The following is a 123,363-nucleotide window of genomic DNA, read 5'->3' on the forward strand; positions in this document are numbered from 1 at the left end:
TTTCTTTCGCTGGGCCTGCTTTACTCATTTTCATTACCTGTTGGCACTTGTTTGTGACTCCTCTAGGGGTTTGGGGAACACAACTGTCTTCATGTGAGGGCTTGGTAGAAGTGCCTCTGTAGAGCCAGGCGCGGTGACTCACATCTGTAATCCCAGCACTTTGGGAGGCCGAGGCGGGCGGATCATGAGGTCAGGAGATCGAGACAATCCTGGCTAACATTGTGAAACCCCGTCTCTACTAAAAATACAAAAATTAGCTGGGTGTGGTGGCACACACCTGTAGTCCCAGCTACTTGGGAGACTGAGGCAGGAGAATCGCTTGAACCCAGGAGGCGGAGGTTGCAGTGAGCCGAGATCGCGCCATTGCACTCCAGCCTGGGTGGCAGAGGGAGACTCCATCTCAAAAAAAAAAAAAAGAAGTGCCTCTGTAGAATGACACCCCAAATAATCTGTTTACTTTGCATGCACATCTTCTCGAGCCCCGCCTTTCAATCTGAGCCACAGGCTCTTCAAAAATGTTCAATAATTATATTTAATATATTTTAAACAACCACAGTTTAAGAATTCTAATTTAAACAAAAAAACTCACAGATACAACAAAATGTGTTATCAAGCACATTTAATTCACTGGCAACCACAAGACATTGATTGTGCCCCTAGCTTAGGTAGAAGGCTATAGAAATGAACTTGCCATCGCTGTCCGATTGAAGAGTTTAGCTTGATAGTGCAAGGCCAGTGGCTGAAAAAATGCTACCGTTTGCCACTATTCCTTGTCAAGACTTTCTCAGTACTGACTCTTGAAATAAATTGACTTATCGAAGCTAGTGTAAGACTGCAAATGGCCATTGCAACTGCCATTTCAAATTTCTGAAGATGTATTAGAAACGAAGAACCCACTGCCGTCAGGAGAAAAGAGGACCTGGGCAGATAGAAGGAAAGCGTGGAAGACATTTTTTCTCCCTTGGAAAGGCTTTTTCACCATATAACTACTGCACATTTTAATATATTGACAACACTGGACATTTTTCCAAAAGTAACTAAAAACCTTCATTGTTCAACTTTATAATAAGCCAATGATTACCTGTGTATTCATTATGATAATAAAGCACTTCTATGGGGATTTTCTTTTTTTTATGATAGGTTTTGCTTTAGAAAACAATTGAAAGCCACTTTTCTGAAAAAAAACGCTGTTTGCCGCAGCCCCAATTCCCTAAGCATTATCTGGTGGGAGATGTGTTGCAGCGAGACCTCCCACCAGCAGGTGGCACTGCGCGCAATGCTCGCACCTCCCCTCAACACCCTTTCTCTCAGCAATGGCGGGTGATGGTGGGGTCCTCTCTTTGCAGGGGTGGCCATTCTAATGCCTGACCTCAGGTGCAGACCAGTGTCCCCCCCGCGCGGGACTCCTGACCTCGAGGAGGTTTAGAGAAAACAGTGGTGTTCTCCGTGTGCCCTTCCGTGAGGGCTATGGAGTAGACAGCGGCGCAGAAGACGCAGGCCAGGGGAGAATTCGCGCCGGGCGGCAGGCGGGGCGGCGGGCAGCCCCGGGGCGGGCGGGGTCCTGGCGAGAACCGAGCCGGCGGCCTGAGGAGGCGACTGACTGAGCAGCGCACCCGGGGAGCAAGGAGGCGCGGTGAACTGAGCGGGCCCTAAGCTGACAGATACACGGCGCAGCTGGAACAGCAAGCGAGCCGACGGGCGAGTGAGGGGCGCAGCCATGATCACCTCGGCCGGTGAGTGCGGCCCGGAGCCAGCGCCTGGAGGGAGGAGCCGCCGTCGCGCCGGCTTTTAGCTGAGTCAGGGCCGGTGACTGGGCGCCTCCCGGCGGAGCGCCGGCCTGGGCAGCTTCTCGCTGTCCAAGGCCCACCCCCGGGCCGGGGGCTGGGAGTCTGATCAGGTCACTGCGTGCTTCTCTAGCTTGAGGGAATCGAGCCGGGTCAACCGCCTTGGCATCCCTCCCCAACCACACCCCAGCGCCAGGACCCGAGGGGCTTCCTGGGCCTTCCCCTGACCCCAGAAGGGTTTCCCTTTTTTCTGTGCCTCCCATTCTTGGCCGTGTGAGGTGGTCCAGCCCCAGTTCTTCCCCGCAGGGGGTCGGGGTGGGATGGGCCCCTGTGCCATTGAACAGTAAGGCAAACCCCCTGACCAGGCAGCCTAACTGCTACAGAAGTGTTTCTGGACGTGGCCGAGCTCCATTCGCCTTAGAATGAAACCCGGAATTAGGTTCGAGGTGGGTCATTTCTGGGTCCGATCCAAGGGTGTTCATTCAAAACACCCAGAGAACTTTTGGGTTTGGTGAAGACCCTGAAGACGCCCTGGAGATACCTTTATACTGAGAGCCTACTTACCCTTTCGAGATTGTGCGCTCAGTCTGTTGACTGAACATTCAAGAAAGTGGATGGATCTGCGGAGCAGGTTTCATACGCGCAAACCATCGCATAGGTAGAGTCACATAGTGACATTTGCAATGGAGTAAGTTACAGAGATCAAGTTTCAATTGGAGACTTAAGCTCCCCGTTACAGGTTGACTTGCATGTAGCTGTCCAGAGCCTTGGTGCTTTTTTCCGTTGCCTGTTTACATACCCTTTTCTCATTTTCTTACTCTATGCTTGACCCACAAAAAAAGCATTTTATTGTAAACAAACTGGTGAGCAGAAGACAGTAATCTGAATGGTAAGGCGATCAAAACTTTATTTTTATGAGGATTGGTTAAGGAGATCGTTGGAGATACTGGGAGACGTAGTTACTTTCAAACATTTGAAGAGCTGTCACTTGTACCTGAAATAAGACTTTTTGTCCCCAAGGGATACAAGTGATCGCGAGATGAATTTTAGTTCAATATCAGGAAGTTTTTCCAGTCAGAGCTTTGTAAAGATCAATTAAACACTCAGTTTCTTGCCACCTATAGGCCTCATTCTATTTCAAATCCATCCATTACCAATGTTTGTTCTAACTTTGCCCAAACCACCTTCATCTCTTGTCTGGGTTACTATATCAGCCTTGAGGCTTTGTTTTCGACCATTACCCCCGTACAGCCCGTTTTTCTTGTGGAATATGCTTTTTAAAACTTTAATCACATAATACTTCTTTGCTTACAATCCACCAGTGCTTCCATTGTGTTTAGAGCAGCCATGTCCAACCCTTTGAATTCGAGGACGTTTTTTCTTACTGTGGTGGTGGATATCGTGAAAATTATGTACAAACTTTTTTTTTTTTCTTTTTTTAGCTCATTAGCTATCATTAGTGTTAGTGTATTTTATGTGTGCCCCAAGACAGTTCTTCCATTGTGGCCCAGGGGAGCCAAAAAGTTGGACACCTTTTGGGTCCAGACTCTTAACCAAGGACCCACATGATCTGATTCCCACCTTGTCTTGTAGTACTGTCTTCTTCACTCAATACATCCTAATCACACTGGCCTTTTTGTTCCTTGAATATGTCAGTTTCTCTCCTATCTCGGGGCCCTGGCACATTCTGTTCCTTTCTAGCCTTCTCTTCCTCAGATTTTCCCTTAGCTTCTCAATCTTTTGTCTCAACTCAAATGTTACCCTTCCCTGATCATTCTATTAAAACACACTTACTCTCCCTCCACCACAGCTCTGTAATTGCCTTGTTTGTTTACTTCCCTGATTACTGTCTCTCTCTCTCTGGTAGAATTTTGAGCAGGAAGCTTGTTTTCACAATTCTTAGAATACTGCTGAGAGCATGGCAGAAATTCAAAAGTATGTCTTGACTGAAGAGCTCAGTCAGCCAGTCAAAGCAATTAATCAGTCCCTTGAGTTTTTAAAGTAGAGGCTGAAAAAGCACTTGGTGACAATATAATAGACTTTAAGCCTCTTTAAGGTGGCAAAACTAATAATTTTTGAGGTCCTATCCTGAGATTCTGTGATGATCATATAGTGTATATTTATTACTGCCATTTAAGTTTATTGGATTACTTGTCAACTTCTGTTCCAAATCTTTTGTCACTTTGTTTTCTGTCCTATGGCTCATGTTGGCTTAGAATTTGTCCCAGGTGTTAAACAGGCTAGTCTCATGGTTCTGGTGTGGATTAGTCAGTTTGTTCATCCATTTATTGACCAGGCAGTTGCTAGGCACCACCATACAGTGGTGAATAAGAGGTCAACATGTTCTATTAGTTTTTTCAAGAGGTTTGACTATGCAGGGGAGTGGAGAGAGAGAGACAGGTGCTTCCAGGCGGGAGATGTGAAATTGAGTGGGTTGGTGTTTTCTTTTTTAAACATAATACAGACACATAAAGGAAAGTTGTGCTAAAAAGCTTTAAAACAATTGTCCCCCACCTCACTTTCCCTTTCCTGAACCCCAGAGGCAGTTATTCCCAACTTTTAAGCTGTGTCTTCTGGAACATACCTCCATATTTGTAAATAAATATCCAAATATTTCTGTCAATTGATGCAACAATTTTAGACCAGTATCTGCTCAGTTCCTATAATGGCATAAGAGGCTTTTAGCATCCTTAGGCCTTTCCTGTTCTCTCCCCTCTCCAGAAGAGAATTCTGTTTTGTTTTTAAGATGGGAAATACTAACGTATGTAGTGTAGAGTATTGGATTTAGTTCTGTTCCATGGCCAGAGGCTGAGTTTCCAAGCTAGGACAACCATGTAACCAGTTAGTCATAAGTGAAACCAAACCAGAGAATATAAAAATCCATCTCCCTTTTTGGTAAAAGCCACTCAAATACATTGATTGAGGATAGGTAGCAGTTTTAGTATTAAGTGTTCTGTTATTTACGATCTGTTCTACATTTAAAGCATTCTGGCCTGTCATCTTACTCCACATCACTAGTTTGCAATTTTTTCTTTTTCACTGATTGAATTTTGAAATTTATCTGTTTCCTGTGCTAACCATTCAGAATCTCTGTTCTGGACTTGTCATACCAACCTAAAGTACCAAGAGGTTCTTTATATCTGCTTTTATGCTACTTTAGTTTTGCTTGGTAAATTTTGTGTCTTTTCCTGTATGGCTTCCTAAAGACTGCTTAAGCTATTTGGCAAACCTATACTTGTCAATTAGAAATGGCTACATCTAACTAAGTTGCCTTGACACTTTTTAATCAAACCACAGTTTCAACTCAGTGTTCTGGAATGATTTTAAAACCCACATGGAAAACATCTGAGAGTGGTTTCCTTTGTGGTCTTAGTACAATAATTTCCCATATCATTTTTCCAATAATCCCTTTGACCTTTGACTATATTTCAAGGTGTGTTCTTTTGGAGAGGACAATTATTCCTTTTACTCTCCTATATTAGTGGTAATACCTTGAGGCTAAGAGAAGCCATATGGAGAACACTGTGCTTGGGTAATTGAATTCAGAATGAGTATGATTGTTCATCATTTAGTAAAACCCAGGTTACTTGTGATAGGAAAGAGGTGCCATAATATACACACCTTGAAATAATTGAAGTATTTTACCTTGTTGAGTTGATGACTATATGCTCCCATTTTTGTAAATAATCTTATAACTGTTGATTTATTTTGTATGAATAATTTTATTCTAAAATTGTATAGGAAAGTTTCCCATTTTAATCAGTAAATTAGGCCAATGGTTCTCAAACCATAGTGAGCAAAAGAATCACAGTACTGGGCCCCATCCTCATAATTTTTGATTCAGTAGGTCTGGAATGGGGCCGAGAATGTGTATTTCTAACAGGTTCCCAGGCAATGCTGTTAGTCCAGGGACCACACTGAAAACCATTGAATTAGGCAAATGATGTGATATATGTGGTGCCATGAGGGTTTGATAATGTAGTTAAGTCTTAAACTTGAGATATAAACCTTTACACTTTCAAAGAAAAATAATCATTCCCCTAGAGAATTTACGCCTCAAAAAAATTGTTTTTCAGCCATCATGTATTTTTGACCAGGTGTTAATTTCCACATTAGTGAGAATGTGTTTCATAATCATGTTACATCTTTTTTCTCATAGCTGGAATTATTTCTCTTCTGGATGAAGATGAACCACAGCTTAAGGTATGAATTGAAGAATAAGTAACTAGGCTTAGTGTGAATACCGTGAAGCCTTTTGAATTTAGTGATATCTGTAATCTTCCCTCGTTTAAAGTTGCTATCCTAGCTGGCTTGTACCCAGTTATTGTAACCTAGCCAGAGAGGACAGTATTTTGGCCACAGCAGTTGGTTTCCCTTGAGTTTAACAAAGCTAAGACAAACCTCGTTATGACATTTGAATAGCCCTCTAATTTCTTTTTTTTTTTTTCTTTTTTTAATCTTTTTCCTTTTTTGAGACAGAGTGTTACTTTATCACCCAGGCTAGAGTGCAGTGTGTGGTCATGGTTCACTGCAGCCTTGACCTCCTATACTCAAATGATGCTCCCACCTCAGCCTCCCAAGTAGCTAGGACTGTAGGCATGCACCACCACACTCATCTAATTTTTAAATTTTTTGTTGTGATGAGGTCTCACTATGTTGTCCAGGTTGATCTCAAACTCCTGCTCCTGGGCTCAAGTGATCCCCCCGCCTTGACCTCCCAAAGTACTGGGATTACGGGTCTGAGCCACCACACCTTCCCCTTCCCCCGCCCCAGTTTCATTATCAACAGAAAACACAAAAAGTTGTTGCTTCTGTTTCACATATTTAAAGTTTTTTATTTGATGGAAATTTGGAATGTCCTTCTGGTGGCTCTAGATACTTGATTCCTTTACATCTAAACCAGCAACCTGGAGTTAATTGTTTATATTCAAAGAAGAAAAATTGTTGATGATTGAAAACAGAAATGTGTAAACTCAAGAAAAAATGTAAGTTGGTAAATTTTTATATTTGTCATAGAGTAAAAGTTTGAGTAAATATTACTGAGGATTTGATCATTGATTTGCTGGAAAGAATTTTTTAAGGAAGTGTAATGATAAGTCTATCTCAAAATAGGATTTTGGTTATCTTTTACAGGAATTTGCACTACACAAATTGAATGCAGTTGTTAATGACTTCTGGGCAGAAATTTCCGAGTCTGTAGACAAAATGTAAGAAATTATTTTTATAAATCAGAATAAGGTGGATCAAATTTAATTGTGAGTGTGGGTCTTGTGGCTTATTGATTCATTTAGAAATTTGCTGTTAACTGAATTGTGGCTTGAATATTTAGATTTGGGATTTTTAGGGAAAACCACAGTTTGAACTAGACCTGTACTTCCTAATTTCTTTCAGAGAGGTTTTATACGAAGATGAAGGTTTCCGGAGTCGGCAGTTTGCAGCCTTAGTGGCATCTAAAGTATTTTATCACCTGGGGGCTTTTGAGGAGTCTCTGAATTATGCTCTTGGAGCAGGGGACCTCTTCAATGTCAATGATAACTCTGAATATGTGGAAACTATTATAGGTAATTATCATCTATCTGGTAAGGCTTTATCTTGTCGGCTTCTTTCTTGCTGTAGTGCACATAGAAGCTTTTTTCCTGAATTTGATGTTGCCAAATTTCATTTTAATTGGAAGTTCATAATCTTTCTGTAATAATTTTATGCAGGCTGAGTTTTTAGATCTGCCCTTCAACTGAGTGCTGGTTCTCAGTGGTTATGATGATCACCAGTCCAGTGAGCATACTGTTAGAGGAAAAGATTAAATCAGATTACTATAAGTAACAAGTGGTACCAGTTTATGTAGTTTTTTCAAATACAAGAAACCATTATTTAGTATCTACATTGTGCTAGGCACCGTGCTAGTCACTCTGCATACCATGGTTTATTCCACAACTACCCCATGAGGAAGGAGCTAGCCATTTTACAGATGAGACAACTTGGGTTTTGAGATGATAAAGACATGGTTATTAAATAGAAGGATAAAATTTAAAACCTGGTTTTACTCACTCCAAAACCCATACTGTTTCTATTTGTAACCGTTGTTTTCTTACTTGTTTCCTTATTTTTGAAGGAAGGGGATAACACACAGGCAAGGCTTTGAATTCTCTGACACATATTTCAACCAGAGTTGTAAATTCAACTAGTTACGTAAGATTTTATACAAAGATTTTATAGCGTAAAAAAATGCTTGAAAACTCTTGATGTAGTAAATTAAAGAAGGGACTGCATACCCTTCAGACGTGTGTTTATCAAACTTTGGATTCATAGTACAGAGAGCTCAAGGGCATGTTCTGTCAGGAGTGTACAGTGTAGATATTTCACATTGCTGATTAGTAGAAGGTCTGTATTATTCACTTGAACACTTACAAGGAGGAAGTTGGTATTCTCTTTTAGAAATTGGGAAGTGCTGCACAAGGGGGTTGATAGAGGTACCGTCAACTGTCCTTGGGATTCTGTGTTCATGTTTTTAAAGTTTTTGCTATGATGATATGAAAATTTTGCAAGTTACTTTATTGCTATTGGAGGCTCATTGAATTGAGCTGTCATCTGTGAATCCAGTGGGAAGAACTGATGGCTTAAAAGGATGGACCGTATTATTTGAAACTAGACTACTTTCTTCACTTAAAGCTAGAAGCAGGGGGTGAAATACCTTACTTATCTCTTTTATATGATAGTTTTTTTTTGAAAACAGGGCAGGATCTCACTGTGTTGACCAGGGTGGTCTCAAACTCCTGGCCTCAAGCAGTTCTCCTGCTTTGGCCTCCCAAAGTGTTGGAATTAACAGGCGTGAGCCACCACAGCCAGCCTTTTTTTTTCTTTTTTTTTTCTTTAATGAAAGTTTATAGTTTTTTTACAACAGTGATCTACAAATGCTTAAAATGCCACCATTGTACAAATTGTGCTTTTAAACTGGACTGTTGGTATGAAGTGCTATGGCCTGGTAGATGCCTTCTCTGTCTCTAAACACTGTATCATTTTACCTTTGGAAGGTGAGTTTTGATCAGTAGACCAGTTCTGTTTGCATTTATTTATTTAAAAGTGGGGTTCACCCTTCCTCTAGTTTTGTAGGGCACATTTTTTAAGATGTCAGTGAGATTCATGAGGGGGTATACAAAATAGAATTTGGAAAAGGCTTCCTAGCGTCTTAATGAATATCGTAAACAGTACCTCCAGAAAATCCAGGACTCATAAATCTGCAAGTTATGACAAGGCTTTAGCAGGAAATGAGGCTGAGTTTTAGTTATAACATAAACCTGGGATATATTTATGACATATATGCAAACCTGGTGAATGAGAACATGAATATCATTTGAAACCTGGGACATATATTTTTCCCCTTCAGTTATATAATCTAAGGAAAATTCCCCAAATGTTCTAATTTTGAGGTTCCTCTCTGATGGGGTAAGGGTAATGTTTCCTCACTTAACTACAGTTGGTTCAAAAAGCTCACATTAGGGCCTGGTGGACATTTTCAACAACTGGAATTTTTAAGGTCTATTTTGCATTATAACATCCATTGTGTTTTTTTGTTTGTTTGTTTGTTTTTTGGCAGTTTTTCTCTGTTGCCCAGGCTGGAGTGCGATGGCACAATCTTGGCTCGCGGCAACCTCCACCTCCCTGGTTCAAGTGATTCTCGTGCCTCAGCCTCCCAAGTAGCTGGGATGACAGGTGCACACTACCACACCTGGCTAATTTTTGTATTGTAGAAATGGGGTTTTGCCATGTTGGCCAGGCTAGTCTTGAACTCCTGGCCTCAAGTGATCCACTTGCCTCGGCTTCCCAAGATTTTGGGATTACAGATGTGAGCCACTGACCCAACCCACTATGTTCTTATTAACTGTACCTGAACCTTCATGGTTCCACCTGAATCTTGAATGTAGTATATTCCAATTTATAAAAGTCCTCTGCTTCCTTCAAAATATAGACCCATTTAACCCGGGTCGTCTAGTAGGCCAACAGTCATTTATGCTAGTTAAAATTATTTTTATTTCTTGGGGCTATGGTTTATAACTAATAAATCTTGCCCTCATCTTCTTACTTATCTTTGAAAGGGAAAGAAGCCAATGAATTATGGAGAGGATAATTAATGTATATGTCATTCCTCTTGGGTGACTGGGTTTTTTTGTTGTTGTTTTTCTGGTTTTTTGCTTTTTGTTTTGAGACTGAGTCTCGCTGTGTTGCCCAGGCTGGAGTGCAGTAGCGCGATCTCGGCTCACTGGACGCTCCACCTCCCAGGTTCATGCCATTCTCCTGCCTTAGCCTCCCGAGTAGCTGGGACTACATGTGCCCGCCACCATACCCGGCTAATTTTTTTTTTTTGTATTTTTAGTAGAGACGGGGTTTCACCGTGTTAGCCAGGATGGTCTCGATCTCCTGACCTCGTGATCCACCTGCCTCAGCCTCCCAAAGTGCTGGGATTACAGGCGTGAGCCACCGCGCCTGGCCAGGGTGACTGTTTTATCTTCCTTCTGAAGGTGGAAGGCTTAGGGAAATGTCCTTCTTTTGGTTGTACTTAGAAAGTTTAAGGTATGATTGCAAAGAAATATAACTAAATCGCAAACAAATGTTTCTTATCAGGTGTGCTATTGATATCCTTCAGTATGTCACACCCTCCCCTCCATGCACCCAAATCATTGTGAAATATGGAAGCTAAATTGGGCACCAACACTTTTGCATGAATTTTCAGACACTTTCTTGGGAGAAATAGGTTCCACCTACCTCACATTGAAACAATAAATAGAGTCAGGAATCACATAATGACAGACTACGTAGACAACAGATGTCCCATAAGAGTACAACACCATATTTTTACTGTACCTTTTCTGTGTTTAGACACAAATACTATTGCCTATAGTATTCAATACGGTAATATGCTATACAGGTTTGCAGCCTAGAAGCACTAGGCCATACCATATAGCCTAGGTATGTAGTAGGTTATATAACATCTAGGTTTGTGTAAGTTCACTCCATGGTGTTTGCACAATGATGAAATCACCTAAAGATGTGTTTTCCAGAATGTATTACTGTCATTAAGTGACACAGGACTATTTTTCAAAGAATCTGCTACAGTTGCTGGAAAAGTTTTTGGAAATCTTTGGAACTGCCTTTTAAACTTGTGGCACATTTCAAGTCATTTCCCCATTACCCTACAGAGACAATTTAGACATAGTTCTTACTCTCAGGTTGCTAATAGCTTCATTAATGCAAAGAAGTCTGATATACTACTATGTGATAATTGCTATAATAGGCCTTTTAAAATATCTTCAGCAATGGCAAATGTTTGTTTTTTGAAAGTGAAGCAGCAGCTGTTTGTAGCCAATTCTTTTGAATAAGCAGCTTAATCGGGTAGAGTAATAGAATTTTGATCAAAATGGAGTAACAAGATAGAAACTTTAAAAATAAATTAAATAAGAGACAGGATCCCATTGTGTTGCTCAGGCTGGCCTTGAACTCCTGGGCTCATATGATCCTCCTGCCTCAGCCTCCCAAGTAGCTGGGACTGTGGGTGAGCACTACCACACCTGGCAGATATTAATGTTTTGAATAATGTCAACTGGATTGGAATTAGTGTGTAGTTCTCCAGTGTAAATATTATGGGAGAACAGTATTAATTCAAATGTATACGTTCTAGCATTTCAAAATTTGCTTATTGCTTTATAGTCATCCCATAAGTATATATGATTATAAATATAGGCATTGCCCTTTCTGATAGTTTAGCCCAATTTACAAGATAATCAGTTATTTTATTTCCTCAACAGCAAAATGCATTGATCACTACACCAAACAATGTGTGGAAAATGCAGATTTGCCTGAAGGAGAAAAAAAACCAATTGACCAGAGATTGGAAGGCATTGTAAATAAAATGTTCCAGCGATGTCTAGATGATCACAAGTATAAACAGGCTATTGGCATTGCTCTGGAGACACGAAGACTGGACGTCTTTGAAAAGACCATACTGGAGTCGGTAGGTAGATTATGTTATTTTAGAAATTGTTGTTGATAGGGAATCAGCAAAGCAAGTTATTCAAACTGAAACTTTCATAGGCAGTGAAAAGAAAATCTAGTTTAGAAATAATAGGTGATCTTTTGCCAAATATTTTATTTTCATATTTATGTATGAACCTTGGTTGTGTTTTGTGTTCATGGAATATCTGCTTTTATCTTACCACATAATCCTTTGAAGTCTTGCATGGGGAAGTTGTATTAATTACTCTGCCCTTTTTAAGAAGACAATAAACTACTATTTTAATGCATTTATTAGGGTTAAAACTACTCAGCTAGATTCCCGGTTTGCGGTGTTTGCAATAATTAAGACAATTTAAGTCACCAACCGAAGTGGTCAGAAAGGTAAAAGCTGAGTAAAATGGACATTGATCTGCAGGCTCACTTTGTCTCACCAGCTATTTCTTTCCATGAGCTAGCTCTCTGTACACTAGCCATTTTGGTATCTTCTCATCTAGATGAACCCTGCCTCGTTTCCCCTTCCAAAAATATTTTTTACATTTCTTTTTTCTTTCTTTTTTTTTGAGATGGAGTCTCGCTCTGTCAACCAGGCTGGAGTGTGGTGGCGCAATCTTGGCTCACTGCAACCTCTGCCTCCGGGGTTCAAGCAATCCTCCCATCTCAGCTTCCTGAATAGCTGGGATTACAGGCGTGTGCTACCACACCCAGCTAATTTTTGCATTTTTAGTAGAGATGGGGTTTCACCATGTTGACCAGGCTGGTCTCAAACTCCTGACCTCAAGTGATCCACCCGTCTCAGCCGCCCAAAGTGCTGGGATTATAGGCGTGAACCACCACACCTGGCCTCCATTCCTTTCTTTGCCTGCTTTATTTCTGCTCACAATTCAGAACTTAGCTCAACTATCCCTTGTTTGCAGAACTTTGATCCCAATACCCATGCCTTCCTCAGCCCCTAAGCAAAGACTAGGTCCAGTTCTGTTGTTAATCTTGTGGAGCCCTATACATTTTTTCATGGTGTTTATCCCTTGATAATTGTATTAGTAGATAGTTAATAGCTATCTTTCCCACTAGATCGTAAGCTATATCGGGACAGGTATTTGTGCCTTTTTCACCACTGTATCCCCAAAACCTAACACAGTGTTTAGCATTGATAATACGATTTGTTTAAATGAGTGAATGAATGAATGGCCTAATGTGATATAATGGCCCTTGTTTCCCTCTCAATTTCATTTTTGTGCAATTTTAGCCCATCCTTGTCTTCATGTGTATAAGATTACATTTTTGGCTTTCATTTATTCAACAAATATTTTTTGAGTGCTTACTGTTTGCCAGATACTGTTCTAGGCATTGGAGATGTGCATTGTCCCCACTCATCCATGGTTTTGCTCTCTGTGGTTTCAGTTACCTGCAGTCAACTACAGACTGAAAATATTAAATAGAAAATTCCAGAAATAAACAATTCATGTCTTAAATTGTGCACCATTCTGACTAGCACAATGAAATCTCTCACCATCTCTTTCCATCCCGCATGGGATGTGAATCATCCTAGTAGATCTATGCTGTATACACTGCCTATTAGTCACTTTAGGGACCACCTTGCTTATCAGATTGACTGTCGCAATATCCCAGTGCTTGTGTTCAGATAACCCTTATTCTACTCAGTAATGGCCTCAAAGCACAAAAATAGTGATGTTGGCAATTCAGATATGCTAAAGAGAAGCCTTAAACTGCTTCCTTTAATTGAAAAAGTGAAAATTGCCAACTTAATAAGGAAAGAAAAAAAATTGTATGCTGAGGCTGCGCTAAGATGTACATAAGAATGAATCTTCCATCCATAAAATTGTGAAGAAGAAAACAGAAATTTGTGCATAATTTATATAGAGTTTGGTACTGTTTGTGGTTTCAGACATCTGCTGGGGATGCTGGAACATAGTCGTCTCAGATAAAGGAGCACCTACTGTAGTAGCAAACAAGACCAACAAAGTTCCTGCCCAAAGCAAACACTTCATTGGGGAATCTAGAAGGGGAACAAGCAGTCAAACAAATAAATATGTAAAGTAAAAGAATGACAAATTTAAAAAAAATAATAAAGCAGAGTAACAAATGCATCTTTCTTTGTATCCCAGTGCACATATACATATAGATGTAATTTAAGCTTTATGAAACCAATACCTACCCTTACTACTTGTGATATAACTCTGTTATTTTTAAATTGTATTTTTAATTTTTTTAATTTGCTAGTCACACTTCATTAAATTGATTTTATTACGCAGTGGAAAGTCACAACTCACTTTTTGAGAAACACTCCTGTAGCTTTCAGTGTGCTAATTTATGTTGAAGGCCTTTTACAGGGTGAAGTCTCAAATATTGGGGATACTTTTGAGAATCACCAAGTAAACACATAGAGCCTGGATCAAAGTTTTCTCGTAGGGAGAGCACCAGGCAGATGTGACAGCACTCAATGCTTGAGTCACTCAGAGCTGTGTTGTGTTTCCTGGCCAGCAAGTGAGTGTAGGCAGTAAGTCATGAGGGAGTCTAGTAGCAAGGTAAGAAGCAGAAAGACTTCAGCAGACACATTTGGAAAACATAGCTACTTAGTGTATGGACAGTTGTATATCTTTTATAATAATTAACAGCATCTCATGTAATGGTGATTCTGAGTACCACTAAATATTGTTTTTAATCCATTTTTTATGATGATTTGGAAATATGTAATTCTTCTTTTAAGATTTTCATCTAAAATGGTTTAAAATTCTTAAGTTTGTATTGCTTAAGAGGTTTAAATAATTGGCTGCCTAGATTGACTAAAGAAGCAAGATTAAAATAATTCAATTTCTAAATAAACATAATGCTGCAATAACCAGATAACATTATATCTTTAAATTATCTCTTTCAGAATGATGTCCCAGGAATGTTAGCTTATAGCCTTAAGCTCTGCATGTCTTTAATGCAGAATAAACAATTTCGGAATAAAGTACTAAGAGTTCTAGTTAAAATCTACATGAATTTGGAGAAACCTGATTTCATCAATGTTTGTCAGGTAATGACATTACATTATGTTTCATTACATTGCTCCACGCTGTACTGTGCTATGTTATACCACTTCACATTTTATTACTTTATATTACTATAATGGCTTTATACATGTATCTCAGCTAATCTTCACAGCAGCCCTGTGAAAATAAGGTATGTGCTTTATATTCCTTTTTATTAATAAGAAACTAAATTTCACAACACTAAAAAGCTATTTTGTTGTAACACATTCTTTCTATGTATTCTTTTTTCATTTTGAAAATAATCCAATAATTTAAGGAAATTTTTAGAAATAACGAAGGTTTTTTAAAAAGCTAGAAGAAAAGATTAAAACAGTACCTATGCTATACTATGTCATTCTAAAGAGAATTCAAAGTGTATAAATTATATACGGTTTCATTACCCGTACACACCAAAACATTTGGGTATCTTTTCTTTATCTCTTTCTATATATAAATTTGCTTGCACATAAAAAAAAAATACAGATGGTACAGAAAATATAGAAAATGAAAAGTAAGGCTTCTCTTTTCCATCATTTGGGCTTTTTCCCAAAGGTAAGACATAGATGTTTTTCCCTACTTATTCGCACATGTGGATCTACTGCATTCTTTTAATGACTATATTGTATTTTATTGACTGGAGGTGTGCATGGGTTTACTTTTTAACAATTGCCATGTTGTATACATTTTCTGTATTCTGCTCAGGGCATAGCATTTTATTGCACATTTTGTTGTTTCTTCATTATAATGTGCTCCTGTGTGTTTTAATCCTCTAGACTTTAAAAATTTAGATTAAAACACTGTTTTTTACAATCCCTTTTAAAGCAAGTTTGAAACAAAATACTAGAAGAAAAAATATCCATGTTTAAATCACCCAAAGTCAACTTACTATTCTAACTTGATTTTTTACATCACCCAAAGTCAATTTAGTATTTAATAGTGTATTTCCTTTCAGTTTTCTCTACATAGGTTTTCGGAGTTTTGTTGTTTCTAAATATTTTTCATAGTTTTTTTTAAAACTCACATGAAAAATAGCAGTTCCCTGCCCTCTTCCTGTCTGTATTTCAGTTTTATTCCTTAGAGGCAATTTTATTTCTTTCAGCTGTTGTATTCCTTATCTTTTTATTATTTTTAAAAAACTTTATTGTTCATTTTTAAAATAATATCTTTTTGAGCAGATAATATGTTCATGTGATTTAAAATTCAAAAAGAATTATGGGGTATACAATGAAGTCTTCCATTACTTGGCTCCAGCTACCGAGTTCTTTTCTCTGTGGATAAACAGTGTTAATTGTATACAGTCTTTAACATTTTTCCGTGTTCTAACTCTTCATAGGGTCCTCTTACTTGATTGTTGTAATCATTCAGTGTATGTACTTTGCCTTACTTAATCATTCCCCTATTGTTGACCACTTATTTTGTTTCTGTTATTTCATGTTCTTAATTTATAATAACTTTGATTAATGTGTTTATTTTGAAGTTGAGTTACTTGCTGCCTAAGGGAACAAGAAAATTTAAATTGAGTTTTTAAAAGAAAAATTCTAACTTTGTTGGATAATTTTGTTAAAACAATGGCAGATCATAAGAGTAGTAAGAGAAATGCTTCAAAATGGTAATTTTAATGTCTCTTATCCTGGCCCAACACAGCACAATGTATGTTAAATGAATGAGTAACTTCCATAACATATGGTAGGGCAGAAAATAACAAATTAAGGAGCACTTAGGTATAAGTTATGGATAAGATTTAAAGAAGCCAAGATTCATTCAACAACCAATGTTGAATACTGCTGATTACCAGGCACAGCATTAAGAGTTATAAATATAATTTGTATGAATTTTTTTATGGAAGACAGATGCCATCTTTAGAAAAATTTCATCTAGTGCTGGGTTTAGAAATAGAGTGCTAGACTGGATAGTCTGCCCTAGTTTGCCTGTGCTTATATTTTAAGGTTTTCTATAATGTTGATTTTGTCTCCTTAAGTACCTTGTAGATGAAGTTTTTAATTATTAAATAATTGTTCTTTATCTCCATTTCAGTGCTTAATTTTCTTAGATGATCCTCAGGCTGTGAGTGATATCTTAGAGAAACTGGTAAAGGAAGACAACCTCCTGATGGCATATCAGATTTGTTTTGATTTGTATGAAAGTGCTAGCCAGCAGTTTTTGTCATCTGTAATCCAGAATCTTCGAACTGTTGGCACCCCTATTGCTTCTGTGCCTGGATCCACTAATACGGGTACTGTTCCAGGATCAGAGAAAGACAGGTATAAGTACCTTTTTCTGCATCAAAACTAATTGAATAATCTTTATTTCATTTTGGGGACAGGTAGAATATTTATAGGAAGCATATTCTAAGAATAAATAAATTTTGCCACTAGTTTTCATAGATTGTAAAGTCTTATTAGGCTATTGCTCTGTTTTGTACTGTGCTGGGCGTAGTAAGGAAAACCGAAGAAATTGACCCTTCTGGAAAGAAATAGAAGTGATTATCTTGTAAGGAGGGCCTACCAGACAACATGTGTACTATTTAATCAAGTAAATTTAAAAAAACAGGTGGGGATAGGTCGGGGCTACCTTTTAGATATTTGGGTTAGATATATCTGGGTTAGATATTTAGAAAGTAAGGAACATTCTCAGCTTTTTTGCTTTTATTAGAACTAAATACACAAATTTCTATAGTATTAGAAATTTGCATTCTGTACAAATTGATATGGTATTAAAATTTTATTTTTCTGTATTTTACACGTTTAGATCACTTACTAAAAACATTTGTGTGTCTTAGTTGTGCCTGTTTATGCTGGCAGCCCCCTAGCCCGCTCTTTCACTGGATATCTGTGTCTGAGAAATGTGGGACTCTCTCTTTCACTTAAGTACTCAGAGGCCATTGTAGGGTTATTAATTGGCCTAATTTCAATATTGTTGTGTCTCAGGGAATAGGGAGTCCCAAGGAGAAGGAGAGAGATGGGGGAATGACTGGTGTGTGGAGCAGTCAGAACACACACATTTATTGATTGAGTTTGCTGTTTTATATGGGTGGGGTTCATGGTGTCCCAAAACAACTACAATGGTAACATCAAAGATCACTGATGACAGATTACCATAACAGATATAATGATCATTAAAAAGTTTTAAATATTGCAAGGATAACTAAAATGTAACACAAGGACTAAGTGATCACATACTATTGGAAATGTGGCTCCAATAGACTTCCTTGAAGGGCAGTAAAACAAAGGTATGCCTATATTTTTCTTTATATCGTTACCTCTTTCCTTATTACTAAAACTATGCTAAGTCTTGCAATCAGGTATTGTAAGACCTACAATTTTGATTCTTTTTTCTTTTTCAAGATTCTTTGGGCTATTGTAGATTTTTTGCATTATGTAAGTCTGTGGGTGTTCTGACTGGGATTGTATTGAATATCTTCAGTTTGGGGCACATTGAAATCCTGATAATATTGAATCTTGTAATCCAGGAATATGGTAATCTTTTTCATTTACTTAGGTTTTTAATTTTTTTTCTCAGTAGCGTTTTGTAGATTCAATGCAGAGGTTTTACACATCTTTTCTTAATTTTCTTATATCCCTAAGTATAATTTTTTTTTTTGATGCTGTTGTGAAGTGGTATTTTTAAATTTCTATTTTTTTTGTTGGTAGTATATAGAAATATAATTGATTTTTATATACTAACATTGAATCCTATGACCTTGATAAAATCATTTATAGCTTTATAAATGATTTTTTTAAGTAAATTTTTTAAAGTAGATCCTTTTACAGAATTTTCTTTATTGGTGTCTTGGTCATCTGCAGTTAGAGACCATTTTACTCCTTCTTTTGTAATCTTTATACCTTTTCTCTCTCTTTTTTTTTTTTCTATATTGGCTAGGATTCCCAATACTTATAGAAGTGATAAGAGACAGCATCTTTAATTTTTTCTCAATCTTAGGGGGATAGAAGTTATTTATTTATTTTCGAGACAGAGTCTCAGTCTTGTCACCTAGTCTGTAGTACAGTGGCATGATCTCAGCTCACTGCATCCTCCACCTCCTGGGTTCAAGCAGTTCTCCTGCCTCAGCCTCCTGAGTAGCTGGGACTACAGGCGCAGGTCACCATGCCCGGCTAATTTTTATATTGTTAGTAGAGACAGAGTTTCACCATATTGGCCACGCTGGTCTCGAACTCCTGACCTCAGGTGATCCACTTGCCTCAGCCTCCCAAACTCCTGGGATTACAGATGTGAGACACCACACCCAGCCTATTTATTTATTTTTGATTTAACAAGTTTTCTTTCTTCTCGCCTTCTCCTTTTCTTAAGGCTTATGTGTGGTGGTTACAAGTTCCTTCTGAGTTAACCTTCATTTCTGAAATTATTATTTTTTCTCTTTTATTTCTGATTTTCTCTAGTTCTATCATGTTAATTTCTGAGTTTTTGTAATTCTAATATGTAATAGCCTTGTATGTTTTATGTAATTTTCCTAATTTCTCTTGTTTTGAAATAACTTTTTTCTAATATTTTATGAGATTTTACTTTGATGCTTTTCTGTAGCTTATTTTTACTGAAATTAGTTTTTCTAAACTTTTCCAAAGGAGGCTTGTTTAGGATAGTTTTTCCAATTTTACTGCCCTCTAGTATTTCCTCCTCTGTTGCATTTATGGAGTACTATACAAAATAATGGCTTCTGTTTTGGGATCTCCTGACTCTGTTTCCTTTCTCCATTGCCCAGGCTAGGGTGCAGTGGTGCAATCATAGCTCACTGCAACCTCGAACTCCTAGGCTTAAGCAGTCTTCCCACTTCAGCCTCCAGAGTAGCTGGGACTACAGGCACGCACCACTATACCTGGTTCACTATTTAAATTTTTTGTGGAGACAAGGGTCTCATTTTATTGCCCAGGCTTATTGGTACCTTCTTTGTCTTTGTCCCTGCCTTTTTAATTTGGATTCTCTGCCCAGCACTTTTTCCTCACTATGGTGCTTTGACCTACAAGGGAGTGTTGGCTGATGAGATTTAAGAGTAGTTCGGGTCCCAGCCCCTTCTTTTCAAGCCCGTTTTGTAGCTGGTGGTGATTTTGCTTTACCTGACTGTGTTTTGTGAATGAAGGAGATATTTTGTCACCTGTTCTTGTTGTATTTGTTGTCCATGGTTTTGCTAACCTAGTTGTTTTGTGTGTTTTTATTATTTGGAGGAAATTTAATAACTGGATTGCCTCCATCTTAGAGATGTGTAGAATTTTTTATTTCTTAATGGTAATACTTAAGTAAACATTATTTTCTTGCAAAATATTCAATTTGGACATGGTTCAGATCTGTGGTATAAACAAATTGTACTTCTCTTCAGAAAAAATTATTGATTGTTGGTTCTTTTCATTTCAGTGACTCGATGGAAACAGAAGAAAAGACAGGCAGTGCATTTGTAGGAAAGACACCAGAAGCCGTGAGTGTGCTTTTTTTTTTTTTCCTTTGAGACAGGGTCTTGATCTGTCACCCAGGCTAGAATGCAGTGGCGCAGTCTCGGCTCACTACAACCTCTGCCTCCCAGGCTCAAGCTATCCTCCCACCTTAGCCTCCCAAGTAAGTAGCTGGGATTGCAGGCATGCACCACCACGCCTGGCTAAGTTTTGTATGTTTTGTAGAGACAGGGTTCACTGTGTTGCACAGGCTGGTCATGAACTCCTGAGCTCAAGCAGTCCGTTTGCCTTGGCCTCCCAGAGTGCTGGGATTACAGGCATGAGCCACCGAGCTGAGCCACCATGCCCAGCGAGTGTGCTTTTTGAAGTTGAGATTGTTACTTAATAAATATTTCCACAGGATATTGTAAATTCTTTCAAGTATATATTCTATACATGCTTTTATTAAAGTATACTGTTAAGTTTGATACCAAAGTCATTTTATAAAAATGAGTTTTCTGTAAAGATTAAAGTTTTAAAAATTGATCCAAAGAAAACATTTAGAAGAAATCAAATCCTTAGATCCTTACTTCAGGCAGAAGTTATTTCTGTCTGAAATAACTTCAAATTACCTGTCACAGGGTGAAAAAAAGGTATGGTCTCTAGCAAATGGCAACATATATGGGAGGGAGGTTAATTGTTTTTGTCGTTTTTAATGTTTGTGGCATATTGGAAGAGTAGGGTAAATATTACAACAGTGGTCTGTTGGACTTTTGGTTCCTGATGCTCAGGTGTGTAAACTTCAGCTGTTCTTCACCTGGTTGGAAAGTTGTGTTGGTGGCATGGTAGTTCATAAGATCAAGGCTGGGCACTGTGGTTCGTGCATGTAATCCCAGCACCTTGGGAGGCCAAGGTGGGTGGATCACCTGAGGTCAGGAGTTCGAAACTAGCCTGGCCAACATGGCAAAACCCCGTCTCTACTAAAAATACAAAAATTAGCTGAGCATGGTGGCGTGCACCTTTAATCCCAGGTACTCGGGAGAATTGCTTGAGCTTGGGAAGTGGAGGTTGCAGTGAGCCAAGATTGCGCCACTGCACCCCAGCTGGGGCAACAGAGAGAAACTCTGCCTCAAAAAAAAAAAAAATCATATATATATGTTGATTAAAGGTATTTTCAATTTTCTCAGTTTCAAGTAGGAAGTTTCTCAATTAAAATATAAATTGACTCATTTAATAAAAAGTAATTTTTCTGCGTGTTATCAGTAATTATTCTTTCCCAGTTTTTTAAAAATATTTAAATATTTTATATCAAAAGCTAGCTGGGGATGAATTGTATTCTTCCATCAAGCTAGTATCATATCTCAGTAGCATCTAATAAAGAAAGAAATAAGTTATCCTTTCTCTTAAAATGGACTGAATTTCACTGGTTTAGGACTGATGAAATAAAATTGGGTTACTGGATTATAGTAATACTGTTTAGGAGTTTTCATTTTTTTTTGTTTGTTTTGGCAGAGTCCAGAGCCTAAGGACCAGACTTTGAAAATGATTAAAATTTTAAGTGGTGAAATGGCTATTGAGTTACATCTGCAGTTCTTAATACGAAACAATAATACAGACCTCATGATTCTAAAAAACACAAAGGTAAGAAATTCATCAATAATAGAGGGTTTTTAAAAATATTTAGTTCTTTGTTGAATATAAGTAATTATATTATTCTTGTTGGATACTTTCTTTATTTCCAATTAAGGAAAAAGTATTTAAGTTTTGAAAAAATAGCAATCAATGATCCTCTTGGAGTTGTTGGAAAGGAAGAAAATGAGCAATGATTGAGCTCCTGTTTTTATGCTTATCTCTTATTGGGGAGCTTAGTTAACTCATTTTTCATTTTTAATGTATACATGGAACAGTTAGACAAATAGCACAATCAGAATATTAAGATAGGCTCTTGAGCCGCTTGCTTCAGCCTGCTCCAACTCTGGAGTGTACTTTCATTTCAATAAATCTGTGCTTTTCTTTTATTACAAAAAAAAAGAATACTAATATAGGTTGTTTTTGTGTCTGTATTTCCCACTGAACTATGATCTCCTTGAGAGCAGCGATTCTTACCTTGTTGCAATGTTTGTTGAAATATTGGTCTTAACAGTTATTAATACTGATTTTAATTTTTTAGCAAGTAATATATTTGATTCAAAATATATAAAAAGATATATAACATGAAAAATCTTCCTTCTCTCTCTTATTTATCCAATACCCCTTCGCAAAGTCATTTTTTATAGCTATATATTATTGAATGATTAAACAGTTGTTTGATTAAAGCATGTGTAATAATGCTCTTTGAAACTTTTAATATAATTTTTGCAAATGGCAAAAAATATACAGAATCATATAGTCTCCATTCATGACAATTTAAAGCTAGTCTTTGTAATATAGTCTCATTAAAATAAACAAAATTTGACCAGGCACAATGGCTTACACCTGTAATCCCAGCACTCTGGGAGGCCGAGGCAGGCGGATCACCTGAGGTCAGGAGTTCAAGACCAGCTTGGCCAACATGGTGAAACCCCGTCTCTACTTAAAATACAAAAATTAGCCGGGCATGGTGGTACATGACTGTAATCCCAGCTACTCGCGAGACTGAGGCAGGAGAATCGCTTGAACCCGGGAGGTGGAGGCTGCAGTGAGCTGAGATCGTACCACTGCACTCCAGCCTGGGCAACCAAGCAACACTCTGTTTCAAAAACTAAAAATAAACAAAATTATTTGGTAACTGTCAGAGGTGCAGCACTGCTCCTCAGGTTATCTCAACACCTTGGAGACCTTGGGCAAGATGGAGAAAAGAAAAAGCAAGTTTAATTAAACCAAAGAATAGAAAATCTGCTGTCTAAATTCCCCACCTAAAATCTGTCGTTGAGCTCTGTTAAAACTGCAAATAAAACTTTGACTTGCTTGTTTGTATAAACTAGCTATTTAGTCTTTATAAAAGAAATACCCAAAGTCCATATTTTAAATCTGAGTTCAGTTTGTTCATGCTTTTACCACAAAATAGGACCTCTGACTGTGTGTGTGAGGGTGTGCATATATGAATACTTTGCCAGTGATGAAACAATTCTGTATTTGTTGTTGCAGGATGCAGTACGGAATTCTGTATGTCATACAGCAACCGTTATAGCAAACTCTTTTATGCACTGTGGGACAACCAGTGACCAGTTTCTTAGGTAAACATGCTTGTTGATTTCCACTTTGGTTCAAAATCTTTTTTTTTTTTTTTTTTTTTTGAGGCAGTCTAACTCTGTGGCCCAGGCCGGAGGGCAGTGACGCGATCTCAGCTCACTGCAACTTCCATCTCCTGGGTTGAAGCGATTCTCCTGCCTCAGCCTCCCAAGTAGCTGGGATTACAGGCACATGCCACTATGCCTGGCTAATTTTTGTGTTTTTAGTAGAGACAGGCTTTTGCCATGTTGGCCAGGCTGGTCTTGAACTCCTGACTTCAGGTGATCCGCCAACCTCGGCCTCCCAAAGTGCTGGGATTACAGACGTGAGCCACTGCGCCCGGCCTAAAATCCTTTTTAACAGACACTGTGTTAACATTGTTGTAGAGATGTTGAGGACTTTCCTTGTTAACCAGTCCTTAATTCTAAATTATATTTTTGCTATTTTATGTATTTTTTGTTGTGTATTTCTACTTGTTTTAAGGTAAAATTAATTCCTTTTATTACTTGGCTTGATTATAGGCTCTTGAAGGAAATATATTAAGCTCTAAAGTTTTATATAATTTTGTTTTTATTTATAGTAGAATTATGTATCGTGCATTTTAAAAATCCTTAAAACACTAAGAACAACTTAAGAGTTAAAATAGAATCAGTAGTAACTTGAGATCCACAAAGTAATTTGGAAGGGTTCAAGGTAAAATTTTAATGCTTTTAACCTTAGTGTTAAAAAGCTTTAAGGAATTCATTTGTTTTAACACTAATTAAAATACATCATCTTTTTTTACAGAGATAACTTGGAGTGGTTAGCCAGAGCCACTAACTGGGCAAAGTTTACTGCTACAGCCAGTTTGGGTGTAATTCATAAGGTAATATGTATTGGTCAGTGTATATAGGCATCGGAAAAGAAGTAATTTTTCTGGGGTTAAGAAAAAATAACAGTTTATTATAATTCATTAACAAGTACACTTTGTTAAGTCAGATAAGTCATTTTGTAGAGAAGGCTAAAGTAAATAAGATACTAAAGTATTTATATGTGTGTTTGTTTTTAATGAAAAGTGGAAATTTGTTTCTATAAAGACTGTATAAGCCATTGAAAGGATAAATTGAAATGTTATTTGCATAGTCTGAGATGGATTTGGGCAAATGTTATAAAACAAAGGGAAAAAATTGAAGCATTTGTGATTTTTTTTTTTTCTAACCAAAGTGTAACTGGGTGTCTTAAAGGCTTGTCCTCTTGTTTGAGTGATACAGTTATATGAGAGAGAGCCCCACTACCTCCTTCTCTCTTTGCAAGTGAACATTCTGGGGAAAAGGCAGTAATCATAGAAAACATTGTCTTTTTTCTTCTTACTTTCTCATTTTGACATCTTTGTCATGACTTACCTTTATAGGGTCATGAAAAAGAAGCTTTACAGTTAATGGCAACATACCTTCCCAAGGATACTTCTCCAGGATCAGCCTATCAGGAAGGTGGAGGTCTCTATGCGCTAGGTCTTATTCATGCCAATCATGGTGGTGATATAATTGACTATCTGCTTAATCAGCTTAAGAACGCCAGCAATGATGTAAGTATTAAAATGGAAAACTAAATTTCTGAAACTCAAGAATCCAGGATAACGTATTTGCCACATTATTTTAGTGACTGGAGATTTTGTAGAATTTGAGAATACCCAAAACAACTGTTATCTTGGATTTTTTTTTTTAAAGTAATTTCATTTCCTTCTTGATAAGCTAAAATTGTGTTTCTCACTCCTTTAAACCCTGCGTGTATTTGTAAAACATGTTATATTCCCACACTTTCATCTTAAAATGTTACAACTACAAGTGACCTTAGTTATCATCTAGTCTAGGCCCTAACATTTTACTGGAAATTAAGGCCTAAAGAAGTTACAGTCTCTCAGAAGTTAGAATCCTTGCTTGTTTTGATCTTTGATAATTGTTTAAAATGTAAGGCTTTTGGAAAAGCTTGCTAAGTAGCCCTGTTCTTATTTTACGGAACCTTAAAATGTAATTTTAGACTAACTTCTATATTGGAGTGAGGGCCATCAGGAGAGTAGTTAGGTGAGCCAGAAAACCTTGCCCTCATGCATAAGTGAAAAGATTGAAGCCAGGGCTGGGCGCGGTGGCTCACACCTGTAATTCCAGCACTTTGGAAGGCTGAGGCGGGTGGATCACCTGAAGTGAGGAGTTCAAGACCAGCCTGGCCAACATGATGAAATCCGATCTCTACTAAAAATACAAAAAATTAGCCGGGCATGGTGGTGGGCACCTGTAATCCCAGCTATTCGGGAGGCTGAGGCAGGAGAATCACTTGAACCCGGGAGGCGGAGGTTGCAGTGAACCAAGATCGTGCCACTGCACTCCAGCCTGGGCGACAAAACAGAAACTCCGTCTAAAAAAAAAAAAAAAGATTGAAGCCAATAGGATGATCTGTCTCAATGAATAAGCCCCTTAGCCACAAATCATGTGTGCAGGTACTCACATTTTTACCTTATTTCCCCTTGTCTCAGGTAAAAACTTTCTTATCAGATAGGGTTTATGGTTACAAAAAAAAAAAAAAAAAAAAACAGCAATAGACAGCATTAAAAACCATTAAAAAGTTAAACTAACTTGAATAAGAAGTTTTTTGGAAATAGCTTATATAATTAATAGAAAGGCTGATGAACTAGTTCTCACAAAGGTTAAAGAACCAGAGCAACACCACAGATGCTAGATAACAGGAACTAATGAAATAGCCTTTTCAGGACCCTGCCTTCAGGATGAATGAACTTGAAACATTTTTGGCCATTGGGTTATTTCCACTTAAAGATGAAAATTCCAAAGAAGGAGCATTGTATTGCTCTGGCTTGGGTCACACTTTGGCTAGGGGAAGGTGGGAGATTCTTAAATGACAGCCCCACCAAGACTCTAACCATTGGGGAGGAGTATTACCAAAGGAATGTTGGGATGCTGTCACCAATAGAAGGATGCTGTGCATTCAGAAATGACAGATGACCACTAAAGTTTCCTCTTTCAAATGTGTATATTTCAGAGGTACTCTGACCTCATTTTCAACCACTTTCTTCACAACCATGTTCCATTAGATACCTTTTTCTCCTCTGTCTTTAGCCTCTCACTCTGTACTGCCTCCTTTCCCTCAACCCATGAACATACTCAGGTCTCATCTATCCTCAACAAAATTCTTTTCTTGACATCTCCCTCTTAGTTGTTCAGTCTTTTTCCTCCCCTTCTCATGTAAACCTACTGAAAGAGAGTTGTCCTCTCTGCCCACTTTGTTTTCTCACGTTCATTTCGCAACTCACTATTTTTAATTTATTATCATTATTTTTTGAGACAGTTTCTTGCTGTGTTACCCAGGCTGGAGTGCAGTGGCACTCCAGAGTAGCTGGGACCACCTCAGCCTCCCAAGTAGCTGGGATCACAGGCATGCACCACCACGCCCAGCTAATTTATGTTTATTTTTTTGTACAGACCGAGTCTCCCTGTGTTGCCCAGGCTGGTCTCAAACTTCTGGGCTCAAGTGATCTTCCCACCTCAGCCTACTAAAGTGCTGGGATTACAAGCATGAGCCACCAATCCAGCCTCAGCTCACTATTTTTTGGCATCAGCAAATATCATTCTATTAAAAATGAAATTGCTGGGCTGAACACAGTGGCTCACACCTGTAATCCCAGAACTTTGGGAGGCCAAGGCGGGTGGATCACCTGAGGTCAGGAGTTCCAGACGAGCCTGGCCAACATGGTGAAACCCCATCTCTACTAAAAACACAAAAATTACGCGGGTGTGGTGGCAGCCACCTGTAATCCCAGCTACTCGAGAGACTAAGGCAGGAGAATCACTTGAACCCAGGAGGCGGAGTTTGCGGTGAGCCCAGATTGCACCACTGCACTCCAGCCTGGGCAACAAGAGCGAAACTACGTCTCAAACAAAAACTGAAATTGCTGAGTTTATCACTGACTTTTTGATTATCACATCCTTTGATCATTCTTACTGAGCCAACCTCTGCATATTTAATGTGAAACTATATTTTGAAATTAGAATAAAAACTTGTATGTTAAGTACAGTGTACCAAATCAATGGAATCTATGTTTTTTCCTCAGATCGTTAGACACGGTGGCAGTCTGGGCCTTGGTTTGGCAGCCATGGGAACTGCACGTCAAGATGTTTATGATTTGCTAAAAACAAACCTTTATCAGGATGATGCAGTGACAGGTAAGCATTTCTTTCTAAAGCTAACAAGCTTAAGTATTAATTAACGTAAATGTAATTACGTTAGTTTCTACCTATATTTTGTAGCCTTTTAAAATTCTGATGGATTTCTCTACTTGAAGAGGAAGTGAATTTTGCTCCATTTGTCAGTTATCTTTTAAAACAAGTTTTGTGATATATAGGCTTTCTAAAATGGTATATCCTGTGTGTCCACTTGCATAACTGACTTTTGCAAATAGGAATTTATTAGAGTGATCTACTTACTCCATACTGCTTGGCGATAATGTAGAAAAAATGTTATCTAAATGTCTCCTTTGAAATCACTATAGGATTTGATGGTACATTCTGTCAAGATTTAAAAGGAAAACAACCCTAAATATGAATGTGCGAACCCTAAATGTATGAATGTGCTTCCGCATAAAGTATCCTTTTTACCAGATGGTTTAAAAAAATGCTATCAGAAGCTAATGGTTTTTTTGATAGTTTATGCAAAAAGAGTGCTACTTTCAGTTGGATGTTTTATTGACTTTAAAAACGTAACTCTTTGTTAACATTTTACTCGTTACTTGCTAGGGGAAGCAGCTGGCCTGGCCCTGGGATTGGTTATGTTGGGCTCTAAAAATGCTCAGGCTATTGAGGACATGGTTGGTTATGCACAAGAAACTCAACATGAGAAGATTCTGCGTGGTCTTGCAGTTGGCATTGCTTTAGTAATGTATGGGAGGATGGAAGAGGCTGATGCTCTCATTGAATCTCTCTGTCGTGACAAGGTGAGATCACATACATCCCTCACTGTCCATTTATCTCCAGCATGTAAAAAACACTTAACTTCACTGGAAATTAACTCTGTTCCCATCAGTACATGTAGGGACATTTATTCATGAAACTTCTGGCAATGTATATGAAGCCTAATAGAATTTAAGAAATAAAAGCACTGATTAGAAAAGGTACATGGGAGTAATTTGAGGATTTTAAATTTTGCTATAGCTTCAGATCGGTGATACTCTCATAAGCAGATTCAGCATAGTTCTTTAGGAATTCACGAGTTGATTTCTTTTAGAAATAATATTTTTGGGCCAGGCGCAGTGGCTCACACCTGTAATCCTAGCATTTTGGGAGGCCGAGGCAGGTGGATCACTTGAGGTCAGGAGTTCAAAACCAGCCTGGCCAACATGGTGAAACCCTGTCTCTACTAAATATTGAAAAAAAATTAGCCAGGCATGGTGGCGGACACCTGTAATCGCAGCTACTTGGGAGGCTGAGGCACGAGAATCGCTTGAGCCTGGGAGACAGAGGTTACAGTGAGCAGGGATCGAACCACTGCACTCCAGCCTGGGTGACAGAGCAAGACTCCATCTCAAAAAAAAAAATAATAATATTTTTGGAATGATTTGATAAGTCATTTAATAAGATACAAAGTTTACTTCATTATTCTTTTATCAGAAAACAGTACCAATCTCTATACTTGTTTATTTGGGTGAGGTTTTTTTCCCATTGCCTTTTGTTTTGTTTTTATAATGGTGTTGTATATGGTGGGTAGTTAGTGGCAGGTAATACTGTCCTCTATAATCAATAAGAACCACTGCTATAGTTTATTGATAAAATTATTAATTAATTTGTTCAGTTATCAGGCTCCATCTTTCTTCCACTCAGCACTCAGTACCCAGGAATTTAAATAAGGTAAAAATGTAGAATTAGAAGCCAACTTCCTCGCTTGATTGATAAAAGGAAGTGGACTGCCATAGGAGTGGCTGTTGCTGTTGACTTGACTTTATACTTCCTAAAAAGTATGAAGCAGGGCAGGCATATTGCATAGCGTATTGGGAATTACTTCCTTCAGTATTTGTGTGTTTTATTGCCCCATTTATTTCAAAAACTACCAACCACAAAAGAGTTATTGAGCTCATCATTTCCTACCTGAGACCAGCTTACTTGGTGGATGCCACTATGCCTGTTAGACTGTAGAAGTTACTGTTTGAAATAAGTTGATAATTAATGTTAAATTATTTTTCTTAGGACCCAATTCTTCGAAGGTCTGGAATGTATACTGTAGCCATGGCTTATTGTGGCTCTGGTAACAACAAAGCAATTCGACGCCTGCTACATGTTGCTGTAAGTACTCTGACCTTTCTTGGGAATGGGGTGGATGGAAAAGCTTGCAGATGGACAATAAGTGTCTAGGTGACTGCAGCATCCACAGTGCATGACCACTACCAGTGGTCTTAGGTTGTGATTCTCATTTACTGGACCCAACAGGCCATAACCTAGCACTAGATTCACTTAGCTTTTCAGAAGGATATGGGACGGGATAACAGTCCTATATAAATGGAAGTCCTTAAAGCCATTCAGGTGCAACTTCTAAAATCCTACTGCAAGGAGCACCCTCATTTGTAAGGGATAAGACCTTGTGAGTATGTGTGGCCACCCTAGGATAGAGAAATTCAGTGAAGAACAGGAACCATTTATTTCTTTTTACAGCCAGTAAATTAGCTTCCACATACACCTAATGGGTGCAGTGGCTCATGCCTGTAATCCCAGCTACTCTGGAAAGTGAAGTGGACAGTGAGCTATAATTATGCCACCACACTCTAGCCTGTGCGACAGGGCAAGACCCTATCTCTAAAAAACAAACAACCCCCCACCCCCACACCCCGGGACCCCTAAGGAACATGATCTATTACAAGAGATGCACTGCACAGGAAAGCCAATGCCCATGTTTTCCAAAAGGCTTTCCACTCATAGTTCTCCTAATCCAAATGCAGTTATCAGCAATAAGTAATATTGCCTGGTCACACAGTGGACATTCCACATGTCTTAATAGGTTTTTATCATCATGGTGCTGGGAAAAGGTAAACCAAGGGTACCTTTCTATGCAGAAAGACTTAGAAATATTGTTAACTCCTTTTTCCCAGAGATAATATTTTCCACAGTATTTATTAGTAATTAATAAATAATTTTTTTTAGCAGTGCAGTATGTTCTAAATGTTCATATTTTGCAAAAGCTGTAATGCAGCTGAAATAGTCTTTTTCTTTTTTCTTTTTAGCGACTTTGAGACAGGGTTTCGCTCTGTCACCCAGGCTGGAGTGCAGTAGCACATCACAGCTCATTGCAGCCTCAAACTACTGGGCTCAAGTGATCCTCCTCCTACCTCAGCTTCCCATGTAGCTAGAACTACAGGCACACACCACCGTGCCTGCCTAATTTTTTAACTTTTTGTGGAGACAGGGTCTCGCTGTGTTGCCTAGGCAGATCTCGAACTCCTGGGGTCAAGCAATCCTCCTGTTTTGGCCTCTCAAAAGTGCTGCGATTACAGGTGTGAGCCACTGTGTCTGGCCAGTTGAAATAGTCTTAAGAAGTAGCACTGGGGCCGGGCGTGGTGGCGTACACCAGTAATCCCAGCACTTTGGGAGGCAGTGGTGGGCAGATCACCTCTGGTCAGGAGTTTAAGACTAGCCTGTCCAACATGGTGAAACCCCATCTCCACAAAAAATAGAAAAATTAGCTGGGCATGGTGGCACACGCCTGTAGTCCCAGCTACTTGGGAGCCTGTGGCAGGAGAAACACTTGAACCCGGGAGGCAGAGGTTGCAGTGAGCCAAGATTGTGCCACTGCACTCCAGCCTGGGCGACAGAGTGTGACTCTGTCTTAAAAAAAAAAAAGAGAGAGAGAGAGAAAAATAACCCTGAATCTTAAACTTTATCAAACTGTGAAGACTTCTAAGCCCCTGAATTGAAATTTTTCAATAACTTTTTCTAAATTGGGGACAGAAATTTATTCTTCAAAAATACATGTGGCCAGGTGCAGTGGCTTATGCCTGTAATCCCAGCACTTTGTGAGGCCAAGGTGGGAGGATCTCCTGAGCCCCAGAAGTTTGAGACCAGACTGGGCAACATAGGGAGACCCTGTCTCTATAAAAATAAAAATACATGTGTCTATTTTTTGAATGTGTTCATTTACTGTATATGTTTAGAGGTGTGCAACGTAATGTTTTGATATACCTATCAGTAGTGAAGTATACACTCACTGTGGAATGATGCTGACCTCTCATATCAGTTTGGTCTAGTGATAGACTACATGGTATAATATAATCTTAAACTTTTCCCCCTAGGTAAGTGATGTTAATGATGATGTCAGGAGGGCAGCAGTAGAATCACTTGGGTTCATTCTATTCAGGTAATAACTTCAAACTTCTTATTCTATTTATATTTCATTTTTTTTGGAAATGTGGTAGTCACTGCCGAAACTACCAAACAGTAGTTAGTCACTAAACAAAAACTAAATACCTGAGGAGTATATCTGGGTTCAGAGTGAGGACCATTTAATAGCGAAATTGGTATTGTTCATCTGAAAAAGAACAAAGTATATCATGGGATTCTGAGAACCTCTTTGAGTAGTAGTAAAATAATTTAGTTATTTCTGTTCATTTTTTGGTAGCATTTTGCTTATTCATTTAACTTTTTAAATCCAAATAACACATCCAGTACTCCTCTTCTTGTATATTGGTAGTTCAAATGGATATTATCTCCTACACAGGTTTGTAAAGTTTTTGAAGGTCTTTAATGAAAGTGAAAGGTAATGGGTTTTGTTTAAATGCCAGAGTGAAAATTTTTTAAGATTATCTTTTACTTGTAGTCATGGAGATGTCCTTGGCAGTATGATATAGTTGTGTTTAAGAAGTCATACTCTTGGCCAGGTGCAGTAGCTCACGCCTATAATCCCAGCACTTTGGGAGGCCGAGGAAGGCAGATCACGGGGTCAGGAGTTCGAGATCATCCTGACTAACACGGTGAAACCCCGTCTCTACTAAAAATACAAAAAATTAGCCATGCGTGGTGGCACGCACCTGTAATCTCAGCTACTAGGGAGGCTGAGGCAGGAGAATTGCTTGAATCTGGGAGGCGGAAGTTGCAGTGAGCCAAGATCGCGCCATTGCACTCCAGCCTGGGGTGACAGAGTGAGACTCCTCTCAAAAAGAAAAAAAAAAGAAGTCACACTCTAAACCCATCTGCCTGGGTTGACTCCTGACTCAGCTTCTTACTAGCTGAATGACTTTCAGTAAGTTGCTCAACCTCTTTGCGCCTCAGTTTCCTTGTCTTTAAAATGAGTATAATCATAATACCCATCTGAGAAGATGTTTTTGACAAGTGAATTAATATATCTGCAGTGCCTTTAGAGCGGCGTCTGGTACTAGCAAGCACTAAGTGTGTATTAATAATGTTAATTGTAGTAGTTGTAGTTGTGGAGTTGGTGGTAGTATTAATAGATGTAATAGTAGTTCTTCCAGTAGTTCATTACTGTCTACCTAGATTCAATCTCAGACATCAGTGTTTCTCTTAGCTAAGATACAGGCATACCTTGTTTTACTACACTTTGCTTTATTAAACTTTGCAGATACTGCATTTGTTTAAAAATTGAAGGTTTGTGACAACCCTGCATCAAGCAAGTCTATCAAAACCATTTTTCTAACAATGTGTGCTCATTTCATTTCTCTGTGTCACATTTTGGTAATCCTCACAATATTCCAGACTTTTTCGTTATTTTATCTGTTATGGTAATCTGTCATCAGTGATTTTTGATGTTACCATTGTAGTTGTTTTGGGACACCATGAACCACACCCATATAAAACAGCAAACTCAATCAATAAATGTGTGTTCTGACTGCTCCACACACCGGTCATTCCTCCCTCTCCCTCTCCTTGGGACTCCCTATTCCCTGAGACACAATAATATTGAAATTAGGCCAGTTAATAACCCTACAATGGCCTCTGAGTGCTTAAGTGAAAGAGAGAGTCCCACATTTCTCACTTTAAATCAAACTAGACATGATAAAGCCTAGTGAGGGAGACATGTCGAAAGCTGAGATAGGCCAAAGGTAGGCTTCTTGCATCACAGATAGCCAAGTTGTGAATGCAAAGAAAAAGTTCTTGGAGAAAACTAACAGTGCTACTCCAGTGGACACGCAAATGATAAGAAAGTGCAACAACCTTATTGCCGATAAGGAAAAAGTTGTAGTGCTCTGGAGAGAAGATCAAAGCAGCCACAAGCTTCCCTTAAGCCAAAGCCCAATACAGAGCAAGACCTTAACTCTTCAGTTCTGGAAAGGCTGAGAGACGTGAGGAAGCTGCAGAAGAAAAGCTTGAAGCTAGCAGAGAGCTTGGTTCATGAAGTTTGGGGAAAGAAGCTGTCTCCATAACATGAAGGTGCAAGGAGAGGCAACAAGTGCTGATGCAGAAGCTGCAGCAAGTTACCCAGAAGATCTAGCTAAGATCATTGATGAAGGTGGCTATACTAAATAACAGATTTTCCATGTAGACAGAATAGCCTTCTATTTGAAGAAGATGCCATCTAGGGCTTTCATAGCCTAGAGAGGAGAAGTTAATTCCTGGTTTCACAGCTTCAGAGGACAGGCTGTTCTTGTCAGAAGCTAACGCAGTGGGTGACTTTAAGTTGAAGCCAATGCTCTTGTATCATTCTGAAAATGCTAGGGCCCTTAAGAATTATGCTAAAGCTATTCTACATGTTCTGGAAATGAAACAACAAAGCCTGGATGATAGCATGTATTAGTCAGGGTTCCCTAGAGGGACAGAATTAATAGGATATATATATATATATATATATATATATATGAGTTTATTAAGTATTAACTTAAACATCACAAGGTCCCACAATAGGCTGTCTGCAAGCTTAAGGAGCAGGGAGAGCCAGTTTGAGTCTCAAAACCGAAGAACCTGGAGTCCAATGTTTGAAGGCAGGAAGCATCCAGCACAGGAGAAGGATGTAGGCTGGGAGGCTAGTCCAGTCTCTCCTTTTCACGTTTTTCTGCCTACTTTATATTCCCTGAGAGCTGATTAGATTATGCCCACTCAGATTAAGGGTGGATCTGCCTTCCCCAGCCCACTGACTCAAATGTTAATCTCCTTTGGCAATACCCTCACAGACACACCCAGGATCAATACTTTTCATTCTTTAATCCAGTCAAGTTGACACTCAGTATTAACCATCACACAGCACATCTGTTTATGTGGTATGCTAAATATTTGAAGCCCACTGTTGAGACCTACTGGTCAGAAAAAAGATTCTTTTTAAAATATTACTGCTCATGGACAATGCACTTGGTCCCCCGTTGGTTCTGATGGAGATGTACAAGGAGATTAATGTTATTTTTCTGCCTGCTAACACAATAACCATTCTGCAGCCCATGGATCGAGGAGTAATTTTTTACTTTCAAGTCGTATTATTTAAGTCATTTCTTAAGACTGTAGCTGCCATAGGCTGGGCGTGGTGGCTCACGCCTATAATCCCAGCACTTTGGGAAGCCAACATGGCAGATCACCCAAGGTCAGGAGTTCGAGACCAGCCTGGCCAACATGGTGAAACCCTGTCTGCGGTGAAATCTCGTCTGTACTAAAAATACAAAAATTAGCTGGACATGGTGGCAGGTGCCTGTAATCCCGGCTACTCAGGAGGCTGAGGCAGGAAAATCACTTGAACCTGGGAGGCGGAGGTTGCAGTGAGCTGAGATCACACCATTGCGCTCCATCCTGGGCGACAAAGCAAGACTCCATCTCAAAAAAATAAATAATAAATAAAAAAGACTAGCTGCCATAAAACGTGATTCCTCTGATGGCTCTGAGCAAAGTAAATTGAATACCTTCTGGAAAGCAGTCACCATTCCAGACGCCATAAGAACATTCATGATTCATAGGAGGAAGTCAAAATATCAACATTAGCAGCAGCCTAGAAGTTGATTCCATCCCTCATGGATAACTTTGAGGGGTTCAAGGCTTTAGTGGAAGAAGGAATTGCAGAATTGGTGAAAATAACAAGAGAACTAGAATTAGTAATGGAGTCTGAAGATGTGTCTGAATTGCTGCAGTCTCATGATAAAACATCAATGGCTGAGGAGTTGTTTCTTGGGATGAGCAAAGAAAGTAGTTTCTTGATTTGGAATCTACTCCTGAAGATACTGTCGACATTGTTGAAATGTTAGGTATGGGAAAAAATAAAAAAGAAGTAATCACTTGTTGGGTCTGACCTGCAGACCCTGGCCGAGCGATAGATGAAAGAAGTTCTCAGACATGGATATCCAGTGAAGGAGTGGGCTAGGGGGCTGCTGGCACTAGGGCCAAAGAGAGTTAGCCGCCCTGATAAGCCAGAGATGCTCGTGTTTATTTAGTACAGATTTAATGAGAAAGGCTTGGAGCAAACACAATTTGTGGGTAATTAACATTGTCGACCCACCAAGTGGAGAGCAGTCCTGCACACGAATGATCAAAGATTCGTTTCTGGAGACAAGAGTAAACAAGTTTATCTAGATAAGTTCCTTTACATTCCCTTGTTATCTAACCCTTGCTCTTAAGAGAATTTAACTGCCTTCAGCTAAATCCTCTTGAAGCTTTTGCAAAACCTCCCAGCCTTCCAAGAAGGTTTGCATCTTTCCCTATAATTTTTATAACTTCTCCCACCACCCTGACTGATCTCCTACATCTCCCCCTTCCTTTTCTGTTTTTTGCATCAGGTTTTGTTAATTGAAGAGTACAGATGTGTGCAGCAGCAGGTTTGTTAGGCATAGTGGTTATAACTCGTTTTCCAGCTTTGCATCCTAGAATTAGTAAATAACATAAGACAAACATGAGTATAATCAGTAACATTCTTTTCCAAGCAAGGAGTGACCCCCAGGAGTGGGGGTCTATCCAGGAGAGATGTTATCTCACATCCTTCCGTATGGCTGTTTGTTGGGCTTATAGATCTATGGTGTTTAGGGATTCTAGAATTTTAGTTTTAAGCTGCCTTACATCTGCTGTTAAATTATCACGTAAGGTTCCCCAGGGGTGTTGTTTCACCTCATCCCAACTATGTATTGATTGATTCCAAGGTAGAGAGGTGACACAGATATGCTTATGCTCCCAGTCACAGTTTAAGTGCTGTCGGAATGCCAGTGCATCTTGCTGCTCCCCTCTATATTCTAAGGCAGCCTCAGGGGCTTGCAGGCGTGCAAGAATCTTTTGATCTGTACCCTGCTGTAAGAGAAGTTCATTAGACACATTTTTGGCCAAGTTATCTACAAAGGTAGCTGTTTGTACTGATTCAGTAATAGAGGCCACAGCAACACTAGCAGTTGCTAAGATGACTATGGCTGAGACTATAAAGGTTTTATAAGTGTGTCTATGAATCTTTTGGGTCTGACCTGGGACAGGGCATGTTCTCAGGTGGCAAGAACAGAGGAATCTTGCCAATCACGTGTCAAATTGGTAGGAATGCTTCAGATTGTCTCCTTAATACCATGATACTAGTAATACTTAAACTAGATATAATTAGTGATTCATGAGGCAAACCAAACCTGTCCCTGCACTCGGGTCACAAACATGGAGTTTTGGGGTGTAATGGAAATACTGGTTCCCATAAGGAAAACATATGGATGGGTAGTGCAAATCAGGCACTGATCTGTGTGATTATGAATAAAGGTCACAGTATAGTTGTTACTGGAATTATGGTATGTCCCATACCAGGTGTAAAGGGAGATGCTAAGATGTCCCAGGCACCATAAAGTGTCTTGGGGTGGCATGGACTCTACTTGGGATCTGGGATATCCTGTCCCTCCATCGGCCCAAATTATAGGGGAATGCAACGTGGCTACAAAACCGTGATTGATGCCACGATGAATGAGGACATCAGTATGGTTGCTCTGCAAGTGTCAGTGGGGGCTCCAGTCTAAGATGTTATAATAGCCTAAGTGGAGTCTACGGGCTTGTCCACCATGGCAGACCTCCCAGCCGAAGTGGAATCTGTTACTTTCCTGGCTATGTTCTTTAGCACAGGAAGGAATGTTGGGGAAAGTGGCATTGGTTGCATTGCCCAGTTTGAGGCTATCTGCAACCAAGAATGTTAAGGCATTTCCTTTGCCATGATGTAGCCATACTTGAGTTTGGGCAGGTACACAGTAAGGGTTGGAACTTTTATAACTAATGCACAGTGGGAGGATAGTGGAGTGATATATAGTGTTACCTGGCATCTTAATCTAATGTGTGACGTTAATGAGGGACCCCACTGGGGATAAGTCAATCCCTCCTAGCCAAAAAGTTACGTTATTAGAGGTTGGGAAGGGAGTGTCTGCCCAAGTAAAAGGGCAAAAGAAAAGCAGATCTAAGCCAAGCAGTTATGTTATTAGAGGTTGGGAAGGGGGTGTTTGCTCAAGTAACAGGGCAAAAGAAAAGCAGATCTAAGAGATGAGCCCAATAGAGAGTAGCAGGTGCAGGTTGCAGGCAGAGTGAGAGAATAAGAAGGGTTAATACCCTATGAGAGTTGCAATGTACAACAGAAGGCATAGCAAGGAACAAATTATGTGGAGTGAATGGTGTCTGTGTCTGGAGCAGGATTCGCTCAGCCTCCTGAGTTGTCTTCTTCATCATCCCCCAGGTAAAGTCCGGGGCTTGTGTCATCCTAGGAAGCCGCGTCGTCCGGGGCTGCGGGTCCTGCAGGGACATTTCCTTCATTTCTGGTACCGGGTTGGGTCCTAGCCACACCATGGCATGATTTGATGTGTCGTGCTAGAATCCAGAGAGGACCTGAGGGGGTGTGAACACAAGCATATCCTCTTTCCCATGTAAGCAAATCATTTGGACCACACCATAAATTACTATTTACATTTTTCCATTAAACTGCAGGTTTTATGTCTTGAGAGGTTTTAGCAAAGTGCTTTTCTATGGCTGATTGAAATTTATCGTCTAAATTTTAAAAATTAAGGGTAAATAAGGCTTGTGCCAGTAGTGTTGCCAGGTTCTTACCCATATTCCCCATTTTTTGTTTTTTTGAGCATATTTTTAACAGTGGAATGGGTATGTTCTACCATGGCCTGTCCTTGGGGGTTATACGGGATGCCTGTGGAATGTTGGATGTTCCACGTGTGACAAAATTGTTGAAACTGTGAGCTGGCATAAGTCAGACCATTATCAGTTTTAATTTTTGTGAGCCGCCCTATAAACACAAAAGTTAAGAGAAGATGTTTAATAATATATCGGGTGGACTCTCCAGGAAAAGTATGTGCACTAATTAAGTGAGAATTGGCGTCAATGGATACATGTACATATCTTTGTTTTCTAAATTTAGGGACGTGAGTAACATCTGTTTGCCATAACTGATTAGGTTCTAGTCCTCTAGAGTTAACACCTGTTGAAGGAGGGGCGGTGACGTCCTCTAGGGTTAACACCTGTTGAAGGAGGGGAGGTGCCTGTGAGCTGGCAATCTGGGCATTGCAGGATAATTTCTTTAGCTAGCCTTTGGGTGAGTTTAAATTGTTTAGTTAAATTTCTCCAATTTTGGTGGAAAAATTGATGCAATTGGGTGGCTTGGTCAAGCAGTGACGTCATAACTTGCAGATCTGCTTGTTCATTGCCATAAGCCAATGGGCTGGGCAGTGAGCTGTGGGTTCGAATATGTGTGATAAAAATAGGATGTGTACGTTGATCCAGCCATTGCTGAAGTCAAAGAAAAAGTGCACACAGGGTGGGCTCGAGAATGGACTTGAGGGCTGTTTCAAGGTTCTGCAATAAATAAACAGAGTAAGCAAGGTCACTAACAATATTGATGGGCTGAGCAGAAAAAGTTTCCAGTGCCAGTATTAAGGCTCCAACCTTAGCTCTCTGAGTGCTAGTAAATCCAGAATGAGTAAGGGAATTATGTGGTTTCTACCAAATTGCCACTTTTCCATTTTTACCAGAACCGTCAGTAAAAAGCATTAAAGCTTTGGGTATGGGGGAGTGAACTACTTTTGTAAGCACAACTACAGGAGTATGAGATAAGAACTGAATTAAGTTTGTCAGCAGGAAGGGCATGCTCTATATGGCCTGTATAATCAGAAAGTGCTATTTGCAGGTCTAGAGATAAGGGCAGTACTGCTTTGAATTGCTTTTTACTTAAAGGAATTCTATGACATCAGGGTCATAACCTAGCGACCGATTGCATTGTCTGCGGCTTGTATAGATGACTTTATTAACTAGCTGGATATAGGGAGATAGTGTTTTAGTCCAGGTATGTGAGCAAAAAACCCATTCTAGGAAGCATAGCCCTGGGGCCATTTGTCCTATTAACCCTGTCGGGGAGTGTTTAGTAGGAAAAACAAACAATTGAACTGAATAGTTTGGGTCTATGCGATTTAGTTGCCTCTGAGAAATAGCTTGCTCTATTTCCTCAATTTCCCTTTTTGCTGCAGGAGTTAAATACCTGGGAGAGTCTGGGGCTGTATTGCCCTTTAGGATGGAAAACAGGTTTTGCAGCTTATCAGTAGTCATGCCCAAGGTGGGACGAAGCCAATTAATATTGCCCAATAATTTTTGATAATCATTTAAGGTGTATAAGTTGCTAGTATTTAATTTAACCTTTTGAAGTCTTATTGACCGGGAAGTTAGCATGTATCCAAGATATTTCCAAGGAGAGGACATTTGCACATTTTTAGATGCTATGTTTAAATCTCTTAACTGTGTGTTCTTTATGACAGAGGCATATAAACTTAAAAATACTGGCTTTGTTGGGGCTGCTAGTAAAGTATCATCTATAAAATGAATAATCTTGCAATTAGAAACTTTTTTTCTACTAGGGAGCAAAGCTTCATGACATGATGCTGACACATGGTAGGACTATTTATTTAGCATCCCTTGAGGAAACACTTTCCAATGAAGTCAGCAAGCTGGCCTTTCATTATTGATAGCTTACCAGCTATCAATAATATGCAATAGGTATGGTAAATGCAAATTTTTCTCTGTCCTGTTCTGCAAGGGGAATAGTATAAAAGCGGTCTTTTAAGTCAATAACGGCTAAAGGCCAATCTTGAGGAATCGCTGTGGGGGAAGGGAGGCCCTGTTGAGGCCCCATGGGTTGCAAATTAGCATTAATAGCCTGTAAGTCATGAAGAAGTCTCCATTTGCCAGACCTTTTGGGAATGACGAAAATGGGTGAATTCTGAGGGCTGTTTGACAGTTCTATATGGCCAGCTTGTAATTGCTCCTCAGCTAATTCATGGGCTCTTTGTAATTTCTCTCCCTGTAAAGGCCACTGCTCTACCCAGATTGGATCTGGAGAGAGCCATGTTAAGGGTAGGGGAGGAATAATACCAGTGGCCATTATTAGAAAGAGGTCTGCAGAGTGACCTCAAACCTCTTGTAAATGGGCTAGCGGCTCCATTCTTTCTAATGCTTTTTTTTTATCTCTTTATAAGCTTTAAAATAAATGGGTTCATGTACCTGACTGCCTTGTTGATCTTGCATTACCGGGCAGGCTAAGAGCTCCCCTTCTAATGCTGCTTGCCTGAGACAGGATCCCATAGCTGTAGCATATCCCTTGTCTTTTTTCCAATTTATTGGAGGAGGGGACTCAGGAAAAACCTCCATTTCCTTTTTGTTGTTTTTGCCTGTTAATGGCGGGGCTGAGGGAGATGGAGTCGGTAAGGTAGGTGACGGTTCCTCTTCCCCACCCTTTTTAGGCACTTCTGTGTATAGCAGGACCAAAGCAGCCCTGACTAAGGCCTATAACATTAGAGATGTTACTGGGACCCATTGCCCTTCTACATGACGTTGTTTAAGATTTCTCCCAACTGGTTTCCAGAGCTCTATGTCTAGTGTACCTTCTTCGGGGAACCATGGGTTATGGGAAACAACTGTTACATATAAAGTTTTGGTGCCACAAAAGAAATAGCAGTCGAATATAAAATTTTCTTTTTAATTCTCAGCAAGGCAAGTTACTTCTATAGAAGGGCGCGCCCTTACAGATGGAGCAGTGGTGAGCGCACACTTGGACAAGGGAGGGGAAGGGGTTCTTATCCCTGACGCACGTGGCCCCTGCTGCTGTGTCATTTCCCTGTTGGCTAGGGTTAGACCGCACAGGCTAAACTAATTCCGATTGGCTAACTTAAAGAGAATGACAGGGTGAGTGCTTTGGCGGGAGTCAGGGCAGAGCAGGTAGCAGGTAATTGGAATGAGTTAGGGTGGAGCAGATGATCGGAATGAGTCAGGGTGGAGGAGGAAATCAAAAAAGGTTGCTTTATGAGGAAGTTAAGTTTAAAAGTAGAAGGCAAAGAATTGAACATACTGACATATTAATTCTTTGAAAACAAATTTAGAACTCATATCTAACAATCCCTCCCCTTGTATTTCCTTACAGCTTTCTTTTCAAACTTTTTTGCAAGTCTTGGCTTAGTTCATTTGCTTGATTTTCCAAAAGAAGAAGCTTCTCTGGATAAGATGGAGGATAGTTGAGGGAGGTTTTAGTAAGTGCTGTTTTTATGAGCCTCTGCATCAACTTACGGATGCATGGTATGACACAGCACCTGACAAGAATAATTACCTATTACGGCAGTGAGGGAAATAAGAATTGAGGCTATTATTCCTTTCCATTTACTGAACTACTTTTCTAGCCATCCTGTAAAGGGGTCATTTACCCTTGAGTTGCTGGCTAACTCATTGGATAGAGCAGTCAGACCTTGCAATGCCTTTGTTATACTTCCATTAGGAACAGTGTTGTTTGGGATAAAGGTGCAACATTGAGTTTTAGTCATGACACAAACTCCTGCTGTTTCTGCTAATAAATAAGATAGTCTAAGGCTATCTTATTTTGCCAAGCCATCTGATTAGTAGCCCCTAATTGTTCAGCTATTCCTTTAACAGCATCTCTAGTGTAGTTAATAAATCGCTGCTGGTTGTAATAGATGTAGTTTATCCAATCTACATTTTTATTGTCACCCACCAAAATATTGACTCAAATCCTGCAGCTATTTGATTTTGGGTTTTAAATTGATCTAGTATTCCCTGTGGGACTCTAATTGTGTCTAGACGTGAGAGTCGAAAGACCCATAAGGGGCTTCTCTTGCTTTACAATGTCTTATTTTTCCTTCCTCTGGTTGATGAAATGCCAGGGTGAAAGGGATAGCCAATTGGACTAAAGCACAAGTGCCACTCCAGTTATTTGGCAGAGTGTCCAGTAAAGGTCCACCGCAATACCACCACACATCTGCTCGGGGATGAACAAGGGCTGACTGATTGATAAGCTGTTGAAAATTCTTAAGCTCACTGCATCCCTTCAGGTCTCCAAGGAATGCTAAGTTTCCTCCCTGTCGTGAGAGACACGAAGTGAACTTAGTGTTGGGAGACGGAAGCTGGATGGCCCTCAGGGGCTGACCCGCAGGGTGCTGGACTACTTTCTTCTGCTAGCGAAGCAGTTGCTGCTACAGATTAAATGCATTTGGGCCATCTGCGGGTTACTGGGTTAAGGATTTTTGATAGGAAAGCTACAGGTTGTAAGTGGCTTCAGTGCTTTTCGGCTACACCCTCATTTACACTGACAACAAGGTGGTATTGGAGTGTTATAGGGTCACGGAGAAGACCTTCAATTATCAATTACAGGTTTTTAATTTATCCTGGCTTTTAAAGGAATAGGGTACACTGTTTTCTCTTTACTACTTCTATCTCTCTCTCTCTTTGCGTTTCTGTCTCTCTCTTTCTGTCTGACTCCCTCTTTGTCTCTCTGTCTCTTTCTCTCTCTCTGTCTCTCTCACTCTCTCTCTGACTCCCTCTTTTTCTGTTTTTTCCTCTCTTTCTCTCTCTGCCTCTCTCTCTTTACCCTCTTTCTCTTTTCTCTCTCTCTCTCTCCCCTCTCTGCTGTTCTTTCCCTGCCTCTGCCAGCTGCTTATGCTGCTGTTCTCCCCTCTCCTTCCCCTTCCTCTAGGGGAGGGACCAGCGGGAGTAGAGCTTCTCTTTCTTCCCCTGAAAAGAGGATGCCCAAGATGGACATTAACTCAACCCAAGTGTACAACTGAGGTCCTAAGAATTTGTCAGTTTGGTCTGCCATTCCTTAAGGGTCATCCAGTAGCAGTTTAAGCACCGTTTTAAAATTCTGGACTTCTGAACTGGTTAGGGGAGCATTTAAAAAGCCAATGGCCCCCCCTTCCTTGTGGTACCTCTTTCAAAGGAAAGAAGGTCGGGGCTGATCTCTTAGGTACGGTGGGAAATGGGAAATTATGAATATCTTTTTTACATTGTTCTACTTCACACTGGAGTCCTTTTAGAGAGGGGTATTTAGGTTGGGAGGGAACAGGCTGATGGGACGGTATTCCTAAAAGTCAGGGTTATAAGGAGGAAGGATAACGTTGAGTAGGGGAATTTGGAATGGGATCTGTGGCAGCAGTGGCTGTCTGAGCGGAAAGATTGGGGACACTGAACGGGGTTAGATAGTCTAAGGGATCCCATGCGCTGGAATTTTTAGGCGTGAGAGCTGGCTCCTCTGACTTTTCATTTTGAGGTACCAGATTGGGTTCTTCCCTAATTGTTTTTAAAGGAAAAACGAGGGCAGGTCTTTGCCTCCAACAAAGGTCATAGCCTAGTTCTTCTTGAGACACTGGACTTTTACCATTAACATATCAGATTAGAAGCTGGCACGTTACATCCTCATTCGACCCAAACTTTGGTCAGAAGATTGAGGGTTTGAAGGTGGGTCCCTGAGTCCAAATAAAACAGCAATATTGTTATCATTTGTTGCTTTTTCCTAAGTTTAGTCCTTTCATTATCCTTCCAGTGTTTTAGCATGAGACCTAGGGGGCTATCCGGGGGGATATCTTTGTTACCATCTTTATCTCCCTTGCTCCCTATCTTGCTTGGGGTATTTCCCATCTTGATGGTTTTGGGGTAAGGTTCAAGGTTCAGTTTCCCTTACTGGAAATTTCCCACCTTTTGGGGTGAGGCTCAATTTCCCCACTGGAAATTTCTTGCCTTTTCTACTACTGGAGGTTTGTGTGAGGTTCAATCCCCCGAAATGGGGATGTCTCGCCTCTTTTTAACCTGTAAGCCACCCCGACTAAGGAGTACTTCACTGCCCCCCTCCCCCTTGCGGCTTTCTTATCTTGGTCCTGACCACCAAGGAAATACTTTACAGGCTCCCTCGGCTTCTCCTTCCTTGTTCTGTGCACAGAGTCGTCGCTGCAGTATGTGAAGATCCTTTAAGCTAGGTTGCTGGCCAGTTTTTTATTTTTTATTTTTTTCCGCGTTGCTGAGAGCTCAGGTTATTCCTCGCACTGGGTGGGTCTTGATTTCTCACCCCTGAGGCCGCCACAAGGGGGTGGGGCAAGCCTCCTCACGAGAGAGAACCAGAGACCATCCTGGGAGGGGAATGCAATCATGGGCGAGCCCCCAAATTGTTACATATAAAGTTTCGGTGCTGCAAAAGGAATAGCACTCAAATATAAAATTTTGTTTTTAATTCTCAGCAAGGCAAGTTACTTCGATAGAAGAGTGTGCCCTTACAGGTGGAGCAATGGTGAACACACACTTGGACAAGGGAGGGGAAGGAGTTCTTACCCCTGACGCACATGGCCCCTGCTGCTGTGTTGTTCCCCTGTTGGCGAGGGTTAGACGCACAGGCTAAACTAATTCTGATTGGCTAATTTAAAGAGAATGTTGGGGTGAGTGCTTTGGTGGGAGTCAGGGCAGAGCAGGTAGCAGGTAATTGGAATGAGTTAGGGTGGACCAGGTGATCAGAATGAGTTAGGGTGGAGCAGGTCATTGGAATGAGTCAGCGTGGAGCAGGTAATTGGAATGAGTTAGGGTGGTGTAGGTAATCAAAAAAGGTTGCTTTATGAGGAAGTTAAGTTTAAAAGTAGAAGGCAAAGAATTGAACATACTGACATTATTAATTCTTTGGAAAGAAATTTAGAACTCATGTCTAACACAACAGTTTGCATTAGGTCCCTTAATTGAGCCTGCAAAACCAAGGCTCTGCTAGCTTTAAGCAGCTGTTTCAATACTTTTATATACTGTTGCCATTGAGCTGATAACTGTTGTCCCGTGATGAAACCCTAGCCTGAACAATCCCCTCGAACTTGGAAATCCACAGTGGGCACCAATGATTTGCTGACTTACTGACTGCGCAGTTTCTTCACCTTCATTTTTGAGGGTTCCCTCACAATCCGTTGCAGCGTTCCTCACGCGGGGGCACCACCTGCCGAGTCTGTCCTGCAGACTCTGGCTGAGTAATGGATGAAAGAAGTTCTCAGACACGGATATCCAGTGAAAGAGCAGGCTAGGGGGCTGCCGGCACTAGGGGCTGAAGAGAGTTAGCCACCCCGATAAACCAGAGATGCTTGCATTTGTTTAGCACAGATTTAATGAGAAAGGCTTGGAGCAAACACAATTTGTGGGTAATTAACATTGTTGACCCACCAAGTAGAGAGCAGTCCTGCACACGAGTGATCAAAGGTTAGTTTCTGGAGACAGGAATAAACAAATTTAGCTAGATAAGTTCCTTTACATTCCCTTGTTATCTAACCCTTGCTCTTAAGAGAATTTAACTGCCTTCAGCTAAATCCTCTTTTGAAGCTTTTGCAAAACCTCCCTGCCTTCCAGAAAGGTTTGCATCTTTCCCTGTAATTTTTATAACTTTTCCCACCACCCTGACTGGTCTCCTACAATCACTTCCAAGATTAGGCTGTAGAAAAAAATTAATGAAAAGAAACATAGTTGAAATTACAACAAAGAATTGGGAATATTTAGTAAAGTTAGTTGATAGAGTAGCAGCAGAGTTAGAGAGGACTGACTACACTTTTGAAAGAAATTCTGTTGTGGGTAGAATAGCATCAAACAGCATCTTATGCTACAGAGAAATCTTTTGTGAAAGGAAAAGCTAATGTGGCAGACTTCATTGTCTTGTTTAAAGAAATTGCCACACCCACCCCAGCTTTCAGCAACCACCACCCTGACCAGTCAGCAGCCATCAACATCAGGAGAAGACATTCTACCAGCATAAAGATGAATATGCACTGAGGGCTCAGATGGTCAGTAGCACTTTTTAGCTATAAAGGTTGTTGGGTTGTTTGTTTTTTAAATACAGAGGGTCTTGCTCTGCTGCCCAGGCTGGAGTGCAGTGGTGCGATCATTGCTCAGAGGCAAACTTGAGCTTATGGAGCTTGAGTTGAGGCAAAACTGTAGAATAGCAGAGACTAGAGGCACTCACCACCATCCCTGGCTGATTTTGGTTTGTTTGTTTTGTGAAGACAGTGTCTCGCTGTGTTGCCCAGGCTCATCTTGAACTCTGGCCTTAGGAGATCCTCCTGTTTCCACCTCCCAAAGTGCTGGAATTACAGGCATGAGCCACCCATTGGGTCTGGCTATGTTTTTTAACTGAGGTATATACATTTTTTTGGACATAATGATGTTGCACACTTAATAGACTATAGTATAGTGTAAACGTAACTTTTATATGCCCTGGGAAACCAAAAAATTCGTGTGACTCACTTTACTGCTATACTCTGTTTATTGTAGTAGTCTAGAACCAAACCCACAATACTTTGAGGTATTTTATTAAAGAATAAAGTTAAAAGTACAGTTGACCCTTGAACAATACGGGAGTTAGCATCACTGACCCCACAACCCTTACACTGTCGAAAATTCACGTATAACTTTTGACTCCCCCAAAACTTAGCTACTCATAGCCTATTATTGATCAGAAGCCTTATGGATAACATAGTCAATTAACATATAATTTTTATGTTATATGTATTATATACTATATTGTTACAGTAAGGTAAGCTAGAGAAAAAATGTTATTAAGAAAATCATAAGGAAGAGAAAACACTCGTCTTCACTATTAAGTGCAAGCGGATCACCAGAAAGGTCTTTACCCCGTTGTCTTCACATTGGATTGGTGGAGGAGGAAGAGGAGAGGTTGGTCTTGCTGTCTCAGTGGTGGAAGAGGTGGAGGAGGTAGAAGGGGAGGCAGAAGAAGTAGGTACACTCACTATAATTTTTAGTGGAAAAAAAATTGCATATTCGTGGGCCCACACAGTTCAAGCCCATATTGTTCAAGGCTCACTGTTATATGGATACTGCCTGTTATAGCTTATTTGTTATGAAATTACACAGTAAGTTGCTAAAGTGCATGTTAGATGAGTCATACCTCTTATGTCCTTTTAAACTTTAGAAGAGATTTTCTACCCCAGGTTCCCTGGGAGTGAATCTTTGTTATAAAAATGGTATGCAAATCCAACACATAATTTCTTGATACAGAGTCGTCTCCATAATATCCAAGATAGGAAGTCATCCATTTACTACAAACTGTAAAATATTTTTTTCCTATCGTGGATGGAAATGTTGAATAAAACAGAACAAAACACAGACCCATATAGCATGGTATTTCTTCTTACACCAGTTTTCTTGAATATTATTGTTAATCAAATACTGGTCTTCACTGTGTTATCCTCTAACTCTCATTTTGCCAACTTTTTCATAAAGACTCTAGACAATTTTCACAAAATCCTTATGACATAATATTTACCCAAGTCTACTAGTCTGGCGCCTCTAAACAGGTTGTGTGACTTATTGGACCTGATTGTTTCTTAAGTTACACTTTTCATAGAAGTGTCCAGTGTTCTTTGAGGCCTCTTCTGAGATCTGGCAAAACATATGTGTATTAAGCTATTCTGCATTTTGTCAAAAGATCTGCCACAGACTCCACACTTTGAACTTCTTGAACCCTGTCTCTTCTTTTCTCTTTTAAAATATTGGAATACTTCATCATTTACATTCTTTTTGTACTTTGCAGTTTTCTGTTTTTCTTCCAAAATTTGGTTTCATAATTACATACACAAATTTGTTCTATTTCTAGGAGGTGATTCATTTAGCTTTGTGACTGGAACTCATCTAAGGCAACTAGACTCTTTATCTGTTTTGTGTTTGATCAGTCTTTCTGTCTAAAAATTATTCTCCTTGAGAGAAAAGATGGAAGCAAAATAAAATTTAATTACTTCTATTTCCTTCCTGTTATCTTGGCATATCATGTAGCCAAGCTGTGACCCTAACCTTTCCCTATTCTTGCTCTAGAGATTAGACACAATTGAAAAATAAGAAAATGGTCTGTCATGGCCATCCAGAGTGGGTTCTTTGTGTGAATTCTTATCAGAGAACTAGATAATTTTAGTATGGAGAGTATATTCTTCCAGGTATACCCTTAGTATCTCTTGGGTTGTGTAAAGCATCCTACTCATGTTTGACTCTTAGGTTGTTTTGTTTCCTGTCAGTTGTTAATGTTTTCTATTGTCAGTGACTTTATATTTTATAACAATATAAATCAGTGGCTTGGTGTTTATATTCTGCCACATAGGAAGTTGACAGTCATATAAAACTGTTTTTCTTCCATTTTTAACCTGATGTTGCTTTGCTCCCTAGTTAACAAAATTCATGTCTGCCCTTTTATTTCCTGTAGCTAACACAGGTTAAGTTCCCAGTTTCAGCAGCAGATGTCTCCCGTGAGCTGCTTAGGTTTTGCTGTTTTTTACTACATAGGATAGTCAAATAAGTTATTTATGTGCTTGCTACTTCTAAGGGACCATTCTTGGTTCTCTTTTCATAAAACGAATCTTTAAGAAGTGGGAACTGGAAAAATTTTGTCTAAAATTTATTTTATAAATGAAAATTAAATATAATTGACCTGTTTAAGGAGCTGGAGTTAAAAATCCTCTCTACGTTCCCTAGTTTTAGTTTACTGCCATTTCCCTAGAGAGAGAATTTTTTAAAGTAGAAGAAACCAGTATTCACATGTTTTTAAAGATAAGGAAATTGAATTCCAAAATGTTTAACAAATTTCCCCACTGTCATAAAGCTAACTACTGAGATTCTAAACAGGCTTCATGATAGACCAGTGCTTTCTCCACCATGCTTTCAGTCAGAGCACCATCTTTTTGAGTGGCTCTGATAGAACAGCTTTATTCTCAATTTTCCTCATTAACTTTAATATTTGAGAAGTGTCTGTCCTATCTCCTAAGACTAGTACATGTTTTCTGAAGTGACATCATTTACTGTCTTAGCATGCGCTCCATCTTTTTTCCCCCCTTGAGATTTCCCTTTTAAAATGAATTTGTGGACATTTGGTCTTATACCATGTTTTAAGAGTTTATTTCTTCATAATTTTTAAAAACTTCTTTTTAAGTATACTTATTGGATATGAATACTAAAAACATGTTAGTAAACACATATTTGTACTTCAACAACTAAGATAAAATTGTCTTTGTGTAAAATTCTTATGTATATTATCTCCTTTATTCTTAGGATAGTCCAGGGTGTTACAGTATTTTATTGCTTCCTTCTGATATTTGTAGATTGTTATTTGTTCATAATGCTTGTAATAAAAGCAAAAATTAATTAAGTGATTGTTGGGCCCATTGTTAGTACTTTCATAGGCAGATTTTATTATTATAACAACTTATGCAGTACTGTTCATGTCATTGACTTCTGAAAACTCATTTGGAAGTGAGTAGAATCTGAATTATTTTAACTTGACACTGGAAAGGAAGATGAAGAAAGTCAAAAGAATTGGTCTTTGTATATCTGTTGAAATTAAGTTGCTGTAATGAACAAATTGATAATCTGATATGGACATTTCTTAAAATTAGACAGTCTTGGTGGTCCCTTGCAGGATGCTATGACTTAGGACGTTATAATATGGCATTAAATGTTTCTCAGTGTATACATTCATAAGCTTTTAGATATGGATCTTGCAAGATGAACAACAGATTCTTTGTGCAACTGTTTTTTAGACCACACAAAGTGACTCCTTGAATATAAAAATGTTACATCATCATTGATCCTTATAATTTGAAGAAACCCTCACAGTGAACCAGTTACCACTAAATTCGTGATCATCTTTACAACATCTCCATTCACAATTCTGTATCAATTTGATACACATTCTCTGTATACTGTTCTCTGTTTTTGCCCCAGTATCTTTGTGTTTCTGTCTGGGTGCTGTGACTTTTCCTTACTTTTTGTCATTTTCATTTTTTTTCTACATCTTTGTTTTCTTCTCTCCATTAATTGGCAGTAACATGTAATGAAAAGCTTTTTTTTTTTCAAAATTATTCTAAATAGTTATAATCTGTTCCTTTTCTTCTAAAGTTATAATCTGTTCCTTTTCTTCTAAGATAAGACTATTAACTGGAGTTCTTTTGTTACATAAGGGTGTTTAACTGCTGAGATTTGCTTTCAAATTATACATCTCTTTAAAGTATTCATAAAATGGAAATACCGGTTCTGCATCAAAGTGGTAAGAGTTTGTGGCTTTGTTGTACTTTTCAGAAATAGTCAATAGTGGAGTTATGTTTCACTTTCTAGAATATTCTGGAAATAGTAGAAAGGTCTCTCATTAACTATAGAAAGATCTCTGGGTTAATTGTAAGCAAGAGCTAGACATGGTGACTCACACCTGTAATCCCAGCACTTTGGGAGGCCAAGGCAGGCAGATAGCTTGGGGCCAGGAGTGGAGACCAGGCTGACCAACACGGCGAAACCCCGTCTGTACTAAAAATACAAAAGTTAGCCAGGTGTGGGGGTGGGCACCTGTAATGCCAGCTACTCGGGAGGCTGAGGCACGAGAATCACTTGAAGCCAGGAGGCAGAGGTTGCAGTGAGCCAAGATTTCGCCACTGCACTCCAGCCTGGGTAACAGAGTGAGAATCTGTCTCAGAAAAGAAAAAAAAAATTGTAAGCAAGGAAATTTTTCTTAAGGGTTTGACATGAAACAGTTTATAGGTGTTGTGGCTGATTCTGTAGGTGTGCGTATATTTAAGCACACAAATTTGGAGGCAGTACAAAGCATGTGAGAAGATAGTTCTTTTGATCTAGATTGTTGTCTATGGGTAGAGCTTTGGCAATGTAATTGCCTGCCAACTCTGGTGTATAGATTTCCTGAAACAATTATGTATGCCTTCAGATGCATAAAATACAGAATTTGGAATACTGTCATAGTGATAACTGAAAACTTAATCTCAACATACCTTGGCAAGAATATAAATCTTAACATATGCCAAATCCATCATATTACAGACCAGAACCAAAAACCAAAATAGAGAATGATTTTTTTTTTAAGGAATATAAATTATTTTGCCTCTTATGTGAGATAACCATCCCTAATGCTGCTGAAAAATCTTAGACTAGTAGTAGGGAAACATGCCTAAAGCTTTGATGATTTAGGAATTAAATGTGTATGATATACTCTTCCCAGCAGATTATATATAGCCAGTAAGGAATCGTAACAGATCAGGATTTATGTATTAGAGCTGCATTCTAGCAAAGGATTCTGCCACTGTGAAAATATATGCCTTGTTCCCTTATACACTGAGATTCTCCGTAGCCAATACATTTCTTGAGGCAATTATCCTAAACTGAGTTGCCTGCAGAAGGACAGCAATAGAGTCATAGGTTGAGGGACAAATATGAGTGAACCTGAAAAGGAAAAACTAAGGTATGAGTTGTCTTCACTGCAGACCCCCTTAGCCTAAATTTGCACTTATTAACAGGGGCATTAAAATATATATCAAAAGTAGATTGAATTGTCTACCATTTACTTAGTGCCTTCTGTGTACTCATCCTCATAAGAATTGTGTAAAATGTAGATGAGAATACTGGGGCTTGAAGAAATTAAGTATTTTTCCAAATTTAATCAGCTGTCTGGTAAGTGGCACAGGTTGGACTCATTCTGAGATCTAACAGTGCAAAATAATATACTGAAAGGATGAATAAAAATTTTGTGCTGGAAGTTCACTTGAGTCACTGGACAAGCATAGATAGGCAGGCATGATCTCACTTAAAGTTTGTATCCCTGATTAAGGTCCCATGCTTGTGCACGTTAATTAATATCTCTAAGAAACCTAGTGTGATTCAGGTACCCAAGAGCGATTTTATTTGCTTTTTCCTCCTTCTCCAATAGACCTACCTGTGCTGAGTAGAAGCTCAATATCAGTCATTTAACAAACAGGTCTAGTTCCAAGTTCCTGTTATTTTGTATGATATCCAGCTACTATCCTCCCTATCCCTTCCATCAAAACAGTTTCCTGATCAAAGGAAAATTATGACTGCATTCAACTAAATCAGACTATAAATGGCAATCTTAACTCACCTCCAGATGTGATCACTGTTTTGTGCACTTATTTTTAGCTCTGTGTTCCTTTTGTTCTGTATCATGTCTTATGCTTTTAAGACCTGGAAGGCAAGGCTAATGTTTGTTTTGTTTTATTTCATTCTTAGCACACCTTTGCATATAATTAGGAACCAAATAAATTTTATGATGACGGTGGTTCTTTTTAAAGCCTGAAATTTATTGATTTGACTTTATTTCATTCGAATACCTTAACATTTAACCAGAGTGCTGGATTGTTTTCATTTGTAGCTATACAAAATTATTTTCCTCATGGAATAATCTTGTCCAAATTAGGAAAATTAGGTATTCTTAATACTTAACTCTTAGGTTAAAGAGATGATTTGATATATGACATAAAATTCTTTATATAATATATTCTTGGCACATTTACATCTCATTCATCATCTTACTCATCATTATGTTTGATGACAACTGCCAGTTCTGCTATACATAACTAACTTGCTCTTCAGTTTTGTCACCTTCATTTTCAGTGAGGAGAAGTGTATCTAGTAGAATGATTGATGAAGACTGAATGGTTGAACTTCGGAGCCTCATTGGACTCTGGTACATGGCAGGATTAATCCCATTTCGAATTCCATGTTTCTTGAAAAACTTAGAGTTCTCTGCCATTGGATTCCGGAAGTAGATCTTACTGGAGCGTTTTCTGAGAGTTTTTACTGACTTTGTGGCCCGGTAATTGCAGGTGATATATCGGCCAAATGCATCCCGAAATGTCTTATTGAAGAGGGTGTAGACCAAAGGATTCACTCCTGAGGAAACATAGCCTATCCACACAAATATCTCCAGGAGCATTTGGAGAGTAGTTTGGTTACAGGAATCACATAAAACTAAAGTTATATTTGTAATAAAGAAGGGACACCACATAAGCAAAAAGAGGAAAAACACAATCCCTAGGACCTTTGAGGCTCTCTGTTCGTTGGAAATGGTCTGCACTGACTTTTTCCCAATTGTGGATGTTCTTCGCATAAGTGTTTCATCACCTGAGTTGGGCAGAGCCTTGTCCTTTCGAGAACCATCCAGCATTGCCACCTTTTCCGGTGACGAGCAAGGTGTTTCATCCCTTTGGAAAACTGTAGACACAGTCAACCATGTTAGGCGTTGAGGTGGCTTGTTTTTGACCAAGTAAGCCTTCTTCTGTAAAGCGTGGATAGTGAGAAAGTAGGTGACAATCATAATTGCAAGAGGTGTGAAGAAGGCAGCCAGTGAGCCAAAGAGCATGAAATTGCCAAAACGTTCCTTTGTCAGCACACAAGTGATATTGTTTGGGTTGTCCACATCAGTCTCTATCCCTTTAATAGGGACTGGAATGGCAATGCCTAAGGAAGAGGAAAACAAGATAAATTGAGTCATTTTATGACCTGTAACTCTTTGATTAGATCCTTTTGGATTGCATCCTTATAACTTTCTGCTTGTTGGTGCATTATAATTCCTGGGACCCACAATGCAGGATTTGTCAAAGCATTCATCAGTGAAGATTTGACAAACAGAACCTAAGTGAGCAAATCTGTTTTTAAACAGAGATTGTTAGTAATTTCAGATTTATAATGAAAGCTCCCCTAAAGCTATAGTATATCCATGATATAGTGGAGAATGTCTTCATTTATTCTATATTTCTCATAGTCTATTTTTGTTTTTTAAGCTATCTCAGATTAAGGAAGAGAAATTCAGAAGACAACCTGCTTTTTTCTTATTATCCAGTGTAGTTGATCTAGAGGCACTTCAGAGTACATTTATTCAGTATCTTTACTCGGTTTTATCTTTGAGGTTACAGTTTCATTTAACAGTTTTACCTTTTGATATGTGTGAATGTCTTTTAATCCTTTCCATAGTGCTACTTCAAATTTGAGTGTGTGTGAATCATGATGTTGAAAGATTATGAGTTCTTAATCTTTCTTCTTCTGTAGAAGCCTGGGCACAGTGGCGCTCATGCCTGTAATTCCAGCACTTTGGGAGGCCAAGTGGGGGTGGATCATTTGAGGTCAGGAGTTTGAGACCAGCCTGGCCAACATGGCGAAACCCCATCTCTACTAAAAATATGAAAATTAGCCAGGCATGGTGGCACATGCCTGTAGTCCCAGTTACTCAGGAGGCTTAGGTGGGAGAATCACTTGAACCCAGGAGGCCAAGGTTGCAGTGAGCTGAGATCACACCACTGCCCTCCACACTCAGCGACAAAGTAAGACTTCGTCTCAAAAAAAAAAAAAAGTTCTTTTATGACGTAGGAAAGAAATATACCTCATGTTAATTTTCTGATCTTTAAATACCATGAAGTAAGTATTTAAATATGATGTTGCTTAGTGAAGTAGCTTATTAGAAAGACAAATAATACAGGGGTTAACCTGAATCTTTTTCCTTTGAAACAGCAGATATTTTTTAAACGTCTGAATTAATTGATCTTTAGAAACCTCTGGAATCCTTGTGTTGTTTTGTGAATCCAAGAGCACTCCTCATCTACACACCCTTTTTATGGTAGCTGAAGAGCCATTGACAAGAATATGTTCCTCAAACCCTTTCTAGCAGAGGCCATTACTTTCTCTCCTTTTCCTCATGGACACCACCAGAAAGAGGGTTCTGTATATTTGTTCTACTACAGTTTGAGGACCATTGGCCCCCATTCTATTTTTGTAAAAGTTTTATTGGCACACTGCCACTCCCATTTGTTAATAACATATTGTCTGTGGCTGCTTTTGTTCTACTGCAGCAGAGTGGAGGAGCTGTGACAGAAACCATACACGCCCTGCAAGCCCAAAATATTTGCTGTCTTACCCTTTATAGAAAAAGTTTGCTGACCCCTGCTTTACCCTGTTACTTTCAGATCACCATTCCACTGTTTATTTCTCCCCCAAAACACTTGCCTTTTGAAGTTTATTTTATCTACTTAATACTTTCTTCTCCATCTTGCTTTTCTGTTAACCTCCATGACATTTGTTCATCTTCGTCAATGGCTTCAGTACCTGCTATAGTCTTCTCTCCACTGTTCCAGTGCCAGCATTTTCCACAACTTCATCCCATTCATGACCCTTCTAAGACCTTAATTTTATATTTCTTGAACTCTTTGACTCTAATTATTATTATTTGCACTAAAGCCATCTACAAGTCTACTTAGAACAAGCCCTAAGATTATGAACTCTAATACTTCCCTTCCTTGTCCTGCTACCCCTCTCTCCTAGAGAACTTCTGTTTCCTGTTATTTTTATCTCTAGTTCATTCATTCGTCTCAGTTTTCACATTCTATTAACTCATTCTATTAATGAGACTTCATTCGTCTCAATTTTTACATTCTGTTAATATCAAGACTCACACTATTTTCCTATCCAGCTTGTTGGTCAATAACTGTAAAAGTTTTCACTGGTACTTTTTATGCCCTTACCCTGTTATATTATTATACTTTCTGTTGCCAGGTATTACCTAGAATAAATGTAAATTCAAAAGAAGAGAGTGAGCTCTCTTCAGCATTTTGTAGAATTTCAAAACTGAGCTTATTGTCATCTGCATTTTCATTTTTTCAAAGTTACTGATTTGTGATCGGTTCTGCAAGACAAAGTGCAGTGAAGTGAAAGAGCATTGATCTTGGCCTTGGTGAAAAGCTGTAAGAGTTCTTAAGCCAACTGATTAAAACCTCTAGGTTTCTTTTTTCTTACCTATAAAAGGAAGAAGTGGATTTCTAAATCTATATATTATGAGTCTTCCTTTTATTCTTTTTTCTCCTGCATCACTCATCACTTTGTGTTAGTGTAATTTGTTTATATGTCTGCCTTTCTTGAGTGCAAAGATTCTTTTTCTTGATCATCTGTGTATTCTTAGTACCTAGCACATTATAAACACTCAATAAAAATGTGGTCAATTTATAAATTGATGGTATCCAGCCTTAATTTAGATGCCATTTATACCAGCAGGCTGCTTACCTTATTAGCTTGATCACATTTCACAGTTTCAAATATTTTAATTATTCTTAAGGATCCGTTTCTTCAACTTTTTTTCCCTTTCTGTGTCCTACTCTCCCACCCCACCCCGATATACACATACCTCACACTCTCCCTTGCCCTCTCCCTCCAGTGAGCTTACCAAATGTGAGTCATCTGGCATAGATGACTTTATTATAGTTCTCCTCCTCTCCACTTCAAATTTTCATTTTCACTCATTGTCTCCCATTCCCTTTCTGTAGCTGCTTTTGGGGGGCTGGTTCTGCTCTGTCGGTATCTACCCCCTCAACTAGCCTTTTCTCACTGTTTTTAAATCTCTTCATTCTGAATAGACTTTTTCTTGACCCTGTTTTCTTCCCACACCAGAGGAGTAACACAGCTTGCTTTTACCTCCAAACTTTTTCAAAGAGGTCAAGCCCTTATATCATCATTTCAGGAATATAAAGGTCAATTTCATTGTTTTGCTTTCTTGCTGTTTTTGCCCCAGTGCTCCTACTCAGATTAGGGAGGAGTAATTTAAGTATTCCAGGTCTTTTAATTTTTTAAGAGACCTTTTTGAAATATTTGCCTCTTTGAAATATTTTTACAAGGAAGAAGCAAATCTGCTGGTCAAACCATTGTAATTTTTGCAAATCTATTTGTTTTTCTAATACTAATATGTAAGAGCTTTGAATGATTTACGCATACTTCATGATAAGAAGTATAGCTTTGAGTATTATAGATGAGTACAGGGCCATAAGATGATTTAGAAGAAAAAGGACTTCTTTTATAAATAATTTCTGAACATCAGTATGTTTTATTTGCATCTCTCTTAAAACTTTTAATTAAACATACTCAAAACACTTAAGTGCAGTGACTCATGCCTGTAATCCCAGCACTTTGGGAGGCTGGGGCAGGGGGATCACCAGAGCTCAAGAGTTTGAGACCAGCCTGGGCAACATGACAAAACCCTATCTCTGCCAAAAATAAAAAAATTTTCCAGGCATGGGGGCTGCACCTGTAGTCCCAGCTACTTGGGCGGCTGAGGTGAGAGGATTGCTTGAGCCTGGGAAGTCAAGGCAGCAGTGAACCATGATTGTGCCATTGCACTCTAGCCTGGGTGACAGAGCAAGACTCTGTCTCCAAAAAAGAAAAAAACAAACCAAAAAAACCCACTTAAGCAGACACTTAACTGCCTTTAATCTGTATACATATGTACTGAAATGTTGGCTTCCAAGATGAATTTGTGTTCTTTGATACCTGCCTACAAAATGTTTGAGTTGTTATTTTTGTTTTTTCTCTTATTAATCTTTTAAAATGTGATTTAAGGTGCATTTCATTTCTTGTTATTTTAATGTAATTAGAGGATTCCAAATGCTAGCTAGACCATAATTATCTGTTGGGAAATATGAAGACTGTTCTCAAACTTAACCTTTCTGCATATAGAAATCTAAGCAGAAAGAAATCTCAGTAAACACTGTGCAGATGGTTCTTTCTGAGGACGTGAGTTTTGTTACTTGTCACACTTTTTACCAACAGTATGGTTTAGAAGCCGTATGATAAATGCAGTGACATAAGGAGCTTATGTTAATATATCAGTAGGCTGGCTTGACCTCTCATGCTGAGTTTCATTGCCTACCAGACCTGGTATTCTCCTAGCCAAGTGGAACCAAAGACTTTGTTTACCACCCACACTCTGGCATTCTCTACATACCTATTGAAATTAACCACACCACTGTAATCTTGATGAATGCCGTAGCCCGTGAGTTATATTGATTGGCCTGGATTGGCTTTTTGATGGCTATGTAACGATCCACTGAAATCGCACAGAGATGCATGATGGATGCGGTTGAAAAGAGAACGTCAAGAAATAACCAGGCAGGACATAGAACAAGTGGGAGGGGCCACATAGCCTCTGAAAGAAACAAAAACAAGACAAACATTTTCTCCTATAAAATGGCAACCTTCAATCTACAGTTTTTCAGGTGATACATCTTTTGTCTTTTTTGTTGCTCATCTGAAATTTTATAACTTTAACAACATAATGTTTAACTTCAGATAATGGAGACAACATTAAGTTCAATATTTCTGTGGATGGTAACTTTTAAATACATTTTTTATTTTGTATAATAATTATATCTTTTTTCTAAGTCAGCAGCAGTTTTAACTTTTTAGCATTATTATGACCTTTGCTCTTTTGTCGATTCCATTTGTGATCTTTTTAAAATTTATGTAGTATTGTGACTGGAACTTAACCTTGGTATTTAAATAAAATTTATTTTTAAGTTGCTGTTGTATAAAAAGAAAACATTTTACCATGTAGAGGAAACAGTATGACAAAAAGCATATTAGAATGGGAGTCTCTGTGACACCTGGGTTTTGGGCTCACTTCTAGCAATAACTAGCAGCGAGATCCTTGTTTATAGCATACTCTAGTTTGGTGAAATAGTGGAGTGATTTTTTTGACAGAAATAGTTCTCAAATAAAGATTGCAAAAGGAATGGCTTCAGGTTATCCGGAAGAAAAGTAGATTGTTTCCCCTTCTATATTCCATCATTCACTCCAAAAACTGGAGATATAATAATTAGTACAGACTTTCGGTTTGAAAAGAAAATCTCAGGGTTAGACATAGTACTTAATTTATTTAACAAACTCTTATAAAACACTGCATACCTCATATGGTCTTAAGCACTTTAGAAATATTAACCTTAAAAAAATTTTAGGTGTGGATGTGATATTGAATATTCTGCATAGTTTTCTAATAAATTTACTTACACAGATGTTCATACATATATGAATTTAATATATTATGCATTATATATTACACCCACCACTTACATGTTTACAGTTTCAAAACAACTAAAATTTTAGAATTCCCCCTAGAATATTTCCATTAGAATCCAGTTTAACTCCTGTAGAGAACAGATGTCATGCATGTGAGATTATCTAAGTCTCTTTTAGGATTTGATTGTTATATGTCCACTGATAAAATGTAATCTACTTTTCTTCTGGCTATTGCAGGTATATCTGACTTTGACAGGTATAAAGTAATTGTCATAATTGAAGGAAAACCAGAATAATCATCTCAGGATTACAGAACAACAAGAGACTCTTCTATTGTGAACTGTTTAAAATTTAAGGAGCCTGGGGGTGGAGAGAGATTAAAATCTCAGACCAAAAAAAAAAAAATAGCATAATTTAGGGGCAGAGTTTTCAGATAGATTTGGCTATGTTATTTTCAAGCATCAAGTAGAAGATTTCTTTTAAGTTAGGTAGGATGTCAGTGAAAAATATTTGGGCACTTGACAAAGTATCCAAAAGGTAGCAAGGCTGACACATCTACTTTTTGGTGCCTTCTGTTTCCAGAGTTGGTATGTGGCATTCTGAATAAGAATATTAAAATATTTCTCCTAGGAACAAAATAACAAAATCAGCGCAAACTTTTACTCAAAAAGAATAAATGATTGGGACTTAGTTCCATGTTCAGCAGCTTCTTAAGAAGGGATTAAAGCATCAAGTGGAAAGGGTCATTCATACTTTTCAGTGTGTTACTGTAAATAAACTTTGCCTGCTTGTTGAATTGGGGGTAGGAAGGGATAGAGGTGGTAAATTTTAGATTTATTGAGCTGGAAGGAACCTTAGAGATTACCATTGATCTTGCAGATGAGTAAATTCAGGTATAATTAAGTCTGAATATAGAGGTAAGGAGGGGAGGCATTTATTTATTGAAATTTAAATATTATTTGAAAGTGTTATTGAGAACTGCCACTCAGAGTTTGCTCTTAAGATGGAGAGTGAGGATCGGCATCATCTGGGTACTTAGAGATGCAGGCTCTTGGGTTTCATCTCAGACCTACTGTATCAGACTCTGCAGTTAAACAAGGTTTCCAGGTGATTTGTATGCAAATTAACATTTGAGAAGCAGTGCTTTGGAAGACTTTCTGGTAAGGTTTGTGTCTGAGTCTTAAAAGATGCACCTAAGTTTCCTGTTGTAGGGTTGGTTATAGGCACTTGGAATGTCTCATGGAAAGGAACTAATGGGAGGCCTCTCAGAATAAATTAAGTCGGAGAAACTGTTGTTTGGAGAAAATCTAATCAATTGGATTTTCTCACTCTTAGCCATAGCATTCAGATTTTTTGTCATTTAGTGGAAAAGGACCTTGGACACAGGCAGCTTCAAAGCAAACTAACAGTCTAAGTATAGTGAAAAGAATCACCGCATATTCTCACTCATAGGTGGGAATTGAACAATGAGAACACATGGACACAGGAAGGGGAACATCACACTTCGGGGACTGTTGTGGGGTGGGGGGAGGGGGGAGGGATAGCATTGGGAGATATACCTAATGCTAGATGACGAGTTAGTGGGTGCAGCGCACCAGCATGGCACATGTATACATAGGTAACTTACCTGCACATTGCGCACATGTACCATAAAACCTAAAGTATTATAATAATAATAATAAAAGAAAAAAAAAGAATCATTTTAGAGTTTGCAGTGGAAACTACTAAAAATGAGGGTACATCTTGAGCTGAAGTTCTAGATTTAGGACTGTAAGTAGGGTGGTAGAAAAATACTCGTCTAGAGCTATAATCAGAGATATTGATTGCAGTTAAGGATTTAAAAGGCAGGTAATTGTTGTGTTGTCTCTTAGATTTCCTTCCTTGAAGTCCTTACTCTCTCTGTAACATCTTTTAAAATGGTTTGCCAACTATTTAAACCTGTCTATTTAGCTATTCTAGTTATGGATTATACTTCTGAAGATTAAGGTTTGGAAAATTCTAGTCATAAATCTAGTAGCCATAAGCAGGAAGCCATAAGAAAATTCATATAAAAAGTACGTGTCTTTGGAATTTGACCATCTGATCCACATACTCCTGATTGTGGACTAAGAAGGAAGTTTTTTTAGTGCTGATTTAAGTAACCCTATGAAGCCCTGTTAGCCTCACTTTAAACAGAATTTATAAACTCATTCCCACTTAAAATTCACTAGAATTTTCTTATTACAGTTAGTGCTTTATTGTTAACAGAAATATTGAGATGTGATACAGAATTTTCTTTAAGAAAGAATAAGACTGAAATTTAAGATTAAGAGAGATGAATCTTTACAATTCCAAGCCTTTCTGATTTCAAGTTTCGTGAAACACTGGTGGATAGTTTTTATGAAACTAACATAAAAGAAAAAGATAACTGCATTAAATTAATAGAAACCTTATATACAACACAAAAAAGAAAAAGAGGCTTTTTTAAATGCCTAATAGATTTGGGTAATCTAAGAATTTATAGAAATTTAAAACAGTTCTAGACGTTTTATAAAGGGGCTTTTCCTAGTCTAGAGACTTTCATTCTAAAATCATTTTTTAGTTAGTATTAATTTAGTTAGCTCAAAGTCAGAAAAGTTTTTTTCTGTTTAGGATAACTAAATTAAAGGTTAAGTTGGTATGGTGAAATACTTTATTTCAAAACGTTTATTTTAGGAGTTTTGGTTTTAAGAATTTCTAATTACATTTATTTGTTATAATGTATTCTGTCCAATGTACTTCCACAAAGACTTAAGACATTGAAAATTTGAAATAATGAAGTGAAACAGTTACATACTTAAATGGAAAGAAAGAAATGTGTATCTAAGAGTCAGTCTGAGGGAAATAAGTTACTAGGTTCTTCAACTAAATTACTGTTATTCTGGGGCTCTAAATTAGACTCTTTCATTAAAATTAAGAAAGAATAATAGCATTTCTGTCAATGCCTGAAATAATTACAGACTGAATATTAAAGCAACAAAACAAGTCCTAGATGGGTCTTGTCTTATAGACAATTGTTTAATTATCTAAAGAATATCAGTAGCACAAATATTTTATTGTTTAAAATGAAGACTGCTTTAAATTCTGCCATACATGAGGGATGGTAGGAGTTGTCATTCAGTTATATAAATTTTTATTTGTCTCCCAGACAAGGTTCAACAACTTCATAGGTATGGGCCTAGGTCTAATACCTTCCACAGAAAAGAGATCTTGCAGTCATCTGAAGGATTTGTGCAAGTATAGGTTGACGCTCGAGTATTCTTTTCCACTTAATATGAAATATAACTTTAACTGAAAAGAATACTGAGTTCTAACTTGTCCCTAGGGGGGGAAAAAATTCTGTGATCCTCTGAACAGTTACATGGGGTTATTTAAGGTATAAATGTTGGTTCTGTATGCCAAATATGACAGTTTTGGCTGGTCGAATTTCTCATTGACATTTGAGAAAGCAGAATAATAAAGGTTAAGAGTGTGAATTCTAGAATCAGTCCTCCTGGGTTTAAATCATGTCTCAGCCACTTACTTTGTAATCTTGAACAGATTACTTATCCCTCTGCTTCTCTGTCTTCTGTAAAATGGGGATAATAGTACCTGTTTTATAGGATTTCTTTAATAGAGTTTATATGGATGATGATTAAATACATGTGAAGTGTTTAGAACAGTTCCTGGCATAAAGAAGACACTCAATAAATGTTAGTGCTTATTACTATTGTTTAACAGAAACTAGCCAACTAACTCAGCCATGAAAACACTCCTACATAGAAACAAGCCATATCATCAGTTTGAAATAAGAGTGTTTGTCTCTCTACCTGCTGTAGCAAAAGTGCATGCATCTGATTCAGCTTAAAACTTAAAGCTGTACTTTCGGGGGGTGAGGGAGGATGGGCTGAGAACAGTTTAACTCTGTTTAACTTTGAATTAAATTTGTCATAAAAGTATGTTTTTTACTAACATTGAATTTTAACTGCTGTTTATTTTATGTACGGTACAGGAAAATAACCTGTATGCATTGCATGCCTGGGTTTTTTGTTGGTTTGGGTATTTTTTTGTTTGTTTTTGCTTTCTTTTGAATTAGTACAAAAACCTGAGGATTTTTACTAGCAACCCCGTATCTTGATGAGGCAGACTTATTTTATTTGAAACCTGCTTAACCTTTGGACAGCTTTTTAGTTTGGAAAGTCAGGTTACACCATTTGTCCGGAAAATAATTAGCATCAGTCCATAAATCTGGGACATAAAATGTTTCCCTTTGGAGGATGTAAAAGACTATTTTTAAAGGCATTCCAAGTGGGCTGTTCCTATAGTTTACAGAGGTACTCAGTTCATGAACTTATTGCAGCAGGACAAATCATAAATAGTTCTTATGTCCAAAAAGAACATAATTTTCAAATATGCATTTATCTCAGAAATTCTAATGCTTCTGTCTTTATCTTCCAGAAAAGAAAGACATAGTTCAGTTCAAGTTATTGTTTAAAAGTTTCTGTTTTGTTTTTTACTTTTTTCACTACATTTGAGCATATGAGTTATCCTGGGGTTCAGTGTCTAATATGATAGTGTTTTAAATGTTTTAAGCATTTTAATGCTTACATAATTTTTTCCTGGTTTTTAAAATTTCCACTTTACAAAAAGATGTGCCTTTAATTCATTGCTTTTCTCCTCCATTTCAGAATTGGGTAGGCTAACATTTTACTGCATAAATGAATAACTGCAATTTTTCTCTTACTGCTATACATTTGTTTCATCTCTGATTAGACTTGCATCTCAACTAAATCATATTTAATTTGCATGCAGTACTCTACCAATTGCTATTAGTGCTTATAAGATGCCGGGCCCTGCTTGACAAGGTGATTGAACTCTGAAATAATAAGTGATTGAACTCTAAAATAATAAATGACTTGCCTGATCCAACACAGGAGAACCAGGATTCAGACCTTGGGATGTCTTGCTTCAAACAGCCGTCTTTCAGCCTATACCATGGATACTGTTTGAACTTACAGATCATGAGGCATCAATTGAAACTTAAGTTATAGCCAGGTTTGGTGGCTCATGTCTGTAATCCCAACACTTTGGGAGGCCGAGGCAGGTGGATCACCTGAGGTCAGGAGTTCAAGACCAGCCTGGCCAATGTGGCAAAACCCCTTCTCTACCAAAAATACAAAACTTAGCCAGGTGTGGTGGCCTGCGCCTGTAGTTCCAGCTACTCGGGAGGCTGAGGCAGGAGAATCGTTTGAACCTGTGGGTGGAGGTTGCAGTGAACTGAGATCATGCCACTGCCCTGCAGTCTGGGCAACAGAACGAGACTCCGTCTCAAAAAAAAAAAAAAAAACAAACTTATAAATAAACCAATAACGCCCAATGGATGGCCAGATGCCATATTGTCCCGTGTTACTTTTTTTTTTTTTTTTTTCCTGAAACAGAGCCTCATTCCATCACCCAGGCTGGAGTGCAGTGGCACCATCTCGGCTCACTGCAACTCTGCCTCCTGGGTTCAAGCTATTCTCCTGCCTCAGTCTCCCGAGTAGCTGGGACTACAGGCACATACCACCACGCCCAGCTAATTTTTGTATTTTTAGTAGGGACGGGGTTTCGCCATGTTGGCCAGGCTGGTCTCGAACTCCTGACCTCAGGTGATCCATCCGTTTCAGCCTCCCCTGTTACTTTTTAAATCACTTATAAAATGAAAGAAAGGTTCAGAGAAGCTCTTAAATGGTGAACATCCTGTCTTTTTTATATCAGCATAAGGTGTTGTTTTCTTGCTCAAGTATTTCTAACGTAGGTATTTTCAAGCCTTATGTTATAAGCTGTTGATTTGTGATCATGGATTTTAGGAATTATGGACAAGACAATAAAAAACTAGAACTGTAAAGATCAAGTCCAGTGCTCCCAGATAGGAAGAAGTGACAGAAAAATTGACCTAGCACAACTCATTTGAAAGACAATGTTGTGCCTGAGTTGTCATAATCTTGGGAAAATATGAATTCAAACCGTATATTGTTAAATATTATACAGATCAGTGGTTGAATAAAATATCTCAGTATAAGGACACAAGGTCCACTTTTGTATTTTACTGCTCTTATTTTTTAAATTTCATTTTATTAGACTACGAGCTAGTATAGTTTTTGTGTTACTTTCATTGAATTCCCCTGCGATAGCTAAAATTATTGCTCATAGTGATAGTTAATCTTTTATCATAGAACCAAGAACACTTGTTTGTACAAACATTAGAAGTCCTGAAGATTACCACTACAATAAGAGTGTAAAGACTAATTCTGCCTTTTAAAGTTATCAGAACTTCTTATAAATGCATTAGTTTAGAAAAATCTTAGTGTTTATTAACTTGCAAAAGGTTATAAAAATATCTTAGTATTTGAAGTCAGGTTTCCATTTGTAATACATGCAGTTCCAAATTTATGAATTCATCCTTTGAAGTTTGTTAGAGGGCAACATGTGTTTTTTTCCTACATTTTTTCATAGAAATTGAATTATGCTTTAAATAATGCAATAATGTATTAGATAGTGGCTCACAGATTTGTTCATTTTTTAAAAATCTACAAACCCCACTATACAACTTAATTCTGATAGTAAAAGTGTTTGGGGCTATAAAATATTTTATTTTGTAATTAGAAATTAACAAACATGAGCCAGGCATGGTGGAATGTGCCTGTAATCCTAGCTACTTGAGAGGCTGAAGCCAGAGGATCACTTGAACCCAGGAGTTTGAGGCCAGCCCAGGCAACATTGCCAGACTCCATCTCTATTAAAATAAATAAATAAAAATAAATTTAAAGTTAACAAACATTTGGAAGAATGAAATACTATTAAAATATCTATCAATTATTTAAGACATAAATATGAAGACATTTCACATATTTTATGTTAACATATGTTGGGTTTTCTGCTAACTTGTATTGCTAAGGATATGTTGGGTACCAGCATTTTAAATATACACTTAAAGTTTTCAGCTGCTGGATACCTATTTTTTTCTAGAATACATGGAATTATCTTTGTTACCTGTTTTTGTATTTTGTTTGTTAGCTCACTTTAATTCTATGGTACTTTGCCTTTTAAGATTCCTTAACTATTTAGCTGATAATTTAAGTATCTACCATGGTACTTTGCATATAATAGATGTTTGATATTTATGGGCTCAAAGATTTTAAAGCTAAAATTCACTTCTGCATAATTCTTTCAATTTCATATATTGAATGACATATTAAATTTTATGGTAGTCTGAAATAAACATTTTGACATTTTCTGTATGCCTAGCAAAGCACAGTTTGAAGAGTATGATTTTACATCTTAAGCTACTATTATGCACATGGAGATGAGAGCTGGAATCATATGCCTGTACAGTATTTATCAAATATGCATATATATTTCTACATAATACTTTCTTTTAAGCTTTATTCAGAATTAGGGTTCTTTATGTTCTCTATTATAGTAAGGTTTCTTAATTATTTTTCATGGTTTCATGCAGCATTAGATTACTTAAAAGATTACAAATTTATTTTAATTTGTTAATTATTAGAAAGTCTAATTAAAGCAGTAGAACTTTACTCGTTACTGCTTGTCCTGCCACATAATTTTCTTGATTTATTTTAAAGCCCAGTTAAATGTTGATTTAAAATGGAAGGTGTAAACCTGTTACTATCTGATAATAGTTTTAGATATCTTTCTGTTATTACTTATAAAATTGTAATGTGTAAAACCTGGGTATAATAGTTGGAATAGCAGGGGTTTTTTACCTTCTAATATGGATTCTAGTTTAATAAATTTTACTTCTATAACTTAAAATATTTTTATCTTCATATAAGTAAATGTAATTCTAAGAAACTGTATCTGCCACAAGTAATCATTTTGCTTAGGCAGTTTATGAATGGAATATCAGTTTATACCAAGCATTGAATAAGTTAAATATCCTTTTAATGCTGATTCCAAGAGTCTAGGAGCCCTCATAATTCATCAGCAGAATTATTTGTGTTTACCCAAATTTTATAACTAGAGATGATATGCAGAAATCTGGAACTACTTCTATCTATTTTTTTTATTATAACAAACTAAGATTTCAGTGTCAAACTATACCTTTTATTATCACAATAACTAGGTTTTAATCCACTTACTAACTTAGAGGCCTATCAGGAACACAGATGCCTATATATCATAAAAAATTAAATAGATAGATCATCTCTGTGGACACTCTGAGCCAAACCATTTCCTTCAGCAACTAAACATAATTTTTCTTAACATGACACATATGTAGGAATTGTGTTCAAGTTTATAATATACAAACTATTAAGAGCTATAATAAGAATTTTTGGACAATTCCAATTTTAAACTGAAGTTTAGCAATTTAAATTGGGATTTAGTAATTCAAAGACCTTATCGTTAACCCGGCGCATATCTGTCCTGGAAGTGTCCTAGTTATTGCTTTGAGGAAAAAAAGATCAGTGTAGAAAAGTTAAAGTATAGGCCTATTCACTGTAATTTATAGATAATATATTCAGAATCTATAAATATCACTAACTTGAATGACTTTTTAAATGATTTTATTAGATAGCTTAGGAGGGAGAAAAATAGTTTACAAAAAATATTTTTTGCTCTTTAAAACTGATGATCAACCATAGAGAATGATGTAAAACAAGGGGCTGTTTACTTGCCGTTTCTTTAAATAGTCCAAGTTCATCTTTTATTTCAAGATAAGTAAAGATTAAATGAGTGTCCATTCTCTAATAGTATATCATAGTTCTGTGGTTTGATGGCACAAACAAAGTGAAATACTTACCAAACATTATTGTCAAGAGGGCAATTGGCATCACAAACAATCCAACCAGCAAATCAGCCACCGCCAAGGACATGAGAAAGTAATTAGTAGCATACTGCAGCTTTTTCTCCAGCGAGACAGCCAGAATAACAAGGGTATTTCCACCAATTGTGGGTATTATCACCATGAGTATCAGAAGAGCTGCCCAGTGCAGTTTATTTCCCTGTTCCTCAACAATCTGTTTCATTTCCTCTGGTATTGATTCTGTCTGTAATCCAGACCAGTTAGAAGAGATAACGTGAACAAAGGTGCTCTGCAAAATGTGCTCAGGAATTGTGCTTTGAAGTTCAGACACTCTGTAAGAGAGAGCCATTTGCTGTTTTTCTGTGATTCAATCCCGTTCCAAACAGTGGTCAGCATGGTTAGTAGCTAAGCTGCTCATCTGTTTTTTTAAGGCATTGTACCCATGCCAAACACTCAAAAGCCAAAGTTGACACCTTCCTTTAAAAAAAAAAAATTCAGGTTCTCTAAAATGAGCGCATACACACATCTGTCCATGTTTGTAGGTAAGATCTCCAAGTATTTATTATTTTCTAGAGGCTTAAATTTAGGAAAGCTCAGTGAAAGAAACTGATAGCTGTGAAAAAAAATAGGATATATATATTTTTTTTTTTTAGTTTCTCTCTCTCTCTTTTTCTGCCGTAGTTGTAGAGTCGTGTTTGAACTTGCATGCCAGAGAGTTCCCCCTAGATACAAAATACATAGACTGCATTATTTTATTCATTTCTGAAAGTGGTAAAAACACTTGAACTTCATAGCCCTTCCCTTCTTAGTAAGTCTGTTGTGCATTTGTGACAATGCAGCCAATTCTCCAAATATACTGTATTTCTGATGTTGCTCAGTTAATGAAACAGAAGACACATTAATTTTTTCAATGGTTATAACAAAAAGTTAGGTGTTTCCTGACCCTTGAATGTCTTTTTACCTTTACTTACAGAAGAATAGAAAAGTCGAAACACAATAGTTCAGAATAGAACTTTTAGTATGCGCTGGCCACCCACCTAGAAACACTCAAAGCCCAACAAGGGTCTACATAAATGATTTACCAGCTAGGGATCCTTATATGTAATTAGCTTTGTCTTATCAGGTTTGTGAGTACTGATATAAATGTCATTTTAGATTTCCTTTAGTTTGAGAGAAGGAAAAAAAATAGGTATTACCAGGATCCAAATAATTGTTTTTAGTAATTTCATCTCTCATGGGATGTCTTTGCAACAATTGTGTTCTAAATTTAATCACTAAATTTGCCAAATTCAAATCAATTCTTTTTTTGTTTTAAGTAGTGTTTATTTTTTTAACCTTCCCAGTTGCCTTGAGAAGAAAGGGAAACCACAAGGAAGATTAGACCATTTATTTGTTCATCAAATGTACAAATCAAGTTTTTAAAAACTCTCCTTTAGCATTAGTAAATTTTTCATTTTGATTTTTAAACTGCTGAATAGAAATGAAAGATTATGATAGCAGAATTCTTGAAGATTAAAAAAAAAACCTTTAGATTAATTCCATATGTGTTTATTAAATGCTTACCTCTGGTTTCGTTGTTATTTTGCCGAGCATGTCATCTTATCTGTTCACTAGACTTGCTTGCTGTTGTGACTGAAATCCTCCTCCCATTGACTTATTCTGAGCCGCCAGCACAGGCGGTTGAAAGCAGTGAAACAAATACGTTATATAGCTGCAAGCATGCCAAGGAGGTTATTTCCTCTTTGATACATTCATTTTTAGAGAGTAGCAGCATTCATTGTAATTCATAAAACCACTGTTAAGCGTGTTGAACCAGTTCATGGCCCTTATTCAAGTTTTATTTTTAAGAGCTCTCTTTAATATTTGGGGGGACTGTAATAAACTTGATCATTTTAGCTTCAGATAGTTTTGTTTGGGATTACGCCTGAGCTGTTTTTCACATTTGAGAAAAAATAAGATATAATCTAGCTATTTTAGAGGTTTCATTCTTTGAACATTCTGCCCTTTTAAAAGCCTATAGTGATTTCTACAGTTCTGATTTCTAGCAGTGAAACAAGATTCTTATCTAGCTTTTGTGCCTTTGCTGTGGAACACCATTAATTTGCTCTGGTTGCAACCTTATATAGAAGAGCACAGAAAGGCCTGAATTCTACATGTATACATAGGTTTTAGCAGAAACTTTTTTACTGGTTATTTTTAAACAGATGATCTCTGGGTTTAGGAGTGGTTCACAGCTTTTTTCCCCATAGATTTTACATTGGAGAAAATACAAGTAATGAAAATACGTTTTTGCCTTATTTCAGAAAATTGGTGTTTAAATCTTAATAGTTATGCTATTTAAGTTTTCTGTAACTATAAGACTAGCTTAGTATTAGAACCTCAGCATTCTCAAGGTTTCCTTTTAAAAGATCATTATAGATGCATATTTTTAAATTAATTACTTATAAATCAGTGATGACATTTGTGCCCTTTTCTTGTTTCAAATTTGTATTCCTTTGCTGATGTTGAATGTTACTGGAAAATACTTAGTTCATTTTAGCTCTACTGAGCACTTCAGATTTTATTCAGTATTTGCTGCTTTTTTAAAAACTCAAAATTTACTATATTAGAAAAAATACTTGTGAAGAATTCTAGATGAAATAATATTCAAGAGAAATCAGATGTTTTTTAATGTACCAGAATTTCTATTCAGGAATATGAAAATATTTTAAGGCAAGGTGCGGTGGCTCATGCCTCTAATCCCAGCACTTTGGGAGACCAAGACAGGTGGATTGCTTGAGTCTAGAAGAGACCAGCTTGGGCAACATGGCAAAACCCCATCTCTACAAAAAAAAAACACAAAAATTAGCCAGGGGTGGTGGTGCACGCCTGTAGTCCCAGCTACTGGGCGGCGGCGGAGGGGTTGAGGATTGGGGGTCAGGGGAGACCTGAGGCAGGAGGATTGCATGAACCTGGGGGAGGTCGAGGCTGCAGTGAGCCGAGATCACACCACTGCACTCCAGCTTGGGGTGACAGAATGAGATCTTGTCTCCAAGATAAAAAAAAAAAAAAAAAGGGAAAGAAAATATTTTTAAATACTGCTTAGTTGTGAGTTACACTTTGACATCTGTGCTTATGAAGGTGGGTAGGGATCTGCAAAACAAGTAATGGATCTGCAAAACAATGTCAGATTGAAAATAGCAGCACCATTATATCCAATGAAAAGACTTGTATGAAATAAGCCTTTATTGATTTGTTTATAGATAAAATTTTTTAAATATTAAGTATATTATAAAAATGCAGTCATTGTTGTTATTTTGCCTGTATTAATCCTTTCACTCACATTCACTCATTTTTTGCCTCAACTTATAAAAGATTGGTACTTGGATTCTTTTTATTTTTGCTTAAGTCTGTTTAATGGCTAAGGAACATAACTAGTTAGAACAGCTACTTATTTGGCAATCTCAAGTTATGGGAAGCATAGCTGTGAATCAAGAAAAAGCAAAATAATAATAAATAAATAATTATATGAAGGGATAGTTGAGTCTCAGCAAATAACTAAACCTGTGCTCTAAAACCCTAAGCACTTTAAGTAGAAAGTAGCCTCTAAGTCCCCACTCCATATCTTTTTACTCTCTACACACATACACGCGCACACACACAAAACTTTGCCTCTCCCTTCTTTAATGAAAATAACATTTGTATATGGTGGTAGATGTAGATAGTACAAAAGAATGTTGAGTGATAAATTCACGTGAGACAATTTTAATAAACATGTTTCCCTGCCTACTCCAGATTTGAGTAACAAGTTAAAAGGTGGACAAGCACTTTGATAATAGCAAATAGGGTCAACTGAAACAACAACAACAACAAAAAAAAAAACACAAGAATTTAAATGTATAAACATGTAGGTCTACTCAAGTACAAACTTGTAACTTTTTTTGTTTTTGTTTTTGTTTTGTTTTTTGTGACAGAGCCTTGCTCTGTCGCCCAGGCTGGAGTGCAGTAGCACAATCTCAGCTCACTGCAACCTCTGCCTCCCAGGTTCAAGCAATTCTCCTGCCTCAGCCTCCCAAGTAGCTGGGATTACAGGCGCCTGCCACCACGCCTGGCTAATTTTTGTATTTTTAGCAGAGACGGGGTTTCGCCATGTTGACCAGGATGGTCTCGAACTCCTGACCTCAAGTGATTGCCTGCCTCGGCCTCCCAAAGTGCTGGGGTTACGGGCATGAGCCACCGCACCCCACGCCCTTTGACAACATTTTATGTGGCATAATGATGGATAGCACAGTGATGACTTCTGTGTACTTAAGGCTAGATCATGTTCATTCAGCAAATAAATGTGAAATGAATTTGTTAAATATTTCTATCCAAATATAAGAAATGTAAAAGTATGATTCTTAATGGTAGAGTGAAGTTTTTAATATCTGGAAGCTTCATTTGTGTAGAATATTTCCTTTCCCAAAAACTTTGGATAAAGTAACTCTTACTAAAGTAACTTCAAGGTCAGACTCAGCCTCTAATCCAGTAATAACCAAAAAAACCTAATTGGCACATTTTTTTGTAAGACAATTGAATTTTCTCCCTGATGTCTTTTTAATTTATTGAGCAGATTCTGTCTTTGACCGAAAAGGGCAGTCTAATATTCTTTATAGGTCTAGGAAGACAGCTTAAATATCAGCCAAGAACACTTTTTTACCTCTCAGTCATAATACCTATTAAACAGTAACCATTAAGGAATGTTTAACATGACAGGGATTGTATCTGCTACGTATTCATTTGTGAAGTATTTACTAAGTGCCGTATGCTCATGGTGATATATTAATGAATAAGGTAAACATTTTCTGTCCTCATGTAATTTATAATTTTATGGAGGATGCAAACAAGTATATTGGTAACTATAGTACAGATATGGAGCTAAGACTAGCTCACTTCAACAGGACCTACAGTGGAGTTCAAATATTTCTCAGCTTTCTTTTTATTCATTCCTCTCATGTTCATTCTCTTTGACAAGATCAGTGAAAGAGCTGAAACTGTAAGAATAGCTACTTCAAACTTGTTCTCGTTAGACTCCTTTATTCTCTCGTGACTGCCTGTTATTTTAATGAAAGACTTTGACAAATCAGAAACAAGCTTCCTTCACTGTCTTCTCAAAATGTCTTTCTTTTCATCCATCCTATCCTTCTTTGGGATCATGTTATCATTCCTTTCCACAATTGGCTTCTACTTAGGTTCTTGATCCCATCTCATATGTATATGAAGTCTGTGGTGCTTCCTCTGGCATTAGCAGCCTATACCAAGAGTGTGATAAGCTGCCATCTCTACTGTCAGGGCTAGTCTAGGAGTGGGGGTGTGGTAGGCAGACAGTTTAAGATGCCACAGTGCTGTCTTACCACAATACAGCACCTTCTTCTTTCAGCCCTCCCCTGTTAAGTTTTTTACTGGATTCCTGTGTAAAAGTTGATCTAGACAATTTTTGCCAGGTTATTGCCAGAACAAAAGAATAAGTTTTTTTTGTCATTGAAACTCTAGAGCACAACCTGATGTCGTAAAATGGTGATGTCCTTTAATCAAAAGACTGCTATACCTGGAATTATAGTTGATGATCATAACCCAAATATCTTTTGGAGTAGATTTGCTCAACTCTGCATGTCCTCAGTAATCACAGTAATCAGCTATTAGAAATAGACTTTTATCATTAGAATACTTGTTTAAATATCAGAAGTGATTTAAACTTTCTGAGAATCAAAGTACATTTATATTCATTATTATAAAAATCAAAGAAATACCAATAAAGTTCTCAATAAATAGCAATAAGTTGATGGCAGCTCACTCATACTATAAGACTTTTCTTAGTTTGCTGATTAGAAATGAAAACAAGTGTGCTAATAATGCTGCAACTTTGAATATTACAGATTTCTGTAGGTCCAGGAATGCAATCTGAGATTTTTAAGAGCTCTATTTGTTATGGTGACACAGCAATTTCTTTGTATAAGGCTTGTGACTCTTCTTCTTACATCTTTAAAATTCCCTCCCTCGCCCATTTTAGCAGCACCTGAAAAGTATTAGTCTTTTTGGAAATGTGCCAAAAGCTTGCCTAAAAGTATACCAATTTTTAGTTTTCTGAAGTCCAGGAAGATGACAACAAATAAATTCTCTTTCACTGAATTTGTAACATTTATGGCACAGTCTGTGTGCTTTTGTTTTTTGCTTTTCCTTGTGGTAAGTTATTTGTATGCACTGTATACTAAACTGATAGAGTTAAAAGCTACAAATAGCAGTAGCTTAGAATATGGAGGTACGAAGAACAAAAATATGTTTGGGAAAGAAAATTGTTTTCTTTCTCAGCTTTTTCCCTGAAAATGTTTTATGCCACAAAATTCAAAAAAGCATAATATCTTTCCCCTACTTTTTTGTTTTTTACCTGTAATAGCACTGTTTGTTTGTTTTCGAGACGGAGTCTCACTCTGTCACCCAGGCTGGAGTGCAGTGGCACTGTGTCAGCTCACTGCAACCTCTGTCTCCCGGGTTTAAACAATTCTCCTGTCTCAGCCTCCCAAGTAGCTGGGATTACAGGCGCCCACCAGCATGCCCAGCTAATTTTTATATTTTTAGTAGAGACGGGCTTCACCGTGTTGGCCAGGCTGGTCTTGAACTCCTGACCTCAGGTGAGCCACCGCACCCGGCCAATGGCACTGTTGTTTCTTTTATTATTATTACAAGTTGTATGAACTAGCCAAGGAATAAAATAAAGGAGAACAAGAAAAGTTGCTCAGATTCCCACAACATGTAGCTCTGTCGTTGAGTACACATGCAGCTGGCAAATTTATAATTGTCTAAGTAAATATACTTTTTTCTGTAAATATACTTTTAAATAACATATCAAAACATGTGAAAGAGCTAAGTTATAGGTAACACATTCTATGCTAATAAAATGGTCTACCAAGTATTGATTTCTTTCCTCTCCACTGCCCTCCCCTAAAATAAAGTCCAGTGTTTTCCCTGTGACTTGACCATTTCTCAACATTTACTTTTCTAAATACGTTGTTTTGTTTTGTTTTGTTTTTTAGACAAGGCATCACTCTGTTGCCCAGGCTGTAGTGCAGTGATGTGATCTCAGCTCACTGCAGCCTTGACTTCCGAATGGGCTCAAGTGATCCTCCCAAGTAGCTGGGACTACAGGCGTGCATCTCCATCCCCGGCTAATTTTTGTATTTTTTGTAGAGATGGGGTTTCGCGGGAATGCCGAGGCTGGTCTTGAACTCCAGGGTTCATGCAATCAATCCTCCTGCCTCGACCTCCCAGAATGCTGGGATTACAGGCATGAGCTACTGTGCTTGGCCAGTTTTTCTAAATATGTTTGTGGAGACATAGAAATAAGCTTTATTGCTGATTAAGGATTAGTCATTTAAATACTTTGTTATAAATGCTGATCCAAGGTATTATAACAAACCGGAGGAATTATTTCATGATGTTATCTAGAAGGCAAATGTTTATACTGAAGAAAGATTTAGGGAGTGTCAGAATTATTGAAAATAACTGAAAGAAAGCCTAGTGGATTGTTACTAATGATTTAATGTATTTTCTTTTAACCTGTAGGTTCTCTCTTCATCTCTTGCCTTGCCCTCTTTTTCTTTCTTTTCTTCCTCCTTGCGGTTTATTTGTTGAAGAAACCGGTTGTTATCTCTGTTTTGTTTCCCATGGTATGAATTTTGCTGAGTGCATCTTTACGTGTAGTTTAATGTGTTGTTTGGTCCTTCATATTTCCTGTAAATTGATAGTTGAATCTAGAAGCTTGATCACATTCAAATTTTTTTAGGGTGGTGGGGCTGGTGGTACACACAGTTATTTCCATTTTCATGATGTTAGCAGTCGTTGATAATCATGCTGCGATCTATTCATTATATGTTACAAAATGGTGATACAATTTTATCATTTATTAACTGTTCCTTTAAAAGCTTATATCATATATCTCTATGTGTGTATATATGAAGATTAATGTGCAGGAGTTTTGCTTTCAGTGAATGTTTGCATTCCAATCATTGCTTAGAAAGTTTTTTTGTCCTTTTAGAGTTGCCTGCTGAAACATTGAAGTAAACATATAAGAATATTATGGTTTTACTGTACTCTTGAAAAGATTGAATGTCTAAACTAATTTAATAAAGAATTTGTCATTCTTTGTCTTAACACTTGTTTTTTCTAAAGAATGTGTCAGAGTTGGAACTGTTGTTAGATTGAGACACTGTCAGGTTTTTTATATGCTTTTGAGTTTATAGCCTTCACAGCCTATTTCAGTCTTTATTGCAATCAACTAGGTAAAGTTCTGCATTAGGCTCCTGGTATTTATGTTCTCAGGCAAAATTTTTTCTAAACTTCATGGAATTGTTAGTGCCTTTTAGGAAACAAAACTTAAGTCTAACTTCTATCCCCTTTCAGAAGACTTTTCTACTAAAGAAAAGAACTTGAGTTTTGTGGTTGGTTTAAGAATAGTATATATGTTATCTTTTATTTACTCTTTTATAACAAGTAAAAATGACAAAATAAATGAAATGTTAAGACAGATTTTAGGATAAGCTCTTTCCTGTGTGTCAGTTTTCCCTGGAATATCCTGCCCTTGCAGCCAAGGGGCAAATTGATAAGTATTCTGCATGCCATTAGTTCCCTAACAAGCTGATGACGAAATTCTGGTGGTCTGAACCCTAAATATAACCAGCTTTCTAGGTTTAATATTCAGCTTGTTTTATATTTTGATAAACCTTTGGACATCAAATATTAGTAGCCAAATTTCTGGTTCTGATCCAAAGCCAATTTTTGGTGATGCATCTAGATTTCAGTGATAATAGTATAGTATTTTACTCTACCACTCCACCAACTCTCCCCAGCATACATAAGGAGGAGCAGGTATTGTTTTATGGATAAGGCAATTAAGGCTCAGAGAAATTTAGTGATTGTCACCCTGCTAATAAATGGCAGCACTAGAATTGGAATCCAGGTCTTTCTGATTCTAAGTCTCTGTTCTCTCTACCACAACAAATGGAAGAGAGGTCAAGAAAAGAGATCCTTTAAGGAATCACTGTGTTATTTCCAGTGAGAGGTGATAGGAACTGAAACAAGGCAATTGGAAACAAACATAAGATTTAAGGGGTTCTCTTGACTTGGCGGCAGATTGTATGTGGAGAGTGAGGGAACAGATGAATAAAGACACGAGTTTCCTAGGTGTGTCAATGAATTGTCATGGTGGGAAGAGAAGCAACTTGGAGAGGGATGCCCTTTTTTATTCCTTTCTTTGTGGGTTTTTAAATGTTGATTGAGGTTTGTGGTATACTTGGTTAAAGATTTCCAATAGGCACTTAGAATTTCAGGTTACTACACAGATTATTTGGAATCTGTTGTTAGAGAGTAGAAGGGAATTAAATAGGGACAGATACATTCTTTTTTTGAGACAGTGTCTCACTGTGTCGCCCAGGCTGGAATGCAGTGGCGTGATCATAGCTCACTGCAACCTCCACCTCCTGGGCTCAAGCCCACCTCAGCCTCCTCAGTAGCTGAGACCACAGATGCGCGCCACCACACCTGGCTAATTTTTGCAGTTTTTGTAGAGACGGGGTTTCACCATGTTAGCCAGGCTAGTCGCGAAATCCTGGACTCAAGCAACGGGGGCAGATACATTCTTAATTGCTGTGTATTGAGTTAATCCTCTAACACTGTGGCACTTACCTAATGAGAATTAGGAATTCATAATTCTACTAAGGGACTATCCTGAGGCTTATAGCCTCAAAAATTCCCTCTGAATTCTTACCTAACATTATAGGCACATAGCCACAAAGGTGGTTTTCCCAGGGCACAGTTTGTCCATTGCACTTTAGATAAGCTGACCCCCTTGATGTGTCTAAATGTGGAAAATTTGATTGCGTAATTTATGGTATTGGGGGATGGGGGACTGCTTTCAGGTAGTTCCCTGGGGTCAGGGGGGAAGAATTCCCTCTGTGATAGCCCCATTTAGAATAGTGTTTCTGCCTATCTGTGTGTATTGCTGTTTTTCCTCCTTTAGTAAAGATGGATTAGAGGGGGAAAAGAAAGACACCATATTCTTGAAAGCATCTTGATTTATTAGTGATTTAATGTTGAGGTTGCACAAAATATTCATAAAGAAATAGTATTTAAAAGCCAGTGTGTTGAAAGAAAGGAATTCATATGTTCAGTTTATGGTCCAATGATATGGCAGTGACTTATGCATATGCCCTTGCACAATTCCTGCTCTGTGGAAGGCTTGTACAAATAGTAACATTGGCAAGATGACTGTTAGTTACAAGCCAAGAAATTTTATTGAAACAACAAATTATAATGTAGTTAGCTTATTTTGGTGTGCATTTCATTTTTTAAAGCAGAAAATTACAACTTTTTTTTCATTAAAAATTGAATTGCGTACTTAGGATTAAAGCAAAGTTTTTACTTACTGCTGCCTATTATACCTTATGATGAACCACAAGTATAGTAATACTAAAGAGCAACAAAGTTTTTTTTTCATTTTCTTTACATGACAATTGTATAAACTAGATTTTAAAGCCTTGGGATACATTCCCTCATGTTACATTTAAAGATTCGACTCCCAAAATTATGTGTTATCTGTGTGTTTAGAGGGGCAGGAGGAAGGAGACTCTGATCCAAAAAAGATTTAGAACCGCTGTATCAGACAATTGGCAGATAGTCACATAACTAAGTCCTGAGGGAGCCTAAACCAAGACCCAGTTTTTCCAAATGTTTGTTATTGTCTAAACCCACTGTGTCGTGTATAATAATCACTCAGTAAATATGACTGACTAGACCCAGCCACCAGGTCTTAAGAAAGTTAGAGAGGGTTCTGCAGAAAGCTCTGATTCCTGCCATGCACCCAAGTGGTTATTATGCTAGTAGTCCTGATTTTTTATTTCTAGTATTATCTTCATTATTCCTCTATACAAAATCAGTATGGCTTTTCTACCTACTTTTCCTTAAGCTTGTTTCTCACATTTCAGTGTTCATTCCTTTCCAACAACATTTATCCCTCTGCTATCAGAATTGTGCCCATTCAAGACTCAATTAGCCTTAGTAAGAAATACTCACAGGTATGTCACTTTTCCCTGGTTTTGATTATCTAGCTGAATTATAAATGTAAGGGAGAAAGCAAAAGTGGAACAGGAAAGAGCTTGGTATATTTCCTAGTGCTTAACCATTAGGCCTTGAACTTAGTAGAAAATACTTGTCTAAGTCTCTAAATGTAAATTTAGTTTAACTCTCTTTGTCTCTTATTAAGTAATAAAAATTATTTTACCTATAGTACCTGGCACTGTGCTAACAAATTATGGGAGACAGAAAATATAGTCTCAGCCCTTGTGCAGTCTAGAGTGGTTTTATTGGTAATTTAATTAGATGGCAAAACACTTGAGTGGGTTTGTTAGATGATTTGGGTATCAAATTATGGGAAGAGCTTTAAGTTCTTAGCCTTATAGGAGTGAAAATAGAAGTTAAATGGTAGTTTCAACTACAAGTTTTAGAATAACTTTTCAATAGCCTGTTAGGTGTAATATTTTAAATTTTATTTTTATTTCATTGGAATGTTACTCATTGAAGAAAAGTTGTCCTATAATAATAGGCATTGATTTAAACCTGTAATAATTGGTTCATTTTTAAATGCTGTAGAATTGTAAAGTTGGAACAGACTGACAGAACTTCTAGTCCCATTCTTCCTCTTTTCAGATGAGGAAAGGACCCTGGAATGTTTGGTTAATTGAACATTATCTAAATTGGCCCAACTATTTAGAGACAAAACAGGAACTAGAACATGAGTTTTAGACTTCATGGTTCCCTCTTATATAACTTACTGTTATTTTTCTCAGCACATAATAACTGATAGCATATATGTTATTACTATATTTTCAGTTACTTGCTCATCTGGTTTTTATTATTCCTGGAAAACAGTCAAGAAAATCTATCTCTAATTATAAAGGAGAAAACCCAAGTGATTTGGTCTAATGTCACGTAACTAACAAATTTAGCAAAACTAGAACTAGGACCTAGATCTTTAGTTTTCTAATATATTGCTTTCTTCACACCACCATACTGTTTTTCCCATACTGTTTCTAATAATACTAGTGACAATTAGTATTATTTCCAAATTATTCATACAAGGAAGTTTAGGCAAACTGAGAACATTCTCAAGAAAGAGTGATGGACTCTATTGTAGGGAAAAATAATCTAACCTTTCCTTATTGCAAAATTTCATTTTCACAGTTACAGTTTTCATAAACTTCGTTCTATTCCTTTGAAATTTGAATTCACCACTCTCTGGAGTTTGAGGCTAGAGGACAGTTCCAACATAGAATTAAAGATTTGAGTTGGTTTGTGGTAATTGTTTTCATTCATAACAGGATAGTCTTTTTTTTAAATGCCTTTTTAATAAATAAATGTTTTAATTAAATGTCTGAAAACTCTAAAATGTCAATTAGTTAAATGCAAGTCAACTTCTGTACAGTTACATATAAATTATATTCAGTGTAGGATTTCGGTTCACTTTAGTATTTTTAAAAGACAGTAGGGTAGGACCTCCAAACTCAGTGTCTGGGCCCTAGGAACTATGAAGGTCTTGAAACAGCCTTTCTGGAGAAGTTGGAAATTTGGGTTTTAATGTGAAATATTCCCATCTTAAATGTTGACAACTTATTTTGAATTTTTTTAAAGTATGTAGGCCAAATAAAATCTGCTACGGGCCAGATTGGGCCCTTGGGCCAATAGTTTATGAATTTTATTTTATTGGTTTGAATTACTGAAATAGTTTTCTTGCTGGTTTTTCCACCTTCATGCTTTTAACCTGTCTTGTTCACAGGTATCTCCTTAATCTTTCTAAATCATCATTCCATTTATCTGCAAAATAAAATGCAAATTGCTAAACCTGACATTCAAGACACTGTATCATTTTGCTCTTAATTGCCTTTCCACTTTTATTTCTTATTACATGTGCTACAAAAACACTGACTGTTTTCAAATTAGACAAGCCAGGTGAATTCCAATCTCTAGACCTTTGCTGACTTACTTTCCTTACCCTGATGCCTATATTCCTCTTCATCATTTGTCCAGTTCTTCCAATACTTTCAAAGTCACTTTATGTCTGCATTCTCTGTGAGTTCGTCTCCTGACCACTGTTAACTCTTTCTGTGATATTTTTTTCTCCTTAGCATTCATATCTTAGGTAGTTTATGCCGCTTTGCCACTTTTATATAATTTATATATAATATATATCATATTATATAATTATATAAATAATAGATATTGTGTTATTTATATACCATATATAATTATATAATATATAAATATATATTTTATGTATAATATATAATATATTTATATTTATATATTATATTTTTTATATAATATATATTTTATATATTTATATTATATATGTATCTATATATATATATATTTTTTTTTTTTTTTTTCCTTGAGATGGAGTCTCGCTGTCTCACCCAGGCTGGAGTACAGTGGTGCAATCTTGTCTCACTGCAACCTCCGTCTCCCGGGTTCAAGGGATTCTCCTGCCTCAGCCTCCCGAGTAGTTGGGATTGCAGGTGCCCACCACCATGCCTGGCTAATTTTTGTATTTTTAGTAGAGAGGAGGTTTCACCATGTTAGCCATGTGGTCTCAAACTCCTGACCTCAAGTGATCTGCCCACCTCAGCCTCCCAAAGTGCTGGGATTACAGGCATGAGCCACCGTGCCCACCTTTAATACACATTTTTATGTGTGTTGGTTTTGTCTCAGTAAATGTTTGGCGATAGTGAAAAATCTAGAGCTGTATATGCTGCTTCAAAGTCTAGGAAAGAGCCTAGTTTCTTTTTTTCTTTCTTTTTTTTGTAATTTCAACTTTTCTCTTAGATTCTGGGGGTACTAAGATAAATGTGCAGGTTTGTTATGTGGGTATATAGTGTGATGCTAAAGTTTGTGGGACAGTAGATCCCGTCACCCAAGTATTATGCATAGTACCCAATAGTTTTTCAACCCAGCACCCTTCCCTCCTCCCTCCAGTTCCCAGTGTTTGTTGTTGCCTTCTTTATGTCCATGAGTACCCAGTGTTTAGCTCTCACTTACAAGTGAGAACATGCAGTATTTGGTTTTCTGTTACTGCCTTAATTCACTTAGGATAATGGCCTCCATCTGCATCCATGTTGCTGCAAAAAACATGATTTCATTCTTCATGGCTGCAAAAAAATCTTTTTATTGAAGTTTAATATACATTCAAAAACATGCACAAAATCATTAGTCCACAGCTTGATGAATTTTCACAACTGCATACACCTGTGTAACCAGTACCCAATTCAAGATCATAACATTACCAGCCTTCCAGGAGCTCTCCTTACATTCTCTTCTAGTTATTACCCTAGTCCTGCTGCTCCTCAAGGATAGCCACTCTGCCAGCCAGGATCATCTTTTAAAAGATGGGATCGGGTATACCATTAGTCAAGTTTGTCCTATTTTTTATCTTGTTGCAAATATGGGGAGAATGAAAAATAATTTCTCATCAACACAAAAATAATTGCTAAAGCAAAAATACAGAAGTCAGAATTTCTTCATTATCAAGGCTTATCAGTTTATTATTCAACTAAAGTAATACTGGGGGATTTAAATCTTTCATGTAACTTAGGAAATGTCCAGGAATTACTATAAAGGACTTTTGTCTTCTGGAACAAAATGCAAAGTAACCAAGAAATAGGAAAATAGATGTACAGCAGTGTGCTGCCCCCCACATGGCTGTTCCTGCCATGGAGGAGGTACCAGAGGACAACTGGAATCCAGACCTATGGCTGAGGACTCACTTATACTGAGAAAGGAGTCCCCTTTCTGTACATATATTCTCTGAATATTGAAGATCAGATTTCTTCTATCAGTAATTAGAACTCTGAAAGATTTTTAATTCTGCAATTTATGTTTTGAATGCTCATTGTTTCCTATAACTTTTTCAAAAACAACTTGGTTAAAACTCTTCTGTCTTAACTTAAAATATGTTACCTATAACAGTGGCTTCGCTTTCTGTTTCTTATCAGAACCCCTGAACAGTGCCCAAGTGTTGTCTCTTTGTTGTCAGAGAGTTACAACCCTCATGTGCGCTACGGAGCTGCAATGGCCTTGGGGATATGCTGTGCTGGTACAGGAAACAAGGTAAAGCCCACAGCCAATGGGGTCAGTTCTTTCTTGGCGCCAGACTGTTTTCCCTTGCCGCAGAATTTATGTAACAGCTGTAAAAATACAAGTGCAGTGTGATCTGTAAGACTAAACTTGCCGTACAAAGCTTCCCAGTACTCCCTCATTCTGCGATGCTGAATTGCCCAAAGCTGCTTAAGAATAAATCGTCACATTATATGGATAGCTGTAACTGAAACAATGCTTTTGAATTTCTTTTTGAAATCATTGATTTCTGGGTTTTTTGGGTTTTTTTTGTTTATTTGTTTTGAAATGGAGTTTTACTCTTTCATCCAGGCTGGAGTGCAGTGGTGCAGTCTCACCATGTTGGCCAGGCTGGTCTCGAACTCCTGACCTCAGGTGATCCACCCGCCTTGGCCTCCCACGGTGCTGGGATTACAGGCATGAGCCACCGCACCAGGCTTTTTTTCTTTTTTTTTTTTTCTTTTGAGTCTTGCTCTGTTGCTTGGGCTGAAGTGCAGTGGCAGGAACACTGCCCACTGCCAACACACTCAGCTAATTTTCTTATTTTTTGTGGAGAAGGGGTCTCACTATGTTGCCCAGGCTGGTCTCACACTCCTGGGATCAAATGATCCTCCTGCCTCAGCCTCCCACAGTGCTGAGATTATAGGCATGAGCCACTGTGCCTGGCCCATTGATTTCTCAAAAAAAAAAAAAAAAGAAGAAAATAAAATAGTTTTTGTTGTTGTTAAATAACTACTCAGGTTATTTTATATGATTATTTTACATGTTTAATTTGTATAATTAGTATTCTGGAAAACAAGGTTCTCATCCGAAGCCACCAAAATCGGCTGATTTGATAACATTTCTGTTTTAAGCAAATCACTGACGTGCTATTTACCTGTTTTCTCATATCTAACCTTAATAGGTAACCTGGTATTTGTTAAGCCCTCAAAAGTTATTAAAAAAAGAGTTGAATGGGGCAAGGTGATGATTTGAAAACATAATTCATCATAAGATTCATAAAGAAATGCGCTATTGCATAAATAACAAGTATTCATAACTCGCAGCAGTGACATAATCATGACACTTTGCCTCTCATAGCACATATGCACAAACCTTGGCCACCTCCCAGAAGTGAACCTTTTAACAAAATGTGTATGTATAAGACTGAGAGCAAGGCTTTGCTCCCAGTGCCTTTACATCAGAGAGAAAGGAGTCACTTTTTTTATCATCTGTTGTCCAAACTCAAAACAAAACACAGTTGTAAGTTTATGGACTGATTCCAGGAATCTAAAAATTTTAGATTCCTTGAATTTTTTTCCAATAAAGAATATTGGTATTGTGGGCCGGGCGCTGTGGCTTACACCTTGTAATCCCAGCACTTTGGGTGGCCGAGGTGGGCAGATCACGAGGTCAGGAGTTTGAGACCAGCCTCACCATCATGGTGAAACCGCATCTCTACTAAAAATACAAAAATTAGACAGGCATGATGGCACACGCCTGTGACCCCAGCCACTCAGGAGGCCAAGGCAGGAGAATTGCTTGAACCCAGGAGGCAGAAGTTGCAGTGAGCCAAAATCCCGCCATTGCACTCCAGCCTGGGTGACAGAGCAAGATTCCGTCTCAAAAAAAAAAGAGTATTGGTATTGTGTACAAATAAGTTTTTCTAGTCACATGAAAGATTATTGAGGCTGGGAATAAAAATAGCTATTTTTGGCCAGGTGCAGTGGCTCACACCTGTAATCACAGCACTTTGGGAGGCCCAGGCGGTTGGATAACCTGAAGTCAGTAGTTCAAGACCAGCCTGGGCAACATGGCAAAACCCCAACTCTACTAAAAATACAAAAATTAGCCAGGCGTGGTGGCACGCACCTGTAATGCCAGCTACTCGGGCAGCTGAGGCAGGAGAATTGCTTGAACCCAGGAGGTGGAGCTTCCAGTAAGCCAAGATCATGCCCTTGCACTTTAGCCTGGGGGACAAGGGTGAAACTCCGTCTCAAAAAAAAAGGCCAGGTGTGGTGGCTTACACCTGTAATCCCAGCACTTTGGGCGACCAAGGCGGGTGGATCACCTGAGATCAGGAGTTTGAGACCAGCCTGGGTAACTTGGTGAAACCACTTCTTTACTAAAAATACAAAAATTAACCTGCTGGGCGCGGTGGCTTACACCTGTAATCCCAGCACTTTGGGATGCCGAGGCAGGTGGATCACCTGAAGTCAGGAGTTCAAGACCAGCCTGCCTAACATGGCAAGACCCTGTCTCTACTAAAAATACAAAAAATTAGTGTGGTGGCAGGCGCCTGTAATCCCAGATACTCGGGAGGCTGAGGCAGAATTGCTTGAACCCAGGAGGCAGAGGTTGCAGTGAGTGGAGATGGTGCCACTGCACTCCAGCCTGGGCGACAAGAGTGGGACTCTGTCTCAAAAAAAAACAAAAAAAAAAAGCTATTTTTCACTACACATGGCAACAATTGTGTAAAAATTTATAAAGAGACATCCTTCCTTTCCAGTATTTCATCCTATTCTGTCTGCTTACCCTGCTTTTCTTTTTTTTTTTTTTTTTTTTTTGAGACAGTGTCTCACTCTTGTCACTGTCACCCAGGCTGGAATACAATGGGGCTATTATAGCTCACTGCAGCCTCAATCTCCCAGTCTTAAGCAAGCCTCCCAATTAGCTGGGACTGCAAACACATACCACCATGCCAGGCTAATTTTTTTTTTATTTTTAATAGAGACTAGGTCTTGCTGTGTTGCCTGGGCTTTATTTTTCTTCACAACACTTACCACCACCTGATATATTTTATATTTATTTATTGTTTGTCTTTGCCAAAATGTAAGATCACTGAGAATATAATGTTCACTGCTGGAACCTAAAATTAAAGCTTTGTTTGTTGCATGAATGATGGATGGCAAGATCATTAAAGGATATGATGGTGACCAAGTTGGACATCATCTCTGTCATTACAGAGTTTTGTTTTTTATTTTTGTTTTTATTTATTTATTTATTTATTTATTTATTTATTTATTTTGAGATGGAGGCTCACTCTGTCACCCAGGCAGTGGTGCAGTGGTGTCACCCCGGCAGGACTGCAGTGGTGCAATCTCGGCTCACTGCAACCTCCGCCTCCCGGGTTCAAACGATTCTCCTGCCTCAGCTTGCTGAGTAGCTGGGATTACAGGCACACGCCACCACACCCGGCTAATTTTTGTATTTTTAGTAGAGACGAGATTTCACCATGTTGGCCAGGCTGGTGTCGAACTCCTGACCTCAGGTTGTCCACCCGCCTCAGCTTCCCAAAGTGCTGGGATTATAGGCATGAGCCACTGTGCCCGGCCAGTTTTTTTATTTTTAATTAATTTATTTATGTTTTAATTTATTTGGGGGGAGAATTTCTTACATGAGAATGTATCTTCAGTTTTACTAGAGATGTCATTGGGTATATCAAATGTAGTTATAGAAATTGGCCTTATTTTTTTTCTACAGCACATCTGTTCTGTAAACAAAGGAAGAATATAGTTGTATGTTTTACTAAGTATTTCCCCCCTCGAGTCTTAAGTTGGCATTTATGTCAGGCCTCATAAGTTAAAGGTAAATTAGATTCTTTTTTCTTTTCAGATTATTCTGAACTTAATATGATATCTAGGAGCAAATGTTCTTTGAAACACAGCACCTGACAAGTTAATTCAATGAAAAATTTTTTTATTACTCATACTAAACCAGCCTGCTTTATTTCTAGATAATTTATGTGATCTAGGTATCAGTAGCTATCTAACTGGTTTGGGACTTTTTTTATTATTTCTTAAAAACCTGAAATGTCTGTTTATTCTAAAATATACCATTGGGGTTGTATTACATACCTCAAAGGCTGAGTTATTGTCTTTTACCTTCTAAAATGGAAATTTGGTTATATTTTTATCATGACTACTTCATAAAGAATATTGACAATATGTTTGAAAAACATACTCCCTGTGCACAGTGTCATTACATTTTTCAGTAATGTAGGGAGAAAGGATACCCATATCTGCTGTGTGTATTATCCGTTAATAGTTCTAATTTTAATATATATATGTAAGTTTATATATTCCTCTATATACATGTAGAGGAATCCAAAGTCACTTTCCAACAAAGGATTCAGTTTATTCTTTTCCTTGGTCTTGGAATGAAGGATACTTGAGAAACATCCTACCAAATTAAGAAATATCTGATAATCTTACAAGCCTATTACTCTTTTCGTCCCAGATTTATACCTACCTAAGGACCTTGTAAGGGATGTTGTGGGGTTTTTTGTTTGTTTTTCTTGTTTTTTTTTTTTTTTTTTTTTTTTTTAACTCTAATCTCAATGACAGATTAAAGGAACGTTGTGGGTTTGGTTTGGTTTGGTTTTGTTTTGTTTTGTTTGAGACAGAGTCTTGTGCTCTGTTGCCCAGGCTGGAGTGCAGTGGTGCTATCTCGGCTCACTGGAACCTCCGCCTCCTGGGTTCAAGTGATTCTCCTGCCTCAGCCTTCCCAGTAGCTGGGATTACAGGTGCCCGCCACCACGCCCAGCTAATTTTTGTGTCTTTAGTAGAGACGGGGTTTCACCATGTTGGTCAGGCTGGTCTCGGACTCCTGACCTCGTGATCCACCCGCCTCGGCCTCCCAAAGTGCTGGGATTACAGGCGTGAGCCACCGTGCCCGGCCAGGGACATTGTGTTTTAAAGTGGCTCTTCCCAAAAGTCCTGCAGAGTGTGAATAGAAGTTATATGGGGCAAAAGAGTTTTTGATCAAATACATTGGACAAATGCTGGTATAAACAACAGTTGAGTGGCTTATAATAAGGCATCCTAGAACTTTTGTTATGATATGTATATTCCTAGAACCTTTGATACAGTGTATACATATATTTTGTATCTGCAAGAGCAGATGATATATATACAGTATGCCTGAACTCCCAAACTTATTTAATAAAGGACTTCTTTTTTCATAGAACTGATATTCTGAAGAATAGGATATTGGGGAAATACTGATAAATATTTTGGAAAATTTCATCACTTGTGGTCTTAGGAAGTGCAACCATGAAATCAATTCTACTCTATGATTTCATTTGTTTTGCTATTCTACTAGCTAGTAAAATATTTTGTTTGGAAAATTTTGGGTTTGTTTATTTTTTTATCTTGATTTAGTTTTTAAAACTAGGTCTTATAAAATCATCTGAGATGTTACCTTACTCTAATATTTGTTTATTACTATTTTTCTTTTTTCTTTTTTATATTAGAGACAGGGTCAACTATGTTGCACAGGCTGGTCTTGAACTCTTGGGATCAAGTAGTCCTCCCACCTTGCCTCTCAGAGTGTTGGGATTACAGGCGTGAGCCATCGCACCCAACCTTACGCTAATATGTGAAAGAGGTTTATGTCCTTTTTTTTTTTTTTTTTTTGGAGACAGAGTTTCGCTCTTGTTGCCCAGGCTGGAGTGCAATGGCACTATCCTGGCTCACTGCAACCTCTGCCTCCTGGGTTCAAGCGATTCTCCAGCCTCCGCCTCCCGAGTAGCTAGGACTTCAGGCGCCCGCCACCACACCCAGCTAATTTTTTTTTTTTTTTGCATTTTTGATAGAGACAGGGTTTCACCATGTTGGCCAGGCTGGTCACGATCTCCTGACCTCAGATGATCCGCCCTCCTTGGCCTCCCAAAGTGCTGGGATTACAGGCATCCGCCACCATGCCCAGCTAATTTTTGTATTTTTAGTAGAGAAGGGGTTTTACCATGTTGGCCAGGCTGGTCTCAAACTCCTGGCCTCAATTAATCCACCCACTTTGGCCTCACAAAGTGCTGGGATTACAGGCACAAGCCACCACGCCCACCCAGCCTGACAGAGGTTGAATTATACAAATTTTGGATTCAGACTGGCCTGGGTTTGCTCTCAGTACTTACTCGACTTTGGGCAAGTTATTTAACCTTTCTAACTCTCAGTTTCTTTGTTTATAAAGATTGTTTTGTGCTGGATTTTGTTTGTTTTAGGAGTAAGAGGGTTATATAGCGCAATAATAAAATACGTAGTACTGTGTCTGAAAAGTAATAGGTGCTTATCAAATATTAATCCCATTTTCTCTTAATTTTTTATGACCTCTTACCTCAAGACAAGAGCACTCAAGTTCTAAAGCTTCCTTTTCACTTACCCTTAGTTATATTGAAATTTAAGTAAAGCATAACCAGTTCTAAACTATTCCATTCACGTAGTTGTTAATTAACTTCTTACTACGCTGTTGGATGAAAATATTGACTTAAAGTGACAGTAGATATAGTTGTGCATCATTTAAGAACAGGGATATGTTCTGAGAAATGGCAGTTTCGTGAATGTACAAACATCATAGAGTATACTTACACAAACATAGATAGTTACGGTCTGTTGCTTCTAGAATACAAACCTGTACGTCATGTTACTGTACTGAATAGGCAGTTATAACACAGTGGTATTGGTGTATCTAAACATACAAAAGGTACAGTAAAAATACAGTATAAAAGATAAAAAATCATACAACCATATAGGGCAGTTAACCCTGAATGGAACTTGTAGGACTGAAACTTGCTCTGGGTGAGTCAGTGAGTGAGTGTTGAGTGAATGTGAGGGCGTAGGACACTGCTGTCACTATAATAGACTTTATAAACACCGTACACTTTGGCTACTAAATGTATACATTTTTTTCTTCAATAATTGATCTTAGCTTATCTTTTTTTATAAATTTTTAATTATTTTAATTTTTTGACTCTTGTAATAACACTTGGTTTAAAACACAAACCTGGGCGGGCGCAGTGGTTCACGCCTATAATCCCAGCACTCTGGGAGGCTGAGGTGGGTGGATCACCTGAGGTCAGGAGGTGGAGACCAGCCTGGCCAATGTGGTGAAACCCGTCTCTACTAAAAATACAAAAATTAGCCGGGGGTGGTAGCATGCACTTCTAATCCCAGCTACTCTGGAGGCTGAGTCAGAAGAATTTCTTAAATCCAGGAGGCAGGGGTTGCAGTGAGCCAAGATGGTGCCATTGCACTCCAGTCTGGGTGACAAGAGAGAAGCTCCATCTCACCAAAAAAAAAAAAAAAAAAAAAAAAAAAAAAAAAAAAAAAAAACATTGTACCACTGTACAAAAATATTTTCTCTTTATGTTCTGTAAGGTTTTTTCTGTTTTCAAAATGATTATTTATATTTTTTAAACTTTTTTGTAAAAAACTAAGACACACATACATTATACTAGGCCTACACAGGGCCAGTATCATCAATAAGTCACTTAGGCAATAGGAATTTTTCAACTCCATTATAATGGGACTACCATCATATATGCAGTGTGTCATTTCCCAGAATGTTGTTACATGGCATGTGACTATAAATTGAAAGTTCAGCCATATCAACTTTATTTAAAAGTTGTGTGTTTTTTTAAATTCTTTCAGGAAGCCATTAATTTGCTAGAACCAATGACAAACGACCCCGTGAACTACGTGAGGCAAGGGGCGCTCATAGCTTCAGCTCTCATCATGATCCAGCAGACTGAAATCACTTGTCCAAAGGTGAGCAAACAAAGAAATTCCCTGAAAGAGAGATGGTTTGGCCTTTTCTTTAGTAACTTATCGTCTTTTGAGGACATTTTTTAGTTCAAATATGGTAAACACTGAAAGTAAAGTAAAAGTAAAGAGAGCATTTTAGAGTATAAGAGAATGGGGAAACTTTAAATATGTAATGCTCTTTAAATGTATTTTTTACAGACTTAATGATTCCTTTGTTAATTTAAGTATATAACCATGCTTGAAAAATTAGAACTCTTGGGGTGTTAAAACCATAAAATGAACTCTTTTTTTTGCCTTTCACTGTCCTTTTAAAAAGTATTCAGTGGGATAACTTTTTCCTCTGATAATACAGGATGCAAACTTAGGCAGTCCATGACTTTTTTGATCTATCCTTCTAAGGTAATTTTTAAAAAGCCTGCAGTCACTTTGTATCGTACATACCATCTTAGTTTAGAAATGAGTACATCCACATTCTCTTTTGGAATGTCATTGCCCTCCTAGGCGATCTTTTTGGGTGGAGTTCCAAATGGCTCCAAGACAGCTTTCTTTTCCACTTGACTCACATCTGCTCCACAGAAACACTCTTGCACATTTTGCCTTTCTGGATAGGAATATAATAGGACGTCAGTGCTAGTACCTCAGCTAATAGCTAATGCCTCAGTGCACAGCAGCCCCTGATCATATTGGACACTCCAAGTGGACCCTCTGAACCCCTGTTCTGTAAACTTGGAGTGAGGGGGAAAGACTCACAACCCAGCTTGCCCCAAAGAGATCCTCTTCACATATCCTCCACAATCCACACCCACCTTGTGGGTGACTCCATAATAGTTTTGAGACACCTGTTTTAAAATTCTCTGATGAGCCAAGCATGGTGGTTCATTCCTATAATCCCAGTACTCCTGGAGGCTGACGTGGAGGGATCACTTGAGCCCAGGAGTTCAAGGCTAGCCTGGGCAACATAGGGGGAGGCCCCATCGCTACAGAGAATTATAAAGGAATTAGCTGGGCATGGTGGCATGCGCCTGTAGTCCCAGCTATTTGGGAGCTGAGATGGGAGGATCACTTAAGCCCAGGAGGCCAAGGCTGCAGTGAGCTGTGGTTGTGCCACTGCACTCCAGCCTGGGTGACAGAGCAAGACCCTGTCTCAAAAAATAAAATAAAATTATCTCGTGATAATCTCTCAGTCCTCAGGTTGTTAGTGTTTGATATCTCATGTATCTTGTCATTTCAGCCAAAACTTCTCATTCTATTAAGAAACAGAAAATGCATGTATCTTATTTTTAATACATGTACTAAATTTAGCGTGCTTGATATACTAAATAGACATGTATAGCTTACACAACAGTTTCAGATCTTCTAATTCTTAAAGCTAGGGACTTTAGTATCCATGTATTAATTAATCCTGCTCATATAATGGAAAGTAGTCAAAAAATTGACAACAGAAAAAACTGTTGGCATTGTGTCTTATGCCTCATCAAGCAAATATAGCACACCACCCTCATTTTCAGCAAAGTAGATTTGAGGAGGTAGAGAAAAGAAAAATTTCCAGAACTCATCGATTATTCTAATTTTATGGAGCTTTGTTTAAAAAATTTCAAGTTCTAAACAGTTGCTGTCATCTTTGTTCATTTATTTAGTGCTTCTCTGTCTCAAAATCATTTTCAGGACTTTCAAAAATTGTATTATTACAAAGATAGAATCTGACTTCTCATCCTGTTTTTATAACGTATTACTTAATATACTGCATCTTCTAGAACATAAACATCTTTCCAAACACCACATTTCTTTTTGTTTTTAAATATAGCAGCTATCATATGAGTAGCTTTTACATATTTTATTTCTGCTTTTGATCTTCAACTGAGCTTTTGGAGGTTATCCAACTGAGTAGTGTCATTAAAGAAACAAATTTTGGTCATGGAATGCACCTCCTCTAACAGTAATACATAGACATTCACTTTGACCCCACACGTTGCTTTCATGTTACTTGTATTGTCAGCAAGACAAATGTTCTGTCTTCCCATCCTCTGCTGTAGGATTTCATTGATTTTACAATTATAATCTCTCTTCCAAAAATGGCAGAGTCCTTTAGGAGCTGGATAATCATTCCAGGAACTGTTGTTGAACGAAGTCTTACCTGGTGCAGATACATGGGGCACACTCCCATCTTCAGGTTGTATCGGAATCTTAGACACTGATTAAAATGTCAAAGTGAAGTCACAGCTAGTAGCCTTTGCCATTAATATAAACTGGGTAGATAAATGTAAGTGTATGTACCACTGACTAAAAAAGCAAAATTGACATGTGAAACTCAAAAATTCTTTCAGGAAACACTACTCTTTAGAGCGAAGTTGTTACTCAGCTTAAGAATTCTTAATTTCATTGTTTTCTGTTATTAAGCAAGTGATAAAGAATTTATAGACTACAGTTTATATCATCTTTCCTTTATCTGATAATTGCCAACAAGACAAAATTGACATTTGGGGGATGGTATACAGCATGTTGCCAAAAAGAAAAATCTGTTGAGAAACGCTGAAGGGGAGTAGATTCTCAAGGCTACAGAGTCTTAATTGCAAGATTGCAAAACCAGTCCATGAAATAAAGTGGAAATGGCTCAAAAATAAAGATCAAATGTGAATTTCATCAAGAGTTATAAACCCCTCTCAAAGGAATTCAAAAGAGAAATTTCTCAGATATTTTGTGAAATTCACAATGGAAATTTCCAAAGGAAATGTCTTATGTAACCATTAATATATGTCACATCCCTAACACTTAGCTCCACACATTGCTCTCTTAGTTGAAGTATCTCCAGTACATCTTTGCTTTGCTTCTCTCAGTTTCTCGCTAGCTCATGCTCACAAACATAAACCCAGGAACATGCACACATCCCTGGATCAAAGGTTCACATTTAACAAGGGTAATCTTCTTTTTTAGGTCCTTGGAGCTATTTTGCTCTAAAAACCCAACTCTCCTCTTTATTAAATTATCTATCTTTTGTTTTTCTTGTTAAATGAAATCCACCATTAAGATGGGCACAGTGGCTGAGGCAGGAGAACCACTTGAGCCTGGGAGTTCAAGGCCAGCCTGAACAATATCCCAAGACCCTATCTCTAAAAAACAAACAAAAAAATCACCATTAACAGTTACTTGAACATGTACATATTAAGTATCATATATAAACTCACATCAAAATATTACACTGTAAATATAGAATCTGGTGTTCCTATTACCAATATTACTTGGCCTAAGGCCTGGTACAGGAAAGCTTCTCCTATCATTGACAAGTACCCTCTTGGGAAGTAGAATTAAGCTCCTGCAGTTCTAAAATAAATCACTGTATATATGATTTTATAGCATAACACATTTGTAAGTAGTAGTCTATTACGACACTGTTGTTTTAAGATAGGGACTTGGACTCTTACAGTGTTAGTGGTAATAAAAAAGAAAAAGGCTACAAAAACTACTATAAGCAAATTAATGCTGATAAAATTGAGGAGGGAGCTGAAAACTCATTTGGGATCCTGATAATGGGGAAGTCATGATAGCATCAACAAGAATATTTGAAGGAAGAATACAGATAATATTCATTTCAGGCATATTGAGTTTGACATGACAGCATGTCAATTGGAAACAACATGGGAGCATAGGAAAAAAATTAGATGCTAAATACGGAGATTTGGGAACTAGCCATAAAAAAAATTATATAGGCCAGGCGCAGTGGCTCACGCCTATAATCACAGCACTTTGGGAGGCCAAGGCGGGTGGATCACGCGATCAGGAGTTCAAGACCAGCCTGGACAACATAGTGAAACCCCGTCTCTACTAAAAATACAAAAAAAATTAGCTGAGTGTGGTGGCGGGCGCCTGTAGTTCCAGCTACTTGGGAGGCTGAGGCAGGAGAATTACTTGAACCTGGGAGGCGGAGGTTGCAGTGAGCCGAGATCACACCACTGCACTCCAGCTTGGGCGACACAGTGAGGCTGTCTCAAGGGGAAAAAAAAAAAAAGTATATATATCTGTATAGATATATACAGATATACATACACATATATAGACATATATATATATATGTGTGTGTGTGTGTTTATAGCCCTTTATCTACCATTACAGAATCCAGAAAGCTCTGAAAACTCAAAGAGGTTTGTTTGTTTTTAAAGACTCATTTGGATGCAATTATTAGTTCATTATCATTTATCCTACTTAGTATAAATATCCATATATTGTGCTACTTCAGAAATAATTTATTTGATTATGGGATATCATAATATATAGAGCAGTACTACACTGGTAGTATTGTATAATATATGGATATGTATCATGTTAGCCTTCTAAATTCTGAATTCCAAAATACATCTCACCTCAAGAATTTCATGGAAGGAATTACAGACATATAGTTGAAGTCATAAGCACAAATATAATTTCACAGACAGAAAAAACACCTCCAAAACTGATCCTTGATGTACAGCTACATTTCCATAACCAGGAAGATAGAAAAATAGAAAGGAGTCACACTCAGATGATAAGTACCAACAGAAACAACTCCAAGGAGCTTTATTGCTTTCTCCCTGACATCTAAGAGTGGGCTTTTTTCCAGCAGTATAGGGTATACAAGTAAAAACATGATGAATGTTAAAAATGCAGCTTTTTGAGAAGGTAGATTTTAAATACTCATACATAGTACAATGCATGGATCACAGCATTGCATAAAATTTTAATTGTCTTTTTTTGTGAGATTGTTGTGAAATAAAATGGAAAGCTAATATGATTTTTCTCCTGGAAATTCTACTTCTTGTTTTTTTTGGTGGGGGGAGACCATACTATTCATAACAATGAAATTGAGTTAGAAAATCTTAATCCTCACCCTGATTACCATTAATTGCTTGTGATAGCAAGCAAACCAATTGTTTTGCTTGTCTTTTTAGTCTTCATATCTGTAACTAGATGTGAATAGAGGGAGTAGACCAGATGGTCTCAAAGCTGACTTCAAAATTTAATGTATGTCCTAATCTACTAAAATAATTCTTTACCAAGAATTAAAATAATGAAAATTAAGTTACTGATACATAAGAAATAAAATGTGAGAAAAAAATTTAAAATGATAAAAACTAGCTTTTTAAAGCATTCTATTTAATATTAGTTAGATAAGCCTATTATATAGTTGGACTGGTTTTTTTTTATCCATTTGTAAGTTTTACTGAATGTTTTTCTATTGTTTTGGGTACAATTTTAAATTTAAATTCTTCCCTATAATGTACATTCAATGCTTTGTTCTATGTTTCTTTTTATAATTTTGTGAAATATTAAGCCTTTAGCACATAAAATTTCCATACTATATAAGGTAATGTAAATGTTCATCTAAAATAAGTTCAGAATCAAAGGAACTTGACTTGTTGAACCAGAATAAAAGCGTCAAACATGAGATTTTTTTTTTTTTTTTTTTTTTTTTTTTGAGATGGAGTTTTGCTCTTGTCGCCCAGGCTGGAGTGCAGTGGCATGATCTCAGTTCACTGCAACCTTTGCTTCCCGGGTTCAAGCGATTCTCCTGCCTCAGCCTCCTGAGTAGCTGAGATTACAGGCGCCCGCCACCATGCCCAGCTCATTTTTTGTATTTTTAGTAGAGATGGGGCTTCGCCATATTGGGCAGGCTGGTCTCAAACTCCTGACCTCAGGTGATTCACCTGCCTCGGCCTCCCCCAAAGTACTGGGATTACAGTCATGACCCACCGCACCCGGCCACATGAGAATTTTTTTAAGTAAAGGGGAATTTAGTGATGATTTAATCATGCTAGATTTTATAGTTAAAGAAATCCTAGAGAAGTAAGTGACTTAAGTGATTGTGTGCTGGGTAGTGACAGAGTTAGTTCATTGTTTCCCCACTATATTGTGTTGCTGCCTGTGAATAAAAAATGAGAACCATGTTCAAGGAATATTATTTTGTTAGTAGCATTTAGATTGCAGAGATAATAGGAGGGATTGGTAGGATTCTTCCCCCATATGGTGAAACACTCATGCTTATTGAACTATGAGATGCCCTTTATACATTACACTACATATATGTTACCTCATATAATCCTATAATAGCCATGTAAGGTAGGTGCTAACATCCCTGTAGAGTTGAAGATACTGAGGTTCATAAAAGGTAGTAACTTACCCAAACAGCTTATAAGAACAACTTATAAGCGAGGGTTGTGTGATTCTATTATTCTGCCACTATATCACATTGTGGCCTCCCAAACCAAGACAAATGAAAAGGGGGAAAAGATTCTGAAAGAATATGTAATGCAGATAAAGTCATTATATTAGGAAACTCAAATTTGATATTTTCTGCTTTTGGCAGATTTGGGGAGCTCCATGATTATGTGCTTCTTGAACAAGCCGACTTCTTCCTGGGTGCCTACCATTTGAAAAGCACTGTTGGGAAAACAGAGAAGTGTAAGACATAGAAGAAGCATAAAATAGTTTACTTATTGTCACCCAAACAGATTTAAAGGAATATTAATTATTCATACAGAATATATTTTATAAATATATTTTCTAATCATAAAAATAATACATATTAATTTTAGAAAATGCAGAAAGGATAAAGAATTACCAGTAATCCCACCCTAAGTGAGTCAGCACATTTTCCATTCCGATACGCTCCTTTTGGTATGAGTACACATTCTGATAAGTCCTCAGAAAATTAATGTGAGTAGATAATAGAAATCTTTACTTTACGTGAATATACTTAATGCAAAAGATACCTCACACAGCTTTGGTGAAGGGTAATTTACTTTAAGGTGGAACTGAAGGACTATGCTTTTTAGGAAGCCCGCAAGGTTGGTGGTAAACAGAATAGCTATAATTCAAAATGTAATGAAAGCCTTAGTGTTTGCTTGGACTTTTTAGGCCTGCTGACTAACAGTGGTAATGTATGAAATCACATTCAACATTCCTTTGACCTTGAAACATCCACTGTGGAATGAGGATTCAAGACAGAGCTGGTGCTCCCACACTAAAAAGTCATAACACCCGTGATTTCAACCACGGAACTGCTCTGCCTTCAAGTCTGGTCCATATCCCTCTCTTGAGCATTACGAAACTCAGAACTAACTCATTATCATTGGAGCAATATTATTCCCTGTTCTAAAATGGTACCACAAATGAGTAGACTTAGACTATAATTCTTTCTCTTGCTCCTTCAGGTGAATCAGTTCAGACAGCTGTATTCCAAAGTCATCAATGATAAGCATGATGATGTCATGGCCAAGTTTGGCGCTATTCTGGCCCAGGGCATACTGGATGCAGGTAAATGTTTTTAAGTCTTCAAGATTTATTTATTTAAACTAAATCTAATAAAATAACTATCTGCTCTAACTATATGACATAATGGAAATTGAATCTGAGGCAAATTATTCCTGGAGAAAATTTGGAGCCTGCAGTTCATAGAGATCATGTACATTTAAGAGTACAGGCCGGGTGCGGTGGTTCACGCCTATAATCCCAGCACTTTGGGAGGCCGAGGTGGGTGGATCACCTGAGGTTAGGACTTCGAGACCAGCCTGACCAACATGGAGAAACCCCATCTCTACTAAAAATATAAAATTAGCCAGGCGTGGTGGCACATACCTGTAATCCTAGCTACTTGAGAGGCTGAGGCAGGAGTATCACTTGAACCCAGGAAGTGGAGGTTGCAGTGAGTCGAGATCGCGCCATTGCACTCCAGCCGGGCCAACAAGAGCAAAACTCGGTCTCAAAAAAAAAAAAAGTACAGGCTATTGGCTGGGCACGGTGGCTCACGTCTGTAATCCCAGCACTTTGGGAGCCCAAGGCAGGTGGATCACCTGAGGTCAGGAGTTCAAGACCAGCCTGGCCAACAAGGTGAAACCCCGTCTCTACTAAAAATACAAAAAAATTAGCCAGGAGTGGTGGCACACACCTATAATCCCAGCTACTCAGGAGGCTGAGGCAGGAGAATCCCTTGAACCTGAGAGGCTGAGGTTGCAGTGAACCGAGATTGCTCCACTGCACTCCAGCCTGGGTGACAGTGCCTGTCACTTAGTAAAGTGACTGTTGGTTGGTTTTTTGTTATTTTTCTTTTAAGACAGAGTCTCACTCTGTCACCCAAGCCAGAGTGCAGTGGCACGAGCATGGCTTGCTGCAGCCTTAACCTCCTGGGCTCAGGCAATCCTCTTGCCTCAGCCTCCCAAGTAGCTGAGACTACAAGCATATGTCACCACACCCAACTAACTGTTTAAACTTCTTGTAGAGATAGGATCTCACTATGTTGCTCAGGCTTGTCTTGAACTTCTGGACTCGAGCAGTGTTCCCACCTCGACCCTCCAAAGTGCTGGGATTATAGCTGTGAACCACTGTGCCCAGCCAATTTATTTTTCCTTTAATTTTCTTAGTATTATATGAATTTTAAACAAGTTGACATTGAATCGTTTTTGAGGAAAGCATATTTTAAATAAATTCTAGCAGCCAGATCACTTATAAAATAAGGTAAGTTGAATATTTACCTAATAAATGCATACAGAGCACACTGTGCCATCTGGCTCCAAAATTCTCACCGTCCATCATAATACCATAGTCTGTTTCAAAAGATAGAATGGTGTTCTTTAGTTCCTTAGACTTTGAGTTCATTTGACATATGCCTTAACATTATTATTGGTGACCTCTCAATAGGATAAGAGGAGAAGAGCAGATACATACTTCACTGTTCAACTATGTGATTCTTTTTCTTGATGTACCCTATCCGTGTGAATATAATCCTTTTTATTTTTGCTAATTTGAAAGGTGAGGAATAACATCTCAAGGTTTTTATTGCAGTTCTGTTATTAAGGGAGCATTTTTTTTTTCACATTTATTAGCCATTGGATTCTAAGAAAAACAGTTAGCCTTATTTGTTGCAGTCATTGTTTCCTCAGTCAACTAGGAATGTGTGTATATTTGTAGTGAAGGAGATGAGGAAAAGAAGCTGCCATTATTTGATAACTGTCATAAATTTTTCTTTTTAATCTTTTTGGGTTTTCTACTTGCTGAGAGTGTTTTAATCATACCACAGTTTTCAGAGTCCTTTTATAATTTTAGATAATCTCCCTCATATGGCCTCTTTCTTTAAAAAAAATCCATATCTCCTTTCTAATTTGATTAATTCTTTTTTCTTTATTAGGTTTGCCAGTAATTTCTCTATTTATGTACTTTGTTCCTTTTTTGTAAATTCTTTATTTTTGATCTTTATTATTTGCTGTTTCATAACTTTGGTGTTCTTTTCTAAATTTTTGAGGCTGATGTTCCTCTCTTTTAACCTATTTGTCTAATGGAGTTTTTTGTTTGGTTGGTTTTTATTTTCCAAGAAGTTGAGATTTTTCTGGTTAAAATTTTAATATTGAGGCATAGTTTACTTTTCTCTTTCTTTTTAATTTAAAAAATATTTCCTTGCAGCTGTTTATAGATAAAAAAAAATTCTATAAATATTTTAGGTAAAGTAAACCATTTCAATTCTAGATGGTATTGATTCCCTCCCATTTACAAGCTACATATGTAGGTTTCCATAGTTTCTCCCTTCTCATTCTTCACTTCCTTCCAATATTTTTATATTATGTTTATGTTGTCAACAGTTTGTGATATTTACATTGTCTTCAGAAATCATAATTCTTACAATTGTATGATCTTAGTTTCATATTTAAATGGATTCAGTGCCCATTTCTTTTATTGCAGCTTTTTCATTCTTAGGTTATCTATACTAAGTCTAGACACTTAATTGGCTGGATTTTATCAATAATTACGTTTTTTTAATTGGGCTTTTAAAAATTTTTAGATTTACAGAAAAAATTGAGCAAGAAATGCAGAGTTTCCATATGTCCCCTTTGCCCCTCCAGTTTCCCCTGTTATTGGCATCTTGTGTTAGTGTGGTATATCTGCTTATAATCAATGAGGCAATATTGACACATTGTTATTAACTAAAGTCCCTAGTTTACATTAGAGTTCACTCTTCATGTTGTACATTTGATGGGTTTTGACAGATCTTTAATGACATGTGTCTACCATAACAGTATGATACAAAATAGTTTCACTACCCTAAAAATTCCCTGTGCTTAACCTATTCATCCCTCCTTGCCCTCCCCACAAGTCCCTGACCTTCTTACTATCTCCATAGTTTTATTTTATTTTGTTTTAATAAATAAAGTTTCGAATTTATTGGAAGTTTTTTTATAATATCCTCTTACTTTTTCAATGTCTGTGGAATCTGTAGTGATATCCCCTTTTTCATTCTTTTTCTTTTTAAAAAACTCATTTTTATTTATTTTATTAAGGTATGGTTGACAAATAGAAATTGTACATACAGTGTACATGGTGCTTTGAGATATATATGTATATAGTAAAATAGTTAAATCAAGCTAATTAACATATCTGTCACCTTACATACTTATCATTTTTTGTTATGAGAAAATTTAAGATCTCCTTAAGCAATTTTCAAATATACAGTACATTATTATTAGCTGTAGTCATCATGCTGTACTATAGATCTCCTGAACTTACTACTCATCCTAATTGAACTGTCTCCACAGTTTTAGTTTTGCCTTTTCCAGATTTTCATATAGTTTGAATAATACATTATGTAGCCTTTTCAGATTACTTCTTTTGGTGGTGAGTATTTAAAACAACATTTAGGGATAACATTTTACTGCTCTGTAATCTTTTTTTTCTCTTTTAGCTGCCACTTTTTAAAGTGTATGATTTTAGACTACACCCCTCCACTTGTTCACCACTACCACAATTTTTTGCTGGTTTTTACTATATTAGGGTTACTTGTTAAGAATTGGGGGAGACTGCTCTGGGCACACTACCTGTAGGGTAGCCCTGCTCTGCAAGGAGCAATACAAAAAAAGAAAAATAAATTTTTAATTAAAAATATAAAAACAAAATTATATATTAAGAAAAAAGAATTAGGGGAGGATAATTCTATGTTTCGCCTCTTCTCTGCCAGATTTACTACAAGTCATCTCACTGTGTTCTCCTTCCTTCCTCTTTCAGCTTCTGTTTGTCTTTTCTTTTTCTTTTTTTTTTTTTTTTTTTAAATCTTCTTTTTTTGTTTGGGGCTTTTTTACTTTATCTGTTTGTCTTGTGGACCAATCAAGTTTTGGTGCTTCTTTCTGTTTCTCTTTATTTATAACAATCTTTGCTTTAGACATTTATTACATAAAAGTTCTTTTTTGGGGAGCGGGGGGGCCACTCTGTCACCCAGCCTGGAGTGCAGTGGCATGATCTCGGCTCACTGCAACCTCCACCTCCCGGGTTCAAGCAATTTTCCTGCCTCAGCCCCTCCTGTAGCTGGGACTACAGGTGCACACCACCACGCCCAGCAAATTTTTTGTATTTTAGTGGAGACTGGGTTTCACCGTGTTGCCTAGGCTGGTCGCGAACTCCTGACCTCAGGCAATCCACCCACCTCGGCCTCCCAAAGTGCTGGGATTATAGGTGTGAGCCACCACACCTGGCCCTACATAAAAGTTCTATACTGTAGTGTTCATTGTTATGAGCATAGAATTAATCTCATGTCCTTTTTCACTTTTTAATATCCTATCCTCATAGAACACTGTGCTGCAACTGTGTTAGAAAAATTTGCAGTCTTGATCTTCTCTCAGTAAAATTAGTGGTAGTAGGCCTGGCTTAGTGGCTCACACCTGTAATCCCAGCATTTTGGGAGGCCGAGGTGGGTGGATCATTTGAGGTCAGGAGTTTGAGACCAGCCTGACCAACATGGTGAGACCCTGTCTCTACTAAAAATACAAAAATTAGCTGGGCATGGTGGTGCATGCCTGTATTCCCAGGTATTCAGGAGGCTGAGGCACGAGAATTGCTTGAGCCTGGAGGTGAAGGTTGCAGTTAGCTGAGACTGCGCCACCACACTGCAGCCTGGACTACAGAATGAGACTCCATCTCAAAAAAAGAAAAAACAAAATTAGTGGTAGTGGAGAAAAATCTAGAGAGGGCAACTTCAAGGGAAAGAATGAAGTTGAAGTTTATGAGAACTCACTCAGTGATTCGGTCTCTTCAGGGAGAAAAGCCGAAGATAAAGAAGTTGATTGAAGTTTGTTAAACTGCAAATTATCAATATGATAAACTCTACCTTATTTATTAAATCTCAGAATGTTAGAACAAAAGGCTAATTTAGCTTCTAAGTCCAAAGAAGATAGATTTCATTGAACTAAAAGGAAATTCAGCTTCAAAGTTAGATCAAATAGCACGTTAGCTAGGCATCCTTTTCCTCTCTTCTGCCCTCCCCAGCCTCCATCCCAGGTTAGTTACTATGTCTTAGTGAAATGTTCCCGCTAGCAACCAGGTTTATAGCTATCATAATACTTTCATATCTTATTTTAATTATCGAATTATCTGTCTTCTTTGTGAGACTGGAGTCTCCTTAAGATCTTTTCTATGAAAAGATAACTATATGAATCCTCAACATATAGTTAGCATTCAGTGAATGGGGGTTAGCTTAGGGAAGAGTACAAGTAGACAATAAATGTATATAATTCATTTCTATTGGAAAAACAAAATTAAAGTATACCTGGCCTTTTTTTCAGATGAAAATTTTAAATACCTATAGTGGAATATTAAGAAAATCTAGATTATTTGGTTGAACAGTAGAACCCTGATTCTTATAAAAATTAAAATGCTGTTTGGTTTAGTAAAGTCAAGTCAGTGTTTGGTTCTTGACTCCAAGCAAAATGTGAAGATGCCTATAAAACACTGAGATCAAGAGAAGAGAAATGTAAGCAACAGGAATCCGCATTGGAATTCAAATTAAGACCCTGATTAGGCACAGACAAGCCCCATTTTTATAGGATATATTATTTAAATGAAGATTCTTGCATTTCAGAGTTCTGTGATCCAGCACTAACTCTGTTACCATCTAGCGCATGGGCCAAATCTGATAATGGTGTATTTTGTTTTGCCTGCCTAACAAAATTTGCAAGATTTTGGACAAAATCCAGAGTCTACTTTTAAAAACAAAATGACCTAGTGACCCTGGACCTACACTCTAGTAAGATGTTCCCTTTAACTAGAACGTGTATTTTCCAGTTTGCTTCAGTTTTAAAAACAAAATGACCTAGTAAACCTGGACCTACACCCCTAGTAACAAGCTCCCTTTAAATAGGACATGTACTTTACAGTTTGCTTCAGTCCCCACTGCTCCCAGCCCACTTATTCCTTATTTGTTTACTTGACTCGTTCCTAAAGGCATTTGAGTTTGTAATCCCTCATAGCCTCCTAGAATCTCAGCCTTACAAGGGCTCACCAGCTCTCCCCAACTGATGGCTTGGATCTTAGCTCTAGTTCACTGGCTTTCAAACTTTATCTGCACTCTGTAGAGGAATAGTCTAGGGCAGCAGTCCACAACCTTTTTGACACCAGGGACAGGTTTCATGGAAGACAATTTTTTTTCCACGACGGGGGTGGGGTGGTTTCAGGATGAAACTTTTCCATCTCAGATCAGTAGGCATTAGATTCTCATAAGGAACGTTCAGCCTAGATCCCTCACATGCACGGTTCACAATAAGGTTCGCACTCCTGTGAGAATCTAATGGCACTGCTGATTTGACAGGAGGCAGAGCTCAGCTGGTAATGCTCACTTGCGCTTCGCTCACCTCCTGCTCTGCAGCCTGGTTCCTAACAGGCCATGGACAGGTCTGCAGCCCCAGGACTTGGGGACCTCTGGTTCCAGGCCATATATTCTCCCAGCAGTCCAAACTCCTGATTAAACAGAAGCAGCTCTGATTTCATTCCTTTACATATTGTGTTTCGTTAGAAAAATTTCAGCTGAATCAAGGGTTAGAGGTTAAGTTTTCTTTTGTAAGTGGTAGTACTCTAGTTCAAGTGTTCAAATTCAACCCCTCATTTTGCTAATGGGAGAAAAGGAATTAGAAATAAAGTGTTTTGTCCATGGTTACAGAGCTAGTTAATGTCAGAGCTCCTCCCACCAATTTAAGTGGTTTAATCGTAGGGTAATGCTTAATGCTTTCATAGATTTTTATATAGCTGCATATAAATCTTCATAATTTGTAAGGGATATTTCTCAAAATTCTAATAATGTTTATGCTGCTTAGCACCTAAAAGACCAAGAGTCAGAACATATTCTTTACTGTTTTATATAAATTTTTATAAATGTGTAAGTATATTATAAATATGTATTTGCATATGATTGAAGTAGAAAGAGTAAAACTAAGCAAACTATCTAAGCTTGCCTCTGCTATTGTGTGCAAAAAGTATATACTAAAACTTTGCTTTTTATTAGCACATGAAAAGCCAATATATAATGCAGATTAATACTTAATTTAGCATCACAGTTTTGATACCCTTCAGGCCTAGTTTTTGAAAAACGCCTGCCTATAGAGAAAGTAAGTCTAGATGTGTGCTAAATCCAATTTTGGAGAGCCTGGATAACTCACTAATTCCAAGGACTGCATATTAGACTGCACATATGAATTGTGCTTTTAAAATCATCACCAGATGTTTCCCTACTGCAGCACTTACAAATCTTTATTATTGCCTGGGTGTAGTGCCTCACATGCTTGTAATCCCAAGACTTTGGGAGGCTGAGTCGGGAGGATCGTATGAGGCTAGGAGTTTGAGACTAGCCTGGGCAATATAGCGAGACCCTCGTCTCTACAAAAAATTTAAAAGTTAGCCAGGTGTGGCAGCGCGCACCTGTAGTCCTAGCTACTCGGGAGGCTAAAAGAGGAGGATCCCCTAAGGCCAGGAGGTCGAGGCTACAGTGAGCCATGATCATGCCGCTGCACTTGGGTGCAGTGTTTCACTCTGTCACCCGAGCTTGGGTAACAGTGAGACCCTATCTCTTTTAAAAAAAAAAAAAAAAGAAAGAAAGATATCGTTATTATTGTCCTACTATAATAATAGGACAATACTATTATTGTTCATGGTTTCTCTCTTTTTCTACAGGTGGTCATAATGTCACAATCTCCTTACAGTCCAGGACTGGGCACACTCATATGCCTTCTGTGGTTGGCGTCCTTGTATTTACCCAGTTCTGGTTCTGGTTTCCTCTTTCACACTTCCTGTCATTGGCTTATACCCCTACCTGTGTCATTGGCCTTAACAAGGACTTAAAGGTATGTCTGTGAGACCTCAGCTTTGTAGTATTTCCTGTTCACCATATCTTATTCATATTTACCACCCACTTGCAAGGATTTCCATTAAATTTTAAAGATGAGTTAACATCTTATAATAACATTTTCCCTTCAAGTTGAATCGTCACCTTTTTGAATGGAGTGTGTCATTGAAAGTTTTGAAAATCATATCTCCTTACTAGCTGTGTAACTTCAAGTAATTAGTTGAGAAAGAATGGTGAGAGAGGGGGCTAAATATAAACATATGAAGAGGCTTTATATACTACTCTGATGAATTTTATTTAATACTAAAGCCTGGGAACTGTCGAAGGATTTCAAATGATAAATGAACATGAGATTTCCATTTAGAAAGATCTTTCTGGTATCAGTGGAAACTCATTACAAGGCTATTGCAGTAATCTGGGGAAGGAAGAATGCAAACCTAAACTAAATCTTTCAGAGCTATCTGATACTCAAGTGGTTGATGGAAGAAAGAATTATTACTAAAGGGAAAAAGCAAAATAGGAGGATGACCCTTTGGTAGAAGCAGGAAACAAGACCAACTGTGAGGAGCTAGGGAATCTGATGGAATGTAACTGCTGACTTAAGTCAGAAATTTAAGGCACTGCATGCCCTGTCATCACATTTGTAGTCATATTTTTTTAATGGAGTTTGTGTTTAGGTCTTTCTTAGTCCTGTGACTTGATGATTCATCTTCTTGTTCTTTAAAAGTCAAAAGGCTTTTTGACCTTTAAATAACTCTTACATCTGGTCATCACTGTTGAAATGTTCTACTAAATTTTCAGAGTGGAAAAGTTTTAGGCTTAAAACTGACTGGTAAAAGTAGAATATTTCTTTGTATTGATTTTTCAGTATAGCTGTACAGCCAGTTATCCTTTGTTAAGTGTTTCGGTATTAAAACTGCTCACATTTGTAAATATTGAGCAGCTTTATTGTCAGAACAAGAATGCCTTGGTTTCCCAGTCCCTAACTTTTAACATTGTAATTAAACATCCTGTATAACCTATTTTATTCTCTGCCAAACAATTTTATGACTGCTGTTTTTACTCTTTCTTTGTAATGAAAATGGGATGGAGAAGATAAGGTTCTTTGTCCTTATGGTGGTATTTATTATCATCCTCCATCAATGCAGATTGGGTAAACAGAGAAAAATTCAGGCCGGGTATGGTTGTGCACATCTGTAGTCCCAGCTGCTTGGGAGGCTGAGGCAGAAGAATCGCTTGAACCCAGGAGTCAGAGGTTGCAGTAAGCTGAGATTGCACCACTGCACTCCAGTCAGCAACGGAGTGAAACTCTGTCTCAAAAAAAAAAAAAAAAAGAAAGAAAGAAAGGAGGCCGGGCGCGGTGGCTCACGCCTGTAATCTCAGCACTTTGGGAGGCCGAGGCGGGTGGATCATGAGGTCAGGAGATCGAGACCATCCTGGCTAACACAGTGAAACCTCGTCTCTACTAAAAATACAAAAAAAATTAGCTGGGCCTGGTGGCAGGCACCTGTGTAGTCCCAGCTACTCGGGAGGCTGAGACCGGAGAATGGCGTGAACCCGGGAGGCGGAGCTTGCAGTGAGCCGAGTTTGCTCCACTGCACTCCAGAGCCTGGGCGACAGAGCAAAACTCCGTCTCAAAAAAAAAAAAAAAGAAGGAAAGGAAAAATTCAGACCAAAGAACTTTAAAACTGGTCATTAGGTAACGTAAAGCTGACTTTCTATCGGGCTCATGTTACACTCTTACAAGGCATGATTATATATGGTGTGGAAATTGTATTCAGGCTAGTGTAAGTTACTAGTCTGGTACAAAGAAGGGAAATGGCAGTTTGTATGCAGGATAGACCATCAAATGCTTTACGAAGGAGAGAACTGTTGATCTGATGCTCACACCATGAATAGGGCTTACCCATTGAAGCAGGTTGGTTTGTAAAGATAAAGGGATGCCCATTCAAAGGCACAGAGATTAAGAAAAGTATAGAGAACTGCAGGTAATTCTGTAAAGAACCTAAAAACTAAATCAGTAGAAGTAGACATGGCTTTCAGAGAGGAGTCGTAACATAGTTGAACATATAGCCTGCATTAAAACTTTGGTCTCCTTTTGTATCTGTATGCTTGTGGAGAGCACAGAGTACTTAAAGCCAATGTTATTTTAATGGAATTTCTTCAGATGCCGAAAGTTCAGTATAAATCGAACTGTAAACCATCCACATTTGCATATCCTGCCCCTCTGGAAGTACCAAAAGAAAAAGAAAAGGAAAAGGTAGGTTCTTTGTTCCTTTTAGCAGCATTTGTACTTAAATATAGGAGCCACTGAGTATTTTACTTTTTCTTTAACTATGTTTTATGTTTTAAAAGTAACACTTCTTATGCTAACATTTGACATTACACAAGAATATGAAGTAAAAGTCCTTTTTGTCTCTTGGTCATCCAAGTCTCATGTCACAGGAGTCACAACTTCTGAACCCCTCTGAAGATTTTCTCTGTACATGTCAGTACTTTTTATACCACAAATAGAATTATTCTCTACATACTTTTCTGAATCTTGTTGTTTTCACATTAACTATATTTTTTTTATTTTTAAAACTTTCAATGTATACAGATCTCATTTTTTCCCAGAGCTGCAAAACAATGCCTTTACTGTGTGTAGTACTGTTTGTTTTACCCGTTTTTTCTTTGATATTCATTTAAGGTTATTTCTCATTTGTTACCCCTACACAAGTGAGCCTGGAATTGAAAGTCTTTATACACATGTATTTGTGCACTGTGTGAGTATATCTGTAGGTTAGAATCCTGGATGTCAGGTTACTTGATCAAAAGTAATGCACATTATGTTCATAGTTATTAACTTATTTGCCTTTCAAAATGGACATAATCACTTTATACTCCTACCAACTGTGTATGAGGACACTCCTGTATTAAAGAATAATACATTAAAGAGTTGTACTTGCCCATAAAGTTTTACTCAGCAAAATTATACTTTTTTTGATACCTTATATATAGGAAAATGGCTCTTTCTCTCATGATAATTTTCATATTGGCCAGTTGTTGATTATTTGCTGTAAATTTTGTGTATAAGTAAGGAAAATTAACCAAATTTGGGGGTGGCAGTTAAGGAATAGCCTTGACAGCATCTTGTTTCATCAGCTATGTGTCAGACCCTCCTTTGGGTCTGAAACAAAGTCAGCCTTTACACCAGTATTGCCCAGCTTTTCACCTTTGTTTTCAGTGAGACCCATGAAGGAGAATAATATAGGCTAACCATTCACCCACTGTGTATTAGCATTGTAAGACATGTAGTCCAGAGAGGATATCTACAACCAGCACTGAAGGAAATTGTTCTATTTTCCATTGCTTTCCCGTAAAGCAAAAAGGCTATGGCACCCAAATCTCAATCTTGGAAGTACATGATAGCAAATTCATATCCAAGGTAGGCTACAGATCAAAAAAAGAGAAGAGTTATATTGGACACAAGCCTCCAAGAACTAAAGATTCACTTGATGACAAGAGTAGCAAATTATTTCAGTAAATGTTGTGCTTAGTTTTCCCATTTGTTCTTTGATTTATATATATATGTAATACAGCTAGGAAATAGAATAGTGTTGTAGGACTGAGTTCTTTAGGGCTTGCATGTTTGTATGTCAGTAAGGGATTACAACAATTTACCCTGCTCATTTCCCCAGGTTTCTACTGCTGTATTATCTATAACTGCCAAGGCTAAAAAGAAGGAAAAAGAAAAGGAAAAAAAAGAGGAGGAGAAAATGGAAGTGGTAGGTATAACCTGGCGGTAATATGGATTGAAGTATCTCTGTCTCTGTCACGGGCGAGATTCTTCCTTAGTTGAATATTATTCTACCTTGCTCTTGGCTTCCTTCAAATAATTATCCTGTTCCCAGCATGCAGAATCAACAAATTGTGCTTTAAAGAGACTCTAGGAAATATATCCATTTGTGGGAAGAATAGAAGGGTACAAATCAGTAAAAAGTTCCTGGAGCAAATGACAACTAAAATAGGTTTTGAAGGGCAAAGTAGGTTTTTCACAGACAAGATGATGAGATAGGAGAAAGAAAAACCCTTTCAAGCAAAGGGATTATCAGTTGTTTAGGTAGACCTTTTTCTGATCTCACTGGTAGAAAAACCTTTTCATCCTTTAAAACCAAGTCAAATACCATTCTCATTCCTAAGCAGTTATTTTTCCCTCCTCTGAATCTGATAGCACTTTAGTTGTACTTCCATTACTACCGACCACTACCTCTTGTACCTTATAGCTGCTCAGTAAACTTCAGATGTTACTCAGTTCTGTGGAACAGAAATGAACTTCTATTGAACTTTTTTTAAATTTTATTTTATAGGATGAGGCAGAGAAAAAGGAAGAAAAAGAGAAGAAAAAAGAACCTGAGCCAAACTTCCAGTTATTGGATAACCCAGCCCGAGTTATGCCTGCCCAGCTTAAGGTCCTAACCATGCCAGAGACCTGTAGATACCAGCCTTTCAAACCAGTAAGTTACCAGTGACTCTTAGCTGTATATACCAGTGGGATATTGATGGAGAATGGTAAATCTTCAAAGCATTGGAGCAAGCTCACTAGTTCCAAGAAATTATTTAACAAAAGAGAGAATGTTCTTTTCCATTTCATATAGATTTGGGAGAATTTTTCTTTTCCTTGTGTAACCCTACAAATTCCGGTCTTCTACCACAGACATACGACATAGGAGTTCCTAATACAGCAATTTGATTAGGAATATAGACTCTACAGCCAAGCATACAGGATTTGAATCTTGAGTATACTGCTCAGGCTAAGTGACCTTAGGCCAGGTACTAAATCTCTCTCTGCCTTAGTTTTCTTTATTATAAAACAGAGATTACCATCCCTGACTCAGAAATGAGGCACAGATTGAACAAGCACTGAGAACAAGACTTGGAACTGCTCAATAAGTATTGATTATTATGGTAATTACACCGTTGTCTTTTTTTTTTTTTCTATTTTATTACACCGTTGTCATAAATGCATTGCATTTTAGTTAGAAAAGGATCTTCATGGAATTTAATTTATTCCAAGACAGAGTGCTTCATGTTAGAAACAAATGCTTATCAGAAATATGAGCGTGATACTGCCTTTATCTTCCAGTTCTTGTAGAAAACTAGAGCGCCATCAGTAGACCCATCCAAGACAGCCAGATGCTAGATCTGTCTAAAATGTCAGAGATTCGATTTCTAGATCCTTATCCTTATACAAGAGTAAACTTATTCTTATCAACCTGATGGTGGGTCAAAGGCAACTCCTACCTATAATTGTGAGTCGGGGTCTTACCTGACTAATTTATCAGCTAGAAGAGATAAAGCCAAGGGATGCAAGACAGTGTATGTAGTGGTTTAGAGCTGGAATTTGGCATAACTGGGTTTTTATTTCTGCTGTTAGCTGTGTGACTAAGACAAGTCATTGAATCTTTGTATTTCAGTTTCCTCATCTGTAAAACTGATATGGTAATGCTACCTACCTCCTGTTGATGTTGTGGAGATTAAATAGGTTGTTACATGTAAAGCACCTAAAACAATGGTAAATGCTCATCTGTAGCACTGCCTGATCTGTAGTAGTTGCTGTGTAGTGTTTAATGAATGGACAGAATCATCAATGGATACCTTTAATGCAGTCACTGTCTGATCTGCAACCTGGTTCATCTCAGTGGCGGTTTTACAGAGAACGTATTCTAACTGTGTCTATAAACTTATCTTGCTAGTAGCATGGGAATCCAGAATGGACGTATTAGGGCACAACTAGTGCATACTCTAAGCATTTGAAATAACTAGAGTTTTTGATAATTATGAACTAAGACAGTGAGGCACGTGCTCAATTCCATGAGGCCATATGAGCACACTGTACACCACAGTAGGAAACTAAATGATTGCTAAGTCTTTGCTCAAATTAAGTCAGAGATAGCTATAGCAGTTGATCCACCTATGAATTAAAAGACTGCCTATGTCTGTGCAAGGAAGAAATGAGGAATCCTGTTGAAGGTATAGCCCTACACACACACACACTCCTTCAAAGAGTGGGAGACTTTGTGTTCCAAAGTGTTTAAGGAAATTCCTGTCCAGTTGTTAGCTGACTACTAAGTTAAATGAGCATTAACTTTAGTGGACACACAAATCAGGGAATACAAAGTTTATAGAATAGGAAAAAATATTTTCAAATCATTTATCTGATAAGACAGTTATATCTAGAACATATGAAGAGCTCCTCCAACTCAACAATAAAAAGACAACCTAATTTTAAGACAGGCAAATGATTTGAATAGACATTTCTCCAAAGATGTACAGATGGGCAGATAAGCACATGAAAAGATGCTCAACATCATTACTCATTAGAGGAATGCAAATCAAAACCATAACAGGTGCAGTGGTTCCCACTTACAGTCCCAGCTACATGGGAGGCCGAGGCAGGAGGATTGCTTGAGCCCAGTAGCTCGAGGCTGTAGTGCAATATGATTGTGCCTATGAACAGCCACTGGACACCAGCTTAGGCAACATAGCAAGACCCCGTCTCTTAATTTAAAAAGAAACACAAAACCATAAGAAGATACCACATTCTACCCACCAGGATGGCTGTAATCAAAAAGACTGCACAATAATAATTATTGACAAGAATATGCAGAAATCGGAACCCTCATAGAGTAATAATGGGAAAGTAAAGTTACAGCCACAGTGGAAAAAAAGAGTTTGGCAGTTCCTCAAAAAGTTAAATGTAGTCTTATCATATGACCCGGCAATTCCATTCCATACCTAAGAGAAGAGAAAACTGTGCCCACACAAAAGCTTACACACTAATGCTCATATCAGCATGATTCATAATAGTCATAAAACGGAAACAACTTAAATGTCTTATCAACTGATGAGTGAATAATGTGAGATAATAATAAAATATTATTTGGCCAGAAAAAGGAAAGACTTACTGATATATGCTACAGTGTATGTGAACCTTGAAAACATTATTTTAAGTAAAAGAATCCAGACGTAAAAGACTGCATATGGTATGGTTCCCTTTATGTGAAACGTTCAGAGAAGGCAAATCTATAGAGACGAGTTAGATTGGTGGTTACCAAGGACAGGGGAAGGGGAGAATGGAGAGTGGCTGCTAATGGGCCCACAGTTTCTTTAGGTTGATGCAGATATTTTTGAATTAGATAGCAGGAGTATTAATAGCTGCACAAATTTGTGAATGTACTAAATTGTACACTTTGAGAGAATGAATTTTATGTTAATATATCTCATTTTAAAAAAGAAAACACTGCCTCTGTGTATCTGCAGTGACTTACTCCCCTACCCTCAGTGACAAGGTCATAGGACCCTTCCTCAGACACTGCATTTGAAAGAGGCAGCTGTAGTTTTGGAAACAAGTGACATTCCTACCCTGCTTCCTCTCCACCATGAGGCAAGAGGAAATGTTTCATTGCCTATATCTACAGTTGTAATTAGCCTCCCCAGAGAACAGAAAATCGTATATCTTATGTATAGAGCGGGTGAACTTTCCCACCAACGTATAAAGCATTAACAAACCTAGACCATGTATAGCTATCAACAGCCCTTTCCATGTGTTGATTTGGATTATTAGTTTTGGGATTTTTTTTTTTGTTGTTACTGTTGTTTTTGTATGATGAGGCCTTCCTTTGATTAAGTTGGATTATTTCATTCCAGTTAAGCATGAAATAGCATAACCTGGATCCACATTTTCCAAAAAATAGAAAGTCCTCATGTGAATGTGGATATTTTCTTCTGTTTGGTAGGAGATTCATCTCCATTTGGTCCATTAGGTTCAAGTAAACTTTTAGGCTATGGAGGATTAGGACAGTGGCCCTATACTCCATTCTGGGAGTATTGGCAGTAAGGGCAGGGTCCATTCATAAAATGGATCCTCTTCAAGGAAAGCAAACTTTTTAAGGGAAGGGATTGTGGAAAAATGTATAGATATGTGTGTGTCGGGAGAAGGGAAATAATTTGGAGTTCACGAAGCACACCAGTTTTATAGCATGGCAGGGCAGAGTTCTGATGAGTAAAAATTGGATTAGGTTGAACTGCAGAGATGCTTATACATATGTGAATCATTTAACTAATGTACTTGTGCTTCTTTTCCTTCCCAGTAATGTGCTTTGGTAGAAATATGCTTTTTCCAGATGTGCCCTGCCACTGTTGACTGATTTAATTACATAGAGCAGCTTTCCATTTCCTTTGACACAGGCAAGCAAATAGAATAAGATTAGCACACCAGAGAGGGGTGAATAGTTTAGTGTTTGAATTTACCTTCTGTAATATGTTTGGGAGAGGGCTTAATAGAATTGCTGCTACAGTCTACTTCCCTTTTGTTTCCCGTGTATTTTTTCATCGCCTTGCATCACGTGGATTTATAGATTAAAGTGAAAACCCCTCAGGTATCTGGGATATCTGTGTTATTCTCTCCATCATTCTGAAATTGCTGGAGAAAAAATTGGCTTTTAATTTATACACTCTCTTGCGTTCAAAATGATTATCATCTCACAAATCATACAGTATGCATTAGATTGCTTCTCAAACTTCAGTGTGCATCAGATTGACTGGGATCTTGTTAGAATGCAAATTCTGCAGATCTAGGGTAGGGCCAGCTTTTCTGCATTTTTAACAAGCTCCAGGTGATAATGATGCTTCTGGCCCAGGACCACATCTTGAGTAGGAAGGAATTAGGATACTATATTTGGATAGTAAACATTCTTCCTGCAGTGAGACTGAGGCTGGTAGTCAAGGCCATGGCTGGGAAATAACTATTCTTAAATTGAGATGCGTCATCCAAGTAGAACAGCATCACATGTTATACCATCTAGAGCTACTGGGTTAAGTTTGCAAATACTTCATATAGATCACAGTTATCTTTATCCCAGTAAAGTTCTACTCCAGTTTTTCACTTCCAAATCATTTAAATAGTTTTAAAATGCCATTTAACAAGTATTTACTCTAGATTGTGGAGCACGCTTGAAATGTGAGTGGAGCTTATGCTTCTGCATGCCCCTGTGTTTTTTCAGCTTTCCATTGGAGGCATCATCATTCTGAAGGATACCAGTGAAGACATTGAGGAGCTGGTGGAACCTGTGGCAGCACATGGCCCAAAAATCGAGGAGGAGGAACAAGAGCCAGAACCCCCAGAACCATTTGAGTATATTGATGATTAAGGACCAGAGGTGTGTGTGCAACAAAATTATGAAGGGAAACTTCTTTGTCAATACTTCACAAATGTTTTTTGCAAGGACATCATCTCACTTTTTTCCTTCCTTTTGTGTTTAATCCTTATTTACCTAAACAGTATTAAAATTTCCCCGTTTCAACCTTTTTCTGCATATATAACCACAAATTCCTTTTTTTTCCTCTTTGACTCGTACTCTACTAATGTTATTCAAAGTGGCTGGTCTGCAAACTATTTTTATAGGTCCGTAAGGAGATAGGAAGCTTACTCCAGAATCTATCTGCTCAATGCTTCTTTCATCAAGAAAGTCTTCCCCAAAACGTCAGCTGAACTGCAGTTTGCTTAGTGATAGAGTTGATTTACATTCTGATGTAAGCTCCTTATTGTGGATCAGTTATAGTTGTGGACTGGCACTGGCCCATAGGTGACACTTTTGAGTAGCACAAATATAGGCTTCTCACTGATTTTTCTCTCTCCCCATCTCCTTTGGCAGTATTTTTGGCATAGACGCCTTAACATTCATTTATTCTATGGTGGAGCGATTGAACATCTACTGTGTATAAGACATAGTGCTTATAGGGACTTTGAGGTCAGTTAGACTAACCACAAGCCTATGTCCATTGACAAAGATCATTTACTATATCAGTGTCTTAACGGTGTTGAAAGGGGGTCTTTAGATGGGAAAGTTTGGAGTAATCTAATTTCATGAAATTGTCATTCTTCATTTCCCCATTTTCTTTTGAGTGTTCATCACATATTTGAAGACATTGTGAGACATAATCAAGGCTTCCTAATTCCACCCAAGCACAAACACGTTTTCAGACCTTTTTTTTTTTTTTTTTTTTTTTTTTTTGAGATGGAGTTTCGCTCTTGTTGCTCTTGGCTGGAGTGCAATGGCGCAAACTTGGCTCACCGCAACCTCCGCCTCCTGGGTTCAAGCGATTCTCCTGCCTCAGCCTTTCGAGTAGCTGGGATTACAGGCATGCGCCACCACACCCGGCTGATTTTGTATTTTTAGTAGTGACAGGGTTTCTCCATGTTGGTCAGGCTGGTCTCGAGTTCTGGACCTCAGCTGATCCACCCACCTCGGCCTCCCAAAGTGCTGGGATTACAGGCGTGAGCCACCATGCCCGGCCAATTCATTCTACTCTTTAAAAAAAATAAGGACAATATCATTTGTTATATTTAAAGGTCTGGTTGCAAATCTAGCATGCTGTGTGTTAGATACTGACTAGCAATTAAGGAAAGATTTGCAGAAATCTCAGATAAATATTAAGGCAGAAATCGCCATTAGTAGGAAAATATATTTATACCTCAGGAAGACTATTAGTTTGGGCCTTAGAGAAAGGGAGATTTATACTAATCTTCCTATTTTCTAAACTTACTTTTGAAAGTTATCTTTCAGCCTTGATAGTTTCCTAAGCTTTACCCAACTTGCACAGTACAGTGTAGGCTATCATGATCACTCAGTCTGTCTGAGAATTGAGGTGACTCACGTTAGCTCCCATCAAGCCTTTGGCAATACCTTATGGAAAACCCTTGATTACAGCTTTCAAGGCAGTTAACTACAAAATGGCTTAGAGGTTTATAGCTGGAAACTGGAATCTTGTTAGTTTTCAAAGGGGTAAAATATTCAGTCCATTAGGAGTTTGGAAACTATAATCTGTCGTGGCACAACTGGTATATTAGGACTGCAGAGGCAGGATTGGGGCCTAGTTTTAGATTTCAACAGTTAGTAGTAAAGAGAAAAAAAAAGAATGTCTTGAAATTAAGAATGACCCTAGCTACTACTGTTCTTTCTTCCCTTTCCCAGGATCTCACTTGCTTATCTGAAGAAGATTGTCCAGGCTCATATTGGGAATGCTTATGAGGAAATTCATGCTGAGACCTGCTATTCAATGCATGTATGGTTGCCTCTGCGCTGACCTGAAGAACCCTGTCTCCAAGTCTTTGGTTGAAGAGAAGATATACGACTGTTGAGTGTGCTCTTTCACAGAACTTGGTTTTCAAATAAATATAAGATCTCCAGATGGACAAGACATTTATTTTTCAGCCTGGGTTTTTAATAAATGTATCTAATCCTCCCCACACCATGAAATGCCTAAATCCCAAGAGCCAGAGTCTTCATTTGCTAGGATGAGTATACACGACTTTCATATTGATGAAAAAGTCAAACTATTCTTAAATTATAGACCATGAAAATAATGGAAGGGAAAAAAATCAAACCTTGCTCATCACCCCCAAGAATTCTCTACGGTTTTGTTGTGGTTGTGGGTTGTTTAATATGGGGTCTAATCAGCCAGGGCAACATGGTGAGACCCCCATCTCTACAAAAAATTGAAAAATTAGCTGGGTAGGCCGGGCAGGGTGGCTCACGCCTGTAATCCCAGCACTTTGGAAGGCCAAGGTGGGCAGATTGCTTGAGCCAAGGAGTTTGAGACCAGCCTGGGCAACATGGCAAAAACTCACCTCTACAAAAAAAAAAAATTAGACATGCACAGTGGCATGTGCCTGTAGTCCCAGCTACTCAGGAGGCTGAAGTGGGAGGATCACCTGAGCTTGGAAGTCGAGGCTGCAGTGAGGGTTGATCGTGCCAGTGTACTCCAGCTTGGGTGACAGAGTTAGACACTGTCTGAAAAAAAAAAAATTAGCCAGGCAGGGTAGTATGCACCTGTAGTCACAGCTATTCAGGAGGCCGAGGCGGGAAGATCAATTGAGCCCAGGAGGTTGAGGCTGCAGTGAGCTGTGTTTGCACCACTGCACAACAGCCTGGGCAACAGGGCAAGACCCTGTCTGGAAAAAAAAAAAGTCTCACTCAGTCGCTTAGGCTGGTCTCAAACTCCTTGGTTCAAGCAATCCTCCCACTCTAGCCACCTGAACTACAATTTTTTAATCAAATAGAGGGTGTCATCACTTACTGAGGTCCCTTTCATAATCCAAGGGACTTGTGTGTTTAGGCAGCTCAGAAGCTTTTTTGTTAAACCTTTGCTTATTGTTTCTTGCTTTTGATCCTGTTAAAGACAATAGATAAAATTTATTTAGTTTCATTTAGCCACAGGATCTGATAACATACCTTTATTCCTTTCTCATTTTGCAATCTTTTTTCATGTTTTTTAAAAATTAAAGTATAATTTAAAAGCAATAAAATGCAGACATTTGAGGTATATACAGGATAATGAATTTTGACAAGTACAATTTTGGTTTCTAGATTATCAAGCCTTTCTTGGATGCTAGGCTTTTAGAATAAGCAGTCAGGGTTGATACTCTGACGACTACACCATCTCCTCATGTTCTGGCATATGAAATGGATGTTTCTGATTTACTGGGACATGGAATTTAAAAGAGCTGGATTTGAGGGGTTTTGTGTTGTTTTATGAGTAGGTAGCTTAGAAAATTATACAGGAATGGCATTTTGCCCCTACCTTGATTCTTTCACTTCTTAACTTAGGATGTAGTTTTCTGAGTCTTGGGGGGGAAGAAACTATTCTTAAAGGAAACAAATTCCTGAGTAGATCAGCTCTAGTACATTCATCTACCACAGGCTAGTTTTTAGGTCCAGGTCTAAAGGTTACTGATCCCAAAGGATCAACCACTCATTGGTTAATTTCATTGTATCCCCTCCTTTGTAAATTCCTTGTTTCCTCAATATCAGATGATTCTATAAAAGAGATTATCTCATTTCCCAGCCTCTCATTAGCTATGTCCTTCCTGTTCAAGCTTTTAACGTTGCTTGCATTTCAGACAGTTATCTCTTACATTTCCCCTAGTATATGAAATGTTTAAAAAACAGAAGTCTCTGGATGTCACTGTACAAAATTGAGTAGTCTGGGAGGGGTGGTACATTTGCTGGCCTCCTGCCAATGTTATCACATTCCTTCCAAAATAATAGACTGAACTTCAGGGAGCAATTAGCACTAGTTCCTATTAGGCAGTGCAATTCAGAATTTAAATCTTGAAAAGGTTATAGCATTAAAAAGTGCAAGCTGTAAAGTAAAATGTCTACATGGAACAGATTACAGTGAGACAGTTGGTATCTGCTTTCCTGATGAATATTAATTTATTTATTTTGAGATGGAGTTTTGCTCGTGTTGCCCAGGCTGGAGTGCAACGGCGTGGTCTCAGCTCACCACAACCTCCACCTCCCGGGTTCAAGGAATTCTCCTGCCTCAGCCTCCCGAGTAGCTGGGATTACAGGTATTTGCCACCATGTCCAGCTAATTTTGTATTTTTAGTAGAGACGGGATTTCTACATGTTGGTCAGGCTGGTCTCGAACTCCCAACCTCAGGTGATCCGCCCACCTCAGCCTCCCAAAATGCTGAGATTACAGGCGTGAGCCACTGCGCCTGGCCTCCTGATAGGTTTTTTTTTTTTCCTAGATGTCCTGGGAAATGCACAGGACTGAGAGCTAACCAAGGAGTAAGGAAGTCTACAGTAAAATAAGAGTGAAAGTCATATGAAAACAGGCTAGGAGCTAGAGTTGACACAACCAATAGAAGAAACAGAAGGGAGGGTGGCAGCAATTACTCCCAGATGGTGTCATTGTGGCACACAGTGTCAGGGTTGACGGTAAGTGGGATGCACAACACTGAAACCAGGTGCAAGTGATAAATGGTTTGGTTTCTTAAATGGGACCGATCCTAGAATCTAGTCTTTTCCTGCTGGCCTGCAGGTAAATGACTTGCCTTTTAAAAATACTCTCGTTGGGGCTGGACACGGTGACTCATGCCTGTAATCTCAGCACTTTGGGAGGCCAAGGCAGGTGGATCACGAGGTCAGGAGATCAAGACCATCCTGGGCAACATGGTGAAACCCCGTCTCTACTAAAAATATGAAAAAATTAGCCAGGCGTGGTGGCACGTGCCTGTAGCCCCAGCTACTCGGGAGGCTGAGGCAGGAGAATCGTTTGAACCCGGGTGGCAGAGGTTGCAGTGAGCCAAGATCGCGCCACTGCACTCTAGCCTGGGCAACAGAGCAAGACTCTCTCAAAAAAAAAAAAAAAAAAAAAATTATCCTTGGCTTTCTTGCTCTAATTTTCCTCCTGTCTCTGACCTTCTCTTCATTTGACAAATCAATAGTATTTCTCTTTATTTGAGCATCTGTTTGTGCAGAGATCTTTGGTTTTTTGGCAAGTCCCACTCCCTCTGACTGCACTTTAACTGCCAATCTTCAGAATTTGGTCTTTGATCCTCTTCTCAGTCTACTTTCTCCAAGCAACTTCATCCATCCCATGTCACCCAGGCGGGGGAGTGCAGTGGCACAATCCCATCTCACTGCAATCTCCGCCTTCTGGGCTCAAGCAGTCCTCTCACTTCAGCCTCCCGAGTAGCTGGGACTACAGGCGCACGTCACTACACCCGGCTAATTTTTTGTGTTTTTAATAGAGATGGGGTTTCACCATGTTGGCCAGGATGGTCTCCAACTCCTGAGCTCAAGTGATACACCCACTTACCAAACTGTTGGGATTACAGACATGAGCCACCACACCCAGCCTCCTCTGAGCTTCTGACATGTACATTCAGCAACTCACTGGTGTCCCTATCTGGGCTGCTGCACAAGCACTTAAAACATTACGTCCAACCACACTCCACACCCATCCTGCTCTACCTCGGGCTAATGCCAAGCCCTCCATCTGGTTTCCTACACCAGAAACCCCAGCTTCACCTTGACTCTATGCTTGGCATCTCAATTATCTCTCCAGTTCATCCACTTCCCTTCCCCACTGCTCAGTACCCTCAGCTAAAGCATTTAACTGGTCTGTACTTCCAGAGTTGACCCATTCTAATCCATTCTCCAAACTGATCTCTCTAAAACACAAATCAGGCCAGGTATAATGGCTCACACCTGTAATTCCAGCACTTTGGGAGGCCGAGGAAGGAATCGCTTGAGCTCAGGAATTCAAGACCAGCCTGGGCAACAAAGTGAGACCGTCTATACACACACACACACAGACACACACACACACACACGATGGGTGTGGTGATGCGTGCTTGTAGTCCCAACTACTCGAGAGGCTGAGGCAGGAGGATCGCTTGAGCTCGGGAATTCAAGGCTGCAGTAAGCCATGATGATGCCACTGTGCTGCAGCTTGGATGACAGAGCGAGACCCTGTCTCCACCAAAAAAAAAAAAAAAATGCATGTTAGTCTTAAAAATCTGTGCTTTCTTGTTACCGAATAAAGCCCAAATTCTTCAATATGTACACATGGCTGCCCAAGGCTTGAACTGCTGCTTGTCTCTCCAGCCTCCTGTCTCTTCATTCTTCTCTCACCTCACACTCAGAACTGCTTTTTACTTCCTCCAAAGACCCAGGCTTTCTGTCACCTGGCCTTTGCACATACCATTCCCTCTGCCTGAAATGCCCACCTCTTTTGATTCCCGCCATTTTCTGCCTAGATCTGGTAGATCTACTAGTTATTTAGGAGGTTTTTAAAGACCTCCTTCAAGAAGCCCTCCCTGATTTCTCCCACCAGGTTCTAACCTAGGTTCTCTGTTTCCCCAGTACCCAACATTGCCCCGCATTGCCGCCTCACCGTATTTTCATTCATTGCCTAGTTTATTTGCCTAACTTGTCCTACATTTGCTCACCATCATAAACCCTAGCATATAATTTATGGTCACATATTCATTTGCTAACTGTGGCTGCCTTCCCCAAGTACCTAAATGTCTCTTCTCACTCTTCCTCCAGTGACTAAATGCTCCCGCTAAGGACTTTTTCCATTAGTTTTGCTCTTGAAAAACCCTTGTTTTCCTTTATGTGCACAGGCAAACAGTGTCTCTGCAATCTCCAGCTGGCATGAGATGATGAGAAGACATGAGCGTGGGCAAAGATTTTGTGGCTTTGTCCCAGACAGCTCTCAACCGTCTTGTATCGATCATAAATGAAACACTTCCACTTCCTTGCTAAGTGCATTTTGCTGTTTCTAGGGTTCAAGTTTCGGTTCCACCCTCTCATCCTCTACTGTTAAAGCTGTAGGGGCCCTTCCAAGCCAAACCACATAAATGGGAAGATCATGGGCTTTGGCCTCAGATTTAAGTTCAGATCCTCATCTGAGGATCCCTTCATGGGTTCCTCATTTGCACAGAGGGAGTCATGTTGACCTCAAGGTTGTTATAGGGATTAAAGAATGGCTGATTATTACACGCTGGCTATGTGCTACTGATGAGAATCACATGCATTGTCCCTCATTCCTCACAGCCACTTGAAGAAGTAGATGCTATTAGATAGAGAAAATCTATGTTAAGAAACCTGCACTCAAGTAGGCATTCACAAAATTTTACCCGAATCAGAATGGTGTGGCCGGCCAGGCACAGTGGCTCACACCGGTAATCCCAGCAGTTTGGGAGGCCAAGAATGGCAGATCACTTGAGGTCAGGAGTTCAAGACCAGCCTGGCCAACATGGTGAAACCCCATCTCTACTAAACATATAAAAATTAGCCAGGCTTGTGGTGTGCTTGTAGTCCCAGCTACTCAGGAGGCTGAGGCAGGAGAATCGAACCTGAGAGGCAGAGGTTGCAGTGAGCCAAGATTGCGCCATTTGTACTCCAGCCTGGGCGACAAGAGTGAAACTCCATCTCAAATTTTAAAAAAGGGCCAGGCGTGGTGGCTCATGCCTGTAATCCTAGCACTTTGGGAGGCCAAGGCGGGCGGATCCCCTGAGGTCAGGAGTTCGAGACTAGCCTGGCCAACGGCAAAATCCCGTCTCTACTAAAAATACAAAAAAAAAAAAAAGGCCGGGTGCAGTGGCTCACACCTGTAATCCCAGCACTTTGGGAGGCTGCGGCAGGCAGATCACAAGGTCAGGAGATCAAGACCATCCTGGCCAACATGGTGAAACCCCATCTCTACTGAAATACAAAAAAATTAGCCAGGCATGGTGGTGCGCACCTGTAGTCCCAGCTGCTCAGGAGGCTGAGGCAGGGGAATTGCTGGAACCCGGGAGGCAGAGGTTGCAGTGAGCCAAGATTGTGCCACTGCACTCCAGCCTGGCGACAGAGCAAGATTCCGTCTCAAAAAAATAATAATAATAATACAAAAAAAAATAGCTGTGTGTGGTGGCACATGCCTGTAATCCCAGCTACTCAGGAGGCTGAGGCAGGAGAATCATTTGAACCCAGGAGGCGGAGGTTGAAGTGAGCCAAGATCGTGCCACTGCACTGCAGCCTGGGAACAGAGCGAGACTCCGTCTAAAAAAAAAAGAATCATGTGGCCTAACCCCTCATGCAGGTGAGAACATGCAGACTGAAGTGCCTTGTTCAACATCAAAAGCCATTTTTACATTTG

General features: G+C 38.3%; 2 protein-coding genes across 3 annotated transcripts; one reads left to right on the forward strand and one right to left on the reverse strand.

Annotated features, from left to right (window-relative positions):
• The first annotated feature begins 1,541 nt into the window (after positions 1-1,541).
• PSMD1 (proteasome 26S subunit, non-ATPase 1) lies at positions 1,542-117,109 on the forward strand. The gene is made up of 25 exons (XM_054477588.2): positions 1,542-1,733; positions 5,944-5,987; positions 6,918-6,991; positions 7,176-7,345; positions 11,582-11,787; positions 14,683-14,826; positions 16,856-17,082; positions 20,186-20,246; positions 21,712-21,840; positions 23,326-23,414; positions 24,196-24,274; positions 24,800-24,973; positions 27,509-27,620; positions 28,191-28,387; positions 29,634-29,729; positions 31,727-31,791; positions 83,124-83,238; positions 90,651-90,767; positions 97,946-98,048; positions 105,708-105,877; positions 108,047-108,139; positions 109,560-109,646; positions 110,229-110,375; positions 114,924-115,079; positions 116,895-117,109. The coding sequence occupies exons 1-24, from the start codon at positions 1,718-1,720 to the stop codon at positions 115,068-115,070; spliced, it is 2,862 nt and encodes a 953-aa protein (XP_054333563.1). The 5' UTR covers positions 1,542-1,717; the 3' UTR covers positions 115,071-115,079; positions 116,895-117,109.
• On the reverse strand, positions 50,190-69,713 carry HTR2B (5-hydroxytryptamine receptor 2B). Of its 2 annotated transcripts, XM_063648091.1 has the most exons (4): positions 69,634-69,713; positions 68,068-68,314; positions 58,198-58,398; positions 50,190-53,897 (listed from the first exon to the last, which is right to left on the reverse strand). In XM_063648091.1, the coding sequence occupies exons 1-4, from the start codon at positions 69,661-69,663 to the stop codon at positions 53,005-53,007; spliced, it is 1,371 nt and encodes a 456-aa protein (XP_063504161.1). In that variant the 5' UTR covers positions 69,664-69,713; the 3' UTR covers positions 50,190-53,004. The 2 variants fall into 2 exon arrangements, with proteins under 2 accessions (XP_063504161.1, XP_054333564.1); XM_054477589.2 differs by lacking the exon at positions 69,634-69,713 and having other exon boundaries at positions 68,068-68,582.
• Positions 117,110-123,363: the final 6,254 nt, after the last annotated feature.

This window comes from Pongo pygmaeus, chromosome 11 (assembly GCF_028885625.2).
Source record: "Pongo pygmaeus isolate AG05252 chromosome 11, NHGRI_mPonPyg2-v2.0_pri, whole genome shotgun sequence".
Lineage (NCBI taxonomy): Eukaryota > Metazoa > Chordata > Mammalia > Primates > Hominidae > Pongo > Pongo pygmaeus.

What these genes read in the sequence shown, in the direction of transcription:
- HTR2B (XM_054477589.2), bottom strand. Translation starts at nt 68,419, where the DNA reads ATGGCTCTCTCTTACAGAGTGTCTGAACTTCAAAGCACAATTCCTGAG. An exon ending in CCTCTTGACAATAATGTTTG is followed by an intron (nt 58,399 to 68,067) that starts GTAAGTATTTCA and finishes TGTTTCTTTCAG; the next exon opens with AGGCTATGTGGCCCCTCCCA. An exon ending in GGTGTGGTTAATTTCAATAG is followed by an intron (nt 53,898 to 58,197) that starts GTATGTAGAGAA and finishes CCTCTTCCTTAG; the next exon opens with GCATTGCCATTCCAGTCCCT.
- PSMD1 (XM_054477588.2), top strand. An exon ending in CTTGGGTTCATTCTATTCAG is followed by an intron (nt 31,792 to 83,123) that starts GTAATAACTTCA and finishes GTTTCTTATCAG; the next exon opens with AACCCCTGAACAGTGCCCAA. An exon ending in AAGAAAAAGAAAAGGAAAAG is followed by an intron (nt 108,140 to 109,559) that starts GTAGGTTCTTTG and finishes TCATTTCCCCAG; the next exon opens with GTTTCTACTGCTGTATTATC.